The sequence below is a fragment of the Monodelphis domestica genome, chromosome 6 (assembly GCF_027887165.1).
Source record: "Monodelphis domestica isolate mMonDom1 chromosome 6, mMonDom1.pri, whole genome shotgun sequence".
NCBI classification, from domain to species: domain Eukaryota; kingdom Metazoa; phylum Chordata; class Mammalia; order Didelphimorphia; family Didelphidae; genus Monodelphis; species Monodelphis domestica.
Window position 1 is genome coordinate 7580753 of NC_077232.1, and position 132006 is coordinate 7712758.

Below are 132006 nucleotides of genomic sequence, written 5' to 3' on the forward strand. Positions count from 1 at the left end.
TCTTTCAGCGAGTGGAGGATGGGGAGAAGGCGGAGCCTCAGGCCGCTGGGGGGACCCCGGAAGCCTGGAGAAGGGAGAACCCGGGGACCCCAGATGGACCCTGGTGGGGACAAGCTCTGGAGCCTCCGGTGAGGAGGGGGGAAGCCCCGCTGTTCCCCCGAGCCTCGGAAGGCCCCCCCTCTGCCAGAGCACCCCGGCTTCCAGGCAAGACGGCCCTGCTCTCGGGCCTCCTTCCCAGCGCAGCGTGTGGCTGTCAATAAAGGCGTTTGCTCCCTGCGTGCTCGGGTGGGACAGGACCCCCCCCCCCCCCCGGGGGCTTCGTGCTGAAGGCTCACAAAGGGCCTCAGTCTGCGGCCAGGAGGGGGAGAAGGGCGGGGCCTCCCTAAGCCCGGAGCCGCACCCGCACCGTGGGGGCTTTCCCCACTGACTCGGTCCCCCATCGTGGGCCTGGCTGCCCCTGGACACAGGCCGGCCAGAGCCCTGCTCCGGGCCCACAAGCGTTGGGACGAATCAGCCCCGAGGGCCGACGCCAGCCAGAAAGGAAGGGAGGGCCGGAGGCGGACAGTCAGAGGCCCAGGGAGGGAGGGGGAGACGGGGCTCTCCGCACTTTATTTCTGTGTCCCTCACCGCAGGGCCGGGGTGGGCCTGGGGGGCTTCCGAGGCCCCAAGATCCCCACCCGCTTCCTCAGGCTTCAGTCACTCCCCAGTCCTTGGCCTCGTTCCCGTCTTGGGCCCTCTCTGGGCGGGGGGCTGGCCTGGGGGGCCTCGGAAGCCCCTTCCCCTTCTCTGGCAGACCCTCGAGAGGCAGGAGCCCTCCCGGCCCGGCCTTCCTGTGTCTCCGGAGGGAGGAGGGACGAGTCCACCTGTGGCTCCCGGTCAGGGCCACCCTTTCCCCGCCGCGCCGAGGACTCTGGTGCCGAGCGGGATTTGCAGACAGGTCGGGGGTCCTCCGAGGACACGCGGGCTCCAGGAAGGGCCGCCACGGGGCACACCTTCCCCTCGTGCCCACGGAAAGGGCACCGGGGCCAGGCGAGGTGGGAGGGCGTCCGGCGTCCGGCCGTGGCTCAGGGGCCCGGAGCGCCGAGCTGCTGGGAGGCCCTGAGCAGGCGGGCGGCCGCACTCTGGGACTCGGCCTGGAGCCTCCGGTTGTTGTGTCTCAGGCTGCGAACCTCCTCCTGCAGAGCCGCCTTGTCCGCCTTCTCCTGGGAGGATGGGAGGGCGGGATGCAGGGGGGCCACCAGAGCCCGGCCCGTCCCGCCCTCTGGGCCGGCCTCCCTCCTCACCTTCTGCAGGTCCTCCTGGAGCTTCTTCAGCATCATCTCCAGGTGGGAGACCTTCTCGGACAGGCTTCCAGGGCCCGGTCTGTGGGCACGAAGGGCACCTGAGAAGCCTGGCAGATGCCCCAGCTAAGGGCAAAGGCCTGGGACCTCTTTCCGCCCTCCCAGCCCTCCTGGGCGGCTAATGAGCTCCCTGTTATTAGGGGCCGAATTCCCTTCCCATGGGGTGGTGTTGGCCATGGCCTCCCCTCTCCCGCCATGGTTCCTTCTGGGGACTCTCAGGCCCCGGTAATGGAGCGGAGGCACCCCGCACCCTTCTGGAGCCCGATAGCCATCTCGGGCCCAGGGCCCCGCCTGGGATCCTTACTCAGGCTCAGCTTTCAGGGCTTCCCTGGGGTCTCCGCTCTCTGGCACTTGCTGGCCTGTGATGATGACACAGAGACGGCTTTGAGGACAACAAAAGTCTCCTCCTTCCAACCTGCCCCAGCAGCAGAAAAGTCACCCATACGGCCCCACTTTACAGATGAGCCTGGGAAAGGTGAGGGAGTGGTGCTCCGCCTAGACTGGCCCTCTTATCCCTGGACGTTCCAGCTGCCCAGTACGGAGGCGCCCCCTCCCCTGCTCTGGAGCCGGGCCCTGTGGGGCTCACCCTCCTGGGAGAGAGCCTCCAGGATGCTATTGCAGGTAGAAGCGATCTCGGAGATGGATTTCCATTCCTCTTCCAGGGGCTCGCTTCCAGCCTCTGATAGGACTGAGAGGGGCAGAGGAGAGGCCGCCTGAGCAGACCTGGCTCGGCCGGAACCCAGCCCTCCTGCTGCCCGCCAGCTCCAGCATGAGGCCTCTCGTCCCATCTGGGGCGCCACTTACTCTTGCTGATGGAATTCCTTAAGGAGAGGGTCCGTGGCAGGAAGGAGTCGCTCAGCTCTCTGGGCAGTGCGGCTGGGTTCTCCAGAGCTTCTTGTCCAGTGGAGCTATCGGGGAGAGCCTGAGTCGGGGGGCACGAGGTGGCATGGATGCATGGCCTTCCCCACCCCTCCCTGCCAGCCCCGGGACCCCTGGGGGGCCATGAGCACTCACCTGGTCTGGATCAGGCTGGGGGGACTTAGAGGTGGTGACCAAGAGAAGGTCTGGGGTGGCATCCGGCAGGACTGGGACCCTGTCTGCCAGGGAGCTGGGGAGGCCAGAAGGGAAGGGACAGTGAGTGTGGGGGATGCCAGGGTACCAGGAGAGATGCCAGCTTGTCCCTGGGGCAGCCCCCATCAGGAGGAGACACAGTCCAGAGAAATGGCTTAGGAACAGGGCAAGAACCGAGGGGGGCTCGGCAAGGGGATGATGCTGACCTCGGGGGAGAGTGACCACTCTGGCTGTGCAGGAACTCAGTCCTCTCCTCCGTGAGGCCTGGAAGGGGCCCGGGTGCCGGGGACCCATCCTGTAGGCACAGACTATGAAGCATCTGGACTGTGGCTGGGCGTAGACCTGCTCCTGGGGAGCCCTCGGACCCGGGCCCTTGGAGCCCCCTGCGGCCGGGCTCCTGCAGTGACATCTCATAGAGCTCAGAGAAACTCCTATGGGAGAAGGGAGAGGGCAGGGAGCTAGAACCAGCTTCTTGGGAAGAAGCAGATGCAAGGCATTGTGGACAGACGGGGAAACTGAGGCCCAGGGTTCCCCCCCCCCGCTCCACTGCCTTATGTCCAGAGCTCACCAGGGCTGGAGGCCTGGCATGGAGGTTGGCATCCCTTTCAGCCTCTATGCTCTTCCCTCACCAGCGGGCGCTTTGGGGGTGGGGGGTTCCCACAGAGCCTTGACCTCTCCTGGGCAGAAGCCAGTCCCCCCGACCCTATGTGGATCCCCCCAGGGGAGACATCACAGATTGAAGGGCCTTCAGCACCCAAAGGAAGCCTCATGGGGGAATCCCAGGCCAGGTCCGGGCCGGACGACAGACCAGGGAAGTGGGCTGGGGCGGCGCTCTGACCTTCGGGGCCGGCCGCTCTCGTCGGGAAGCAGGACGGTGACGCAGACTTTGGGGGCCGAGCGCAGGAGGGCTGCGGCAGCCCCAGGGCCCAGGCGGGGCAGGGGGCGGCCACAGACCCTCAGGAGCCGGGCCCCAGGCCTCAGGCCGGCCGTCTCGGCGAAGGTGAAGCGCTCCACGTGGCTCACGAAGCCTTCGTTGTCTGCCTCGAAGCCTAGCCGGCCCTGGCCATCACGGGGCAAGGCCAGCTCCCGCGTCTCGCAGCCTCGGCTCACCAGCTGCAAGGGAGACCTCTCTCAGGCCCCCGGGGGCCAGGGAAGGGGAGCCCCGGGGGGCCAAGGAGGGGGCAGGGCTCCTCCCTGGCACCCTGCTCTCTCAGGTCCCTGGGAAGGGGAGCCCTGGGGGGCCGAGGAGGGGGCAGGGCTCCTCCCTGGCACCCTGCTCTCTCAGGTCCCTGGGAAGGGGAGCCCCGGGGGGCTGAGGAGGGGGCAGGGCTCCTCCCTGGCACCCTGCTCTCTCAGGTCCCTGGGAAGGGGAGCCCCGGGGGGCTGAGGAGGGGGCAGGGCTCCTCCCTAGCACCCTGCTTTCTTGGGGGCCAGGGAAGGGGAGCCCCGGGGGGCCGAGGAGGGGGCAGGGCTCCTCCCTGGCACCCTTCCTGCCTCTCCCCTGTAGGGGGACAAATGTTCGGCCTTGCTTGGCCTCTGCCCCTGCTAGCCCCCACCCTCACCTGCAGTCTGGCCACAATTTCGCCCACAGCCTCGCCAGGGGCGCCGCCCACGCGCAGGGTCAGAGCCTCCCCCCGGCCGTGGTACAGGTCCAGCTGGTGGTCAGAGAAGGTCCAGGCCAGGATGTCCCGGCAGGAGCAGTTGAAGACGACCCGGCCGTCCCGGGGGGCCACCAGCACCAGCGTCTCGGCCGAGATGCCCAGCAGGCAGGGCACCGCGGCCGCCCCCTCCTCGCCCCCCGGCGCGGCCCGCACCCCCCACACCAGGGCCCCCTGCGCCTGCAGCTCTCCGCCGGGGCCCCGGGGCCGATCGCGCCTCCGGGCCCCCAGGGAGGGCAGGCCGAAGCGGGAGGCCGAGTCCAGGGACGTGGTGGTCACCTCGTTGGTGGCCAGCTCCAGCAGGTAGTCGCGCCGGGTGCGCGTGGCCATGGCGTGGAACTTGCGGGCCCGGCTCGCGGCCTGCTCCCCGTTGAGAGCTTTGGCCAGCAGCAGGGCCCGGAAGGCGGGCGAGGCCGGGAAGGGCCCCCCGCCTGGGGGCAGGGCCGGGCCGAAAGCTGGGGTGTCCTGGGTGCGGCTCACGGCCAGGCTGCGGGGGAGGGAAGGAGGTGGCGTCAGCCGGGGGGGGGGGGGGGGCTGCGGGAGGCGCCCCTCCCCCCACCCCCAGGCCGCACAGACCTGTAGGTGGTGTGGGGGGTGCAGGGCGCGTGGGCCCGGACCACCAGGAAGACGTGCTGGAAGTGAGAGCGGATGGTGGCGGGGCAGAAGGGCCGGGCGCCCGGCTCCTGGAACACGATCGTCACGATGTCGTTGCCGATGTGCCTCTTCCGAAGGAGCTGGGGAGCAGGCGGGGGCGGCCTCAGGAAGGGGCTCCGGCCCTCCAGGGCCCCCTGACGGAGGGGAGCCCCTCCCCGCCCTCTATTTTACAGAAAAGGAAACTGAGTCCCGGGGGCCGCACAGCCCGCCCTCACCTGCTGCTGGTTGTTGGGGGTGTAAGGCAACATGGTGGACACGTGGAACATGATCTCGTGCTCCTGGTAGGTGGTGTAGACGGAGTGGGTCCCTGTCGAGTCGGCTGTGGCCCGGGAAGGAAGGAGGAGACGCTGGGGCCGGCCGTGCTGGGGGGCAGCCCAGGGGCCGCACGGGCCTGGCCCTTCTCCCTCCTGCCAGGGGAAAGGCCGGCCCGGGGGCGCGAGGCAGAAACAGGGAGGAAGAGGATTCGCCGAGGAAATGGCGGGCGAAGGAGCCGAATCACACCCCGTCGCCCCACCTCCCCGTATCTGGGACCAGCCACGGGAGCCCCCCAAGAGCCACAGAGGGGGACGGAGAGAAGAGACATCAATGGCGGCCGCCTCGGACGCAGACGCCCGCGATCGACATTCCCTTCTTCCCCGGCCAGCGCCCTGCCTACACCCGTGGGGAGAAGAGCCCCCCGAGTCCCCCAGAGCCCCCCGAGTCCCCCAGAGCCCCCCGAGCCTCGGCTCTGCTAGTCCGGCCGGCGGGCCCAAAGAGGACACTCAGGGAGACACTTCAGGCATGCAGGAGCCTCCCCGAGTCCCTGGGACGGCCCGTGGCTGGCTGCCTCCCTTGGCCGCTCCGAATCCCCACTGACATCCCCAGCGAGTGGCCGTGCGGTGGGCAGCCGAGGCCGTAGGGAGCGTTCCTGGACGTGCGCCCCAATCCCGTGAAGCCTCAAGGGGGCCCCCAGCTTCTCCCCCCCAGGACGAACGAACCTCCTTATTGCCTTCCACCGGCACCACCCCGAGGCCTTCTGCCCTCCCCCGGCCCGGCCCTGGCCGTTCGCAGGCTGACCAGTCCTCACTGCCGGCTCCCCCAGAGCCCGGGGCCTTCTCCACCCTTTCCCCACCTCCCCCTCTGGCAGCTGGTCCAGCCCCCCCATCCCCAGAGGCTTATCTCCCCTGGCTGCCTCCCGCCCCCACCTGCTCCTCCACCCCGGCCTGGATGTGCTCCTTGGGAGGTTATCAAGGATGTCCCCGTGGCAGGCCCTGCCGGGGCCTCCAGAAACCCTGCGGCTGCCGATAACACCCATCTCTGCTCCCCCCGCGGCCCTCTGCCTGCTCCTTCGCAGCCTCCTTTCCCACATCCCCACCGATAGCCAACCCAGCACCAGCGCTCTCTCCGACCCTCTTTGCTCTCTGCATCATCTTCCTCGCGGAGCCCATTCGGGCCTACACGAAGAGCCCCTAAATCTAGAATTCGGCTCTTCTGAGTGCCAGTCCTGAGTCACCAGCTCCTGCTGTCACAAGTCCTGCCACGCACCTCACCCTAAAACACGGCGAAGTGGCAGCCTCACCCAGAGCACCACCCATACTTCCTGTTTCCCAAGGGTGTCCACACTGCTCTTCCAGTCACTCAGACTTACAACTGTCCTCCCCCCCTTCTGCTCCTACCCCCACTATCCCATCAGATGCTACCACCTCAGGACCCTCTCTATCCAACTGTCCTTCCATCCTTCCTTCCATCCAACTGTCCTTCCATCCCTCCCTCCCTCCCTCTAACCATCCATCCATTCTTCCATCCCTCCCTCCATCCATCCTTTTATCCCTCTCTCCCTCCATCCTTCCATCCCTCCATCCTTCCATCTATCCCTCCATCCCTCCATCCATCCATCCATCCTTCCATCTATCTATTCATCCCTCCCTCCCTCTATCCATCCATCCATCCTTCCATCCCTCCCTCCCTCTATCCATCCATCCATCCATCCATCCATCCATCCATCCATCCTTCCATCTATCCATCCATCCTTCCATCCATCCATCCTTCCATCTATCCATCCATCCTTCCATCTATCTATTCATCCATCCATCCATCCTTCCATCCCTTCCTCCCTCTATCCATCCATCCTTCCATCCATCCATCCATCCATCCATCCATCCTTCCATCTATCCATCCATCCTTCCATCTATCTATTCATCCATCCATCCATCCTTCCATCCCTTCCTCCCTCTATCCATCCATCCTTCCATCCATCCATCCATCCATCCATCCTTCCATCTATCCATCCATCCTTCCATCTATCCATCCATCCTTCCATCTATCTATTCATCCATCCATCCATCCTTCCATCCCTTCCTCCCTCTATCCATCCATCCTTCCATCCATCCATCCATCCATCCATCCTTCCATCTATCCATCCATCCTTCCATCTATCTATTCATCCATCCATCCATCCTTCCATCCCTTCCTCCCTCTATCCATCCATCCTTCCATCCATCCATCCATCCATCCATCCTTCCATCTATCCATCCATCCTTCCATCTATCTATTCATCCATCCATCCATCCTTCCATCTATCCATCTATCCTTCCACCCAGCCACCCATCACCCGCTCCCTTCACTCTTCTCCTCTCTCTTGAGCTCTCCAACTCTCCCCCCACAAAGCTGTCCAAAGTCCCTTTCTAAGGCCTGATGATGGCGCTGCTCGTCCCCTCTAGGACGGCAGACAGACGGGCCCCCCTCTTGGCCAGCACCTTCCTCTCCAGCCTATCTTACTTCACTTCCCTCCCAGGCTTGGTGGTCCAGCCAAACCGGAGGCTGCCAGCTGCTCCTGAATCTGACCAGCATCTCTGGGCACCTGCAGGAATGCCCGTCCTCCCGCCGGCCTTCCTGTGGGCCTCCCGGGTCTCCCCTCCTCCCAGCTCTCTGAATTTGCTGAGGCTCAGACGGCCACCGAGAGAGCCCCGTCTGGAGGAAGGGGCTGAGCCCAGATCCAGGAGGTCCGCGTTGGCATCCTGGGCCGAACCTATCCCACTGGAGTGACCCGCCTAGACCTCAGTTTCCTCAGCTGTAAGATGAGGGTAGTCAGGGCACACTGTTTCTCCCTTCCTCTCAGCTATTATGATGATGACGATGATGATTAGGCCCAGACCAGTGTGGAAACTTCTTGCCCTCCAATGGACCAGCAGCCCCCATCGGTGACTGGTGACTGAGAGTCTAAGGAGTGTGGGGGCCCTGGGCAGCTCGAGGACTGACCCCCTCCCCCCAAGAGTGCTGGGCTAAGAGCTGCCCACAGCTTTTGTGCAGCAACATAACTGGGGGGGGGCGGCGCAGAGGCTCTGAGTTCTAATCCCATCTCTCGTATTTACTCCCTGTGTGACCTTAGACAAGTCATTCCTGCTCCTCGAGCCTCTGAGATCTCCTAGAATGGGGTGCGGGTTCCCCCCCAGTCCTGGCTGTCTGTGGGTGGTGAGGAAGGCTCTCCCAAGGGGGCGCATTATTGCAGATTTCACGGCAGAGCCAGGATGCCTCCCGATCTGCTAAGCCCGGCAAGGCTGGCAGCACAGACCCTGGGAGGACTGTTCTGGGAGGGAAGATGCCTGTGGGGGCCCCAAGAAGCCTGGAGGGAGGCAGGCTGGGGGCACTTGAATCTGGGGCCCTGAGGAAGGCCTTTCTGGGCTCAGCATGTGTCTGTTAGGAAGGAGCACAGATGCTTGATAATCCACGCCCAGCCCCGCCACTGTTCTGTCCTGGGGTGCCCCTGGGGCCCGGAGCAGCGCTCGAAGGGCCCGTGGGACCCCCCCCCCCCCCGCTCCAGGCCTTCCTGTCCAACGCTTCCATTTTACAGATGGGAAGACTGAGGCCCTGAGAGGGAAAGGACTTGCCGAGGTCACGTAGCCAACTCCTACCCCGAGGCTCTCTTCCCTGGGCCGGCAGCCCAAGAGAGGGTCCCCCCAGCCCCGCGGGCCCCCCGGAAGCAGCGTTACTCACTCTTGATGTCCAGCTGGGCCCGGTAACGCTCGAAACCTTTGAGTCTCACGACGTCCCCCAGGAGGGTGAGGAACTGGGTGAAGGCCGGGCCGGCCTCCTCGTTGTTGTACATCTCCTCCTCGGAGGCCTGGCCAGCCCGGCAGTACAGGACGCCCACCTTGCGCTGGAGACTTAGCTGGGGAGGGAAGACGGCGTCACGGGGCGCAGAGCAGCTCTCCCAGGCCCCGGGGACCCCCGCTCCGGGCTGGCCTGGGAGGGCCGAGACGGGCTGCGGGGCGGGAGGGGGCAGAAGAGCGTCCAGGCGGGACGGCCCTCCGGTGCTCTGCGGCCTCTGGGCAGAGGCGGCCCGAACTCACCTCCTGCTCATCGAGCGTGAGGAGGGTGCGCGGCACCTTGGGGGAGGCAGAGCCCAGGCGCAGGCAGGTGGGGCTCAGCCGGGGGGCCACGTGCTCCAGGAGCTTCTTGGGAGACAGACCCCGGGGGGGGCCAGGCGGCAGGACCTCTTCGGAGATGGAGCCTCGAAGCGTCCGTAGCTGAGGGTGAAGGGATCCCCTTAGGCCCTGCCCCCGGCCCCCCACTGCCAGCGGCCCTGCCCCCCCCACTGCCAGCGGCCCTGCCCCCCCACTGCCAGCGGCCCTGCCCCCCACTGCCAGCGGCCCTGCCCCCCACTGCCAGCGGCCCTGCCCCCCACTGCCAGCGGCCCTGCCCCCCCCACTGCCAGTGGCCCTGCCCCCCCACTGCCAGCGGCCCTGCCCCCCACTGCCAGCGGCCCTGCCCCCCCACTGCCAGCGGCCCTGCCCCCCGGCCCCACCTGAGTCGTCCTGATGATGAGGCGATAGCTGTGCTGGGGGCTGGCCGAGCCGCCCTCCTTCTCCTCCCGACGGATGCTCACGGCCACCGGGCCCAGATTCTCGTCCATCCCAAAGAAGTTCTGGTGCTCTGGGGGCAGAGGGGGGCCGGCCGGTCACCCAGCCCCGGGCCTCGGCCCTGCCCGTCACGCCAGGCCTCCGGCCTCTCCCTTCCCCAATTCCGGGGAGCAGAGGCCCAGAGCCCCGAGTTCCAGTCTCGCACCCCGTTTTCCCATCGTCAGTCTCAGGAGTCCCTTCCTGGCCCGGCACGGCCCGTGCTCCGGCCTCCTCACCTTTGCCGTAGAAGTACTTGCGGTAGTAGCCAGCCCCCGCGTCGGTGTGCTCCAGGCTGTGGGGCTCCGAGCGGCTCTGGGGCTCCTCCAGGATGGAGATGGCAGCGTTGGGCAGCGCGGGGGGCAGCGCGGGGGGCAGCGAGCCCCCGAGGCCCAGCTCGCCTTCCCCCCCCACCTCGCTCAGGAAGCCGGGAGCCCCCAGCAGCAGGTCGGAGCCCGAGTCCCGCGCGGGGCCGGGGGTGGGAGGGGTGTCGGGGGGGGGCTCCCTGGCCGCGGCTCCCCAGTCGAAGAGAAGGCTCTGGACGTCATAGTGCGCGAACCAGCGGGGCTCCGGGACCGGCGGGAACTCGGGGGGCGGCTCCCCCTCCGGGGGCAGGCCCAGCAGGGCCAGGGGGTCGGCGAAGAGGCGGCCGGGGGCGACGCCGCGGCCCCCCTCCTCGTTGCTGTGGGCTCGGGCACGGGGGCTGGCCGTGGGCGGGGGCCGGGCCTCGCCGGCGTCGCTGCCGCTCCTCAGCAGCGGCCCCCCAGCTCCGCCGGGCCGGCTGGGCTCAAAGGTGTGAGGGGTCAGGGCCGGCCGGGCGGGCTGGCGGAGCCTTCGGACGAAGAGGTCGTCGGACTGCATGACGGGCGCCAGGCCCCTCCGGGGGCTCTCGGGTCGGCCGGCCCACATCTGCGCCCCGGCCTGGGCCCCCTGGAAGCCAGCCTCATTGGCCTTGGGGCAGGCAGGGGGCCTGTCGGTGGCCCCGACCCCTCCTAGGGGCCGGGCCGGCGGTCACTGCGGGTCCCACAGAGGGGGCCTCAGGAAGCTTCCTAGCACGGAGAGGAGGGAAGGGAAGGGGGGTGTCGAGACTTCCTGCTTTTCTGCGGGTACCCCAAGGGCGCCGGGCCCATGGGGGGAGGCTCGTCTGTCTGGGGAGAAGGGCCACTGAGTGGGGGGCCGGTGAAGCCCAGCCAGAAAACAGGAACCCATCCCTCACTTCCCCCAAACCGAGTGCGGGCCCTGCTCCCCGCCCCCATGACAGGGTCTGCTTCCGGCCCCCCTCCTCCAGGGCCCCAGGCTCATCAAAGCCACTTCCTCTTTCCCCCGCATTTCCTCCCTGGGGGAGGGGGGTCCTAGGCTCTCTGGGGGTGGCTAAAGCTTCAGCTGAATCTGGGGGGGTTGGGGGTCTTCCTGCAGAGACCCCAATCTACCCCCTTCCTGGGCCATCTGGGGCAGTTTGCTTGGCCTCACTGGGCCTCAGTTTCTCCTCCAACAAAAGAGGGGGACGACCCCTAAAGGAGGACTTCTAAATCCTCTAGCTCTAGGCCAGTCACAAGGAGATGGGGGTGTAATCACCCCAAAAGGAGCCTAGAGCTCCCCCCGTTGTGCCCCCCAGGCGGCTGCTGGTGGCTGTTCTAGGCAAACTCCGAGCCCAGTCCCAGCAGGGAGCTCTGACGAGGGGGTTCCCCGAGAGGCAGAGAGCAGGCCACGGGGGCAGCCGGAGCCAGCAGGGTGCTGGGCCCTGACAAAGGGAGGACGTCCTGTCCCCCGGGGGCCTTTCCTCCCAGCCCCTCCCTTTTCCTCCTCAGCCTGAAGCACAGGCCGGACCCCCTAAAGGCTGGGGGACAAGGCGGAGGCCGGAGGAACGTCCCCCATCCGCCTGGGATGTTGGGGGCCCTTCCCTGCCCAGGGCAGCGCTCCCTACCTGGCGGGGTGGGCCAGGGGTCCCCGGCGCAGCGGCGAAGCTCTGGCAGGCAGTGTGGCCAGTCCGGCAAGCGCAGCCTTCCTGTGAGACAGGAAGTGGCCCCTGGCTCCGGGTCCCCGAACCACCCCTCCTGCCCCCCACCACATCCTCAGGAAGGTTCTCGGGTCACAGGGCACCGACCACCCCGCAGCCGCCCCATCGCCCTGTCACCCGCTGGGCAGAGGGGCCCAGAGCAGGGCCCCTGGAGGGGCTGCAGGGACTGGGGTCAGCAGGCCCGGAGGACGGAAGGCCAGAGCCTGGGAAGGGGGAAGACACGGCTCTCCCCAGCCACGGGATATGAGGCTGCCTGGGGTGGGCCCTTTGGGCCTCGGGGCAGGGATGCACCCCTGAGCAGAGGAGGGGCAGGAGAGGCTCCTGGCACAGCCCGGTGGGGGGCGGCTGCTGACGGCGCAGGGCACCCCCACATGCTGCCCGTCGGCCCCAGCCCCACACAGGGGCCTTTGAGGCGGGGGACATTCCATGTGGCCTGTGTCACCGCGCTGGGGTGGGGGAGGCCCCCCAGAGCCGGGAGAGCTCCTTCCCTCCAAGAACGCCCCCAGAGGCAGAATCCTGGCAGCCCGCTTGGGGGAGGAGTCGGCCCCTCAGCAGCACATCTGGAGGTCCTGACCCTCGTCCAGCTGCCAGAGGGCTGGACAGATGTTTCCTCCCCGGGCCAAGCTAGGCGGGTCCTGTGGGGGCTGGGCTGGAGGGGACCGAAGGGCCGGAGGAAATGGGAGACGGAGGGGTCGGAGCGCCGGACGGGCTGCTGCACTGGCCCTGGGCCGCTGGCGCTCCTCCTGCCCGGGCACAGGGAAAGCGCCTGAAGCTGGCAGAGGGGCATCGAGGGGGGCAGCAAAAGGGCAGCAGAGCCTGTCAAGTGGAACGTGGCCCCGGGGGCAGCGGGGGCGTCCGAGGCTGCACCAGGGCACGTGCTGCGCGGTAGGGAAGACCTGCCGGAGCCGGGCCAGCAGCCGCTCCTGCTCCGACCTCGGGGCTGCAGCCCGACGTGCCCGGCCCGGCTGGCCGCACTCAGGCTGTGGATCGGGGCCCCGACTTCCCCCTGCCCCCTCCCGCCCCTGCCCTCCAGGCCTCCCGGCTGTACCTCTTCGGGGTCCCCCCTCGCGCCCCGCCACTGGGAGCCAGCCGAACCGCCCGCGCCGCTCCCTGCCAGGCGCCCTTGGCTCCGCCTCGGGGAGGGGCCGGCCCAGTCCCCCATCTCCCGCCTCTGGCCGGCCCATGGAGGGAGGAGCCCCGGCTGGGCGGGAGCAGAGGGCGGGCCCTGCTGGGACCAGGCTGGGGGCCCGAGGCCAAGGGCAGCGAGGCGCCCCCACCCCCCATGGGCAGAGGCCTGGGCGGCCCAGAATCCTGGCTCCGCCCCAGACCTCTGGGGGCTCCCCACGTCCACCTGTCCTGCTGCTGCCTGCCTGGGGGGTTCGTTACCTCCAAGCTCCTCCCTCCCAGCCCCATCCGGCCCCTAGCCACGCGGGTGCCCATGTTTAGGCCTGGCAAGGAGGGGCAGGGCTGGGGCCAGGCTGGACAGCCCCGGGGTAGAAGCCCCCCCCTTCCTCGGCCCGTGAAATGACCAAAGAAGACTCCAACCAAAATCAAAAATAGTGTTATTAATTCTGGTGTCTCAGAAGCGGGAAAAAAAAAACCCAAAAGGACCCCTCCCCCCTCTCCCTTCTTCCCCAGCTTGGGCCCAAGCTCCGGGGCCCCTGGGAGGCGGGATGGGGGCTGACGTCTCCCGGAGGCACTGGCTCCCCGTCCCGGGCCGAGCCCCGGCTCTATCCTGGGGGAGCGAAGCCCCCCCGAGTCCCGAGGCCTGGCCCCCGGCGAAGAGGGCCCTGCCCCCTGGCTCCAGAGCTCTGAACGGGACCAGCCCATCGGTTTGGCGAGTTGTGGCAGGCGGAGGCCGAGCTGGACCCCGAACACTCAGTCACTCGGGCCCATCAGGGTCCGGACGGGTCAGTATTGATGTTCCAGTAAAGGCTGGGCCGCCGGGCTCTCCCGCTCCTCGGGGGGGGCCAGCCAGTTGCCCCCACCTCCAGGGGTCCCAGCTTCAGAGGGTCTGGCCGAGAGAGAAGGATCCTGGGCAGGGCCAGGCGGGGAAGCATCCGAGCTGACGTCCGGGCCGAGGCCAAGGTCCAAGGGGGAGGTGCCGGGCGCCTGAGGGGGAGGTGACGGATCTTCTTGAGCCTGGCCTGAGCTGGCTCCACGGCAGCCACCCCTCCCCCTCCCGAGCCCCCCCAGCCTTACCTGAGATCGGAGGGGCCCGCCTTTGGGGCTCCCTGAGGCCGCTTCCCCGTCTGACCCCCCCAGACCCTTCCTGCCCCCCAAGCTCCACTTGCCGCTTGGGCCCTCATAGCCGAAGGGGGCAGGTGTGCCTGCTGGGGGCAGCTGGGGGCCTTCAGGGGGGGCGGGCGAGGCGGGCACAGGGGAAGGGGCTGGTCCTGGGAGCCGGGGAGCACCCATGGGCGGGGGCCACTGCAAGGAGGGAGGCCCACCCTCTCTCCTTCGTCGTGACGAGAAGCCGTCGCCGGCCCCACTCAGGGAAGGCCGCAGCGTCCAGCCCAGGCCCAGGGGGAAGGGCTGCTCTCGGGCTGGGAAAGGGAAGGGGGAAAAAGAGCATCACAAGGCGGGTCCTGGGGGCTCCCTCCCCCACAGTGTGTCTCTCTTCTCATCCCCCCCACAGCAGGCCTCACCGGCGGGGGTCTCGGGGGTGGGGTGGGGGGCCGGAGGGTTATTGCTGACGGAGGAGCCGCCCCCACAGTCGGAGTCATCCACGTTCCCGCCGCTGTTGCAGCCAGCCCCGCAGCCCTTCTGAAGCCTAGAGCAGAGGACTTCGGCTTAGGGAGACAGGGAGGCCGGCCCGGCCCCCCAACTCCCGCCTCGGCACCCCCTCACCTTTCCCAGCTGCGCAGGAGCCAGCGGGCGATGGCCCCGAGGCTGACCGGACCCCCCCACAGGGCATGGAGCTGGGGGTGGCTGCCAGCGAAGGAGGTGGTGAGAGGAGACACATAGATGGGGTAGCCCAGAGGCTGGTCGCAGGAGGAATTGATCATGTTCCGGAGGGCCTGTTTGGCGTTCTGGATGCTGCCGCGTTCCGGGTTCCGATTTCGGAGGAACACGAGCTCCTGCTGCTGGCCGGCCCACAGGCCCCGCACACACTCCCGGTTCACCTAGGGCACAAGGGTCAGAGGTCAGAATGACCAGAAGGGATGGGGGTGGGGAGGAGCCTGGGCCCCGTTCCTTCGGTGTCCATCCTTTGCACCCCTTCCACATCTTCCCCGCCATGCCTGAAAACTGTAGGGCTGCCCCCAAATGGACCCAGGGCTTTTGGGGGACTACTTGGTACCCTAATCTGAGCCCAGCAAGCTTCCATGTCCTTGAGGAACAGGCCAAAGGCCTGACCGCCCCATCTTGCAGATAAGGAAGTTGAGGCTCATCAGTATCCTGCCAAGTGCCCAAGGCAACATCTGACCCGGAAGCTCTGTGCCCACCACCCTCGGCCCCTTCCCCGCCTCCAAAGACCCGGGCGGCCACCCAGCTTGGTGAGGCAGCTGCCTGCGCACATGCGCTTTGCCACCAGCAGGCCCACAGGCAAAGACACCCAAAGGGAGACTCCACACCAGGGTGGTGCCAGTTCAAGGGGGAGAGCATGGCATTGGCACGTGCTGGGCCCTCCTGGGCAGAGACCTTGATGACGCGGAAGCTGAGGTGCCGCCGGTTGAGCATGATGATCTTGTACTCGTCCGAGGCATCGTCCATGACATGGCGCAGGGCCAGCAGGGCCGGCGTGTTGCTGAGGATGGCACTGCGCCAGGCAGGATCGCCCTCGTGGGAGATCACCAGGCGCTCCTCGTTGGCCGCAATGGCGTCGTAGAGCACGGCGGGCTCCTCGTACTCGTCGGGGGACGTGAAGTGGTCCTGGGGAGGAGGAGACCATTGGCCAAGGCCCCTGGGCGGGCAGGCTGTCCGCCTCCCCCCACCTCCCCCACTGGCCACAAACCTGGTGGAGCTTGAGGGCCATCCGCACCCCTGGGGCCACCACGCGGTGCAGGAGGTCCATGTCGGCAAAGACCCACTCGTCCCGCGGGGACGTGATGCGAAAGTCTCCCTTGAAGAGGGCGTGCAGCCCGTAGAGGAAGGGCTCCAGGCTGCAGGAGGGAGGAGTGCCAGGGCCACGGGGGGGGGGGGGGGGGGGGGGGGGAGGGGGAAGGGGGGGGGAGCAGGAGCATGGGAAGGGGGGGGGCAGCTCCTCTCTTGGTCCCGGGGGGCCAGAAGGGACTTCCCAGAACCAGACTCACCTGGCTGCCATGCTGTGGGAGGCCGTCCCCAGAGCCCGGCGGCCCAGTACACATAGCCCGAAGCACAGGGTGACAAGAGGAGAGTTCCAGTCATGCTCCATTGGCTGAGACACAACAAGAGTCTGGCTCAGACCTGGGCCTTGGGAGTTGGGGGAAGAAAGAGGAACCCCGAAATGTGCTCTGTGGGGAGTGTGGGGATGCTCTCCGCAGCATCTGGCAGACGTCTCACGTGTGGCACATGCCCAAGAGATGCCAGCCAGATCTAGCTCCTTGGCGATACCAGGTACCAACTCCTAGGAGTTTGGGAAATCGGGAGATGCCCGGCGAGCGGCGGGCTGCCCGGGGCTCTGGCTCTAGGCCCAGCTCACCTGGCCCCTCCTTGAGGCACAGTATTGGATCCAATCAAGATGCACCGCACAGAAGGCAGGCAATGAGAGGCCGGCCAGCCGCAGGTCGTAGTCCTCATCCACGCTCAGGGAGAAGGTGGGGTCCGAGTCGGCGTAGCCGGGTGCACGCACAGGCCGGAGGGCTGCCCCAATGCCCTCGTGGCTCAGCCAGGCCTCCAGCTTGGGAGAGCGGCTCACGTAGTAGATGATGCTCTTGGGAAAGGAGAAGAGCCTGGGGTCAGGGGGAGCCCCGGGGAACTCGCCTGCAGGCCCAGCCGGCTCCCTCGCTGTTGCCCACCTCCAGTTCGGGCCTAGGGGGGTGAGTGGGAGGCCACTGCAGGGGCCCCTCAATAAACAGTGCCATCATCTCCCCAGGGCCACGCCTCCTGCCCCTCCCCCCAGTAAGCAGCCCCTGAGGATTCTCAAAGGCGGTGCTTATAGCACCGGCCATCCCGGGACTCATCCATGCCTCCTCCTTCATCCGACCCTCACACCCCCTCCCTCTGGCAGGGCACGTGTGCAAGGCAGCAGCACCGTCTAAACCACAGAAAACTACCCTGCCTGGCACAGAGGAGAGGCTGTGGTGGCATCTGCCCACTCAAGCCTGGGAAGGTGGGGGGGAGACAAAGGGTCCTGGGGGCACCCAAGGCCATGGGTTGGAATTGCCTCACTTGTGTCTTCCCACAGAGTGACTCGGGGCCTGAGACCCATCACTGTGCATCATGGGGCAGCGGGGAAGATGGCAACAGGTCCACAGGACTGCCAGGACACCAGCACCCCAACAAGGTGCCTGCGTGTCCTTCACTGGCCAATATGCCTGGGCCTGGTCTGATGCCCCAGGAGAGAGGAGAGCATGCCCTAGACACGGGCTCTTACGGGATACCTTTCGGGGAGCGGCGCCGAGTCTGACACTGGCTGGCAATTTGGGGTGGGATTCTGAAGCCCCTGAGGTGCTGGGTTTGCAACTGGGCACAGGGGACTTTGGTTTGGATAGCAGCACCCAGACGGCTGTGTGCGCGCCAGTGGTCAGGTGGGGACAGAAGAGGCTGAAGGACCCCCACAGAGCAGTCCTGGGGTCAACATGCCAACCCACAAGCCAAATGGGTAAAAGGACAGCCAAGACTGAATGGCACACTCAACAGACACAGCACCGAGAACCCGGGGCTGCGATGAGTCCAGCCTCCCTGAGGGTCTTGTGGCGGGCGCTCGCTGACCTCCCCAGGGCTGGCCCACCTCAGGGAGGAGGCGTAACAACTGCTTGCAGTTAAGGCTTTAGGGGAGCTGTGCGTCCAGAGGCAGAAGGGTCCGGGGGTCCTAGGGGGGCCCCGGGCCTCCTAGGCCTAGTCTCGCCAACCTTGAAGCTGTGTGAATGAACAAAGAGCTCAGCTTCTTTGTGCCAGTGGGCAGAGGGCAGTGTGAACCTTGCATCCTTCCCAGAGCCTGAGGAGCCATGTGTGTGCTCTGTGCACTCTCATTTCCCTGCCTGTCAAAAGGCAGCTCTGGCTCCCCAGAGAGAGGCCACTCGGGTCCCCACATCTCTGCTGCAACCCCCCCTCACAAAGTACCTTGACGTAGTAGGTGATAAGGATCTTTCTCAGGTCAAACACCTGCAACATGGAGGCCGCGTTGTTGTCGCTGATGCTATAGCCTTCCAGCACATACTTGCTGGCGGTCACTTCCCAGGCCAGCCAGCGCTGCCCAAAAGCAGCGTTGAAGGACAGCACCCGGGGCAGGTGGCCTGGCTCGCAGCAGCAGCAGCCCTCATCCTCTTCCACACCCTCAGTGATGGCTTCCACTTCCCGCTGTTGGCAGTAGGTCCCTGGAAGGACAGGGGAAGGGGGACGAGGAGGGCTGGCCTTAAGTGCTTAAAGCAGCTTTCGAGGGCCCTGCTGCCTCTCTTTCTGGCCTGTCCCTCCAACATCAGTCCTGGCTTTACCTCTAATTGGCCTCAGTTTCCCTATCTGTGAAGTGAGACGAGACCAAGGCCAAAGGGGAGTGGGAAAGAGCATGCTGCCTTCAAACATGGTAGATGGACCAGGCCAATCTGCTCGCCATCCTCAGCGGCAAAGTGCCAGTTCTGGCTTCTTCGTGATTAAAAACTGTTCAAAAGTAGAATGGGCTACCTCCATATACCCCGAGTTCCCCATCACCAGGGAGGCCAGAAGAGAATCTATTCCGTCTGGCTACAGTTTCATGCCCCTTCAAGGCCCTGCAAATTCTGGAATCATGTCTGCCCCAGGGATCCTCAGGAACCCCTCCCCCTCCGAATATCTAGGGCCTCCCCTCCATCATGCTCATGGCCCCAGGAAGCAGGAGGCAAATGAAGCCTTTCTCAAAGATCGACAAATGCTCGAATGCTTGAAAGGTGACTTGGGAATCTTCTATGGGAAGCCTTTCCCCATGGATCTCCCCCCTTTGTCTAGAGCAAAGCGTTGGCAAAGACGTAGCACATGGCACTTGGGAAGCTGCTCCATTCCTCTTCCCAGCACCCACGGACATTTTTTGTATGCCCCACCCCTCCATCCAATCACCCAAAGCAAACACTTCCTTCCACAGCTCTCTCCAGTAATGGGAGGCTCACAGCTTGAAACTGCCCTCTGGGCACAATAAGGCTCACCAACACTGGTCTAGGGCCTTCCTTGTCTATCCCCACTAGCAGATCTTACTAGATGTAACTGCCTACATATGGTCTTTGGGAGACTAGGGGCTCATCATGGGCAGGGCCTGTCTTTTGTCTACCTTTGCACCCCAATGATTAGCACAAGGCCCAGCACCCAGCAGGTGACACTTCAGTGCTGACTGCTCTCCTCTCTGCCCCATACTAGCCCCCTCACTTTTTCTTCCTTTCCAAATGCATCCCAATCCTCCAGGCCCCACTGCATCATATCTACCCCAACCCCAGCTAGGCTATGGTGTCAGCATGGGCCTGCTTCCCCAAAGAGGGCTATGGTCTGTGTGCCTCCTGGAGATCTCTTTGCCCTTTAGGTTTAGGTTTAGGGTTCTCTGCCTGCCCCTTTCCCCCTTTTCTGGAGGGCAAAGACCTAATACTTCACACAAAAATGTAATTTTCGGTAAGTCTGCTGTTGCTCGTGGCAATAGGCACACACCATGGGTCCTTACCAGGGGCCAGGAGAACCTCCCGAGCTCTCTCTTGCCCCCTCCCCTGGCCTGGCAGTTCTCACTCACGAAACGTGGTCTCCATGTCTATGTGTGCCTGCCTGGCCCTGCCTCTCAGACCTTTGCCCCAGTGCCCCCATTCATTCCCTGGAGCCCCCCAGCAGCTCACCCCGGAACTCCAGGCCCCGCAGCTGGAAAGTGACAAGGCCGTTGCCGACCTCAATGAGGTGCACCAGGGCATTGAGGTAGTCAGAGGCCAGGATGAAGCAGTCCCCAGGGCTGTAGTTGCCCCAGCGGCCAAGGGCCAGGTCTCCACACAACGTGTGCTGCAGGGAGCGTGTCAGATGCTCGTAGAATATGGAATTGAGGTTATTGTCATCGGCACCTGTTACCAAGGACAGGCAAACAGGTGAGGTGATACCCTTCTCCCCTGGAAGTGGCCCCAAATGACCCCACCAAGGACACTGCATATGGCCTGGGAAGAGGTACACACCAGGGTTCCGATCCAGCTGGGTGGACAAGCGGGTGTTGGAGTGATCCACACGCTTAGTGCTACGGGGGAGGAGCAGAAAGGGAGAAAAGTGAGGCTGGGGCACTGCCAGGGCAACTCTGGCCAGCTCCCCAAACCCGCCTGCTCCATCATCTCCAGAGTGCCCAGCTGCCCAACAGACCCAACTCCTAGCCCGGCCCCAGTCAACTTACCTTCCTCCTCCTACCCCCAACCCAAACTGGGCCGCTCACCTTTACAAACTAGCTTGCTTCCCCACCAGTCTTCCCAAGTCTCCAGGCTGAGTCCTGCCCTGGCCTATGGCTCTGAGACTCCTAGCTGGCCTGGCAGCTCCCTGAGGGTAAGAACTAGCAGCCCAGAGCTGCACCCACAACAGCCAGGGACAGACACTGAAGTCCACTAAGGTAGGACGGAAAACTGCCCAGGCCCCCGGTCACTCACTTGTAGTCTCGCTCCCAAAACTTGAGGGGTCGAGCATAGGACATGAGAAAGACAGCACTGCCCAGCAAGGGGTTGAGAGGAGTGGAAAAGAGGGCAGAGAGCAGGGCCTGCACGAACAGCATGGCAGAGTCTGTGGCCAGGAGTCAAGGTGGTAACCGAACCCGGAGGTGCTGACCCCCTGCCCTCCCAGTCGCCAAGTCTTCCTCTACCCCTGATCCCCCTCTGAGCCAACACCCCCCACCCCATCCCTGCTGTCCCAAAGGGTACGGGGCACAGCAAAGGGCTGCGCAAAGGCATGGAAGGCCGAGCCCCAGGTGATCTGCCAAGGAGCAATGTAGGTGAGCACGAAGCGGAGTTTGTACAGCAAGTCCCACAGCTGGAGAGGGGAAGAAAAAGAAAATGTGGGGTTAGCAGGGGCGCTGCTCCCCCCACCCCACCCAGACAAGCAGCCAGGCTGGCCTGAGGGCCAGGGCTGCCTCCTCTTGGGTCTCCTCGTCTAGAGGGCGCACCCTCCCTAGTCTGGACAAGCCGTGGGCATTTGTCCCAGTCTGAGATACGGGCTTTGGCCAGGGCAAGCTGCGAGGCAGAGCAGGTAACACCACCAGCATGTGTGACAGCTGCTCCCAGAGCTGTGACCTCAGGGGAGCCCAGGCCCCGAACCGCATCATTTGGGGATTCCAGCACCAACAGGTTGCCCTTTTTCTACAGCCTGGGGATGGGGCAAAGACATGGCCCTGCTGGCAGCATCAGCCTTTTCTGGGAGGAGAGGGCACAGGAACATCCAAGGTAAGGGTCTGAAATGCAGTGCTTCTTCTACTCTTGCATCAGCCCCCCTCTTCCCAGCCCCTGACAATTGGTCACTGCCCAGGATGGGCTCTCAATCCCTGAGGAAGGCAATGACAGCTCCCCTTTCTTAGAAGGGGGAGTGAGGAAGGGGGACCTAGAGAAGCTGCATCTGCCCCAGTGGCCCTGGCTCCCCCAGCACCTATGGGACCCACCTTGCTGCAAAGCAGGGACATGAGGAAGTAGTCCAGCAGGAAGCCCTGGGAGAGGCGAGGATAGTCGAAATGGAAGAGCAGGACTGTGAAGGCCAAAGTCAGGTACTGCTGAGGAGGGCAACAAAAGGCCGAGCGCAGAAGCTTCAGGCCGGCCACTGTCATCAGGAGGGCCCGACAGCTGGAGGCAAGGAGGGGGAAAGGATGGGTTAGAGGGCCCCATGTGTGCCTGCTCTCCTTATGCCACCCTGGGGGCCCATGCCAGATTACAGATTACCCATCCCTGTCCTGGTGAGGCCCCTGACAAGGAAGAGGCAGGTGGGCAAGGGGGTCCCCCCCAAAAGAAGGGAACACCACCAGATAGGTGAGTGTTCCTAGGATCCAGGTATCCCCCAGTATCCGGGGGACCCTCTCACTAGAGGCAGAACTTGTCCGGGCGGCCGCTGACGGCGTGGGCATCACCAGTGAGAGCATTGAGCACCACAGCCGGGTAGATGAGGTACTTCTCCACACATTGCAGCCATGCGTACAGCTTCTCGAACCACATCAACTGGGCTGCACCTACAGGGAGCCAAAGGTCACTGAGCAGTCTAGGGGCTAGTAGAGAGGGCCACAGGGTTCTTGGTTCAGTGAGATGAGGCAAGGCAAGAATCTCTGTCTGCCCCTACTGTGCCAATGGGTAGCACTGAGGGGCTGCTTTGCCCAGGACAGAGCTAGCAGGTAGGGGCAGGTGCTTGGATTTAAGGCCTGGTCCCTCTCCTCTAGGCCCCAGGTTCTCTCAAACTAGAGCAGAGGCCAAAGCTACCACCTCCATGGGGGAGAGGGCAGTAAGATCCAGTAACCCAGGGTCTGACGGGGGTGGATGCCCATCCGCTTCCACAAAAGCTCTATCGCAGGCCATAGGGCCAGCTGATCAGCAGCCAGCAAAAGCACTGTCCTGGTTCTCTGCAGCCACCACGGCCTGGCTGGAACAATCTCCTTCCCAAGATGATCCAGGGCCCCTACCAGCTCTCAAAGGGAACGAGACTCAAACCATCCAGTAGGACCAGATTCCGTAACAGTAAAGTGCTTAATATGTGGCCAGCACTGTGCTAGGCCCTTAAGGAGCTTCCATTCCCCTGGAGGGATCGAGTACAATAGCCATACTGCTAAGGAAATACCAAGAGATCCAACTCAGGTGTGAGTGGAGGCCAGGGGAGGGCCATGGCCAAAACTTGGGAACTGATTAGATCTGGGTAGTCAAGGAGTGGGAAGGAATGGTCAAGGGGGACTGCAAGGTTACAAACCCCTGGAGGGTCTGACCTGGGAGGATGGAGACACAGATAGGAGAATAGAGAAGGCTGGAGGGCCTGGGGGATGCAGAAGCAATCTGTGTGCCAGAGCTGGGGGAACCAGCCAGCCAGGGACGTGGTGAGCACCCCTGCAACGCTCAGCGAAGGGTCAATGAAAGGAGGCAGCAGACGTTGTCCTGCCAGGTCACAGTAGCTGGCTTTTCTGCTGGCCTGTTACTTAGTTAAGGGCAGGATTCGCTTTTTGCAGGAGAGGAGGGGAAGAGGGGTATTGCTCCAATTGGCTGTGACATGGATTTTCAAGGTGCTGGTAGCCAGTCAGACTTATTTTAAGAGAGGTAAGAATCAGCTCTCCGGATGTGTCAAGTGGGTGCAGCTGGGACATCTAGGAGTGGCTCATCCCTGGGGTCCTCCTGGATGGGATGCCTTGTCTCAGGCACTGAAAGTGGGATTGGGGAAAAGGGAGTTTCTGTGCCAGGCCCCAGGCCTTGTGCCATAAGTGAGAAAGGCTTCTTTCTTGGGTACAAGAGGCCCCCCTTCTCCCCCTAGATTCTCAGAGGTAAAAGGAACAATGGTTTTTATCACCCTTAGGGCACCCTCACATACAGGAAAAGTACAGGGAACAAAAGGCTGATGAGAATTGGCCAAAGGTGAGATTCTGAGTTATTGGCAACCATAGAACAGAGAGGAAAGCCAGAGAAACCCCCAAGATCAGTCAGTCAACCTGTGGATTGGCTCTGAGCAGGGTTCCAGGGAATGGAAGCTCCATGAGGGCAGCCCCTGGGTGTGCCTCCCAGGGCAGACTAGGCAGATGCCACCTAACCTAGGGAACTTTCAGACTCCCGTTTCTAAGGCTCTGGGGTTTGGGGAGGGTCACTCACTGCGCACTTCAAACTGGCTGTACTCCTGGGACTTGAGCACGGGCTGAGAGAGGCAGAACCAGGGAAGCTGCTTGCGGAGTTGAGGCAGGAGGTAATGGGTGAGGAAGCCCACCAGGCCAGCCAGGGCATAGAGGACAAAGCCCAGGACAGACTGCAGGGGGAGGAGGAGGTGTCAGGTGGGAGTTACCACCGGCAGCGTGTCTCCCAGGGTCACCCTGCACCCACAGTGGGGGAGAAGACCTGCCCTCTCCTCAAGACCCTGCAGATGAGCTGGAGGAGAGGAAACACAGGAAGTGTTCCTACTCCAGCGGCCAAGAGAAGACAGAAGCACTTCCTTCCAGGCCAGGAGGCAGGTGGTGCAGCTTTACCCTACTTACACACAGGGTCAGAAGTCCCCCTGGGCACCTTCCTGGCCAGGGTTACACCAAGGAGGGCTCCTCCTCATCCCTCCTAGGTGCTCAGCTTTTGGGGGGAAGAGGGACTGTGTGGCTTTCCCCCCAAATGGTCTGTATCCCTTCCCCTTCTTTAATGGCATTGCAAATAGCCAGTGGTCAGGAAATGCAGGCTTTTGTTGAGTAAGGCCTAGGACTCGTAGGGTGGGAAAATAGCTGGTCTTGGGCTCAGCAGCTCTGCATTCAAGTTCTGCCTGTGAGGCTTGCTCCAGGTGGCCCTGGGGAAGCTGCTCTCCAACCCCCCCAACCACGAGGGATAGCAATGGAGCAAAATGTGGAGGTTCAAGGCTGAGCAGTGACATGGATGGTGGAGTCAGGGCTGGACTGCACACATTGACCACCCCAGCCCACACCCACCTTGAGGGCAATGAAGACGGTGCTGGCACTGATGGCAAAGCTGAGCACGGCAATCACCGGGCACATCACAAGGTCTGAGTGCAAGATGTCCCGCTGGGGGCAGAGATGCTGCTCAGTGGAGCCTGCCCACATGCCCACCCCATCTGCCCCTGACTGGAGCCTGCCCATCCTGCTCACATGGCTCTAGATTGGCCTCTCACCACCTGCTTCCACCCTCTCAGCCTCCTAACCCTTCTCCAGCTCCAGAGAGCCTTCCAGGTCCCAGCCATGCTCCCCTGCTGCCCACATGCTGGCTCACCAAAGCCCCTCCAGTTGGGGCCCTGATGCCAGCAACCACAGCGCCCCAGATCTCACCACAGACTGCCTCAGTTTGCCAGGCAGTGGGTCTGGGGCTTCCGCACGCGGAGTCTCTAGGTTCCGCTCTTCCAGGTCAGGGAAAAGCTTGGTGCGGATCAGGGACCTAGGAGAGATTGACGGTGGGTGAGCCCAGCCATGCCCCCGTGGGCAGGGGGCAACATCCCCAGAGAGGGAGGGTCTGGTGAGTAGGGAGCAGCAGGGGGGACCCTGGCAATGAACAGACCAGAGGACGGCGGGGTCACTGCTCTGGCGGCTGAGGTGGTATGATATCGCCATCAGGAGGCCACAGAAGACTGAGAAGAGGACAGGCACGTGCTGATCTGGCCAGGGAGCCTGTGGTGGAGAGCAAATTGGGGGAGGGGAGGTCCCACCAAGGGCCCAGAACAGTGGGGGCTGGGGGCTGGAACCGCTCCTTGGGCTCCCTGTCATGGTTCCCACAAAACTCTGCCGCTGCTGACCCCCTCCCCCATCAGGCTTGGCCTCACAGTGCCCCTTGGCCCTCTCCCCTTGGCCTGGCCTGATCTGTGGTCTCTTCCTACCTTAATAGCCCCAAGGCAGAAGCCATAGAGCAGTGCGGCCGCCAGGAGGCTTCGGAGGAGGCTGTACAGAGCAGTGAGAGGGCTGGTGGTCGCTAAGGGGGAAGAGGAAGTGGTCAGGCCCTGGCCCAGCTCCCGAGCCTGGCTCTCCCCCCACCCCACCTCTGGGGGTGCCCCAGCATACCTGTGCCCCCAAAGCCGTGCATGTCAATCTGCTCGAGCAGGTACATGAGGCAGGTGTTGACCTGGGGCAGGAGGCCCAGGAGGAAGACGACGGGAAAGCACAAGGTAAAGACTGCAGGGACACCGGGGAGGGAGCCATCAGCTTCTGCCCCGAAGCCCGGAGGGCCCCCCACCCTGCCCAGCCCCCCCAGGACTCCTCACCAGTGGCGACATCTCGGGCACAAAAGAAGAAGGGGGCAGAGAAGAGGGTGAGGCCATAGAGGGAGACGGGAGGGAAGGGCAGGGCTGAGCCCAGGGCGTCCAGCAGCCAGATGAGAAGGCAGAAGCAGCAGAAGTAGACGGGCCGGCTGTATGCGATCACCCAGTTGTGACCCTGGGGAAGAAGCCAGACAGGAGCGCCTGGAATTTGGACCCTCCCAGACCCATACTGGGAATCCCCCGTGCCAGACAGCCCGGCCTCACTGAGCCCTGCTTCCTGACCCTGAGCCTGCTCACCATCAGAGGCCCAGGCCTCCCATCAGACAGGGCCCCCGCCTTAGACTCCCCCCCTGCCCCAAGCTGGTGGCAGATACTCACGTGCATGGGAGAGGCAGCATCAGGCTGGACACTCTGCAAGAAATGGGACCCAGCTGAACTAGGGATGAGGGGGCTGCACAGCTCAAAGATGGAGGGGAGCTAAGCTGAGCAGGGCTGGAAAGCACAAGGCCAGAAGCAGAGGGGCTCTAGGGCTGGCAGGGAGGTCAGGGGGGCTCTGGGTCTCGGGGGGGTGGGGCTCTAGGTCTGGCAGCAGCAAGAAGGGGGTGGGTTAGGGAATGGGGGCTAGTGAGAGCTGGGGAATGGGGGCCACTAAGGGCCTGACCTTGAGCAGCGAGTACTGGCAGGAGGCAATAACCAGGCAGAACTGGAAGACCCAAATGTCCCTGAAGAAGCCTTTCAGGAGGAGCAGGTAGCCCAGAAAGGCCACCAGACTGCCCAACCAGACCACGAAGATGTTCTCCAGCACCCCCCGAGTCCTGCAGGGGCCATCAGGTCAGTAGGTCTGGCCTGATGGCCTGCGGCCCCTTCCCTTTCCCCTCTCTTGTAAGAAGAACCCACTTGTGGGAATCAAGGGTCTGGGCCCTGTGCAATGGATCAAACGAAGACCCCCAGGAATGTGGAAGGTCCTAGAGGGCCAGGCCAGTTTCCTTCATGCATCATCCAAAAAGTATTTAGCATGTGGTTCCTACTTGCTGGATATTAGTGAGCCCAATATCTAGCACTGTGCTAGGCACGCTGAAGGGACCCCTTCTGTTGAATGGAAGTGAACCTGAGCACTGAGAGTGGCATGGGGCCAGCCCACAGTGCACACCCTTGATGCCTCTGGCTGCACCAGCTGGGCATTCAGCAGTCCTTTCTGGGGACTCTTGGGGGCTGGGTGTGGGCACGTCTCCCACAAGGCTAGAGCTTACCAACCACTCACAGGATGGAACCCTCAGATCATCTGGTCAAACCCCTCCACTGAGCCCATGTACCATCCCCCAAAGATTAAGCGCAGAGGCCAGGCTTGTGCCTCTGCCACCCAAGAGCTTCCCAGGCCAAAGGGAGCTCACCGGTCCAGCAGGGCCAGCAGGGCCAGCCTCTCATAACGCACAGGGGTCCAGCGACCAGGGAGGAGCCAGTACTTGTAGCTATGCTGGGGCCGTGGAGGCGCCTCTTCCATGAGGGTCTGCTCCTGGGACTCATGCAGAGAATCTTGGTCCAGCAGGTCAAACTGTCAGCCCGACCCACGGATGTCAGGCCAGGGGACCTCCAGCCCAGATAATGGTTCCCACCAGGGAACCTCCCAATGTACCTCAGGCCGCAGCCCCCAGCTCAGAGAATTCTAGGAATGTTGGGGAACACCCAGGCCAACATGGCCCGCTAGAGCTGGGAAGGCCCCAAGGGAAAAGGAGCCACCATCTACCATCCTTCCATTTTTGGATCTAAACCTGTACCTTCTTAGGTCCCAGGTCTAGAGCTTGAAGAGACCTCAGTGGACACCTCATCCCACCTTGGCCTCTGGCCTGGTTCATCCTTTCCTTGGGTCCTGAACCAGGTAGCCCACCTTCCTCCAGACCCAGAGGGAGCCCTCCTCGCCCAGGGCCCTGAACTCCAGGGGGTTCCTTCTCACCTCAGGTATTTCCAAGGGCACCCTCCGGACCTGCATTCCCTGCAACACCACAGGACGGGGTTGGAGCAGGCCCAGACCTCCTGTTGCCTCAGGGACCTCAGCAGAATGAAAGCTGGAGGAATGAGAGTGGCGGTCCCTGGAGGGAGAGAAAGAGAAAGAAAAAGAAAAAGAGAAAGATAAGAAAGCAAGAGGGAGAAAGACAGAGTGAGAATAGGAGAGAGGGAGGGAGATGGAAAAAGAGAGAGACAGAGAAAGGAAAGGGGATCCAAAGGGACCAGATCCCAGGAGTTGAGTGACAAAGAGAGGGGGGATGAAGGCCAGGGAAGAGAATGTGGCACCCACCAGTGATTGTGGCTGGAGGGGTGCCTAAGACTAGGCAAATGAGAAAGCTCGGGAAGAGGAAATGGATGGGGAAAGATGGCTCCAGGGAGAGCTTGACCCTGTTGCTCTCTTCCTCCTCAGCCTCTCAGTTATCCGTCTCCACCCCTCCCATCCATCCAGGAGTCCCCAAGAAGATGAGGACCTGGAGTCCCAGGGCCCAAAAGGAGATTCCTCCCACTCACCCCAGCACCCAACTACAAGTGAGATACCCTAAGGCTGTGGCCCTGGGCAGACCCTGGCCAAGTAGAATGAGAAAGGACAGTGAGAAGGACACTCACCAGGCCCCGTTGGTCCCTTGTTCCCCACTGACTTGCTGTCCCACGGGGTTTTCGTAGCCGCCCCCTGCCAGACCAAAGGTGTAGGAACGGCGCACCCCTAGGAGGGGGAAGCAGAAAGCAGCCATCAGAGCTGGGGTTTAACCCCTCCATGTGCTCTGAGGCTGAGAGCCCCAAAGCCCCATGGTGATGAAGCAGGTGAGGGGAGAGTCTGAGCTGTGTCCCCCTGGGATGGGCTAGAGTGCCAAGGCAAGAAAGAAAATGGACCCCTAGGCAGATGGAGCTAGGAAGGTCTGGCTCCCTGATTCCTCTGAAACCTTTCCTCCTCTGCCAAAAGAGGGGGAAACACAGGTCTGTGTAAGGAAAGGGTCCAGGTGTCTGAAAGGGCAGGCCTGCAGGGAAGGGAAGACCATAGGCACTGGGGCTGCCCTGCTCCAGGCTAGAAGGCCCACAATGGGAGGATCAGGTCAAGGATGCCAAGAGGGCTCACCGCTCTCGTCGTAGAAATAGTGCACGGCACCCTCCGAAGTGTCGTCAAAAGTGCAGGCCTCGTGCACGTTGGCTCCTGACCGAGGCAGCAGCAGAGATGAGGCAAAGTGGAGGGCTGAGGGTAGGGTCAGGGCTCGGGAGTGAGAGGCTGCACGGCCTCTCTGGGTTTCCTGCAGGCTAGGGGATGGAGGCAGTGGTCAGTCCCCAGAAGAGGCCAAGGGGGTTTCCTGGGGTTAGGGGACTGGGGCCAGCTCACCTGGGGGGAGAGCCCATGACAGATGAGGGTGGGGTGGGGTTGCTCCCAGCATTGTGGCGCCTCCGGATGGCCTGGGTTCGCCGCACACTGCTCGACCGGTCCCGCCTGGTGCCCTCCTCGGCAGCCCCTCCGAAAGAACCCCACATGCCTAGGTGTTATCCCTCTGCTCTCAGGCCCCAAAGCACAGACCTTGCCCTGCCCTAGGCTGGCACAAACCGCGTCCACCCCTTGCCCCCCCCCACCCCCAATCTGCATGGCCTTCACTCACCACCCCCAACTGCGCCTTCTTCCTGGAGCTCCCCCCGCCAACCTGGCTGGTTGGCAGTGGGGCCCCTTCGGCTCCCCAGGGCAAAGCTGTCTGACGGTGGTAGGGAGGCCAAGGCCACTGCGGGTTCACCCCCAGCCTGGGCCTCTAACTCTGCTTTGGAGCCTGCCAGGGGGGCCCGAAGGCCATCACCCCCAGCCCCATCCATGCTGAGCACGCGGGCATGTGTCTTGGCGCTGGCGGTGCTGGGGGTTCGCTGGGCTCCATATGGACGCTTAGGGGGCACTGTGGCCCCTTCTTCGGCCCCCCTGGGCGCCCGCCGCTTTCGGGGCCCACCCCCAGCCCCCCTGGACCCCTCAGGGGAATAACAGGAGGTAGAAGAGGAACTGTCAGTGCTAAAGCGTCTCTGGGACCGAAGGCTTGAGGCTGGGCTCAGCTCACTGCCCTCACTTGTGTCCTCATCCTCAAAAAAGCCCCCACCTTCCAGCAGGGGGCGGCCTGGCGCAGGGTAAGGGCGCCGGGGGGCTCGGTTTGGGGGAGAGTGCCGGCGGATCGGGGTTCTGCGTTTGCCAGGCCGAAGCAGAGCCAGGTCCTTGGGCCGGACAACCAGGAGGGGCTCAGGGCCCCCTGGAGGAGTGCCAGCCCCGATCACTGTGTCAAAGGAGCGCAGGGTGTCGTCGGAGGGGACCCCAGCATCAGGGGAGGGGGGGAGGTCACCTTCAGACGGCGGGTCTGTGTCACTGCCGTCCCTTGGATGGCCTGTGGGGGGGCTGTCCAGGTGAGTGGAGTTGGTCTTCTCGCTCTTAAAGCTGCTCAGGGTCTCCTTGTCGGTGCCACTGTAGCAGGAGTCCGAGGAGCCAGCTTTCTGGGGCACAGGGTCCCCCGAGCCTTGCCGGTCCAGGGGCTGGTAGCCGGCTCCCCCCCGCTTTTCCTTCCGGCTGCTGGTGCGCACAAGTGGCCGGTCAGGCAGAGGCAGGTTCAAGAAGCTTTTACTCAGCTCTTGACTGAGACTCCCTTTGAGCAGGGGGCTCATGGGTGTGTCTGCCCCGCTTGCTCCACTCCAGGAGGGACCCCTGTGGCCAGCCAGGGGGGAACGTTCGGAGGAGTCTGTGCTGGGCAGGGAAGGGGCTGGGGGAGGAGGTCCTGGAGGAGTTTGGGGAAGATCTCCAACTGAAAGAAAAGCAAAGGAAAGAGGAGAGGCATTGACGAGGGCCCTAGAGAAAACAGGACCCCTAAGGCTCCCTTTTCCCTTGGGCTAATGGGAAAAGCAGTGACCCCCTCTCTCCCCTCAGGTAGACAGGAGCTCAAGAGCTAGAGAAGCAAAGAGACCCAGCCCCCCCCCCCCTTACCCCCAAGTCCACTTACGCAGCTTTTCTGGAGAGTTCAGTTTTAGCATCTCGCGGTCGGCGGCAGTCACAATCACATTGTTGCTGCCCTGCTCTCGCACCAATTCCTTGATGTCTACAATAAGAATGGAGGGCCTGGTCAGCTCTGACAGTCTCTCCCCTGAGCACCTAGAGGGGGGAAGGGGCCCAAGGAGCTGGCCTCTGTGCTTTGGCCCATGGAACTGTCCAAGTCACCCTGGAGGTAAGCCATGGGTTCTCACCTCTGAGTGGTCCAGAGTCCTCTATCCGGGGTATCAACTCCTGGCAGGAAAGAAAGAGATGGGTCTGACAATTCTATGTCTTGGGGAGGGGAGCCCCAGGGAAGGCCCACTCCCCAACTGGGCTAGAGGATGACTCACCGTGACCTGATTGAAACCGAACACAGAGTGCTGTGAGCTGCACCGCACCGGGGGCGTCGAGCTCACTTTGCGAAACACTGTCATCTCCACTCCAGGATCTCTGAGGGCGCGAGGACGTGGTCAGTCCAGTCTGCCAGCCAGCCACCCCAGGGCGTCCCCTCCTCCCTTCTGCCTGCTAGTCCTCCCAGACTAGGTCCTCCACAGCGGTGTCCTGCAGGCCGAGCAGTCTCAACAGGTCCTACCTGGGCAGATTGCTGTCCCCTGGAGTGGGCTCTTCCTCGGCCTCCCCCAGAGTTGAATTCCTCTTTTCCACAATCTCCCCTTGGTCGAACATGGCATGGAGCCGGTAGTTGACCGTCTTGATGGTGGTGAAGACAACAGCTACCACCAGACAGTACACAGCTGCCACCAACATGCTGGGGGGCAGAACCTGGGGGGGGGCAGGGTGGTTAATGGGGCCACCTGGCCCTCTCCCTGCCCTTGGCATCCCAAAGGCTCCTAGGAGTTAAGCTGGGAGAACCCAGGCCAGCCAAAGAGGAAAGCGACAGCCAGTGACAACAAGACTGGACAAAGTTAACAAATGCAGAGATGACACAGACTCAGGGTCTCCTCCCTGGTCCCCCATACCTGGGGTTGTCTCCCTGCAGAGCAGTAAAGACAGCAGCCCCAAAGTGGGAGCAGTCAGCCCCCCTTCCCCCATCCCATGGAAAGCAGGAAGGGCAGCAGGACAGCAACAGCCTCATGTCCACACAAGCCAGTGGATCTCCCCTCCTCCCCCTCTGTGCCTCAGTTTTCCACCACCACTACGTACAGCAGGGCAGCGCCAGCAGCAGCAGCCCCGAGTCCACACAAGCCCGCAGGTTTCTCCTTCCCCCCGTGCCTCAGTTTCCTCCCCGCTCACCATGTAGAGCAGGAATGGCAGGGCCAGCAGCAGCAGCCAGGTGTACAGGTGGAAGCAGTTGGAGAAGGTGCTCTGGTGCGGGTCGAAAAACCAGCCGCCAGTGAGAGAGGCCCATACGCCCTGGCGCAGGATCTGCAGCACCTGGGAGCCCATGGCCGCCCGGGGGGGGCGGCGCCGTCCGCGGGCCCGGGCCCGGGGCCCTCATGGGCGGCCCCGCGCCCGGCCCCTCGCCGCCCCCCCCGCCCCCCGCCGCGCTCGCCGCATGCGGGGCCTGCACCCCCCGCCCCCCCCCCGCCGCGCGGCCCGGCCCCGCCCCGCCCCGCCCCGCCCGACGGAGGCCCCGCCGCCTGCCGCAGCTCGCGCGCCCCGGGCCTCCGCGCTCGCTCTCGAAGACACTCCCGCTCCCGGTGCCGGCCCCGGCGGGGGGGAGGGGTATGGGGAGGGGGGCGGTGAAGGCCGGAAGCAGAAGCCGCGAGCCGCCAGCTGCCGGACGCGCATGCGCCCGCCAGACCCGGGGGGACCCGGAAAAGGAAAATCGCCACGAGAGACTACGCAGGCGCCGGGGCGCCGAGGCCGGTCATACGCAGGCGCTGGTACCGACCGCCCCCGCCCCAGCTATGTGGGCGTGGTCAAAGGGGGTGGAGCCAGCCCAGCCTGGACTACGGAGGGGCGGGAACAGAAAAAGAATCCGCCAAGGCGCCTGCGCGACGGAGAAGAGGGCGATAGGGGGCGGCGGAAAATCCCGCTTCTGGTGCGAGGGGCTTGTCACTGCCTGGAGGAAGTTGTCTATCTACAAACGTTTGTGAATCGTTTGCTTCGTCTTTCGTGCTCTGCTGAACGCTGGGGATAAAAAGGCAAAAACATGGATCCTACCCTCAAGGAGCTTAGATTCTAACGGGGAGAGGGAAACAACATGTAGTGTCAGCAGAGTCAGGAAGACCCGAATTTAAATCCTACCCCACATATGAGCATTCGCTCGGGGCAAGTTCCAGAGACTCTGTAAGATAAGGATATCCATTGTACCGACCGCACAGAAAGGCGGAGAGCAATAAATGGGATATGGCGAGGGCAAAGGTCTACAGAATGCAGATTATTTTTAACGTCTCTGAGTCTTAGTTTTCCCTTAGGTCAAAGGAGTTGTCACACCTAAAGTAGATGCTTCCCGAACTCTTTTTTGGGTTGAAGTTATAAAGGGGGGTGGGGGTGGGTGAGTGATCAATTCGGCGCCTGCGCAGATGCCAAAAAGCCTTTCTCACTAGGACCGCTGGAACGCATGCGCTAAGCCAAGCCGACTGACGGGCCGGGACCGAGGGGGAGGAGCTAAAGCAAGAGCCGGATGACCATTGGGTTACAAGGAAAAATCGACATGCAGCTCTGCCAATGAGACATCCTTCAGGGAGGAGCTACCAGACAGTAAAGCTCACCCCCGGCCTGTCCTGTTTTGGGGCCTGAGTGACGTCACTAGGGTGAGCCCGCCGGAGTTGTCTCCGTTCTCTGGTCTGAGCCCAGACTCTTCCTGCTCCCAGGCCGAAAATTCTCGGAGCAGGCCGAAGTAGGCGAGTGCCGATGGCGTCGACTCCCTTAAAGAGACAGGTGCTCTTCGGCGGCGGATGGGCAGTGTGGGCTCGGCCGCTGGTGCTGAGGCTCCGGGGCGCCCAGTAGGAAGGTGGGGGCTCGCCCTTGCCCACCGCCGCCGCGACCCGCGAAGTACCGCGGGGTGCCCGGGGGTCCCCCAGTCAGGGCCGCCCCACGGGGCAGCGTCATCTGATGCTGTTTCCTGCAAGAGGGAGAAGAGCGGAAAAAAGCGAAACTCCACCCCCGTCGCCGCCGCCCGCCACCGCCGCCTCCTGCCTGGGCTCAACTCGGCTCAGCCGCCTCCCACCCGTTCCCGGGGCCAGAGTCGATAGAGGCGGAGGAAATAGCACTAGAGCCGGCCGTCCCCTCCCTCCCATGCCCCCCAGGCGGCGTCCCCAGGGCCCCCCTAGCCCTGCGATGCGGGGGGCCGACAGGCGGGACTGCAGGGGCCCCCGGCGGCCGCGGCCGTGGAGTCTGTGATCGCGGGGCACCCCGCCATGGAGCCCCTCAAGAACCTGCTCCTCAAGAGCCCGCTGGGGCCCTGGGGCGGAGGGGGTCGGACTGACGGGCCCCCCAAGGCCGGTTACCCCGGCCCCGTGTGGACGGCGCTCTTCGACTATGAGGCCAGCGGGCGCGATGAGCTGACCCTGCGCAAGGGCGACCGCGTGGAGGTGCTGTCCAGGGATGCGGCCATCTCAGGAGACGAAGGCTGGTGGGCGGGCAAGGTGGGCGACCAGGTTGGCATCTTCCCCTCCAACTACGTGTCCCGGGGTGGTGCCCCGCAGCCGGAGGTGGCCCGCTTCCAGGAGCTGCGCTTGGAGGAGGTGATTGGCGTGGGGGGCTTCGGCAAGGTCTACCGAGGTAGCTGGAGGGGCGAGCTTGTGGCTGTCAAGGCTGCCCGCCAGGACCCAGACGAGGACATCAGCGTGACGGCTGAGAGCGTCCGCCAAGAGGCGCGCCTCTTCGCCATGCTGGCGCACCCCAACATCATTGCACTGAAAGCCGTTTGCCTGGAGGAGCCCAACCTGTGCCTGGTGATGGAGTATGCGGCTGGTGGGCCCCTCAGCCGGGCTCTGGCAGGCCGGCGGGTCCCCCCTCATGTGCTGGTCAACTGGGGGGTGCAGATAGCCAGGGGGATGCACTACCTGCACTGTGAGGCCCTTGTGCCTGTCATCCACCGGGACCTCAAGTCTAACAACAGTGAGTAGTGAGCCTCCTGCCCCTTCTGGATCCCAGCCCCCTTCTCACCTGGACCCCTTTGCCACCCCCAACTCCCCCCACCCTGCCTCCTGGTGGCGGGAGGGTTTAGGAAGGAGAGCCTGTGAGCAGTAGAGGCACAGGATGCCTCCTCCAGGACCTGCCCCTTGGGGTGAGAAGTTGGAGCTCCCAGGAAATGGGTCAATAGCCATAAGTCCCACCTATCTGTTTGAGGGGTCATGCCCCTAGGAAGTAAGAGGACCCAGTGTGTCTCCATTGGACAGAGGAGAAACATCTCTTTTTCTGCAGTATCTCACCGTACTCTGCAACCTTAGAGAAGGATAGAGCTTAAAGGCGCCCTTAGTGAGCGGAGTCCAAGCCCCTCCTCTTACAGAGCTGCAAACTGAAGCCCAAGAGAGGAAGGGGCTGGCAGGCATCCTAGGAGAGGCTGTTGCCCTGACTGACTGGCAGGAAGGGTGCCTCTTGGGTACTTGCCGGGAATGAGGGGTGCTGAAGGGACTGAACCAGAAAAATGTGGCTCTCTTGGGGAACTGATGGTCTAGCTTAGGAGCCCAGCCTTCCCTTCCCGACCAGGACCACCTAAGGCTGGCAGGAACAACCTCCCTGCCCCCTTCTCCTCCGACTCGGGCAAACACTGACCTGGAGGAAGCAGGGATCCCCCTTGAGCTAAAGACCAACTTAGGAGGTGCCCAAGTCAGTGTTTATTTCCCAGAATAGTCCAGCCTCCACCCAAAAGCCTCCATCTCTGAGGGTGACTCTGAGAAGCTTTGGGAAGGAGACAGTAAGTTCTTTTAGGCAGTCTCGCCCATCCATCTGTCCCCCAGGAAGCCTCCATGCACAGTGCTCCCTCCCACCTACAGTGACATTTGGCTAGTCTTCTGCTCTGTGCCCCTACTGGATAAATAGGGAAGGCTTTCTTGAATGTGTCCTTTCTCATCCCCCCAAATTGTTTCTAATGAGGGCACTGGACCAAAAGAATAAAGTCTCGGGCCCAGCTTTGCCGTGGATTTGCTGTGTGGCCTCAGAGAGGTTTGTTTCCCTCTCTGGATTCGAGTCTCCTCAGCTCTATGGGGAAGAGATTGGCTTCAATGATGGCTGAGGGTGCAACCCTGCCAGTGCTGAGATTTCTTGATGACTTCATGCTACCCGGCACTATGCTCGGTCCAAAAAGGCATGTTCCTTCCCCATGTAGCCAGGACAGGCCATTAGCCCGTGTGTGTGCTGATGCCCCCACCCTGCCCCAGGTCTGGGGGAGGCAGGCGAGAAGGAGGTCAGTGGGGGCCCAAGTGACCAGGGAAGGCTTCTTGGAGGAAGAAGGGTGTAAGAAGAGGATAGAGCACGTCAGGCCCCCAGGCATGGCATTAGCAAGGGCCCAGTGAGAATGCCCAGCCCAGAGGAAGATGGTAGGAGTCTAGTTTGGACCAGGCCCTGGGTCCTTGTTGAAGAGCAATGCCAGACAATTCCGGCGCCCCCAGAGGATGAAGGGCCTCAAATGCCAGGCAGGAGCTGGGACTTGCCATGGGGAGAGCCATGAAAGACTGGGTAGCAAAGGGGGGGGTCACGGGAGTCCAGGGACGAGGGCCGCAGACGTCTTGTCCTTTGCTCCTAGAAGGGGGGTCACCGTCACTCCATCAGAAGAAGGCAGGGAGAGGGAGGGGGAGAGGCCACTTTTCCAGTGTGGATGGGCGAAAGCCGACTCCACAGTCAGGAGACCTGCGCTCAGGTCCCACTAACCATGGGTGGCTTTGGGCCATTGACCCTTTAGGAGCCTCAGTTTCCTCCTCTGTTCAATGAGGGCTTAGAGCAGATGCCTCTGAAGGCCCCTTTTGGCCCCAAGTCTCTGCTTCTCTTCTGGACCCAGATTGTCCACCTTCTAGCTATCTAGGCTGGTGGGGAGGAGAACATGGACACAAGGAAGCTCAGCCTTTACTTCCTAGCTGCTTGCACCCCTGTTCCCTCTGCTCCCCCCCCCCCCCAGCCCTCAGCAAGAGAGGGGATTCCCCTGCAGGTTGGACCCCTGGCTGGGGGGAGGGGACGCCTGGCTTCTGTTTTTCCTCCCTTCTCTTTCCAGAGAAAATGGAACAATAGCCCAAGCCCCCGCTCCCCACCCTCCCTGCTACTTCCTGCGTTTCCTGAACCGGCTTCCTGTCCCTGCCCTGGCCTCCTCTCTCCCTCTCCTTCTCCAGGCCCAGCTGGCTGTGGGGGTGGTTGAACTGGGGGGAGAGCCAGGAGCCCCTTGGCCAAAACCCCTTCTGCTTGGGATGCTGAGCCCTGATTTGGCCCCTGTAGCCTAGGCCCTTTGAGCCCAGGCAGAGGCTACTGGTCCTCCCAGAGCTTGGGCATCCTGCCTTCTTCTAGACTTCCCAGTCCTGGGCCCAGGAGTCCTCTGGAGGGGGGATCCCTATCCTGGGGGTGGGGGTGATGGCAGAAAACAATGGGCTGATTTTCCTGTAGTGGCCTGGACAATGGGGTCCTTGTGAGCCTCGGCTGGGGGAGAGGAGGGAGGGAATTCTCCAAGCCCACGAGTCACAGGACCAACTCTCCAGGGCTGCCCCAGCCTAGGCCAGACCTGCGCCCCTCACCCCCAGACTTTCCCAGAAGAACGTCGACGTCCTGACCGAGGCTGCTTAGAAAGGGGAAGCTGGGAGGACCAGGAAGGGAAGGAGAAGTTTGTGCACAGGGCCTGAGAGACAGAGCCAGGCCAGGGCCCCAGGGAGGGTGGAGGCTGTGGAGGCCGACCGGGCCCAATTCCAGAGCTCTGGAAGCCCCAAGGAGCGCACTGGGCCTTCGGGCAGTGGCTGAGGGAGCTGAGGCGGTGACGAGAACACTCGGGCATGGCCACAGAGAGGGGATGCGGAGCTCCGGGTCCTCGTTCCCTCGGGGTCAGCTCACTGAGTTGTAGGGCAGAGCGCAACTCCTGCTCCAGGTTCTGCCCCGAACCTGCTGCCAGCCTTAGCCTGGCCCTTCTTTCTCTCTGACTCGGGCCTCCTCTGCCAAGTGAGGGCGCTCCCAGCAATGCAATTCAGCGAGAATTTTATTAAGTGCCAGGCTCTGGCAAATAGGACCAAAAATGACGATTCTTGTCCTCGGGGAGCTTACATTCCCTTGGGGGAACCAGGTCCCTGCAGGCCCACGTTCTGAGACCACATCTTTCCCCAGCTTCCCTGGGCTCTAGGCTGGGCTTCCAATGGGGGGCGAGAGCTGTCAAGGTCCCCTGCCACCAGCTTTGCCAACATTGGGAGGAGCCGAGAATGGCCTTCAAAGCCTTCTAGTCCAGGGCTACCCTGGCAGAAGTTTTGGGGTTGGAGCCCCAGACTAAGCGGGTCCCCCGGACCGGGTTTGGAAGGAATCCCCATTCTGCTTTGGACTTCCTGTGTGACCTTAGGCAAGTCCCCTGACGTGTCCGGGCCCGCTTCCTCAGCCTCCTCTGCTTCTGAGAGGGGACAGAAACTTAGGAGCCTTCTAGGGTGCCAGCTGCAAGAATGGCACCGTGGGCAAGGGAGCTCCCTGCTCCCAGGTTCAGAGGCCATCCAGGCCAACACCCTCCTTACACACCAGGAAGTAGGCCTGAGGAGAAGCCCTGCATCCAGGTGGCCCATGGAGGGGGCATCAGAAGTGGGATTTGAACCTGCCCCTGGCTCCTCCCACAGTACCTGACTGCCCAGCAGAGGTAAAGGCAGCAGGATGGCTGGAGGATGGGGCTGAGATCCACAAGGAAACAGGAAATGAAATGAACAAGAGGCAGCTCCCCCCTTCCCTCTCCTTGGCCTGGTCATCCTGGTGTCTGCTGGAGCCCTGGGTTCGAATCCCTCCAGAGACACTCCCTGGCTGGGGCTCAGCTGGGATGATGGGGACTGACTCCCCGGGACGTAAATGTTGGGAACGATGCTTCCTTTGTAAGCCTTGTTAAGCACCAGGGCTCTGAGGAGGGAGGGGGAAAGCATGTATTGAATGCCTGCTGTGCATTGCAGAAGTGATCCAGAGGGGCCACGATCCCGTTGTACAGGTAAGGAAACTGAGGCACGTAGTGGTTCAGTGACATAGCTAGTACGTGTCTGAGGCAGGGTGTGAACTCTGCTCTTCCTGACTTCCCCGTTGACTCCCCCCCTTTACAGAGGTGTGAACAGGCCCAGGGAGGCCTGAGGGGCTAAAGCCCAGACACAGTTGTCTCTAGGACAGTGTGAGGAGGGGTTGGCACCCCCCCTCCCCCCGTGGCTCGGCCCGCAGACCGTGGGCTGACCCGTGGCGGCCACCCGGCCTTTCTGCCACGCGGTCGCTCCCCGGACCGTCCTGCTCACAGGCTCCCCGTTGCTCCCCCAGTCCTGCTGCTGCAGCCTGTGGAGGGGGACAACGTGGAACAGAAGACCCTGAAGATCACCGACTTCGGCCTGGCCCGAGAGTGGCACAAGACCACCCAGATGAGCGCGGCGGGCACCTACGCCTGGATGGCCCCCGAAGTCATCAAGGCCTCCACGTTCTCCAAGGGCAGCGACGTCTGGAGGTGAGAGGGGCGCCGCCCGGGGCAGGGGCTGGCGGGGGTGGGGGGGCGCCTCACTCCCTCTTCCTCTGGCCTACAGCTTCGGGGTGCTGCTGTGGGAACTGCTGACCGGAGAGGTGCCCTACCGGGGCATCGACGGCCTGGCCGTGGCCTATGGAGTGGCCGTGAACAAGCTCACCCTGCCCATCCCCTCCACCTGCCCCGAGCCCTTTGCACAGCTCATGGCCGGTAAGGAGGCGGGAGGGGGGCCGGGGAGGGGCTGGAGCGCCCAAAGGCGCCGGCCCAGCACCCCTCTTCTTTCCTCCTTCCCCCAAGAGTGCTGGGCCCAGGACCCCCACCGCCGGCCCGACTTCTCGGCCATCCTGCAACAGCTGTCGGCCCTGGAGGCCCAGGTGCTGAGGGAGATGCCCCGGGACTCCTTCCACTCCATGCAGGACGGCTGGAAGCGCGAGATCCAAGGCCTCTTCGACGAGATCCGAGCCAAGGAAAAGGTGCCGGGCGGCCGACCAGACCGCTGAGCCTTCCGGGGAGCGGGCGGGGAGGAGACCCCGGAACACCTGGGCACCTTGGGAGCCCCTCCAGGGAGAGGGCGGAGGCTGGGCGGGGGCGGTGACTCCGCGGTCAGAGACCTGGGTGCAAGTGCCGCCTCGGCTACTTCCCGACTGCTCTGACCTCATCCGGGCCCGAGGGTGGGGTCTGCTCTTGGGGGACCCAGCTGCGAGGCCCCTGGGGAGGAGGGGCAGGAGAGGGCGCCCGGGGCGGGGCTCCAGCGCCCTTCACGCCCCGCCCCGCCCCGCCCCGCCCTCAGGAGCTGCTGAGCCGAGAGGAGGAACTGACCCGGGCGGCTCGGGAGCAGCGCTCCCAGGCCGAGCAGCTGCGCCGCCGCGAGCACCTGCTGGCGCAGTGGGAGCTGGAGGTGTTTGAGCGCGAGCTGACCCTGCTCCTGCAGCAGGTGGACCGCGAACGGCCGCATGTGCGCCGCCGCCGAGGCACCTTCAAGCGCAGCAAGCTGCGGGCCCGGGACGGAGGCGAGAGGATCAGCATGCCTCTGGGTGCGTGGGCGGGGCCTGTCGGGAGCTTATTTGCATGCTGCCTTGTGATTGGCTGGGGTGGAGGCAGGGCCTGGGAACTTCCACTCCCTAACCCTAACCCTGGTCACCTGTTCTCCCCCCTGCCCACTTCAGACTTCAAGCACCGGATCACCGTGCAGGCCTCTCCTGGCTTAGACCGGAGGAAAAATGTCTTTGAGGTCGGGGCCGGGGACTCGCCCACCTTTCCTCGCTTCAGGGCCATCCAGTGTAAGACTCCCGGCCCTGGTCCAGGTGGTATGGGGCCTCCTCCCCCCAAGCCCAGCCCACCAGGCTCAGGCCCCCCCCCTTCCTGGGAGCAAGGAAGAGGGAAATGTTGGCCCAGAGCACAGAGAGGCTGCCTACCTGGTGCAAGGTTGCACAGGGTCTCTGGGACCCCTTCTCCCTAGCACTCCTGCTGCCTGCCCAGCCATGGGGGAAGGAAGGGGCTTCCTGGTCAGGCACTCCCTGACCTTCGACTCCTTCCATCTTCAGTGGAAGCCCCAGACACAGGACAGGTTTGGGGTCGCCAGTCCCCTCGGCGATTGGAAGACCCAGGAAATGGGGAGCGCCGGCCATGCTGGGCCTGGGGGCCCGGTTCCCCTAAGCCAGGGGAGGCTCAGAATGGGAGGTAAGTGTCCCCAGGGGTCTCTGGGTACCAGCCACCTCCTCTGCCCCTCCCCACCCTCCCCTGCTCACCTCTTTTGCCTTCCCAGGAGACGGTCCCGAATGGAGGAGACGACGTGGTACCTGGACTCCAATGACCCTTCCCCTCTGGGGTCCCCGTCCACACCCCCCACACTCAATGGTGAGTGTTCTCTTGCTGGGCCTCAGCCCAGATCCTCAGCTTGTCCCCTCAGGAGACTGCCCTGAGCCCCCACCCCCACCCCCCAACGGTGTTGGGCCCAAGAGCCTGGGCGCACATGAGAACATTTGGGATGCTTGCCAGGGGCAGTCGTGGGCCTGCTGGAAGAGGGGCCACCTTCCTTCTCTCTACCAGAAGAGCCTCCCTTCTATGGGGACACAAAGGGGCCTCACGATGTGCCCAGACCAGCGCCCCTCGAGGCAGGGCATCGCTGAGGTGAATGAGCTGAGTTGGTGGCCTTATTGAGGAGGTGTTAGCAACCTGGGCACCAGCTGATTCTGGCTGCAGCCCTTGTGCCCTGCCCCGTGCAGGCCCCTACCTTGCCATCCTTGCTGCCTGGAGCACCCCTTCTCCTCACCTCCTTGGGAAGCTTCCTTCCCAGGACAAACGCGATTGCCAGCTCTCAGGAAAGCCTAGCCCCCGTGACCCTTCTCTGGGTGCCTGGTGTGCCCCCCAGGAGTCCATCACCGCGCAGTCAGGAACTCTTTTTGTATTGAGTCCTTGGCCGGCGCACCCCCATCCTGGTGTTTATTAAGTCTGGGGAGAGGCCTTTAGGCAGTGTTTCTGGGAGGCCCAGAGGATGGAGGCAGAGCCCCCTGGCCCCGCTGAGAATAGGACCCCTTTTACTGGACTGGACCACATGCCTGTCCCTCACGGTGCCTAGCACAAAGCTGGGCATGGAATAATGGCTCACTAAGTGGGGCCCATCTGGACCCTCAGGCTCTTTTAGAATAACAGCATGGCTGGGTTTACAGAGGCCCCACAGCCCCCCCCTCACTCTTGGGCATCTCCGCTTGTGGGGCAGGGACTAGACTGCAGCACTTGGGCCTGGCATCATACAGAAGCAGAGGACTGGAGGGAGAAACTGAGGCCTCCGACTCTGAACGTAATTAACTCTTTTCCCATATCTTGTGGACAAAAAGCTAGTAAGCGTCGGGCCAGATCAGAAGCCAGGCCTTCCTGCCTCCTGGAGGCCAGCACTCCTGCCCAGAGGGGGCGACACTAGGCCAAGGGGCTCCAGTGTCTAGAGTTGGGGGGGGGGGGAGTTTGGACTGCCAGACAGGTGCCGCTGCAGGCCAGGGTGTCCCTGGAGAGAGGGGTGGGGACTATGGCACTAGGAATACTTTAGGGACAAAAGAGGGAGTCAGGGAGGCCCAGTGAACTCAGGGAGGACGAAGCCTCTGGCTGGACTGCCCAGGAGAGGGTCCCAGAAGAGGCGGGGGGCTCAGAGAGGAGCTGAACTTGGAGGGGGACCCAGGACCCAACCTCGTCCATGCTCTTACACCAGAGACCCCAAAACAACCCCCCCCCGAAGCTCAGCCAGCATTTATTGAATGCCTGCTGTGTGCTGGGCATGACGGTCATCTGTGGGAAGCCGAGAGCGTGTCTGTCCTCCAGGAGCTGACCTGGGGGAGGAATCCCACGCGCCGGCAAGGGAAGATCGAGATGGATCGGACACGTGGCGGGGGGTGGTGGCAGGGGGAACGGCCTTCGGTCCAGGGGACACTTGGCAGCTGCTGAAGCCCCTTGAGCAAGGGAGTGACCAGGCCAGTGACTTGGTCAGGCCTGGGTTGCGAGACAGTTTCAGAGGGTGGGAAGAGGCAGCTAAGTGGCTCGTGGATGGGGAGCCAGGCTCCAGGGTTCAAATGACCCCAGGCACTTCCTAGCTGATGTCCCCGGGCAGGTAGACAGACTTGGGGCACAGAGAGCCATTGGGGAGCTGTTGTGGTCTGGGGGGGCCCAAGAGTCCCAGGAGGGAGGGCAGAGCCCCCCAGTTCTCTTGGAGGCTCGGAGGTGACTGCTCTCACCGACACCCTCACTGTTCCCTCCTCAGGCGATGTCCGTCCCCCAGAGCCTGAGGAGCCACGGCGGCCGGGCCCCTCGGACCGGAGCGGGACCCCCAAGATTATCCAGCGTGCCTTGCTCCGGGGGACAGCCCTGTTAGCCTCCCTGGGGCTGGGCCGGGACCTTCAGCAGGCTGGCAGCGGGGCACGTGACAAGGGAGATGCCACCCCCGAAGAGGCGCTGTCTTCGCCGCCCTCCCCCCTCATCCGCTTCTCTCCCAAAACGCCAGATGCCCCGACCTCGCCCCTGAACCTGGACACGGAGACGCCTCCCAGCCCCCCACTGCTTGACCTGGGCACCCCTGGGGGGCAGCCCTCTGCCAAAAGCCCCCGCCGAGAGGAGGAGACGCGGGGTAAGAAGGCTCCGCCCTCAGACGAGCCCTCCACATGTGGGGAGCAAGCGGGGAACCTGGAAGGTGGGATGTCTGCTGGGGGCGCCCTGGTCTCTCTCCTGCCTTCTGGGACGTCGTCCCTTTGGGTCTGGGGGTGCTGGAGGCCCGGGGCCCTCTTGTGCTAAACCAGGTCCCCTTTCTTGCAGGGGGAGCCGTCTCCCCGCCTCCTGGGGCCTTCCGTTCTCCGCCCGGCACCCCCCGATCCCCGACGCTGGGCCTCATCGGCAGGCCTCGGCCTTCGCCCCTCCGGAGCCGCATCGACCCGTGGAGTTTTGTGTCCACTGGACCCCGCCCGTCCCCCCTTCCATCTCCACAGCCTGCCCCACGTCGGGCCCCCTGGACCCTGTTCCCAGACTCAGACCCCTTCCGAGACCCCCCGCCTTTCAACCCTTTCAGCCCAGGGTCCCCACAGAACAGCAGAGCCCAGACCAAAGACATGGGGGGCCAGGCTCCTTGGGGAGCCACAGGACCAGAGGGGAGCCCCTGAGCGAGGGGGGAAAGACACACCCAACTGAGGCGGGGGCGTCTCAGAGCCTTGGGGACCTGCCCTGGGGAGGTGGATGGATGCCCCCAAGGGGGACCTTCAACCAGAGGGGGGCCTCTCCAGAAGCTGCCGTATACACTGGAAAAGGAGAAAGGGGCCGGACCCCCGAAGGCCCCTCTAGCTAAGGGGCGGATGGCCCCTGCCTGCTACTCCCCCAGTCCCTCTGGAAGGGGCTGAGCAGCCTCGAGGAGCTGGGGGCCCTTCCCAGCTGCCTGACTTGCTTCCAGAGGCCCTTGGTTCTCCCCCTAAGACAGCCCCTTTTCTTTGGAGGGGCACAAGATGGGGACGGAACCCCTTCCCTGGAACACTACGCTGCACCTGAAGCCTTAACACTGGACTGAGGGGAAGTCCAGAGGGGAGGTCGGGGTCACCCCCACCTCACTGACCAATAGGGGGCCCCTGAAGCCACCCCCTTGCCCCTCTTCTTCCCCCGCTGGGGCTCAACACTGTAACTGGCTGGTTTAAGGGGGACCAAAACCTGTCTCAGGGAATCACTGTCCGTCCTTCCCTGCCCGGGAGGGAGGCACGAGCGCAGTTAGGTGGTTGTGGCCCTGGGTGCGAGGGGAGGGGCCCGCGGGATGCGCCCAGACCCAGACCCCGGCTCCCCTCACGGCCTCCATGCTACTGAAACCAAATAAACTCTTAAGCTGGCCACCCCGCGTCGGCTCCTCTGTCCCCCTTCGGAAGGCTGCCCCGGCCTCCGGGAGCTTCCAGCCCACTGGCAAAGCGGCCTCGCCAGAACGTGGGCAACACGCGCCTCGCTCTGGGGCAGGAGGGAGACTCGGGAGAGTCTGGCACACCCATACGCGTCTTCTCGGGGCAGCAAAGGCTGGGCCGGGGAGAACTCAAAATCAAAAATAATCTTTTGGTGTTAAAAATTAGTCTTTAGGGGCAGCTGGGTGGTTCCATGAATGGAGAGCCTGGCCTGGGGATGGGAGGTCCTGGGTTCCAATCTGGCCTCAGACCCTTCCTAGCAGGGTGACCCTGGGCTAGTCGCTTCACCCCCATTGCCCGGCCCTTCCTGCTCTGCTACCTTAGAATCGATTCCAAGATGGCAAGGAAGAACTTGTCGTACGAAGAATGTGGATTTATTATTTAATAACCAAATATTTACATTTCTTAAAGAATTTTTAAGATAAAGAAACAAATTTAAGCAAGATGGTCTGCCCTCCAGTCCAACGGGAGAGGTTCGGGGCCTCCATGGTCCTCCGCTTCCTCACCTGTAAAATGATGGTGACGGCCAGAAAATCTCTTGAACCCTCTTAGAATCAGTGCTGTGGGGCGGTTCTCAGGCCGAAGAGCCGTGAAGTGGGTGGCCCAGCTAGGAGTCTATAGGCCAGGCTCTCCATCTGCTGAGGCCCCCCAGATAATGTGGATCTCCTCAGCTGTGGACCCGCCACGCTCTGCCCCCCCACCTCCCTGGGTGGAAAGGGGGAGGGAGAAGGGAGTCCCAGGCCCCATGGGTGCTGCTGGTGGCAGAGTGTGCTTGGCCAAGTCTTCCCCTCTGCTTGGGGTTCGGGGGTCTGAAGGGCTTCCGTCACCCTCTGCTGGTCTCCGGCCTTGGGGCCTCCAGGCTCTTCCCTCGTCCTGGCTCTCATGCCCATGAAGATGCCCCAGGCCGGCCCTCCCTCTCCATTCACCCACACGGGCACCGCTCCAGTCTTCCTTCCTGTGCCCGGGAGCCCGTGCTCAGCCGCTCGCTCCTGGCCCCTCGGAGCCCAGGAAGCCTGTGCCACCCCCAGCCCCGGCTAGGGCCGAAGCTGGGCATGGGGCCCACTCCTGCCCGCGGACTGGCCTTCCTGCTACTGGGCTCTGCTGTGTTCATGGCCGTCGAGGGTCCCCCTCAGTGCAGACTCCAGGAGCAGCTGCTGGGGCACCTGACTGGCTTCCAGGCAGACCACCAGGATTGCCCGTCCCGCCGGGAGCTGGATGTGCTGCTGGAGGCAGGGCTGCGAGTGCAGGGCAGTGCCACTGAGCCCGACAGCTGGGACTTTGCTGCTGCCCCGTTCTCTGCCTTCAGCATCCTCACCACCGCGGGGAAGGGGAGGCTGGGGGTAGCACCCGGGTCTCCCTCCCCAGAGCTCCTCACAGGGAGGTGCAGGGGACACCCCTCAGTCCCAGACACTCCCCCACTGGCAGCTCCAGGAGGGCTGCTCCCTCTGGAGCCAGGCCAGGGCAGGACCCCAGAACCTCAGGCTCTGGAGGGCCTTGCCCGGGGGCAGTGACGGCTGGCGGAGGCCACCCCAGGGATGGAGAGCTCACAGCCCCCCCCACCCCCGGGCAGCTCAGGGGGATTTCCTGGGATGGAAAGACCCCAGATCGGGCTCTTTGAACCCTGCCCCCCCCCCCATTGCCCCTGGCTCTGCAGCCAAAAAGAGCCTGGAATGGCCCCTAGAGGCCACCTCCCCGTAGTCACGTAGGCAGAGCTCTTTGGGGTTGGCAAAGCATGTGGCAGGGCCAGGTCGCTCAGTGGGTAGAGCCCCAGGGCTGGAGTCGGGAGGACTCGGCCTCAGACACTTCCCAGCTGGGTGACCCTGGGCCAGTCACCAAATCCCGCCTGCCTCAGTTTCCTCATCTGTAAAACAAGCTGGATGTGGAAATGGCGAACTGTGCCCGGATCTCTGCCAAGAAATCCCTCCACAGGGCCGCTTTGGGTCAGGGAGGACGAACACGACCAGAGGGCTCAGCCCAAGGGCAGGGGGCCTTCCTGGCCTGCTGCTCTGGCGCCGGGAGGACGGCCGGAGCCTGCCAGAGTCCTTCCATCTCTGCACGGTCAGCCTGGGGGCCTCGTTCCTGGCCAGACCCACCCGCTGGCTCTGGCTCTCCCGCCACTACCCCATCCCAGGAAACCCCCTGAGCTGCCTGGGGGGCCTCGAGCTCTCCATCCCTGGGGTGGCCTCTCAGTGCCCTCCTGGGCGCATTCAGGGAGGGCGGAGGGTAGAACAGGGAAGAGCGGGCACAGCCAGGCCTGCCAGGGTCTGAGCCTTTAGGGGATAACCGGCCTCTGGCAGCCAAGCATCCCCAGGGGGCCCCACTGCTTTGGGACCCCCAATTGGAGGCTCTTCCCGGCCTCAGGAAACAACCAACCATGTCAGAGAGGCCAGCTGGGAGGCTCAGGCAACAAAGAGCCCGGCCTGGAGCCTGAGAACTCCTGGGTCCCAGTGTGGCCTCCGCGCTTCCTAGCTGGACGACCCTGGTGAGTCACTTTATCCCCAGTGCCCGGCCTTTATGGCTCTTCTGCCTTGGAAGCGACAGACAGGCTGGCCACCGAGAGGGAAGGTCGGGGCCACTCGGTCCCTGTTCCAAGTGGCCCGAGGCCGGAGGGCAGTGCTAGTCTGGGGAGGCTGTCGGACCTCCTTGCCTTCCCCCACTACTGGTCCACACCTCGTGGGGGTGTCTGGAAGGTCCGACCCTCCCTTCTGGTTCCGCCACTCAAGGCTTCTTTGAAATCCCCAGGAGGCAGCCTTGCTGGGGGCACCCACAGCCTCGGCCGCCCTGAACCCATCCCTGTTCCAGTGTTCCTGCCCGCCCCTGGGCAGGTCACAGCCTCACAGGGCAGGCGGGGGGGGGGGGCAGTGCTAGGATCCCCCCTTCCTCGCTCCCCCCACCTGCAGCCGGCCAACAGGACCAGAGGAGGAGGGCATCTGGCCAAAGACCACAGACTCGCCAGGCCCAGGTTCAGGGTCCAGGCCTCAGCAGGCGGCCACGACTTTATTATCATCTCAACTCCCCCGTCCTCAGGTGCAGAATGGGCGAACCCTCCGGTCCTCCCAGGGAAGTCCCGCCCCCGCCGGCCCACCCCTCCCTCCTCCAAACCCGGGGGAAGAAGGGAGCCGACGGGGCCGGCTCCAAGTCACCATTTATTGCGGACAGACGCGCCCCGGGCTCAGCCCTCAGTGCTTCTGCGCCCCGACCCTAGCGAGAGCCCCGAGACCCAGTCTGTCCCGCGGCTCCCGCCCCCCCATACTCTCTTCGCAGGGGATCGCGAGGGGCGGCCACGCACACGCAAATACACACACGTACACAAGCACACGCTTCAATAAATACGGCCTGGTGGGCGGGGTCTGATCCCCCCACGCCCGGTCCTGCTGCAAACCAGGTTCTACAGCGGCCTCTGGTGGCCACGCACGGAAAGGCACGCGCGGGGCGGGGCGGCCAGCAGCTCCTCTGGAGAGAAGACCCCCGGACAGAGGCGGCCCCTGGCCCCCACCACCCCGGAAGGGAGTCCGAGGCCCGGCTTCGCTCGGCACGGCTCGGTTGGGCTCAGCTCAGCAGGCAGCGTTCCCGGCGGCTCAGCTGGCGGCTCAGCTTCCGACGCCGTTGCTCCAGGCCCCGCTCCAGCCGCTCGTCCTCCTCCAGGGCTCTGGGAAACAAAGGGTTAACGTCAGAGCTCGCCCCGACCCTGGGGTCAGGCGAAAGGGGCAAGGGACTCGAGGGTCGGTGGGACAGTGCCACCTTGCAGCTCTGTGGTCCTGGGCAAGTCTCAGCCCTAGGCCTCAGTTTCCTCCTCTGTAAAAATGAAGGTCTTGAATCTTGATTTCCCAATGACCCCTCCCCACGATCACTAGCCCGCGGGCCCCCAAAGCTGGCTAGGCCTGAGCAAACAACACCAGGTGGGAGGGGCTGGGGTGTCCTGGGCAAAGCTGCCAGTACTCACGTCCTCTCCTTGTTATCCAAATCTCGCACCAGCTCATCGCGCTGGTTCACCAGGGACACCAGTTCCTCCAGCAGGAGCTGTTCCCGGTGCTGCTGGGCTTCCGTTTTGAGCCAGTCTGGGGGTGGGAGAAGAACAGCTCTAAAGCTGTCCCTGAGGGCCATCTAGGGATCTGCCCACCTCTGGCTCTCTGGGGCGCTGCTGTGTCTTGTCCCCCCAATGGCTTGTCTCTCAGTGGCGATTATCTGTCTCATCATTTCAAATCAATGCACATTATAAATGACTTCCTCTGCCCAGGGACCTGTGCTGAGCCCTGGAGATACAACACCCCCAGGGGAAGAGGCAACCAGCCTCTGACCTCAAGGAGCTCCTGGTTTCCCCAGTGTGTGTGCCCAGAAAGAAGCCTAATCTGAGGGAGACCATGGAAGAGAGACACAGAAGGACACCCAAGGTAGACTGACTGGGAAAGCCCTGAGAAAGGAACAGGGACATCCACACAGATGCAGACACAGACATCAACACACTAGGGACTGTATGGAAGGGATCTGAGAAAGAGACAAGAGAGATGACACAGACAAAGAAGGATACTTACTACAAGGTAGGCTGAACAGGAAAGCCTCAAGAAGGGGACAGAGACATAGACATAGATGCAGATACAGACCAACACAGAAGGATCCACAAGATAGACTGCATAGGAGGGACTGGAAGAGGGGTAGAAAGGGAGAGAGGAGTGAAAAGAAAGAGCAAAATTTCTTCCTCCAGGAGGAAATTAAAAAGGAGCGCCTACCAGGCCTGGAAGATGGCCAGTATGGAGGCAGGAGATCGCTAGCTATTTTGATCAGCATCCATGTTTCCAATTGTCATCTTTACACAGAGGATTCTCAGATCTATTTTTTGAGCCCTGAGGAAGCTACGGGCACAGTGGAGTGCTATGTTGGAGTCAAGAAGACCTGAGATCAAATCTGGACTATGGGCAAGCCACTTAACCTGCTTGTCTGTTTCCCCATCTGTTAAAAGTAAGAATAGCACCAACACCCCAGGTTGTGGTGAGGAACAAATGGGATAATAGTGATAGAGCACCTGGCACATAGTAGGTGCTTAATAAATGCTTATTCCCTCTGTCAGACCTCCAGTTTTGCAGCTCCAACTGTCTTTTGGGCATCCCCAAGTCCTATAAACATCTTAAACTCACCATGTCCAAAATGTCTTCATTCTGTTGCCCCCTAAACGATCACATCTTCCCAAGTTCCCAATTACCATCCCTATTAAATCTCCCTAATTTCCTTGCAACCTAGCAGTCATCCTGTTCTCCTCATTCTCTCTCACCTCACTGCTCCCCATATCCAATTAGCTGCCAAGTCCTATCATTACTTCCTTGTTTGCATCCCCCTTCTCTCCTCTGACCCTCCCCGGCCCTGGTGCAGGCCCTCATCTCCTCACACCTGGACTACTACAATAGCTGCTGGGAGTGGGGAGGGGGGGTCTGATGCCTCCAATCTCTCCCCACTCCAGACCATCCTTAGGGGATGTTCCTAAAAGCAGGTCTGACTGTGTTACTCCCCACTCAATAAACTCCGATAGCTCCCTGGGGCCTCCAGGATCCAATATAAAACCCTCTGATTGGCTGGGAAGGCCCTCCATAACTTGTCCTTTTCTACCTTCCTCCCCATCACATCCCCTTTTATGCAGTGACCCTGGCCTCCTGGCCATTCCCCAAACAAGACCCTCCATCTCCCACCTCCGGACATCTGCTCTGCTGTCCCCCGGGCCTCGTGGCTCTCCCTCCTCATGTCTGATTCCTGGCTGTTCCAGCTCCTTTCAAGGAGCAGCTAAAATCCTTCCTTCTTCTTGCCGTCCCTCTGCAGGTTACCTCCAGTTTACCCTGTCTCTAGAGGTGTGTTTGCTTGTTGGGTCCTCCGTTAGAGCAGAGACCCGCCTTCCTACCCCTAGAGCCTGGCATAGGGCTTGGCACCCAGGAGGAGCTTAGTAAATGCTGGGGCACTCTTGCTGACTGAGGGAGGACAAGAGGAGATTGGGAACCAGCCAAGGGGGCCCTTGGGGCTTGGAGGGCGGAATGAGTGCCAGAGAGCAGAATGGATAAGAGCCAGACTGGGGTGCCCTCCCTTCTGACCCAAAGGGTTTGGGCCTCGTGCCAGAGGCAGTGGGAGCCACTGAAGTGTCTGAGCAGGACAGTCACCGGGCTCAGATTGGGGCCTTCAAAAGGTGACTTTGGCAGGTGCTCAGAGGGTGAATGGGAAGAGGAGAGAAGAGGGGGAGGAGGAGAGCAGGGAGACCCCTGCGGGGTTCCCCGTCCATCCCCCAGTACTCTGGACCCACTTGCTTACCTTCAATGGCCATCATGGCCCTCAGCTCCCTGCTCAGGAGCTCGAACCGTCTCTCCAGGTCTTGTTCTTCTATCCTGTAACAGGAAGGAAGGAAGGGACGTCAGCTCCTCCCCATGCAGGCCACCTCCGAGGCCCCCTCTCGTGGCAGCGGTGGTGAGGGGCCTGCAGGAAGAGCCGGAGGAGAACCAAGGCTGGGGGAGGACCAAGAGACGGAGGATGGGGCAGGCAAGCTTGGAGGGACTGCCTCGTCTCAGCCTCAGGTTTCTCTTCTGTGAAATGGGGATGACCTGAAAGTCCCTTCTGGCTCTCATCTGCTCATTAGAGGCTGTCTGTATATAGGGGAGCTGTTGAGGGTTTCATTGACCCCATGACGTCCCCCTGCACCACTGAGTCTGTTAAAAAGATCACTATTCATTAAAAAGGAAGGGGTGGGGCAGCCGGGCCTCATTATCTAGGCTCCAATCCGGCCCCAGACCCTTCTTAGCTGAGTGACCCTGGGGGAGTCACTAAACCCCCATGTCTAGCCCTTATCATGCTTCTGCCTTGGAACGGGGCTTAGTATTGATTCTAAGACTCTTACTATTGTGTGTGACCCTGGGCAAGTCACTTAACCCTGTTTACCTCAGTTTCCTCATTTGAAAAATTAGCTAGAGAAGGAAATGGGCCGAAGAGCCGGATGTGACTTCGAGTTCAGCCCTGCCCTGCCTGCCTTCCTCTTAGTAGAGCCCTTTCCTGAATTCTGGACCTCGCCGGACCTGACTTCTTCCTTGCAAGATCTGAGTCTTATTTCACAGCCTGCCCGCCTCGGGACCCGGCGGTGGCCTTCCTTCCTACACCGCAGTGCGCGATCTGAGCCTGGGACCCCCGACGCCCCGGGGCTCACAGGAGCTGGAGCTGGTCCTGCCTCCGAATCAGGGCGTTCTTCTTATTCACCAGCGTGAACCACTCCTGGATGAGCACCTCCTCCTGCAGCCTGTTGGCACCTGGAACGGCACATGGGGGATGGGCCAGATGAGCGAGAGGTGGGGGAGGGGGACCTTCCCCTCTCAGCTTGCCCAAAGCTTTCTAGATGCTCCCTGGGTGTCCGCACAGCCCAGCCGCGGGCGCTTCCTGGCGTTCTCCCCGCCTCGATCCTCCTTCCAAGCCCGATCCAAAGGCTCCCTGTCGGGTCCCTTGGTAATGCGGCGATTCCCTAAGCTCCATCAGGGCTGTGCCCAGACTGTCCTGAGACTGTAGGTTGGGATGATTTCTAGACCCGAGAAAATGTCGCCGCAGCGCATCAAACCTTAAGAAGTGTGAGTTGTGGACTTCTGGAGGGGAGGGGAGGGGAGGGGAGCTGGTTGTTAAATATCTACCACCGACTCCCTGATTATAAGGGTCTAAAAATGGGAGCTCCTGAGAAAGGACGGTGTCTCCCGACGCTCTCTATCTTCTCTAGCCCCCGTGCGAGGCTCTGCGCACAGTAGGGGCTCAAGACTCCGCCTTTGGAGGAATCAAGGGAGGAGACAAGCCACCCTAGGACTAGTCTGGAGATTCTGCCTCTAGTAGTCCGCGGCCGGCCGCCAGGGGGCAGCAGAGAGGCCGAATCGCGCAGCAAGACCCGAGAGCCTGAGGCGCGAGGTCCGGCAGCCTAGACCAGGGAATGGCAGGGCTGGGAGGGGCCTTTGGATCTAGAACCGGGCCAGGGCCCGGCCGGACCCCACCAGCACCTGTCTCCATGAGGCTCCGCAGCTGGGTCTCCACTTGGGCCGCCCGCCCATCGATCTGTTTCTGCTCCTGCTCTAGGGCTTGGAGCTCCGCCCACACGTACTGACTCGTGTCCTGGAATCGCTGCTGAGGGAGGAGGGGCCGGTGCTCAGCGGGAGGGGGGCAGACCAAAGCCCCGGCCCCCAGATGGCCCCCAGATGGCGGCATCCTCCGGCGTAGGGATGCGCTTTATCCGGGGTCCCCAGCCGCGCTACACCCAAGGCCGCATTTGAACCCCCGATTTCCGGCCCTCGCTCTCCCTCCCTCCCCCCAGGACCCTCAGACAGACTGGGGACCCCGACCTTCCCTTCCCGGGGCGCTGCCCTCTCACCATCCCTGGCTCCTCGTTGGGGCTGGCGCTGGAACCCGAACTTGGGGGTGTCTCCTCTGCTGGAGGACTCCCATCTGGAAACAGAGATCACACTGAAGGGGGCCCCAGGCTATGGGGGGCCCTATATCTCCCTGGGACCCTGGGGCTGGGAGGCCTGGGGCGGGGCCCCTATAATCTCCCTAGGGCCCTGGGGCTGGGGCTCCCCTATAATCTCCCTAGGGCCCTGGGGCTGGGGCTCCCCTATAATCTCCCTAGGGCCCTGGGGCTGGGGCTCCCCTATAATCTCCCTAGGGCCCTGGGGCTGGGGGGCCCCTATAATCTCCCTAGGGCCCTGGGCTGGGGGGCCCCTATAATCTCCCTAGGGCCCTGGGCTGGGGGGCTCCTATAATCTCCCTAGGGCCCTGGGGCTGGGGGGCTCCTATAATCTCCCCAGGGCCCTGGGGCTGGGGGGCCCCTATAATCTCCCTAGGGCCCTGGGCTGGGGGGCCCCTATAATCTCCCTAGGGCCCTGGGCTGGGGGGCTCCTATAATCTCCCTAGGGCCCTGGGGCTGGGGGGCTCCTATAATCTCCCCAGGGCCCTGGGGCTGGGGGGCCCCTATAATCTCCCTAGGGCCCTGGGGCTGGGGCTCCCCTATAATCTTCCTAGGGCCCTGGGGCTGGGGCTCCCCTATAATCTTCCTAGGGCCCTGGGGCTGGGGGGCCCCTATAATCTCCCTAGGGCCCTGGGGCTGGGGGGCCCCTATAATCTCCCTTGGGCCCTGGGCTGGGGGGCCCCTATAATCTCCCTAGGGCCCTGGGCTGGGGGGCCCCTATAATCTCCCTAGGGCCCTGGGCTGGGGGGCTCCTATAATCTCCCTTGGGCCCTGGGCTGGGGGGCCCCTATAATCTCCCTAGGGCCCTGGGGCTGGGGGGCCCCTATAATCTCCCTTGGGCCCTGGGCTGGGGGGCCCCTATAATCTCCCTAGGGCCCTGGGCTGGGGGGCCCCTATAATCTCCCTAGGGCCCTGGGCTGGGGGGCTCCTATAATCTCCCTAGGGCCCTGGGGCTGGGGGGCTCCTATAATCTCCCCAGGGCCCTGGGGCTGGGGGGCCCCTATAATCTCCCTAGGGCCCTGGGGCTGGGGCTGGGGGGCCCCTATAATCTCCCTAGGGCCCTGGGGCTGGGGCTGGGGGGCCCCTATAATCTCCCCAGGGCCCTCGGGCTGGGGCTGGGGGGCCCCTATAATCTCCCCAGGGCCCTGGGGCTGGGGCTCCCCTATAATCTCCCTAGGGCCCTGGATTCCATCTTGTAAAGCGGGGATCCTTCATGGCATGGTCCCACTGGGTGGGCAGGTGGGCTCTGTGCCTCCCCCACCCTTCGGGCCTTGCCTGGCACCAGGACCCCGGGCTTACCAGGAGGCTTGTGAAGGCTGCCAGAGACAGAGGCCGGGTCTGGCGCCGGGGTCTCCTGTGGAGAGAGAAGAGGGTCTGGTGAGAGGCGGAGGCTGGGGAGCCTGTCCGGGCGCCCCTCGGCCTCCCCCACCTGGGCCCAGGACCCCCTCACTCTCGCCTCTCGGTGGCCCCTCTCACTTCTCAGCCTTTCCACCATGTGCTTTTGTCCCCATCCTGGCTGGAGGGAGGCACGAGCGACTGTAGAAAAAACAGCAGCGAGAAGGCCAAGGACTGAGCTCGGAAATGGCTCGGCTGGGTGCGGCTGGTGTGACCTTGGCCTTGTCACTGCCGCCCCTTCTCTCAACTGTAAAATGGCAGATGCCCTCTGAGGAGCTCAAGGACTTCTTGGGACAATCCATGGATCCTCTTATGAGTCATTCGGACCATTGACTATTCATTCAACAAACACTGGAAGAGCCTGCCTGGTTCTGGGGAGATGGAAGATGCTGGAAAGTGTGACCCATTAGGGCTGCCTGGACCCAGCTGTGGCTCGGGGGGAGACCCAGGCTGCCCCCCCCCCCCCCGGGAGGCCTCGTCCCCTGGGCTGTCTCCTCCGTCCCTCCTCCCGTTTCATCATTCCTAGGACCCGGCACGGAGCGCAGCACACGCCCCCTGGGCCTTCTCAGACATGGCCCCGCCCAGGCGATAAAGACTCTGCCCGGGAGCTGCCAGCTCCCAGAACGGGCCCTCCCTGGGCCGATAGCATCGGCTGCTGCCGGGCAGCTTAACCCCTCGTTCCCCGCCTCCTCCTGGGTCTGCCACCCCGTTTCCCGGGATCGGGGCCCCCGGGGTCTCTCCCACGCCAGGGAGGCCGCCCGTTAGGTGGCACAGAGCCTCCGGGCACGGATGCCCGTCAGAGCTGGGCCCAAGGAGCTCCCCGGCTCCCGAGAAGAGGCCCCGATCGGGCAAGATGCTGCCGAGGGGTGGATTGCGGGGAGCGGACGGGGCCGAAGCTCCAGCTTCCTCCTGGTCAGGGCGGCTTTCCCACGGGGAAGGGTCAGAGGCCCCGAGTTCAAGTCCCAGATCTTATTCCGCGTAGAGATAACGGCGACGACCACATGTGTGGGGAGCTGCCAACACGCTCTGAAGAGGGACTCGGCCAGGGTCACACAGCCAGATTCCAACTGGGCCCTTCCTGGCTCGGGCCGGCGGTCCCGTGTACCGCCCTGCGGCCGGCCATGGGGCAGGAGCTGGCGTCCGACGGGCCGTAAAGGCGCCGGACGGATTTGCTCCCAACAGCCCCAGGAGGGGGCCCCACCTTGTGGGTGGTCCCGGGCCTTCATGAAAGGCTGACCACAGCGCTGGCTGTGCTGGGAGGGCAGAAGGAGGGCCCGAGGAGAGAAGCAGCTGAACCCAGGCAAGGGCGAGCAGGAAGCCCCGGCAAAGCGGCCCAGCTGCAGCCTTACTGCTCCCGGCGAGGCTGCGACAGTGGGGGTGACGGAGAACAGGGGCTCAGGGAGTCGGGAGAGCCGAGAGCCTATCACAAACCTGCTGTGGGACCAAGGGCCGACCAGTCCTGCCTTTGGGACCCAGCTCCTCAGGGAGGTGGGTGAAATGATCCCGAAGGCCTTCCCAGGCCCAACACCCCTGCTCTAAGCCCCCTCCCAGCCCCGACACCCCCTGCTCTAAGCCCCCTCCCAGCCCCCACACCCCCTGTTCTAAGCCCCCTCCCAGCCCCCTCACCCCCTGTTCTAAGCCCCCTCCCAGCCCCAACACCCCCTGTTCTAAGCCCCCTCCCAGCTCTGCCATTCCCTGTTCTAAGCCCCCTCCCAGCCCCCACACCCCCTGCTCTAAGCCCCCTCCCAGCCCCGACACCCCCTGTTCTAAGCCCCCTCCCAGCCCCCACACCCCCTGTTCTAAGCCCCCTCCCAGCTCTGCCATGCCCTGTTCTGGGTTCCATAGGAGGGCTGGTTTTGAAGCCACGGAGTTGGGGTGTGAGCCTTGCCTTTGGCCCCCACTGAGGAGAGACCCTGAACAAGTCACTCCATCCCTCAGTGCTCTGGATATTGCTCGAAGGTACCTCCCTGGATGGCTAAAGGGAGTTTCCTCCCCCTGAAGTTCCCCAAACCAAGGCAGTCACAGGCCCCCAGGTGCTTCCCCAGTGTGCCTCAAGGCTCCTCCCAGCGCAGAACTTCTCTGTTTCTATAGGAACCAGAACTCCCCATCAGGGTCCAAGGCTGCGGCCCTTCCTTCTAAGCCAGGTGCTGGGATGTCCCAGAGCACGGAGGCCCTCCGGACTCACTTCTTCCACCTTCCCAAAGCTGCCCCCCCTTTTTTGCTTGAGGACAAACAGGCTTCCGGCCCCCAAGATCAGTGCCTTGGAGCGACGGTGCCAGCTGAGGCATGGAGACAGCCAGCTGCCACCCCTGGGTGAGGCCTCCCCACCATAAAAGGGCCAACGACTCTAACAATGAGGGCTTGCCACAATGAACTTGAGCCAACCAGCCACCCTCGGAGTGGAGCATTGTGGGACAGGGCTGGAAAGGGCCTTCGAAGGCCAGAGCTGCGAGAAGGACCCTTCGCCTACTGAGTGGGGGGGTGGGGGGGGTGGAGGAGCTCCAAGCAATCTGGAAGCTCCTTTGGCCCAGACGAGGGGAAGGCCTCTGGTGGCTGCCAGGGAGCGGCACCCCCAAGTGCCCAGATTTCTCCTCCCAGGGCCATTACACAACAGAGCTCGTGAGTCTTGGCATCCGCTCAGACCCAACCCAAGCTGGGAGGATGGAGTCTTCCAAGGCTCCCAGGCACCCAGGTGGCTTCAGGAATATTCCATCCGCCTTCCCTTGGGAACCCGCTCTTTTCAGGACCACGTCCGAGATCCCCACGGGGTCCTACAGCTCCCCCAGCCTCTCCTAGGGAGCCCTTGGCTCTGAGTTCGGATTCTATCTCTCAGGGGTGTGCGTGTGTGTGTACATGCGCACACGTGCCAGGTTGGGGTTCTTCTTGCAATCTAATCCAATGCACATTTATTAAGGACACTCCTAGGCTTGGGCACCAGCCACCTGTCTGCACTAGGTCCCAGGATACAAGAGGAAACGAGCAGACTGGGCCTTCCAAGAACTTCCACCACGCTCATCCAGCCGGGCTGGGACGGCCTCAGTAGCCCATGCCTACGGTTTCAACGTAATGGCTTACTGGCGATTACTGCTTGTTGAGAGACACAGCCAGGTCCTCAGTGAGTTGGGTGAACCCCCTGTAGTGAATTTATGGGAGACCGCGGACGAGAGAAGGCAAGCTGGGCAGGCAGGGACAGGCTGGAGAGAGAAGATCCAGCCCGATGAGATCAGGTAGCCACGGCAGGATTTGAGCAAGAATGGAAAACTGCCTCTCAGACAGGAGAGGCTCCTGGCAAGACCAGAGAGCAAGAGAGCCTGGGCTGAGGGAGAAGGAAGTGAGAAAAAGCAGAGTCATGGAGGTCCCTGGCTCGGAGCTGCTGGGAGAGCCAGCTGGGTAGCACACACCCCTGGAAGGCCAGCAAGTCATTCCTCCTCTAGGCTTGTTTTCTCATCTGTCAAATGGAGGAGTTGGAGCAAAACATCTCAGAAAGTCCTCCCAGCTCAGAGACATCCCAGGTTCCCCTATGAAGGCCCTTCTAGGGGGCCAAGATGGCGAATCAGGGGCAGCCGCCCAGCCAAACTCTCCCAACATTCCCCAAACAACTTGAAGATAACACCTCAAATCAAATTTGGAGTGGCCAAGCCAAGGAAAGGTCAGAGTGGGATGTTTTTCTAGCCTAAGAAAACATAAGAGGTCAGCAAGTGAAGTCTGTGACATTATGGGGGAGGAAGGTCTAGAGCCCACACATGAGGAAAACGGAACAAAAACTGCAACAGCAGCCACAACAGCTTTGGGAGTTCTTAGACCAAAGATGGTAAAGAGGGTGAGACAACTGATCCAAAAGAGACTACAGGGGATCCTTTGCTGACACTGAATGGTGACTCTATTGTCCCATTGCAGTTCTGGGTCACATTTCCAGGGCAGAAAGGAGCTCTGGGGGTTTGTCACAAGGAATCAGGGTCCTTAGTCACAGTTCTAAGGCAAAAAGGAATGCTAGTACTTGTGTTAACCCTTCCTGAATAAAGAATAGAACAGAGGTCAGAAGATCAGTAACCCTACCTTTCCCTGCATCTTACCACCTTGGAAGCACTGAAAACTTTCACACCCCTACCCCTAGAATTATCTCTGAAAACAGCAGCACAGAAAAGCGTGAAGCTTGGGACAGCCCTTTCCCACCTGAAAGTGAGCAGAGCCAACTTTAACATAAAGTTCAAAGTCAAGAAATAAGCTGGGAAAATGAGCAAATGACGAGAGAGAGAGAGAGAGAGAGAGAGAGAGAGAGAGAGAGAGAGAGAGAGAGAGAGAGAGAGAGAGAGAGAGAGAGAGAGAGAAAGAAAGAGAGAAAGAAAGAAAGAAAGAAAGAAAGAAAGAAAGAAAGAAAGAAAGAAAGAAAGAAAGAAAGAAAGAAAGAAAGAAAGAAAGAAAGAAAGAAAGAAAGAAAGAAAGAAAGAAAGAAAGAAAGAAAGAAAGAAAGAAAGAAAGAAAGAAAGAAAGAAAGAAAGAAAGAAAGAAAAGAACCTGACCATTAAAAGATAGTACTGTGGCAGAGAAGACAACAATGTGAAAATAGGTACAACTAAACCTCAAAGAAAAACACTAATTGGACCCAACCCCAACAAGAATTCCTGGAAGAATTCAAGAAAGACTAGGAGAGGAAAAAATGGGGAAAGAAATAAGTGACTCAAGAATAACAGCTTGGTAAAAGTGCCCCCCCCCCAAATACTGAAGAAAAAAATACCTTAAAAAACAAAATTAGGCTAATGGAAAAAAGAAGCCCAAAATATCACTGAGAAAATAATTTCTTAAAAATTTGAATTAGGTAAGTGGAAACTAATGACTCCATGAGACATCAAGAAATAATAAAAGAGTCAAAAGAATGAAAAAAGAGAAAATATGAAATTGCTTGTTGCAAAAACAACTGAACTGAAAAATAGATTGAGGAGAGATCATTTACGAATTATCAGACCACTGAAAATCACGCTCAAATAAAAAGCCTAGACATTCTATTTTATGGAATTGTCAAGGAAAACTGGTTTCTTAGATCCAGGAGATGAAACAGAAATTGAAAGAATCTACCCATCTCCTCTTGAGATTCCCAAATGAAACTTCCAGGAATATTATAACCAAACTCCAGAGCTCTCAAGTCAAAGAGCTAATATTTCAAGCCACCAGAAAGAAATCATTCCAATATTGTGGAGCCACAGTCAGGATAATACAAGAATTAGTGGCTCCTATGTTAAAAGAGCAGAGGGTTTGGAATATGATATTCCAGAAGGTAAAGGAGCTAGGACTACAACCAAAAATAATTCACCGAACAAAACTGAGTATAATTCTCCCAAAGAAAAACATGGACATTTAATGAAAAAGGGAATTTCAAGCTTTCCTGATAAAAAACTAGAGCTGAATCAAAAATTTGACATTCAAACATAAGACTCAAGAGAAACAAAAAAGTAAACATGAAAGATTAATCATAGAGGTCTCCATAAAGTTAAACTGTTTCTATTCCTATATGGAAAGATGATACATGTAACTTTCCTAAGAACTTTATCATTATTAGGAGAGTTAGAAGGAGTTTACATAGTCAGAGGGCATGCATGAGTGTGAGTCGATTATATTGAAATGATCTCCCCAAAAGATGGAATGAGAAAGAAGGATATACTGGGAGAAGTGGAATAGGAGAGGGAGAATGGGGAAAGTCTTCACATAAAAGTTCTGCAAGAAAGAGCTTTTACAATGGAGAGAGAAAAGCAGGGCTGGCAGGAAATGCTTGAACCTCCCTCTTATCAGAATTGGTTTAAAAAAGGTTCAAAAAAGAAGGAATATCTATACGTATTCAGTTATGTACAGAAATGTAGCTTATCCAATAGGGAAATAGTAGGGGAAGAGGATAGGGTGAGGTAATAAAAGGGAAGACAGATTAAGGGTGACAGAAGCAAAATAGACCCTCACCTTCCATCTTAGAATCAATACTAGGTATTGGTTCTAAGACAGAAGAGTGGTAAGGGCTAGGCAATGGGGGTGAAGTGACTTGTCCAGGATCACACAGCTAGGAAGTGTCTGGGGCCAGATTTGAACCCAGGACCTCCCATCGATGAGCCTGGCGCTCCATCCACTGAGCCCTCAGCTGCCCCTCAAAAGGGACAGGATGAAAATGGGATGGAAGGAAATATACTGTAATCATAACTGTCTTTGTGAATGGGATGAGCTCATCCACAAAATGGAAGCAGATAGAAGAACAGATTAGAAACCAAAATCCAGTGATATATTGTTTACAAGAGACATGCTTGAAACAGAAAGATACACGCAGAGTTAAACTAAATTCTGCTGGAGCAGAATATTAATTGTACTAAAAAATAAAAGGTAGGGATAGCAATCATAACTCAAAGTAAAAGTGAAAACATCTAATTAAAATTGATAATCAGGGAAACAACATTTTGTAACAGGTACCATAAACAATGAAGTATTACTAAAAATTTTATAACAAGTTTCTCTGATAAAGGCCTCTTTTCTCAAAATTAGAGAACACTGAGTCAAATTTCTAAGAATAAGAACCATTCCCCAATTGATAAATGGTTAAAGGAGATAAACAGGTTTTCAGAAAAAGAAATCAAAACTATAGTTGTATACAAATTTCTCTAAATCACTATTGATTAGTGAAAGGCAAAACAACGCTGAAGTACCCCTCACACCTATCAGAAACAATAAATGCTGGAAGGGATGAGGGAAAACAAGGACAAGAATGAATACTTGGTGGAGTTGTGAAGAGGTCCAATCATTCCTGGAGAACAATTTAGAACGAGACCCAAAGGCATATACAACCGCTCGAACCTCTTACCCAGCAATAGCTGTACTAGGTTTTGACCCCAAAGCATTCAAAAGGAAAAGACCCTCCTTTTTGAACACAAATATTGATAGCAGCTCTTTTTTGTAGTGGCAAAGAATTGAAAATGGAGGGGGAAGCCCATCAATCAGGAGAATGGCTAAACATGTTGTGGCACATGATTGTGATGGAATAGTGTTGGGCTCTCAGAGATGAGGAAGAGGATGGATTCAGAAAAGCCCAGGAAGACTTCTAGGAACTGATGCAAAGTGAAGTGAACAAGAACCAGGGCAACGTTGTATGCACTGTAATGATGATCAGATGTGGCTACTCTGATTGATACAATGATCCAAGACAGTTCCAGAGGATTCATGATGAAAAATGATCTCTACCTCCAGAGAGAGAACAGATGAACTCTGAGTGCAAATTGAAGTATGATTTTCTCACTTTCTGAAGGGAAGGAGGGAGAGAATTTGAAACTCAAAATTTAAAAAGAAAAGAATTTTCAAAAGAAATAAACAGGGGGCAGCTGGTAGATTGAGAGTCAAGCCTAGAGATGGGAGGTCCTGGGTTCAAATCTGGCCTCAGACACTTCCCAGCTGTGTGACCCTGGGCAAGTCACTTGACCCCCATTGCCTAGTCCTTACCAGTCTTCTACCTTGGAGCCAATACACAGTATTGTTTCCAAGATGGAAGAGAAGGGTTTAAGATTAATAAATAAACAACATAAAATAAAATGAGAGAGTTAGACTACAAAAATAAAATAAAATAAAATAAACTTTTCTAGGGCCAACACTGCAGGTCATTTATTCCAAAGTTCCTCCCAGCGCTGGCACTGCATGTTTTGTATTCTAAGGTGCCTTTCAGGGGCATTTGAGGTTCTCTGTTCTAAAGTCTCTTCCAGCACTGGCATTCCCGATTCTGTATTCTAAAAGACCCAGAACTGGAGGGGTGTCTGAAGCTTTGCTCTCTGTGTCTTCAGGACCACAGGTTTAGGGCCAGAAGGAGCCTGAAATCCAGCTCCTCTGACTCCTGGTCCATGCCAGCCTTCCCTCTCCTCCTCCTCTGAGCCTGGTTTGAGTCCTTTCAATTATCCACCCAAGGCAGGCAGAGAGAAGTCAGGGCCCCCAGGCTAAGCAGATGCTCCCAGGGGTCAGCCAGGCCTCTAGGCCTGGGGCTGGTCCCTGGGTGGCTGAGGGGTTTCTCCTGGGATCTGCCTCGAGTAGGCACCGGAACACCCTGGCTAGAGCCACCCTCTGTGTCATAGTGGCTTGATTTGCTGAGAATTCTGGGAAGGAGGAACTGATACTCCAGTGGTTCCCAATTCCTCCACCTTCCAGATCTCAGAACATAAGTCACAGGCTGCCAGACAGGAAGACATCCCACTTTTTCTAAGGCTCTTAATCACTTCCTGCCCCACCCTGGCCCCGCTTCTGTCTTTCCCTTCCTAGGGGAGGGGGACGCCCTCTGGAGTTGCCTGGGCCAGGGAGGAGGCTGGGGAAAGGCAGGGCTGGCAAAAAGCCGCACGTGTGCCTGCGTCCCAACCATGACTATGCCCACCCTGGCCAGCCCGTTTATCCACCCAACTGTGGCGGAAAACAATTTGGAATGAAGTCTAAAGGTCAACTAGCCCCCTGGAACCCTTCGACCCAGACATCCTGCTGCGATGCAGATACCCCAAGAAAGCAGAGGGCAGAAAGGAGACCCCCGAGGAGTCGGAGCATCGCCGTGCTTGGAGATCAGAGAGCTAGCGGGGGACGCTCAACCAGCCAACGGCATGTTCCTGGGCCAGGAGTAGCGATGGATCCCAGGAACGCAAGGAGGCCTGGGAGCATTTCTGGGAGCTGCACAGACTCAGCCCTCAGGACAGTGAGGATGGAGACAAGAAAAGCCCCAAAGGGAAGCAGCAAGAATGATGACCAGGCAACTGGGGAGGGGTGAGAAAACGCGTCCTCTCCTTTCATTGCAGAGGTGGGGGCCTCTGGGTGCAGAGATGGTCAGAAGTGGTCCAGGCTTGGCATCATCTCTAAAAAAAACTCCACCCTCCTGCTACATATTGGTTCCATGGCAAAAGAAGGGGAAGGGCTGGGCAGTGGGGGTAAGTGACTAGCCCAAGGTCACCCAGCTGGGAAGTGCCTGAGGTCACATTTGAACCTGGAATCTCTCCCATCCAAACCTGACTCTCTACCCACCGAGCCACCTAGCTGCCTCCTGACACTGATTTTAAAAGCTATTTTAAAGAGCCTCATGTCCAAAATGCCCTGTAGGCATGGACTTGGACTAAAAGTGCCTATGCCAGCTTTGGTGATGAGGAAACTAGACCACACTGGAAAAGTCCCTTTGCCTCAGTTTACTCATCTGTAAAATGACTGTAGGTGAGCCTAAATCACGCCCAAGGTCCTTTTCAGCCCCAGGTCTATGGGTCTCTGATTGGTTTCTTTCTTTCATGCCAAGTTCTGATGCCACCTTCTCCAGGAAGCCTTCTCTGGTCTCCTCAGGTATTCCTAGAGCTATGTGTCCAGGTCCCCCCTTGGCCCCATCACTTCCCGGATCCTCCCGGCCAGGGCCCCACTTTGTTTCAAATGGCCCCCCTTCCCCAGCTCCACATGGTTCCAGCAAACCCGGGCCCAGCTGGGCAAAGGCTACCGCTGCCTGGAAGCTGAGCCTGAGCCCCTTGGAGGTGGCTCCTGGCCTGTTGGCCAGGAGCCAGATCTGTACACAGAACGCTCTCGGCTTACAGAAAAAGGCCCCACAGCAGGAAAGGAGCAGCACTCGAACCCAGATCCCTGCCCTTTTCCTTCCTCTACAGCGAGCTCAGGGTCCTACACCAGGAAAGGAGTCCAGCAAACACCCCAGACAAGCCTGCTCCAAGCTAACAGCGCCCTGGCAGGGGCTCCCTCCCTCCTTTGTTCTCCAGTTTCCATTCATTGTGAAATTCCCATTTGCCCCCTCCCTGGTCGTGCCCTGCCCTTCCTTCCTTTGGGCCCTCGGGGTGCGCCAAACACCTCCTGCCTGGCCTGTCTACACTCTCCAGCCACACACGTGCTCCAGGACGGACAGAGAGCATTAGATGCTTGGCGACGCAACTTTAACAACAGGGCAGCCGAATTCATGCTGAGTGGGTGGTGGATAGAACGCGGAAGGTCCGGGCTTAGAACGTAGAGAGGAGCCGGAAGAGAGCCTGGAACCCAGAATATCAGCCCTAGGGCGGACCTTAGAGCAGAGAACAAGGCATGCCAGGGCTAGGGGCGGGGCTTACAACAGGGCGTGTCCTGCGGGGCGGGGCTTATAACGGGGCGTGTCCTGGTTGGGGCGGAGCTTAGAACCAGCAGCTTCGGGGCTTCGAGGGCTCTAGAGCAGGGGATGGATGCTAGAGCTAAAAGACCCAGAAAGGCGCTTACGGGCTCCAAGTCAGAAAGTCCTTCCCTGTCCCTCTGCGGCCCCCATTCTCTCCTCTAGGCGTCATTGGGGGAGGCCTCCGGGGGTTCCGGGTGCTCAGAGGCAGCCTCCACTGGTTCCCAAGCCACGGAGGGGGCGGGGCAGGCTCAGGATCCAGGACCTTCGAGGTCCTCCAGCCAATGGCCGTCCAGCCTTTGCTCAAACCTCATCCCGTAGGGAGGTCATGGGGGAGAATCAACTGTTCCATGGCCCCAGGCCTCAGTTTCATGGCCTGTAAAATGGACTGGATAGCCCTCGGGTCCCTTGGGTTCTAGAAGGCGTATCTGGGCTTTCCAGCGAGAGGGAACCGGAAGGAAGTGGCCTCCTTGGGACGGGCGGCCACGCCTCGCTGGGTTCCTGTGGCCGGACCTTTATCCCTGCTCCGCCCTCTCAGTCTCCCTCCTCAGGTTGTTCTCTCCATGAGCCATTGCCCCCAAGAGGCTGCAGCCCCCTTGGGTAAGGGGTCCAAGGACAGGGGCGCAGGCTCCTCCCCTTCCTTCCCCCAAGGATGCCGCTCCAGGCTGGCACACTCCGGCCTCGAGAGGCTTCTTCCCCAGGAGGGGCTCCGCTGGGGCAGGGCAGGCCTCTTCCAAGCCTCCCACTCCATGTGCTCCCTGCCAGCAAGGCTTGGCCAGCCTTGGCTGTGTGAGGCGCATCAGGCCACAGGCTCCCTCCTTGGCTTCCTGAAGAACAATCCCCCCTGGAGAACCTTTGGGCCACCACTTGGGTGATATTTCCTGAGGAACTATCTTGGAGCATAGCGCTGGGGGGGGGGGGGGGGACTCACCCCCCCTCCATCGCTTTACAGCTGAAGAAACTGAGGCCCAGAAAGCCATTAGAATCAGGTTTCCCGGAAGCCCCGGGCTTGCTCCTCTGGGCATCCCTTGGGATGGCGCGTCCTCCAGGATCCTGGTCCTACTTGTCCCCCCTATGACATCCCCAAGAGACGGTTCTCCTTGAATACCTCCAGCGTCGTGGAGCTCACTACTCCCTGGGCAGCCAACAGCATTCTGGGATGGCTCTGATGGGGCATGGGCTTCCATGACGGTCCTTGGCCTGCCCGCTGAGGGCAAACAGGACCAGGGTGGCCCCTCGTTTGCATCCTTGTCCTTTAGGTCCCTGAAGGGAGCCCTCAGTCCCCCTGAATCCCCTCTTCTCCGTCCTTCCTCCAAGCCCTCTTCAAACTCCGAGGACTGAAGGCCGATCGGCCATCTTTGTCCGAACCCTATGGACGCTCTCTGGCGTCCCCGGCGCCCAGAACCAGACCCAACACTTCAGGCAGGAAGCGAGCCGAGGCAGGGGAGAGTGAGACGATTGATCCCTCCTCCTGGAGCCTCAGCGTCGTGGCATCATGCTATCCCCTCGGTGGGCTCCCTCGAACCCTGCCTCTGCCCGATTCTCGTCCCCCTTCTGTGGGGGGAGTCTGAAGGGAGAAGGAAGGGGAGGGTCTCCCCCGCCACTGCCCTGTGAGCCACCCGGTCCCAGGCCAGGATCGGCCATTGCCTGAAGGACTCAGAAGACCCGAGTGGAGTCCTGACGCCATCACGCCCTGCTTGTGTGAGCTTAGAGGCTCCCCTCCGATTCTCCCCCTGTCAATAGGGACGTTCGCTCTGCCTGTCTGTCAGTTACTGTAGGACAATGTGGGCGGTCAGAGGGCTCTGACTGAAGCCACGAGTCCTGGGTTCAAATCCCTGCTCTTGTTCCCTGCGCGTTCCCAGGCCAGTCCCTAACTGTGTCCAGTGAGGGCTGGACGGCGCGCAGCACAGCGGCTCTGGGCTCCTCCGGCCCAGCCTAGCGAAGGGCCACACGTCTGCAGCCGCAGCCATCTTCCCAGCATCCTCCACGGATCACTGGCACCCGCTTCCTGTTCCCTTCCCAACCCCGTCCGGGCCTGCCACAGCCCAACTCACCGCGGGCCCGGCGTCGGCGTCGTCCACAGACAGGGAGGAGCCGCTCCGCAGCCTCGAGCGCCTCTTCTTCAGCAAGTCGGCATCCCGGATGTGGGAGAAGGAGCCGTGGGCCCGCGGCGGGGGGACGGGCCCCAGACCGGCCTCCCCGTTCACCGAGGGCCGCCTCAGTCTGACCCCAGCAGGCCCCGTCCCGTTCGGGAGCCCGTCCGCGGGGGGAGGTGTCCGGGGCCGGAGCGCGGGGCCTTCAGCCCTGGCTCGGGCCTCCTCCGGGCTCCCGGCGGCCCCATCTGCCTCCTGTCCCGGCTTCCTGGCGGCCACGCCGGGCCCCTTCTCGTCCTCGGCCTCCGTCTCGGCCTCGCCTCTGGCTTCCCGGGCGGGGGCCGCCCCGGCCATGTCGCCGCTGCGCTCGCGCAGGCGCCGTGCCAGGTGGCTGGAGCCGAGGGCCTCGGGCAGCCGCGGCTCGGGGCCGCCCACCCTGTAGGTGCTGGAGCCGCCTCCGCCCTCCAGCTGGACCAGCTGCAGCTCCTGCCCGGTGCAGAAGGCCCGGATCTGGCACAGGTAAGTCATCACGATCAGCTTGTCGGGGACGGCCAGGAGCACCATGTCTGCCGGGTCCAGCAGCCGAGAGACGCCCAGAGCGGCGAAGCCGTCGAAGGCCTGGGGGGCGGCAGGGGCGGGACGGGGGTCACTCCCGGTGACCAGAGGCCGGGCCTCCCTGCCTCCCAGGGACGTGGAGTCTCTTCCTGCCCGGAGCCCCACAGCACACTCGCCTGCTTGTTGTTCTGTTTGATATTCTGTGGGTCCAGGGCTGCAAAGTCACTGCGGGGCCAGAAAGCCGAGGTCAGGGGCCGCACCAGGACCGGGTCCCCGACACCCCCCAAGAGCCTTCTCCGGCAGACACCCCATTTCCCAGGGGAGGAGCCCGAGGCCCCAGAGGGCGGCACGTGCCCGGATCGCATGGCCAGGCCGTGGGCGCCAGAGCCAGGATGCCCCAAGCCCCCTCCCCCGGCGGCCACTCACATCTTGTCCGGGTGGAAGTAGTGCAGGATGGCACAGAATGCCAGCCCGTTGCGCCACGACGTGGTGAAGTTGGTGACCCGCACGCCCGAGTAACCCGCCGTGACCTCTTGGCACCACTCAAGCAGGGACTGGCTAGAGCTCACCTGGGGGAGAAGCAGAGTCAGGGCTGGGACAGGGAGAGGCCGGCCGGGATGCCACCAGCAAGAGAGAAGGAAGCCCTGGCACGGCCCCGGGCACAGGACGCCCTGGTGCTCCAGGGCTGCTCCTAACCCCTGGGGGCCTCGTCTCCTCCCCGAGGACTCTTCAAGGGCTTCCCGAGGGCACGGGTGGCCACGGAGCCTCCTGCCATCCACCGGTGCCAGGCGGAAAGGCACAGCAGAGGGCACCAGCAGCCGTGCCCGGGAGGAAGGGGCAGCATGCCAGACCTGGGCGGCCTGCACCCCCCGCCACCCCCATCCATGCATGAGTCAACTCTCCAGGTAGCTTAGCAGCCCAGACATCCTGATCTTGGGGGGTTAGTGAAAAAGCAGCAGGCCAGGAGGACTCGGGGGGCCACTCTCCCTACCTTGGTGCCCAGGGAAGGCTCCGGGCCTTCCCCCCAGCCCCGAGGCCTCCTGTCCTCTTCGGGCCACTCTTGGCTGGGGGGTGTTGGTGAAGAGAAGGCACGAGAGCCCTGGGCCTCCCCCTCCTCCTGCACTGCAGCGGGGGTCGGCCGGGGGGAGCTGGTGGCCGTGGCCATGGGGGCTTCTTCCCTAGGCCCCCGGCCTGCTGGGGACGCTGGGGCTGGACTTGGCTCCTGGACAGGCCCCTCAGACTCTGGCTCTGCTTCTGACTCCTCCCCCGAACCCAAGAGTGCACACCCAGTCACTTCCTCAGCTGAGGTTCCCTTCCTAGGCATCCTAATCCTGGCCTCCCTCTCCCCAGGCCCCAGGATCCCAGCCCCTGGGTCCTCGCTCCCTAGTATCTCAGCCTCCATTCTCTGGGCTGCCAGTGTCCCAGCCCCTGCCTCCTCAGGCTCTGGGGTCCCAGCCTCCATCTCTAGTATCTCAGCCTCCATCTCCTCAGGCCCTGGGGTCCCAGCCTCCATCTCTAGTATCTCAGCCTCCATCTCCTCAGGCCCTGGGGTCCCAGCCTCCATCTCTAGTATCTCAGCCTCCATCTCCTCAGGCCCTGGGGTCCCAGCCCCTGGGTCCTCGCTCCCTAGTATCTCAGCCTCCATTCTCTGGGCTGCCAGTGTCCCAGCCTCCATCTCCTCAGGCTCTGGGGTCCCAGCCTCCATCTCTAGTATCTCAGCCTCCATCTCCTCAGGCCCTGGGGTCCCAGCCCCTGGGTCCTCGCTCCCTAGTATCTCAGCCTCCATTCTCTGGGCTGCCAGTGTCCCAGCCCCTGCCTCCTCAGGCTCTGGGGTCCCAGCCTCCATCTCTAGTATCCTAGCCTCTATCTCCTCAGGCCCTGGGGTCCCAGCCTCCATCTCCTCAGGCCCTGGGGTCCCAGCCTCCATCTCTAGTATCCTAGCCTCTATCTCCTCAGGCCCTGGGGTCCCAGCCTCCATCTCTAGTATCTCAGCCTCCATCTCCTCAGGCCCTGGGGTCCCAGCCTCCATCTCCAGTGTCTCAGCCTCCATCTCCTCCATCCCCAATAGCTCTGCCTCCACCTCCCCATGTCCCAGGACTTTGCCTCCTATTTCCTCAGTCCCCAAAGTCCCAGAGGCCATCTCTGTCCCTGTCTGTTCAGGCCCCGGCCTCCCAGCCCCCGTCTCCCCTTTCCCCCCTGCCTCACCTCTGTCCTCAGCCCCCAGGATATCAAGTGTCAATTTCTCAGTTCCTGTCTCTTCGTTCTCTACTGTTCTAGGTTCTGTCTCCCTGGTCTCCAAAATCCTAGCAGTTCCCTCATCCCCTACTACCCCGGCTCTTGCCTTCTTAGCCCCCAATATCCCAAGTCCCCTACACCCCCCAGTCTCCGGCTCAACTTCAGGCCCAGGCCCCATCTCTTCATTCCCCCCCAGCCCAGTTTCTGCCTTCTCTGTCATCACTGCCTCAGATGTCACTCTCTCAGTTGCTGTCTCTGTAGTTTCTAACACCCCAGATTCTGTCCCTTTCATTTCTAATGTTCCAGATTTTGTCTCCCCATTCTCCAACACCCCAGCTTCCTTTTCCTGAGTCCCCAACACCCCAGCTTCCTTTTCCTGAGTCCCCAACACCCCAGCATCCTTCTCCTGAGTCCCCAACACCCCAATGTCCTCCTGGGTCCCCAACACCCCAATGTCCTCCTGGGTCCCCAACACCCCAGCATCCTTATCCTGGGTCCTCAATACCCCAGCTTCCTTCTCCTGTGTCCCTAACATCCCAGCTTCCTTCTCCTGGGTCCCCAACATCCCAGCTTCCTTCTCCTGTGTCCCTAACATCCCAGCTTCCTTCTCCTGGGTCCCCAATATCCCAGCTTCCTTCTCCTGAGTCCCCAATGCCCTAGCTTCCTTCTCCTGGGTCCCCAATACCCCAGCTTCCTTCTCCTGTGTCCCTAACATCCCAGCTTCCTTCTCCTGGGTCCCCAACATCCCAGCTTCCTTCTCCTGAGTCCCCAATGCCCTAGCTTCCTTCTCCTGGGTCCCCAACACCCCAGCATCCTTCTCCTGGGTCCCCAACATCCCAGCTTCCTTCTCCTGAGTCCCCAATACCCTAGCTTCCTTCTCCTGGGTCCCCAACATTCCAGCTTCCTTCTCCTGGGTCCCCAACGCCCCAGGCCCTGTCTCCTCAGTCCCCAGGTCCTTAGCCCCCACTCCCTTGAGTGCCTGAGCCTCCCTTCCTATCTCTTCAGTCTCTAACTCTGTCTCCCTCGTCCCCAGGATCTGGACTGCTCTTTGCTCTTCCTCATCCTCAGGCCCAGCCTCTGCCTCTGCCTCCTCCCCACTGCTCAGTGTCGCAGCCCCCAAGTGCTCAGGCCCGCTCAGGCCAGCCCCGGCCGCCCCCCGCCTGTCAGTGCCCCTCGGCTGAACTGCAGTCTTGCTCACCTGGGCGGCGGTGCCTTCAGCTGCTGTGGCAGGGACCCCCAGCGCCCCCGGGCCCTCTGGGACCCTCTGCTCTGCTCGCCCACTGTCCTTGCCCTGTTCTGAAGTCCCGGCTATGCCCCAAGGAACCTCCCTGGGGCCCTCCCTGGCTCCAGCCTCAGCCCCAGGCTCAGCTCCTTCCACTGGGCCAGGGGCTTGCGGGCCCTCATTTTCCTGCTCTGACTCCGGGGGGGCCGCAGGGCCGAGGCCCCGGATGCCAGACGCCTGCCCTTCCTCAGCTGCTTCCCCAGCCTCTGGCCTCCTCATTTCTTGGATTGAAGTTGCTTCAAGGGGAACCTCAGCAGAAGCTGCTCCTGCCTGGGCCTCCTCGGCTCTTCCGGGGGCCTCTAGCCCCTTCCCAGCCTCCTCGGTGACCTCCTGGGCCTCTGTTGCTGGGGCCTGGGGCCCCCTCCCAGGCTCCTCTTTGGTGTCCGCTGCCTGCTCCAGCCCTGCCTCTCTGGCCTCTGGCTCCTTCCCAGCTGCCTCCTCCTCCTTTCTGGCCTCCATCCCCCTTCCAGCCCTTGCTCCTGGGCCCTCCATCTCCCCTACGCCTTGCGCGGTCTCCTGGGTCTCAGCTGCACCCCCATTTCTGTCCTCCCGGGCCCCTTCCTCTCCTCCTCTTTGGAGTCCTTCCTGGGAAGCCCCCCTGGCTCTGGCCCTCCCTCGGCCTCTCTCTCCTGCTCCGAGCTCTTCCTGATGGGCTCCCCCTCCAGAAAGGGGCCTGGCGCTGGGGCCAGCCTGCTCCCCTGGGGGGTCCCCTGGGGCTTCCTCCTCATTTGCTGGAGGGGTTGGGTGCAGGGGGGTGGCGGCCACTCTCCTGAGCCGGGGGGCTGGGATGGGGGACTCCTCCAGGGGTTGCCATGGGGACCTGGGGGAGACAGGATGGAACAGGGTTTCAGGGTGAGCCTGGGAGGCCCGGCTCCCCCCCATTCTTTTGGGCTTGGAACTTCCCACTTGAAACCAATTGAGCCACCGAGGAGGAAGCAGGGAGGGTCAGAAGAGGTGCCTGGAGAGGGGGCCGGGCCTGGGCCCAGCTAAGAGGGAAGTGATGGGAAACAGCATTTCCTGGCAGGGGGAGCAGGGCCGGAGGGGGAGGGGGAGAGGGGTGGGGGGCTCGGGGCCCCCCCGCTGGCCTCCAAGGCCCTCACCTCGGCTCCGTACAGGGTCCCTGGGGGGGCTGGGTCTCGGAGCCGGTCCTGCCCCCGGCCGCTTCCGTCTCCGCCCTGGGCTGGCCCCCCGGGCTCGGCGGGCCTCCGTGCCCCCTGCCCCCCTGGCCCCGAGAAGCCCTGACAGGGGGCGCAGGGACAGGGGCACTTACAGGGGCTGGGCTGGGCTTCTTTGTGCCACCCTCCTCCAGGGAAGCCTGAGGCGGCTGGGCCAGGGCAGCAGGCTGGGCAGGGGCGGCCACTGGCAAAGGAAGGGATGGAGCGATGAGGATGGCTCAGCTCGAGTCCTTCGGGGTGCCCCTGCCCCCCCCCGGCCCCCAGGCCTCACCTCCCTTCCTGGATGTGGCCCCGGAGCCAGGCCTCCCTCCTTCCTCCTCCTCTCGCAGAGGGCTCAGCTCCCGGGATGGATCTGTGGGTGACACGGGGGAGGGGAGGGGTGAGGCCGGGCCGGTGGGGCCCCCCAAAAGACCGGCCCCTCCCCCAAGAAGAGAGCCGAGGCCGTACCTGGCAGATGCCCCAACCTCGGGGCTGCGGCCCGACCTACAGAGATGGAGGAGAGACAGGCAGAGATAGAGGAGGCTGGGGGGGGACCCCGGAGCTCCGAGGAGCCCGTCCCGCCTGGAACGCACGAGGGGCCTCACACCCACCTGGCTGAGCGGGCCTGGCGCAGGCCTCGGCAGCACCCTGGCCCCCGGCCTCCTCTTCATCACTCTCAGCAAAGTCCTCCAGGTTCCCCACATCGCTGGGCTTCACACTCATCAGACTGGCCAGGCTCTGCATGTCGTCATCCCTGAGGGCAAGAGCCGGCTTCAGGGAGGCCCTGGCCCTGCCATCTCCCCCCTCTGGGCCTTTGCAGAGGCTGTGCCCCCTGCCTGTGGGGCTCTCCCAAGCTCCCCTGAAATGGGGCCGGCCCAGGGCATAGAGCCGGGCTTGGAGACGGGGCCCGGCTGGCTTCCAGTGTGGCTCAGTCCTGCCTAGCCCAGTGGCCCTCCCGCCTGGGCAGCCACCTAAGAGGGAGGGGGAGGTCGAGAACAGGAAGCGGCATCTGCTGCCTCCGGCCGGCCGGGCACTCACGTGGCTCGGCCTTCCCTGACCAGGACGCCAGACAGGCTCAGGCTCAGCTCGGCGTTCAGCACCTTCACGGACTTGGGCTTCAGCTTCAGCCGGAGGGGCGTCAGGGAGGGGACGGGCCCGGCGTACCGGGACAGGTCCACGTCCACGGCGGCCAGCACCTTCCGCTGCCCCTTGGACTCCTGGACAGGGAGGCCGCCGTGAGGCCGCTGCCCGCCCCCACCCGACGGACCCCGGGGGAGGGGTCTGGGCAGCCTGGCGACAGGCACCTGGGCAGGAGTGTGGTCAAAGCTCTGGCTGCTGGCTGGCCTCGTGTGTGCCACCAAGCGGGGATGAGCCCTCTCTGGGGTCCCTTCGAGGTCTAGAGCCTCCTCGAGGCGCCCCTCATGGGCCTCAGTTTCCCCCCCTGTAAAATGACGGGGTTGGCCCAGACAGCCCCAAATCTAGGCGCTTCCCTGTGGGTAGCCCGGAGGACGGAGGCTCCCGGAGGGCTCCTCGGCCCGGCCAAGCATCTCTCACGCAATCTGGCCGCTGGACGTCGGTAAGTGACCCTCCCGCAGCACACAAGACGGTCAGATTCACTCACATTCTCAATGATGAACGTCCATTCCTTGGCCTCGTACTGCTCCACGTGGGGGTCCTGCGGGGGGTCAGGAGCAAGAATGAGGGGCGACACATGGGGACGAGGGGGGACTTGGGGTATTCGCTCCGGACACCTCTGGGACCCTCCATTTCCTCTGCCTTCAGGAGCCTTGTTTCCCTCGCTGCCTCCCAGGGTGTCCTGGAGAGCCAGGAGGGGTGCGGGGGGAGCCAGGGCCAGAGGTGAGGGGTGGCCTTCCTCTGGGGAGCGTCGGCCCCGGGCACTGCCCACCCCAGTGCTCTGTTGAAAACTACGAGTCCCACCAGCTTGCAAAATATAGACCAAGGCAGGGGCAGCTGGGTGGCTCAGGGGAGAGAGCCAGGCCCGGAGAGGGGGGTCCTGGCTTCAAATCTGGCCTCCGACCCTGGACAAGTCCCTTAACCCACATGGCCCAGCCCTGACCACTCTTCTGCCTCGGAGCCAAAACTGAGGACCGATCCCAAGACCCCCTTCAAAGACGAGGCTCCCCTCGGGAGGCCTGGAACACACCAGCCTCCCCCCAGGAGGGGGGAGAAACATAAGTTGTACACCAGGAGCAGAGATAGCAATGATGAGGCTTAGAGGACATCCCTGGAGTCATGAAGGCCTGAATTCAAGTCCTGCCTGATGGGACCAGTGACCCAGGAGGGATCACATAGGCCCCAGGAACCTCTGTGAGACTGAAAGGGAAAGAAGCCTTGGAAAGCAAATGAGCTCAGATATGGAAAGTCCTTGGCACAGTTCTTGACACAGGAATTTAAAGCATTTAATAACCCCTCCTTCCTTCCCTCCTTCCTTCCTTCCCTCCCTCATTCCTTTCCTCTCTCCTTCCTTCCTTCCCTTCCTCTTTCCTTCCTTCCTTCCCTTCCTTCCTTCCTTCCTTCTCTCTTTCCTTCCTTCCTTCCTTCCTTCCTTCCTTCCTTCCTTCCTTCCTTCCTTCCTTCCTTCCTTCCTTCCTTCCTTCCTTCCTTCCTTCCTTCCTTCCTTCCTTTCTTCCTTCCTTCCCTTTCTCTTTCCTTCCTTCCTTTCTCCTTCCCTCTCTCTCTCCCTCCCTCCTTTTCTTCTTTCATTGATTCAGGGAACTTCCTACTCTGCAGAATTCAGAAATGTGAGTATTCTTTTTCTCTCCTAGACTCTGAGCTCCATGGTGGCTGGTTCTGGGTCCAATCAGAACTTGGTGTCTCCCCCCTCCCCAGAGCCAAGCAGACAGTAAGTGCTTCAGAAACACTTGCTGGGCTCAGTCAGGAGCGCTGCTGCCTCCTGCATGCCCCCAATTCCTGTTGGGCTCCCCTGTTACTACTTGCCTAGTTCCCTGAGGGGAGAGGGGACACCGATGGGGGCTCACCCGATAGAGGGTCACCGAGATGTCCACGTTCTCTGGCACCATCCATACCACCATGCCTCGGTAAGGGTTCTGGATCCCAGGCTGCCAGCTGTGGGCCTGTGGAAAGATGTCTGAGCCCCTGAGCAGCCCCCCAGCCCCCCGAGGCTCTGCCACCCAAATGCTAGGAGCCCATGCAGACTGGTGCAGAAATGGGGAGCCTCAGGGTCTTGGGGGCCTCACCTTGGAGCAGATGCGCCGGTTCCTCCGGGTCCACACCACCACCAGCTTGTCTGGCTGCCTGAGGGGCAACAGTGGGCAGAGGAAGGGGGAAGCTCAGAAGGGTTCCCCCAAACCCCCCCACTATTTGTGACACCACAGAAGGGAAGGGTCAGACAGCTGGTTCCCTTATCTTGGGGCCCAGTCTTAGGGCGGAGGCTCTGGGGCAGGGTGGAGCATGGGGGCAGTAGGGCAAAGGGTGGAAAGAAAGGGGGGTGAAAGGGGAGGAGAGAGGGCAGGCAGGCAGACAGAAGCAGAAAGTGCGAGGGGGCCGGACAAGTGCCCGCAGTGCACAGCCACACTAAGAAATGCAGGGGAAAGGTGTGTTGGGACCGAGCTTTGCTCCAGCTCCTTGGACGGTGGCAGAGGACTTCGGGCTGGGGAGGAGCTCCACCTGAGGGCTCTCTGCAGGAGGGGGACAGGCCTTCCTCCTCTGGTCAGAGGGGAGAAGGAAGGACATGGCCCTGCCCTGCCCCCTTATATTCATTCATTTGATAAATGTGCTGCCCACCGCATGCAGGGCACAAAGGCCTGCCAGGATGAGAAATGGTCCAGGCCTCCATGGCATTTACAGGGTGGGGTTGGGCACCGATCAGGGAAGGGGGAGGTGACATTCGAGTTGTTAGACATTCAGTAAAAGTGGAGAGGGAATGGGGGCAGCTGGGTAGCTCAGTGGATTGAGAACCAGCCCTAGAGACGGGAGGTCCTAGGTTCAAATCTGGCCTCAGACACTTCCCAGCTGGGTGACCCTGGACAAGTCACTTGACCCCCATTGCCTAGCCCTTACCACTCTTCTGCCTTGGAGCCAATACACAGTATTGACTCCAAGACGGAAGGTAAGGGTTTAAAAAAAAAAAAGTGGAGAGGGAAGGCACAGCCTGAGCAAAGGCACAGAGGTGGGAGAATTGGGGGCAAGTTGGGGCAGGACACAGTTTGGCAAGAATGAGATAAAGCGGGAGGGTGGGGGGTAAGGCCCCAGACTGGGGAGGCCTCAAAGGCGGAGAAGAGGCAGGGGCAAAGTGAGATTCCCATCCTCTCCTCAAAGCACCCCCTCAGAGGCCCTCAAAGGCGAGCAGCCTTTGTTGGGGAGTCTCTCTGGGGGCAGGTCAGCAGTCCGGTCGGCACTGTCTCAGGCTGGGGCACTGCCAAGCTGGAATGGGAGAAGGGACTGGCCCTGACACAAGCAGGTGCCCCTGCCCATCAGCCTGCCAGGCACCGCTTGGGCTGGGGCAGGGGTGTTGGGTTGCCCCCCCCAAGCTAGCTCTTGGCCCAGGGCCCCTCGATTGCTGGGTCCCCACTGGCCCCTGCTGGGGGGATCACCCGTGGCTGGTCTGAGAGCCTGGGAATGGCAGGACCCGAGGGTGGAATCCTAGTCTGAGGCTGGGCCTTCTATGGAGGCCCACTCCCATGGGAGGACGGGGCAGATGATTCCCAGCTCCGGGAGGGACGGGCACCTCCTGGCTCCCTAATCCGACCCACCCAGGCTCTGCCCAGCCCCAAGGCCGCTCAGCTCTGCCCTGTGCCTGGCTCGGCATCGTTGCTCCCAGAATCCCTGCCCAGATGATTATCCCCCTCGATGGATGAGCAAAGTGAGGTTCCGAGAAGAAATGACTCAGCCAGAGCCACCCAGCCACTGAGCGGCGGGCAGGGGGCAGGCTCAGGCGGCAGAGCGGCTGTCACGTTGGCCTCCCCTCCCCAGGCCCCTCGGGCTGTGAGGCCTAATTTTAGCCCCCTGGAGGGGCAGGATGGGGAGAGGGGCCGTCGCAGCTGCAGCCCTAATCCTGGCTCCGGAGGGGAAGCTGACACCCGGCCTGCCCAGGGTATATTTAGGCTATGACGAGGGGACACGAAGCAGCTGGAGGGGGCCCGCTGCCAGGAAGCCACCTGGCCTTGCCTGGGGCTGGGTCACCCCCACCACAAGGGGAGCTCCGGCCCTCTCCTCTGGGCTCCCCAAAGCTTCAGCCCCCCCACGCCCTCTGCCTGCCCAAGTCCTGCCAGGCCCCTTTAAGTCCTTGTCTCCTCCTCTTCCCTTGCCTCTCTCCAGGCTCAGTTTCCCCTTTTAAGGACATTTCAGAGAAAGCTCTCATCCTCGGGGCTCCCCGCCCTGCCGGGCGCCGTTGCCCACTCTCCGCCTCAAAAGAGCTGCCGGGCCGGTCCCCCAGCCTGCTGCAGCACCCGCCCCCCAGGCCGGACCCCCGGAGATGTGCCATTCCTTCTGAACCCCACCCTGAGCCAATCCTCATTCCTTCAGAAGGGAAGGGGGGCGGGCCAGGAGGGGGCAAGAGGACAGGGCGCTTCTGCAGGGTTTCCCCTTCCTCCACCCCGTTCTGAGTGGCCAGAGCAGCCAGCTGCCCAGCGTCCCCCCTCGTCCATCCAGAAGGCAGCTGGGCTGAAGAGCCCTGTCCCCCAGGAGGCCCTCCCTCAAATGCCCCCTCCCTCTGGGGTGAGGGAGGGGCCCCCAAGCCTCCCGAGAGCCCCACTTTTGAGGAGGGCAGAAGCTTGTGGCAGGGAGACCCCCCTGCCCTAAGGAGGGGAAGAGCAGAGGGTTGCCATGAAAAAGGGCACCGGTGCCAGCCTGGGAAGAGGGCACAGTGGGAGGGCATGGCGGCACGGCTGCCAGAGGGAGCCTGGGGCCAGCAGGGGCCGCGCACACTCACCATTTCTTGGTGCACTCCACCACCAGCTCCTGGTAACACGCCACGAAGTGAAACTTAGCTGCGCGTTTGCCCACGCGCTGGAGCCGCTTCCACACGGAGCTCATGGCCCCTCCGCTCCGGCCCCCCTCCCCTCAGGTGCGCCTGGGCAGGCTCCGCAGCTCCATCGCGGGCACAGCGGCCCGGCCGTCCCGTCTAGTCCGGGGCAGCTCGGAGGACCAAGCCCCGGCCCCGGGCTCTGCTCTGGCCCAAGCTCCGGGTCCGCGCCCGGGTAGCTGCGGTGCGCTCTGAGGGAGCCGACTGGGCGCCCGTTTCCTGGAGCCGCACCCCCCCCCCCCACGGAAGGAGGGCGGGGAAGGGGGAGGGGCGGGGCGGGGGGGGGGGCTGGCCCTGGGACCTGGAGCCCCGCAAGGCCAAGGGGCGGGAGGTGGGGGAAGGAATTCTGCAGGCGGGGCGGGCTGTCAGGGAAGGCTGGTTGGCCCGCCCCTAAGGGGCTCTGCCCGCTCTAGGGGGGTCGCCGCAGGGTCCCCTGGGTGGGCTCGGGAGGGGACTGACTACGTGAGGTCTGCCCGCGTGGGCCGAGTCTGTGCTGTGGGGGGGAGGGGAGAGGTGCGCTCCGGGTCATTGCTGTCCTTTTAGACCGTTAGGAGGGGGGGGGGCGGAATGACAGCCTGTTCAGGAGCAGAGCCCGGAGGGTTTGTGCGTGTGTGCGCGGGGTGTGCCCGGCCCTTCGTGGGAGTTTCCCGTGGACTGGCTCTTGGTGTGAATTCGCACCGGTTCAAGCGGGACTGGGCGACGCGAATGGGCTGGCCAGATTCCTGGGAGTCAGCCAGAGCCCGACTCCCACCTCTGAATGACGGGGCGCTACGGGGCTAAGCGATGTCTTATTGCCAGAGTGGCCGAGAGGTGCCCCCTGCGACGGGGAAGGGAGTTTCCTCCGACGGAACCTCCCTGGAGCCGTGAAACCCCGCCAGGTCCCTCGTCCTGTCCCTGAGAGAAAGGGGGTTTCCGATGTCAGGGGGACAAACATGGCCGCCGGAGGGGAGGGGGAAGGGATGGCAGGGCGCGAGCTCCCTCCACATACAGCAAGTAATGTGTCAGAAGAGCCTGGACACGAAATTTGGAAGCTGCCCTCTCACCCTAACTAGGTGTGGGACCTTGGGCAAGTGACGTCATCTGCCTCCATTTCCTCATTTGTAAAACGGGGGTTGCCTGTGGGACCCACTTTAGGATTGTTGTGAGGCCTAAAGAAGGCAATGTATACACAAGGGGCAGCTGGGTGGCTTAGAGACGGCAGGTCCTGGGTTCCAATGTGGCCTCAGACACTTCCCAGCTGGGTGACCCTGGGCAAGTCACCTAACCCCGCTGGCCGCCCTCTTTCCGCTCTTCTGCCCTGGAGCCAATACACAGTGCTGATTCTAAGATGGAAGGAGTGCAAAAGAAGAGCGGGTAGACTCCGATGGCCGGTTTCTGTTCTGTTCTCTCCAGGGCCTCTCGAGTGCCTGGAGATCAGAGGCTGAGCCCGGAGAATTATTCCCCCACGCCCTTCACTCTCACGGCTGGGGAGGGAGGCAGGGCTTTGTGGCAAGGCGAGTGGGGCTTCAGGGCTGTTTCCTGGTGTGTGCGCGGAGGGGGTGCTGCAAAGCTGGGTGTGGCAGCTGGGTGCAGACTTCTGAGAGCTGCGAGGCTTTGGAGCTCCAGCTTTGCCAGGGGGGCCTGGATGAAGAAGGACTTTGGAATGTGTTTTAAGTATCTGCAAACTCCCCCTCCCCCCTAAATCGGCGGGGCTGCCCTCTCTCTGGGCCGGCGCGGCCATCCAGCTCTCCCTCCTTGGTTGCAGCCCCTCAGCTTGTCCCTCCCTCCTCACGAAGGCCCCCAAAGATGGGTCTGGGAGTGGAACCCTCACTTCCTGCCCCAGCAGGAGCCCCAGCCTCGGCTCCAACTCCACCCCCACACTGGGTGGAAAGTTTCTCTCCTCAAGATGACGGTTCCTTCCGCTTCCTCCCCCCTCCATCCCCCTTGGCTCCAGATGGGGGTCAAATTGAGCCAGGAGGCCCTTCAGAGATCTGGTCCAGCTTACTCATTTTTACAGGGAAGGAAATGGGGGCCCAGAGAGGGGGAGGGCTTCGTCCCAGCTAGCACAGCCCCGGCCCGTTAGGGGCAGAACGGGGATTCGAGCCCAGCCCCTCAGACTCCCAGCCTGGCAAGTGGCACCCACTGCCGGTCACAAAGCGCCAGCTGCGCTCTTCCAGCCCCACCTGCCGGCAGAAGGAGATGCTACAAGTCGTCCGTCACCCCTCGCACCTTTTCCCATCTTTCTCTTACAAAAGACAAGCGCTGAGCAGAGATAAGAGCCGTTTATTTGTGGGCGCCGGGCCAGGGCCCCAAGAGGTGACGGCCTGCCGCGGCGCTCCTACCCAACGGCCAAGCCGGTGCTATACACGTAGCTACGGCTTGCTGGCCGCTACTCCTACTGGGGGCAGCGTTCAGTGGATTCTGGAGCCGAGCCCTTTGCCGTGCGCTTTGCCGCTCTAGCAGAGCCAGCTGGCCTCCTCTTGGATCTGGGTGCAGGCTGGCTGGCGGCGGCGGGGAGGCTCTGGGGATCTGTCCGAGGTGCCCAGGATAAACTTCCTCGGACGCTCCTCCCCCTTGCGCGAGTGAGCGGCCTCTAAAGAGCTGAGCTTATCTACCGGCCGGGGAGGCCTGGAGGTGCAGCAAGGGGGTGGGGCGAATCCCCCAGTGGCTGGGGCTGCAGCTGGGTGAGCAATAAACTGGAGCCTGGATCTCTTCTGAGTCCCTTTTTCTCCTCTGAGAGACGCCTGGAAGAGAAGGGAAGGAAGGAGGGAACCAGCTTCTCCCACCCAAGGGCGCCAGCCATTCCCGTAACTAGCACAGTGAAAGAGCGGAGCCGGAGCTCCGGGAGGAAGAGGGGATGTGTGTGTGCGCGCGCGTGGAGCCGCGCGCGACCCGGGGTGTGTTGGGGGAGGGGGAAACAGGAGGGCATGGCTGGGCCTCCAGAGGGCACCAGGGACCCGGGTCTGTCCTCAGAGACTGAATGAGTCCTGGAGCCACTTGTCCCGGGAATTGTGAGTCTGGGGCACTCTGAGGGGGGGCGGGTCCCGGGGGAGGCTGCAGTCCGGCGGCTCGTCGTCATCATCCGAGAAGCCGGTGTCCGGAGGGTAAGAGCTGTCCGAGTGCAGGGACGAGGACATGTCCTGGCAGACGCTCATGTCCTGGCACAGGTGCTTGTAGTCTTGGATGGACTCGTGCAGGGAGCACAGCTGGCACAGCAGAGACATGTCGAGCTGGCGCAGGCCCACCTGGAGAGGGGCAGGGCGGAGGGAAGCAGACCCTGTGGGTAGCCTGGAAAGTGTGACGACGGCACACCTGAACCCCGCCATCCTGGCTGGGAGATCCCGGCGGCCATCTCGCCCCCCCCCCCCCCCCCCCCCGGCGGAGCAGCCCCTGGGCATCGTGCTCTCTCACTAGCACCTCTGCCCTGTCATCCTGCTTCCCTATGGCAGCCCCTCTTCTCCATCCTGGGCCCTCCATCACAGCACAGCCTGGTCAGCCATCCTGCGTCCCCATCGCAGCCCCCTCCCCCCACCGTCCTGGGTCCACTGCAGCACCGCTTGACCATGCATCCCGCTTCCCTCCCCATCACTGCACACCGTAAGCATCCATCCTGCCGCACGGGTCCCCCCCCCTCCCCCGCCGCCGCCCAGCCCTTCCCTTCCCAGGCCTCCCCGCACCATCTCCTTCCGCAGCACTGCCAGCGCCGAGTCCAGGTTGGCTGGGCGGCGCGGGGGCTGCGGGGGCCCCTCGGGGGCGCGGCCGGCCCTACTCAGTTCATCCTGAATACGGTTTCGTTGGCTGTAGACGCGCTCCAGGTCCCGCCACGAACCTCCGCTCGAGTTTAGGAGGCCGCTGAGCCCCCGGGGCAGCGGCGGGAGCCCCTCCAGCGGGCAAGCCGAGGGTGTGGGCGCGGGCGCAGGGCTCCCCGGCAGCCCGTTCATGGGCGCGGCGCGGGGGACCAGCGAGGAGGGTCCCCCGCCTGCCCTCCTCTTTCTCCTCCTCCTCTGGCCGCACGGCCCCGGCCCCGGCCCCGGCCCGGCCCGGGCGCCGCAGCCCCACCGAGTGCCGGCTTTGTTCGGCTCCGGAGAAGCCCCACCCTGCGCCCCCTCCCCTCAGCAAGGGGGAGGAGCCTCTTGTAAAAGGAAAACCGATCGTCCGAGCGGCTCCCCACGGCGTTGCGGGACCAACACCGTAGCGGGGCTGGCACCCCGGGGTAGAGTCTGAAAGCCGAGTTTGGGGCGGGAGGCGAGAAAGCAAAGGATTCTCCCCAGCCCCAGTCTTCCAGGGTCGACCTGAAGGCAAGCCCAACAGGGAGAAAACGGGAAGGTCGCTGCTCCTTTAAGGCGGGAGGAGGGCTGGAGAGGGGCTGCCCTTGCTTTCCCTCAGGGATCACACACCCCCATTGGCCTTTTTAAAGGGCTACTTGGTCCACCTTCAAGCAGGACGCCCACTCCGAGAGCCCCAGAGAGCCCCCGACTCATTTTCTTCACCTGCAGAGCGGGCGGGTTCAACCCCTGAACTCCGGGGTCAGTTTGGACACTCAGGCCCGGGGATTTCTCATTCTGGGATGGAGTTGGTCTCCGGGGGCCCCCTGGGCCTCTCCACTGCCCCAGGCTCCCTTTGCCAGCCCCGACCCTGGCCCGCTTTATAGTATGGTATATGAGGGAAGTTAGCCCCGGCTTCAAATTCCAGTCGCACTTGGGGGGGGGGGGGGGCCACAGAGGCACTATTTTTATTCAGTATTTTCCCCTCTACCTCACCCAGTTTGGCTTTTCAATGGCCAAGGAACTTCAGGCCACACCTCCCCGGGGCTGGCTTCCTCATCTCTATCAGGAGGCTCTCCCTACAGTTAAGGAGGCACAGGGGCACTGTTGGGCTCTGGGGCATCTCCTGCTTCATCTCATTCCAGGGGGGCAATTACCTCCCACGGGAAAGGGCCAGAGTTGGGAAAGCCTCTCAGGATTGAGACCACTGAATGGGGGGGGGGGGGGGCTTATTTCACCTGTAAGATCACTGAGGGCCACCCGTGAAATGAAGCCATACTAGCTTCTGTGCCCGGCCCTGTGACCCCCCCCCTCCCATGGAAAGCTAGAATACCTAGACTAGAACAGAACTGGAGAGACAGAGGAAGGCAGCCCCTGATTGGTAGCAGAGCAAGAGGGGACACAAACCACAGGTAGCACGAGTGGGCCGAGGCAGAGGGAAGAAGGGACAAAGCACACGAGGGCAGTTATTTTTTCTGTGCCTTTCTCTTGCAGCTATTCACAATAAATCCTGGACAAATCCGCTAGACAAGTCCAAGGCCCTGGGGCCCCTGCTCTTCCCAAAGACCCCTCACTGTTGCAGCTGCCGAATCCCCTGCAGGGCCTCAGCACAGACTCGGATCAGGGTGCAGAGCTGAATGCTTCCTTCCAAAGAGGTGCTGGGGCCCAGTTCTCCCGAGGCCCAGGCGAGTTTCTGAAGTAGAGCCGACTGTGAGGTTGCCAAGACATCTGGGGCCAGAGATGCTGTGGGAGCCAAGGTGGGAGAAGGCCCCTGGGCAGCCCTGAGCCCTGCAGCTGCCCCCTCACAGTGCTCTGGCCGGGGGACAGGGGGCTGTGGGGCTGGTCGAGAAGCAGTGGGGAGCTCTGAGGAGGCTAGCTGATGTTCACGGGCTTGGGAGAGAGCAGCCTGGGCATTCAGAGCTAGAAGGAAGAGGATTATCACAGGGGAGAGCAGCAGGGCATTAGCCCTTCAAGGCTGCTCCCCCACACTGGGGTGGATCACCCCCTTGCCTACAAAACCCCAGGATCAAACTGAGGAGTCATCCCCTCAATCACCCTAGTCCTCCTGACCCAGAAACTGCATCTTCTCAACCTCTGGAGTACCCAGGTCAGAGTCACAAAGGACCCCCAGAACCCCCTCACCTGGGTTATCCTTGTCCACGTCTGAATTCAGCTCCTGACAAGCTACACAGTAAGTTTTCCGCTGTTTGTCTTGGAGTAAAATGGTCTGGAGAAAAGTCAGAGAAAGGTTCTGCTAGTCTCTGTGACCCTTCTAGTGCTGGGCAAATGCTCAAAGGAATGAACGCGGGCTAGGAAAAGCTCCCCCTCTGCGGACAACCGCCCAGACCCATGCTTACACTTGCGCAGAACAGCTGGGTAAAGGATAAAGAGATAGGCAGACCCAGTCGGTCACTCTACGGGGAGGAGGACCAAGAGGGCTTTAGGAAGGAATCTGAAGGACACTAAGGGGCAGTGCAGTGGCCCAGAGGATAGAGCACCAGGTCTGGAGTCAGGAAGAGATAGTTGATCCTGGGCAAGTCATTTAACTCTGTAAATGAACTGGTGAAGGAAATGGCAACCCCTCCCTCATCTTTGCCAAGAAAACCCCAAAAGTGATCACAGTGGGCAGGTAGTTATGTCGACTCTCCATTATGTACCCCTCTCCTCTCCTCCCCCACCATGGGTTCCAGGGGGCGGGGCCAAGGAGGGCCGTCGGTTCTCCCCCGAGCACCCTCTCCCTGGCCCGGCACGCACCCCGCAGTCCTGGCACGTGTCCCCCAGCATGCGGTAGCCGCACAGCAGGTAGTCGCCCATAAGGCGGGAGATGCGGTCCTGCCGCTCGCGTCGCGCCTGCAGCACCTTGGTCTCGGCCTCCGAAGGCGGCTCCCAGTCTGATTCTCCGGCCTCTGCGGACGCGGGGGTCCAGCAGACGGCGGTGAGCGGCTGCTCGGGGAGGCGGGCCCCGGGCCTCCGGCCGCTCCCCTTCCCCCCCACCCTCGGCCAGCCCCGGAGCCCTCGGGCCTCCGCTCCCCGTCCCCCTGGGCCCCGCCCCTAACCCAGGCCCGGCCCCACCTGCTCCGTTCAGAGCCATGTCGCCGTTGCCGCCGCTAACAAACACCGCGCCGGAAGTGACATAAGCGCCGGCGCCACGGTCACTGGACTTGCTCTGCGGTTCAGGAAGTGACGTTACTGCCCGTTCGGCCACTCGCGGCGGCGAGAGTGGGGGCGGAGGCGGGGGCGGGGCGCGCATCCGGAGCTGGGCCCGACGGTTCCCACCCTCTCGCGGAGCTGGAAGCGAGAGAGGCGGGGCTTCACCCCTGGGAGGGAGGAGGAAGAGAGGTGGGGACGCACTGAGGTGTTGCTACGGAGACCAAGTCACGTGGTGCTCTGCGGGGCTAAGCTCCGCCCTCAAGGAAACGGCTGGTCCAGGATTGCGGGGGTGGGAGCTGGGCTGGGAAGTCCGTTCTAGACCCGCAATATCCCGAGCCTCGATAACCTCCTCCGCAAAATAGGTTCCTTGAGCCAGAGAGGCAGTGTGACCCTATTGGATGGATCGCTGGAAATGGGAGTCTGGTAGCCCCGGGCAAGTCCCTTAATCTGCCTGGGCCTCAGTTTCCTCCTGTGTAAAATGGACCCAGCCTCATGAAAGCAGAAGGGAAAGCACACGGTTTATGGTCCGGAAGGCTTTTGAGTTCAAATCCTCCCTTGGACACATGCCCGCTATGGGAGGGGCCCTGGCAGGTCCCTCTTCGAACCTCAGTTTCCATCTCCGTAAAACGGCTGCAGTGATGCCTATCCGGGAGCCTAGCTAAGCGCTTGTTCCCATCACCCCAGCCCCGTTTTCTCCCCTCATATGGAGTCGCTGCTGTTTGTTGTCTTTTTGAGGCTTTTTTCTTTGTAAGGATGAACTCGAAGCAGTATTTAGCCAAGTGAGGGAGAGGAGAGACAATCCCTTTCCCCCCCCGCCTGCTTTCAGGCTGGAGAGCAGAAGGAGATGGGAGCTGCAAAACGGGGAGCTCTTGAACCCAGGACGGAAGCTTCGTCTGCGGCTGAGGATGCCCTTCCGCGGACTCTCGGGGGCGGGGGAACGTTCATCGCCTCGGGAGCCCCAAGCTCAGCCCGAGAGGCGATTTCAGAGACAGACTTGAGCCCTCGGGCTCGAGCTACTTAGGAATGCGTCTGCTCTAGATTCTTCCAGGTTTGGCACCTGCGCAAAGAATCTCTGGCGGGAGCGGAGAGTCCCTCCTGCCAAGACTCCGGAGAGAACCAGCACTGGTCACTCAGGAGGGAAAAACTGATGTCTCGGCTCTTCCCGCTAAGGAAAGCTCTGAGCCTCGGCCGGGCTGGCTGCTCTTTAAAGGGGGCTTTTTTAATTTTTAAGGCTTGAAGTCAAGAACACCCCAGAGCCCACCCACTCCCCTCCGGAGGACTTGGCCTGAAGCTGTGGGCCTGGAGCAGCGTCCCAGCCATCCGTGTCCCAGGCAGCAGACACTGAATCCTGCAGAGGCCATCAAGAGCTGGCCCCGGGGAGCCATGAGTGGCATTACTAGATGCCAACACTCGGGCACATGGGGAGTATGAGATGCCCCTCCATACACGTGCCTCGGCCGTATATTCCCTGTGTGTTCCGGTTTTTCCCACTGATGGTGCGTTTTGGTGGGGGAGTGTGAGCCACTATGGGGCACAATAGAGCCCTAGGACTGGAGTCAGGAAGACCTGAGTTCAAATCTGCCCTCAGTGACCCTGGGCAAGTTAATTCATCCCGTTTGCCTCCGTTTCTTCTCTGTAAAATGAGCTGGAGAAGGAAATGGCAAACCTATCCAGTGTCTTTGCCCAAAAGCCCCACAAGAAGTTGGACACAACTGAAATGACTCAACAGCAGGTTTATGAGGGAGAATGCTCTGCAGTTACTTGTCTTGGTATGCTCTTTCAGCAAATGCATCTGCTTTGAAAATATTGCGCCCCCTGGCTGATTAGTAAAACTGGATACATTGCTAGGGGCTCAAAGACTGGTTTTAGTGGATGTAGAGCCACAGACTACCCTGAACCCCGGGGTGACCTGCCCTGAGAATTAGGAAAGGGGTACTAGATATGGCATTTGTTGCAAAGGAATCATCCCTGGAGGAGGGCTAGTTATTGGTGGAAATTCTGCCCTGCTGAAAAAGGAAAGACATCATTAAAACTTAAAATGATAATAATAATACTTCAAAGTTCTGTGATTTCATGAGGGGAGGGCCTCCTTTCCCTGACCCACCCCTCCCTCCTGCTGCCAACCTGGCCACGTTGAGTCTCCTGCCCTGAACCAGCCTCGGACAGCCCTCTATCGGCAGCCCCATTCGAAGCCATTTACCGACCAGACCTTCCTCCATGAGCCGTTGCAATAGGGACAGCAGATGTTCTTGCCTTTATAGTTGAGAAAACGGAGGCCCTGAGAGTGGAATGACTTAGCCAAGGCCATATGGCTAACACCTTGCCAGAGCCAGAATTAAAATCCAGGTCCTCAGATGGCAAATCTTGAATCCTGCCCTTGGAGTGAAAGCTCCTTGCAGGCAGGTTCTTTGTGTTTGTCTCTGTACCCCCAGCCCTTGGCACACACTGAGCGCTTCATCAATGCTCCTCCGAGGGTCAGAGTGGGCTGAGCCAGGATTCCAGATCTTTGCCCCCCAGAGAAGCCAATGGGGGCACCAAAGATGCTGGTTTCCCCTTGTGGAATGCCCCATTGACTGGAAGAGGGAGCTTGGAGATGTCCTCTCCACAGTCCTGAACCTCCCACCCCAGGAAGTATGAGGGGAGATCCAGGGCTCTGCCTGCCCACCCAAGCCCACCTAGGCCTCAGCCTGGAAAGCAATGGGCCCATCACCTCCTGCCTCCCCCCCAGGCTCCCCAGATCATTCCAGAGGAAGGCCAGGGGCTGCTCGGAGGGCTTGGGGGGGCCCCCAGCCAAGGGCTGCAGCTCTCGTCAACTGGGTTGGACCTGGCCTGGCATTTGAGACCAGCACAATTCTGCAGCCCCCAGTGTGCTTCCCACTTGTACCCTAGAAGAACCCTCCCCTCCCATGAAGCGGGTCTTCTCCTGATCCCCACATGCCAGTTCATTTGCTCGCCCCACCAAGAGAGACTGCCTTCCCTCCTGCCTGCCCAGCCCAGGCCTCATGATCGCCCAAGAGAAAAGGACAGAATTCCAGAGCTGGAGGGAGCCTCCGAGGTACCTGATCTGGAAGTCCTTCCCTCTGTTCCCAAGTGGTTATCCAGGCTCCACTGGAAGAGTTTCAGTGACAGGGAGCTCACTACCTGTCATAGCAACTCATTCTGCTTTGAGTTGTTTTGGCTCTTTTTTGTCTTTTATTTTCCATCAAGGCCAAAGCTTCCTCTTTGTAACACCTGAGCGTCCCCAGAGTACCTTCTGGGGCCAAGCAGAACAAATCTAATTGCTCCTCCCTCAGCCAAGTCATTGATTCTGTATCTTCTTCTCGGAGTTAAAGATTAAAAAAACAAAAAACAATCCTTGCCTTCTGGCTTAGAATCAATACTAAGCAAGAGTAGTAAGGGCTAAGCCGTTGGGGTCAAGTGACTTGCCCAGGGTCTCACAACTAGGCAGGCAAAAGATTCTGAGTTCCTTCTAGGGGACCCTCCTGCCCTCCGAATCCTCTTGCCCTAGTTCTGCCTCGGTGACTGCAGACTTCTTCGGGGATTTATACAGAGTCTCCATGGGACCCTGCCTAGAACTCAGCATTCAGTCAGCTCTCAGATAGCACTTATTAAATGAGGAATCTCCCTTCCTGCCCCCAAACCCTAATTCCTCCTTCTTCCCTCCTTTTTTAAAAATAAATATCATCCCCATGGGACTTTTCTCCTTTTCTGGTAAATATCCATTTCAGCTAGGGGCCATAGCTAGAAGACCTGAATTCGAATCCAGCCTCAGACGCTTACTAGCTGCATGATCCTGGACAAGTCACTTCACCTTGTTTGCCTCCGCTTTCTCATCTGTCAAAAGGGCTGGAGAAGGAAATGACAAACCACTTCAGTCTCACACACCATGAACAATCCATCTTAGACAGGCCGCTTCTTCTGTAGGGGATGACTGGACGCCGCCGGAAGCTTCTGAGCCAGAAAAACCTGCCTATTGGCCAAGATGACGGAGAGAAGCCAATCCTGCGGGGCCGCAGACCCCGCTCTCTGCCAGCCTCCCTTGGGGGAACTTTCAGGGAAGCTCATGTTGTCATCTAGGTGCCATTCAGTCTGCTACAGTGCCTGGCGCTCCCTCCCAGGGACACCCCCTATTTTCTCTCCCACCCTAGTTATTTATGTCTGTCTAATCCCGGTGATTACACCCTAAGCTGTGCAGGGATCTCTTTAGTTTTCCATCTTCAGGTTATCACGGCAGAATGGAATCAGCCCAGTGCCTGGAGTGGGAAGATGTGGGTTCAAACCTCAATGAGAGGGGCAGCTAGGGAGTACAGTGGATCCAGGGCTGGGCCCAGAGACGGGAGGTCCTGGGTTCAAATATGCCCTCAGACATTGTCTAGCTGGGTGACCCTGAGCAAGTCACTTAACCCCAACTGTCTATCCCTGACCGATTGATTCTCTGCCTTAGAATTAATCGTAGTATCAATGAGAAGACAGGAGGGAAGAGTTCTTTTTTAAATCTCAATTAGACCACTTCCTATTCTTTGGCTGGAGAAGGAAATGGCAAACCACTCTGGCATCTCTGCCAAAAAAAAACCCAAATGGACTCACAGAGCCAGACAGGACTGGAATGACTAAATAACAACAAAATCCTCTTTGGACCTCAGTTTCTCCTACTGTTAAAATGAGGACAGTATAGGATGGGGGGGCAGGTCAGAGTTAGGGATTCCCCAAAATGGAGGAGACTCGGTCCTTCTCCCACCTTCTTGGCTCCCTCCCAAGGAGAACGTTGGGGCTCTTTGGAATGTTTTGGGGTGTTTTCTGCATTTTCCTTGGGAGGAAAGAAAGGCTGTTTTGTGCCAGATCAATATTTCTTACTTCCAATAGTGCTTGCCTAAAGCCGCGGAAAAGCTGCCGGTCCCTCGATCACCTCCAGCCTATGTGAGGCTGGAGCCCGTTTTCCAGCAGAGGCTGGTGGGAGAATTTCTCTGATGCCACCCAAGGGAACCAGGCCCAGAGAGGCTTTGATCTGTCCCGGGGCTTAGAACTAGAGCAGATCAGAATCAGAGCCGAATCCCAGGCCTTCGGGCCCGTCCAAACATCCCTCCCCCACCAGCCACGTTGGGTAGCGCTTAGTGGGTGCTTTGTTCTTTGAAAACCAGAAAGACGAGCCAGGAAAACAACCGGGCTGGGGGGCCCCAGAGAGCACTTTATTACTTTTGAAAAATGAGACTGTGTAAAGTTCCTCGATGTCTCCATGGCAGGAAATGCCATGAGCGTCACGGCGACTTCGTAGAGAAATCCTAGTTGGAGCCCCAGAGAAATACGGTGGTACAACCAGGGCTACACATCATCCTAAACGGCAGATGTGAAAATAAATAAATAAATAAATGTCAGATGTGGAATTTGAACCCAGGTCTGCCCGTTTCCGAGATGACTGTTCTGTTCACTCCCTCCGTGACTCTATTTTATTTGCTTTTGTTTCCTAAAAGCATGACAGAAAAGCAGGGAAGGTTAGGCCGTCTGAGTTCAGTGACTTGCCCAGGATCACACAGTTAAGAAGTGTGTCTAAGGTCACATTTGAACCCGGGTCTTCCTAATGCTAAGCCTGGCTCTATCCACTGGGCTACCCCGCTGCTGCTCCCAGTGACGTAAAATGGAGTATTTCACGCTATTTTTATAGAAGGAAATTGTGCTAAAGCAGGAAAATAAAAGTTACCCAACGGGCTTTACAAACGTTTAACAAGGGCTCCCATGAAGTGTCCCGTTCGGTGGATGAGGGGAAAGGCCAGGCTCAAGGCTTCCTCCAAGCTGCCTTCCCCTAAGGAGGAGCCCCCACCGGGCCTGACCCCCAGGCCAGGGGCTCCCCGCTCCATCCCCTCTTGGACGCCCGCCTGGGCCCCAAAGCTGGGCCTCCTCCCCATCCCCTGGCCTGGCTCTGCTTGGCTCCCATCTTCTCCTGGGCCATTCGGCTGGGCACGGGGCCAGGCCCTGAGCTCAGGCGTTGGCTATTCCAGCCAGAGCTGTCTGAGGCGACGAGCCAGCCCGCGCGGGCGCAGACACTGCCGGGGTCTGGCTGGGGGTCGGGGAGGTGGGCTGCCTGGCTCCAGGGCCCCTGAGGAGGGAGAGAAGGCCTCGGGCCGAAGGAAGCCAGGCTTTCCCGGCTCTCCTGGGCACCAGGACCTCTGGGGCCCCCAGGCTTCCCCGCTGCTAGCTGGGCCCCAACGGGGCCTCTTGCTTTGAGATCCCCTTCGGGGCCCCAGTTCCTTGGGGCTCAGCCAGACCAGCCCCTCCTTTTACAGAGGAGGAAACTGAGGCCCAGAGCAGGCAGGGCCTCGCTGGGGCCCCTTTGCCTGGCTCTGGGCTGGGCAGAGCGAGAGGGGCAGGGCCTGGGCGGCCTCCTCTCCCTCCTGGCCGGCCGGCCGGCTGCCACATCACTTCCCAGGTGAGGCGGTGGGCCAGGGCTGGCCGGAGCCCCAGACAGCCCCCTCCCTCTCTCCGGCCCGAGGCGAGGGCGGGCTGCGCCTCTCCAAGCCAGCCAGCCACCTCCCCCTCTGGCCCCCGGCCAGCCTCACAGCCAGCCCCCAGCGCCGCCTCTCCTGCTCCTGCTCTCTCCCCGCTCCTCGCTGGCTCTCTCCGGCCGGGAAAACAACTGCTCCGTCCCTGCCAGGAGGCAGCCGCAGGCCGCGATCGAGCCCCGCGCGGCTCCCCAGCCCGCCGGCCGCTTCCCCCTTCTCCTCCCGCTCCGGGCCAAGCCGGCCGGCCCCCTCCCTCCCTCCCGCGCCTCCTGCGCTCGCCCGCTCTCCTCCCTCCCTCCCGCGCCCGGCGGGACCCCATGCCCTGGGCCTGCGGCGCCCCCCTCCCCCCGGCGGCCCAAATGCCCCCCTCCGGGCTCCTGGCCCTGCTGCTGCTGCTGGGCCTGGGCGGAGGGGTGCTGGGGGGCCCGGCGGGGGAGCGGGGCCCCGGGGGCGGGGGGGCCCTGGCCCGGGAGCGCTTCAAGGTGGTCTTCGCCCCCGTCATCTGCAAGAGGACCTGCCTGAAGGGCCAGTGCCGGGACAGCTGCCAGCAGGGGAGCAACATGACCCTGATCGGGGAGAACGGCCACAGCACCGACACGCTCACCGGCTCCGGCTTCCGAGTGGGTGAGGCTGGCCACGAGGGGAGGATTCTGGGAGCCCCTGGGGGGCGGCTTGGGGGACCCTTGTCTCCCGGGCCCCAGCGGGGCAGGGAGGAGCCCTCTGAACCGAGGCTCTGGGGCCACCAGTCCCACCGGCCCAGGGGGAGCCCCCAGACACCCCACCGGAGGGGGCAGACGCGGGGGGGCTGCCAGGGGCCGCAGGAACCCCTCCGCGGGCACCCCTGCGTGTGAGCCCGAGTGTGTCCAGGCCCCGCTGTTGTCTGTCTGCGCTGCCCACATCCCGCGGGCACCGTGCCCGGCCACGGGTGGGCGGTGTCACCGGGAGGTCAAGCTCACCAGCAGGAGTGATTCAGAGGCGGGCAGGAAGGAGGCCGTCCCGCCCCCACCCCGGATCAGGAAGGATGCTCTCTCCGGGGCCGCCCCGCAGGGCATCTGCCAGCTGCCTGGGGAGGGGCCGAAAGCGGGGGCAGCCTCTGAGAGAGCCCAGGAGCCTGGCTCAATGCCCCGGGCCCTCCCCGGGACCCTGGACCAGTCCTTTCTCTGGCTGGGCCTCCCCGGGTCCGAGAGGCTCAGGGCTAGTCCTGTCCCTTCTCAGAAGCCCAGAGAGCCAGTGAGCGAGCCAGGAGTCAGACGTGTGTGTGTATGTGTGCGTGCACGTGTGCATGTGCACGTGTGTGTGTATGTGTGTGCGTGTGTATATGTGTGTGCGTGCGTGTGCGTGTGTATGTGCGTGTGTATATGTGTGTATGTGTGCGTGTGTGTATGTGTGTGCGTGTGTGCGCGTGCGGTCCTGGGCAGTGTCTCCTGCCCTCTGTAACACGAGGGAGGGGCCGCACTTTCTCCAAGGTCTCTGCATGTGTGTGAACACGCGTGTTTTGGGGGGCACACGGACCCCCGTGACCCGGGCCTGTCTTTCCCTGCAGTGGTGTGCCCCCTGCCCTGCATGAACGGGGGCCAGTGCTCCTCCCGAAACCACTGCCTCTGCCCCCCGGACTTCACGGGCCGGTTCTGCCAGGTGCCCGCGGGTGGCGCGGGGACGGGCCTGGGCCGAGGGGGCGCCCTGGGCGGCCCCCCGCCCCCCGCCCCCGACGGGGAGCCCGTGGCCAGCAAGCACGCCATCTACGCCGTCCAGGTGATCGCGGACCCCCCCGGGGCCGGGGAGCAGCCGCCGGCCCAGCACGCCGCCTTCCTGGTGCCGCTGGGGCCCAGCCAGATCTCGGCCGAAGGTATCCGGGCCCAGGGGAGCCAGAGCCGGGCGCCAGGGGGACCCCCGAGGCAGGAGGAGATGAGGAGAGAGGGCGGGAGGGCGGCCGAGCCACGCTTTTCCTTCGTCCACTCCCGCTTGGGAAGTAGCGGAAGAGGCCGTCGAGGTGATGTAGTTTTCCCCCTTCATTTTACAGAGGAGGAAACTGAGGCTGAGAGAGAGGGACTTGCGCCAGGTTTCCTCGGTAGTGAGTAGAACTGAGGAGGGAGAAAGAGAGCCAGTGGGTGAGGCAGACCAGGGCCAGAGACGGCCTGTGACCAGCCGAGGCCACACAGAGGAGGCTTAGCCAGGGCGAGACCTCGCGAGGGCCCGGGGTGGCGGGGGCAGAACTCGGCGCCCGGGGATGGGGCTGCCCAGAGTCCGGTCTGGCCCGAGGGACGAGGGGCGCCCGCGGTCTCCGGGGAGGACGCGGTGGAGGGGGTCCCGGGCTCCGGCCTCGGTGCCCCCGCGGCCCCCCTGAAGACGAGAGAGAGGAGCGCCCCGCAGACCCTGACGGAGAGACCGGCTCCCAGAGAGCTGGCGGGGGAGGCTGGAGGCGGGCACTAACCCCCGTGCCCTGTGCCCTCCAGTGCAGGCGCCGCCGCCCCTGGTGAACGTGAGGGTTCACCATCCCCCAGAAGCCTCTGTCCAGGTGCACCGAATCGAAGGGCTGAGCGCCGAAGGCCCCGCGCCCCCCCAGCACCTCCTCCCCCACCCCAAGACCCCCCACCCCCGGCCTCCCACCCAGAAGCCCCTGGGCCGATGCTTCCAGGACACCCTCCCCAAGCAGGCCGTGAGTGCCCCCTGGCCCCTGCCCTCCCCTCCTCTCTGAGGGTCACCAGGCAGCCCTGGGGAGGGGGTCGGATCTGGACTAGCCGCGAGATCTTGGACCAGTCCCTTCCCCTCTGTACAGGGAGGGGGCTGGTGACAGGCCCTCTGGGTTCCCCCCCACTCTGACACCCCAAGACCTCCGGGGGCAAGGAGGGGAGGCGCAGGACGAGGGCAAGGGGGCGAGACACCTCGGGGTCCCCCTAACTTGGTCCTTCCTTGGGCCACAGTGTGGCAGTAACCCGCTTCCAGGGCTGACCAAGCAAGAGGATTGCTGCGGGAGCATTGGCACAGCTTGGGGTCAGAACAAATGTCACAAGTGTCCCCAGCTGCAGTGTGAGTGCCCGGCGGCCCAAGCCGGCCCCCCCCCCCCCCGCTCCTCACGCTCGCCACCCCAGCCCTCCCCCCGCCAGCGGGCCTCTCGTGCCTTCCCCAGTGACGGTCCCGTCTTCTCCCCAGACACCGGAGTGCAGAAGCCGGGCCCGGTGCGGGGGGAGCTGGGGGGCGACTGCCCCCAGGGCTACAAGAGGCTCAACAGCACCCACTGCCAGGGTACGGCGGGCAAAGGGGGCGTGGGGATGGCCGGAGTTAGCGGAGATGGGAAGGAGGGAGCCAAGGTGGGCAGGGTTGGGAGGGCATCCCAGCTGCTCTTCCTTCTTCCCTCCATCGCCTCTCCGTTTTCCCTCAGACATCAATGAGTGTGCCATGCCGGGCATGTGTCGTCACGGAGACTGCCTCAATAGCCCAGGCTCCTACCGCTGTGTCTGCCCGCCTGGCCACAGCCTCGGCCCCTCTCGAACCCAGTGCCTAGGTACGCGCCCCTGGGGAAAGGTCAGAGGCCGTGCGGACTTTGGAGGGGGCAGATTGGGCAGGGCTCTGAGGTCCGGTGCCCAGGGAGGCCGGAGGGGTGAGGCTGAGAGTAAGCCAAATCCGACCCGAGGTCCGAGGTCCGGCTTGAAATGGCGTCGGGGTTGGCCTGCCCAGCGGTGGCGAGGCCGGGCATCTGCCCTGATTCCTCTTCTCTTGTGCCCCAGCCGAGAAGCCGGAGGAGAAAAGTCTCTGCTTCCGCCTGGTCAGCCCTGACCTGCAGTGTCAGCACCCGCTCACCACCCACCTGACCCGCCAGATGTGCTGCTGCAGCGTGGGCAAGGCCTGGGGGGCCCGCTGCCAGCGGTGCCCTGCCGATGGAACCGGTCAGCCGCTGCCCTCCCGCCTGCGGGGCACGTCCTGGGGGAGGGGGCTCCAGCGAGGCCCAGAGAAGTCTGGGAAAGGTCACTGCGGGCTTCTCCCCCTCCAGCGGCTTTCAAAGAGATCTGCCCAGCCGGGAAAGGCTACCACATCCTGACCTCGCACCAGACGCTCACCATCCAGGGAGAGAGTGACTTCTCCCTGTTCCTGCACCCAGATGGCCCCCCCAAATCCCAGCAGCTCCCGGAGAGCCCCAGCAGGGCTCCCCCGCAGGAGGACCCGGAGGAGGAGAAAGGTGATTCGGTTTACCTGGACCCTGGTCTGTCCTGGAGTGCCCCAGGGTGCCCAGCCGCCACGCCACCCACCCAGATCCTGGGGGACCCCCAGCGCCCAGCCCCCCCCCCCATTGCCTGACGCTCTCCCCCACGGGGCTGCCTCTAATGTCTGCCTTCTTCTCTTCCAGGGGCCACCACAGACTCTGTGAGTATCTGGCCAGAGGGGAGGGCAGCGCGGCCGGGAGGGCGGCCGGGGGCGCAGCCGCCTGATCGCCTGCCCGCTTCTCCCCACGCCTCCCTCAGATGGATTCCGAGGAGCGCCCGGCCCAGCAGGGCCCGGTCTCGGTCACCACGCAGCCGCCGGTGCGCCTGTACCCCGGTGAGCCAGGGCGGGGGAGAAAGGGGGGGCGGGGCGCGCCTCTGTCCGAGGTCCCGGAGGAAGCTCAGCCCGGCCGCCCGCTCTCTCTTCCAGAGCTGTTTTCCCGGCCCACCCCGCCAGCTGTGCGCAGAATCCCCCCTGATCTGCTCCCTTCCCGGAGCGCGGTGGAAATCGCCCCCACCCAGGTCACAGGTAAGGCAGGCTCCCCGGCCACTCGGGGCCTCCCTCGCCCCTCTCCAGGGCCGGTCTGGGGCTTCAGAGACAGAAAAGAACCCGCCAGCGGGGCCTTCCTGGGGCCGGAGGCTAGAAGGCAGCTGGGTGGCTCAGGTCCTGGGTCCACTATGGCCTCAGACGCTGCCCAGCTGTGTGACCCTGGGCAGGTCACTTAACCCCACTGTCCAGCCCTTCCCACTCTTCTGCCTCGGGCCGGGCGGAGAGGGTTTAAAGAGGAACCCCAAGAGAAGGCGAGGAGAGGTTCTCCCCGAGCAGAGTCAGGGACGCCTGGGACCCGGGACTGCTCAAGGCGCCGCTCTCTGTCCTCCCAGAAACCGACGAGTGCCGGCTGAACCGCAACCTGTGCGGCCACGGGGAGTGCGTGTCCGGGCCCTCGGGCTACTCCTGCCAGTGCTATACGGGCTACCGGCCCCATCCGCAGCAGCTCTACTGCGTGGGTGAGCGGGGGGCCCCACGCAGGGAGGGGGCGGAGCTGGAGCGCGGGGCCGCTAGGCTGCGGAGCGCCCGGGGCTGCGCCTCACATCCGAGCTCCGGCGGGCCGCCAAGGTCTTCCCGTCTCGCCCTTTCCCAGATGTGAACGAGTGTGAGACCGAGCCCTGCGGAGTCGGGAAGGGCGTCTGCATGAACACTGGCGGCTCCTACAACTGTCACTGCAACCGGGGTTACCGGCTGCAGGTCACGCCCAGCGGCCGCTCCTGCGTGGGTAAGGGTTGGGAGAGGCTAGGTCAGAGGCGGGGGCCAGGGTGGGGCTGGGGGACGGAGCTGGAGTTCGGGGCGTGGCTGACAGACAGCAGGCTTTGGGGCGGGGCTTGCGGAGGGCGGAGATTGGGGTGTGGCGAATGAGCATGAGGAGGCTTGTGGAGTCCTGAGGGAGCAGGCGGGCGGGGCTTAAAGGAAGGTGGGCTCAGGGCGTAAGGAGGGGTGTGGCCTGGGGGACAGAGCGCTTAGGGGCGGGCCTTGGGCAAATAAAGGACCTGCGCGGCGGAGCCTTCGGCGACGGAGACCCTGGGCTTCCATGGCTTCCTTGGCTTCCTTCTGCCGAAGGGGCAGAGCCTGTGGAAGTACTGGCTCTCCCTGGGGCAGGCTTGGAAGGGCGGAGCTTGGAGCCCGGCCCCTTTCTTTTGCTCCCCAACTCAGACCTCAATGAGTGCGTGAAGCCCCACCTGTGCGGGGACGGAGGCTTCTGCATCAACTTCCCCGGGAACTACAAGTGCAGCTGCTACCCGGGCTATCGGCCCAAGCCGTCCCGGCAGCCACTTTGCGAAGGTAGGCCCGGGCTGGGGAGAAGACCGGCAGAGACGCACGCCACGGGGCTGGCTGGCGACGCCTCCCTCCTCTTCAACGCTCCCTTCTCCCCACAGACATCGATGAGTGCCGGGACCCCAGCTCATGCCCAGACAGCAAATGCGAGAACAAACCCGGCAGCTTCAAGTGCATCGCATGCCAGCCTGGATACCGGAGTCAGGGGGGCGGGGCCTGCCGGGGTGAGGGGCCAGGCGGGAGTCAGATCAGGGATGGGGCCTGGACAGCGGGAAAATGCCCACCCCCACCCCCACCCCTCTGCCTCACCATCCAGGCAGCAAGGGAGCTCCTTGGGCTCTGCTAGCCTATGTATCCTTAGCAGCGAGAGGGCACGCCTGAGCCTTCTGGCCAGGCGATGGGCACAGTCACATGGTGCTGGGACCAGACAGGGATGGGGATGTGGACTCAGTTCCTCTGGGCTGTATGGCTCCTTCAACATCCCCTTCCCCCCACAGACGTGGATGAATGCGCCGAGGGCAGCCCCTGCCAGCCCGGCTGGTGTGAAAACCTCCCAGGCTCCTTTCGTTGCACATGTGCCCAGGGCTATGCACCTGCTCCAGATGCCCGCAGCTGCCTGGGTGAGTGCCCCTGGAGGTAGAGGATGGATTAGGACTGCCTGGGGATCCCCAATCTGGACACTGACTTTTACCCCTCGTCTTCTCGCCCTGGCAGATGTGGACGAGTGTGAAGCCGGGAATGTGTGTGAGCATGGTGTGTGTACCAACACCCCAGGCTCATTCCAGTGCCAGTGTCTCACAGGATACCACCTCTCCCGGGACCGGAGCCGCTGTGAGGGTGAGGAGAGAAACTCTGGAGCCCTGCCAGCAGCTGCTAGGGACTAAGAACACCAACCCAGAGGGGGAGGAGAGGAGAGGAGGCTTAGTACCTGGCTTCAGTTTGCCTATTCATCAAAGGAATTGAGAGAAGCGCAGAAATTTGGACCAGCTCTGTCATTCAGTGTACTCTGAGGCCTCTCCCTGTTCTGACATCCTAGGTTCTTTGTTCAATGGAGTTTCCCTACTCTATTTTCTAAGGTCCCTCTAGGCTCCAACATGCTAGGTTTTTGGTTCTCTGAAGGAAGGATCTTCTCTGGTCTGATATTCTATGCCCTTTCTTTTAAGGACCTTCTAGGCTCTCTGTTCTGGGAGGGAAGAACCTTCTCTGATCTGATATAAGGACTTTCTAGGCTCTGACATTCTAGATTCTAGGGCCCCTCTAGGTTCTAACATCCAGTGTTCTAAGGTTTTAAGATCCTTCTCAACCTAGACAAACCAGGTTCTGAATTCCTTCCCAGATCTGATATTCTCTGCCCTCTGGTGGCAGGGTATCCACTAGGGCCCAGGACCTGTTCACCAGGTCAGCCGGCTGTCATTGCTGCCCCCTGGTGGCTGCCCTCTGACTCTGCTCTCCACTTCCTTTCCCCAGAGGCCCCAGGTCTTGTCCAGAGTTCCACTTCAGAATTTTTGAGGTGGGGGCTGTGTTCAGGACCTCACCCTGGGAGCTGGGGAAAGGGAATGAAGGTTACACGGGCCTATTGGAAATCACAGCCTCGTAGCTTTGTGCTTTCTCCCCCTTTGTTGCTCCCTTTCAAGGCTGAAGGTCTAGGACAGTGACTGGGCTGTCTGACCAAGGTCTGATTCCTGCCCCTCTTTGGAGATCAGGCATGGACCTCCCAGGCTAAGTTCCTATCTAGAGCAAGGGGAGCCCCATGGGAAAGGAACTAGGTGCTTAGGGTTCATTGGTTCCCTGGTTTCTATCCCCCAGACATCGATGAGTGTGACTTCCCAGCAGCCTGTATTGGAGGTGACTGCAGCAATACCAATGGCTCCTACCGATGCCTCTGTCCCGCAGGCCATCGCCTGGTGGGTGGCAGGAAGTGCCAAGGTACCCACCTAGAGGGAGAAAGTGGGGCATTGAGAAACAGTAGCTGTGGCACCCTATTGAACTCTACAGGGCACCCAACCTCCCCACAACATTTCCACTACCCCATGGTTATTGGATTTGTGATGCAAGTGAATTATTAATCCCTGTCAGGTCCCCAAGAGATGCAGCTGAGGCTAAGGGTCATGGCCTTTAGTCCAAGGATAGGGAGGGGGCTTGGAGCCTGGGATGAAGATGCCCTGGGCCTTGGCCTCTGGGCATTATCCTGGTCCTTATCCTTGTCCAGATATAGACGAGTGTAGCCAGGACCCAGGTCTCTGTCTCCCCCATGGCACCTGTGAGAACGTGCACGGCTCTTACGTGTGTGTCTGTGATGAAGGCTTCACCCCAACACATGACCAGCATGGCTGTGAGGGTGAGTGCCCCCCGCCCACCCCAGGCTCCTGCCCTGGACCCCTGTTCATGAGTGGCTATCTTCTCCCTCGTGTCTCAGAGGCAGAGCGGCCCCAGAGCCCCCTTGTTTCTCCCTGGGTGCCCAAGTCTGTGTTCTCTTCGCTGTCCCCTTCCCCCCATTTCAGAGGCAGAGCAGCCCCACAACAAGAAGGAGTGCTACCTCAACTTCGATGACACCATCTTCTGCGACAGCGTCCTGGCCACCAATGTCTCCCAGCAGGAGTGCTGCTGCTCCCTGGGTGCTGGCTGGGGGGACCACTGTGAGATCTACCCCTGCCCTGTCTACAGCTCAGGTCAGAGCTGGGGCCAGCTGGGAGGCAGGGTCTGGGGAGCTGGGTGGACAGAGACACAGGGAGGAGAGCACATGACTGCCTCAGAAGCCCTCAGTTCAAATCCTGCCTTTCTGATGCTTCCTTCCTGTGTGACCCTGGGGAGGGCTCTAGGCCTGTTTCCCCATCTGTAAGATGAGAGGGTTGGTCTACATAGCTCCTGAGCTCCCTTCAAGTCCTACAAGTAATCAGGTGTCTCAATGGATAGAACATTAGGTCTGGAGTTAGGAAAAAGATCTGAGTTCAAATCCGGATTTAGACACTGCTGTGTGATCCTAGGCAAATGATTTTAGCTCAGCCTCAGTTTCCTGATCTATAAAATCAGGATAATGGGGCCTTCCTCACAGTTCTTATGAGGACCAAATGAGATAACATGAATAGAACTTTGCAAAACTGAAGACACTATGAAACGGTTAGCTAAATGACCCTAAGATGCCATTTCTGCCATGTCTGGGGTTTTCTTGTCAGACACTGAAATGCCTGCCATTTCATTCTCCAGCTCATTTGACAGATGGGGAAAGTGAGGAAAATAGGGTGAAGTGACTTACCCAGGGTCACACAGCTAGGAATTGTCTGAGGCCAATTTTGAAACCAAGATGAGTCTTCTTGACTCCAGGCCCAGGGAGTCACCTTGCTGCCCTCCCCCTAGGTCTACCTGATTAGCTTTGAACTGGGATGCTGCAGGGAGGGCAGAGGCTCTTCATCACTTCCTCTCTCTTCCTCTCACCCAACAGCCGAATTTCATAGTCTCTGTCCGGATGGGAAAGGTTATATCCAAGAGAGCAACGTCATCAACTATGGCATTCCAGCTCACCGGGGTAAGGAGCCACACTTCCCAGCTCTCCTCCCCATTCATTGATTTCCATTCCTCCAACCAGCATTTAGGGAGGACCTGCTGTGTCCCTGGCTGGCAAGCATTGTTTCCTGTGTGCCAGGAAATGTGTTTGGACCTGGGGGTACAAAAGCAAAAATGAAATCATCCGTGCTTTCAGGGAGTTTTTAGTCCTGGGTGGTTGGGGGGAGGCTTGAAATGTATACATAGAATCCTATCTCTCTCCCCTCCCTCCCTCTGTCTGTCTCTCTTTCTCTCTCTCTCTCTGGTAGATTTCAGGGTGCAGGGAAAGCATTAACATCTGGGGGACCAGGAAATCCTTTCTGGAGAAGGTAGTGCTAGTGTGGTGGCTTGAAGGGAGCTAGGATTTTGAGGCAGAAGTGCTGAGGGAGGTCATTCCAGGCATGAGGCGCAGCCAGGGCAGATGCCTGGGAGTTGGAGGAAGAGTGAGCAGGATGATTTGATGGGGAGTTGATATCCTTGAAGGGACACAATGTGCCAGGAGAGTAGAAGGGTGAGCTGGCATCAGCAGGTAAAGTAGGACCAATAGGGAGTGTGGAATGAATGGGGAAACCCTTTGGCTCTGGGGTACAGGGCAGCCTTGCCTTTCTTTCCCCTGGCCCCCCACTGAACCCCACTGCTGGTTCCCCACAGACATCGATGAATGTATGCTCTTTGGGGAGGAGATTTGCAAGGAAGGCAAGTGCGTCAACACACAGCCAGGCTATGAGTGTTACTGCAAACAAGGCTTCTACTATGATGGCAACCTGCTGGAGTGTGTGGGTGAGCTGCTGGAGCCCTGCCAGCTGGGGCTTTGGACCCTCAGCTCATGGAGAAGCCAGTCCCCACCAGCTTAGATGGTCAGTCCCCTTTGGGACAGCCTTCCTCATTCCTGGCTCTGCCTTGAGGTCCACAGCTAGCCCCCAGCTGCAGCCCCAAGGACGTTCTCTACATCCAAGGTCCCCTTGCCCCATGCCCAGAACCCTTCCTATTCCAGCTATCCACTCCGAACATGTACCTGGGTTTTCCCCACAAGGAGGCTTCCAGAATAGAGTATAAATCTGACCAGAGCAGAGCCCCCTCCCCACTTCTCCTGGTCTCCCCTCCTAGCTAACTGTGTCTGGGAACAAGCCCTATCCCCCTTCAGAGCTCAGTTTTCTCTGTGAAATGGGGATGGGCACACCAGGCTGGCTCCCTTCCCAGGGAACATGAGGATGAAAGGAGGAGAGGAGGCCCTTAAAGGCTAGGGCAAGGTTTCATCTTCCTCCTAATTCCCTGCTGGGTCTATGGTTTGGGGCCAGCAGCCCTCAAGGCAGGCCAGTCCACCAGTTCGAGGCTCCAAAGCTTGGAGGGGGAGGGCATGGGGACTCCCCACTCAGACCATGCAGGTGTCTCCCTTGCCCTCATGCAGATGTTGATGAGTGTCTGGATGAGTCTAAGTGCCGGAATGGTGTGTGTGAGAACACCCGGGGCGGCTACCGCTGCTCCTGTACCCCTCCAGCAGAGTACAACCCAGCCCAGCGCCTGTGTCTGATCCCGGAAGAAATGGGTGAGGAGAGGGGCAGTGAGGGGTCTCAGTGGAGAGAGCTGAGCCCAGAGATGGGAGGTCCTGGGTTCCAGTCTAGCCTCAGATACTGCTGACCCTGGGCAAGCCACTTGACCCCCAGGGCTTCCCCCTTACCCTTTTTTGCCCTGGGAGGGGAGCTGGCACTGACTCCTCTGCTTGTAGACGTGGATGAGTGCCAGGACCCAACAGCCTGCCAGCATGGCCGCTGCATTAACCTCCCCGGCTCCTTCCGCTGCGAGTGCCACCTGCCCTGGGTTCCAGGGCCCTCTGGACAGGACTGCCAGCTCCTGGAGAGCCCCGCAGGTGAGGCCCTGTGGTTGGCCCCCCTGGGTCACTGTCTTGTCATTCATTCACTCATTCATTCATTGTATGCAGGGGACAGACCTCCCTGGAGCTCCCTGCCACACTTCAGTTCACAAGGGCAGAGAGGGCCCAAGGATTTGGGGAGGTCCAGGGGGAATGTGGCAGCAGGGGCATCCTGGAAGGCTTCTTGGAGGAGCAGGGCATTTGTGTTGTGCTTTAAAGAATGGGAGGGAATTCGAGCAAAGGAAGAATTCCAGGCATTAGAAACAGCTGAAGCAAAGGCTTGGCGACGGCAAAGTACAATGCAGACTTCTGGGGACAGTGAGCTTACGTGGGGGGGAGGGGGAGCGGTAACCTGAGACCAGATCAGTGGGGAGGGCCTTGAATGCCAGGCAAAGGCACAGGCCCCTGACTGAAAGCCTCCCTCTGGCTCTGGCTCTGCAGACAGGCCCCAGGAGCGGCGGGATGTGTGCTGGGGCCAGCGAGGGGACGATGGGATGTGCGCGGGGCCCCTGGCCGGCCCTCTCCTGCCCTATGAGGAGTGCTGCTGCCGCCAAGGCCGGGGCTGGGGGGCCCAGTGTCGGCCCTGCCCACCCCGGGGGCCAGGTGAGCATGAGGGAGACAGGAGGAGGGAGGAGTGACAGCCCACGTGAAGGGCGGAGCTAGAAAAGTCAGCCCTGACAGGGGCGAGTCAGGAGCCTTGGGTTCAAATTCCGCTGCTCCAGGCCTGGGGTCTATCCCGCACTCAGACCCTCCCCTCCCCTCCCCCAGGACTTCAGTGCCCGAACTCCCAGAGCGAAAGTAACTCTTTTTGGGACGTGAGCCCCCTGTTCCTGGGGAAGCCCCACCGAGGTGAGTCGCCCCACCCCTGTCGCCCCCGCCCAGCTTCGGGGCTCGGGGCCCACAGAGAAGTGGCCCAGGAGGCAGGGAGCTCTGGGTTCGAGTCCCTCCACAGTCATTTTCGAGTGAGCTGTGCTCCCCAGTCACTTCAGCGCTGTCAGTCTCAGTTTCCACGCCTGTAAAATGGGGAAAGTAATCCCGCCTGCCTCACCGGGTGTGAAAAGCGCTTCGCAGCCCTGGGTAAATGTTAGCTCTTCTTGTCCTCGTCATCCCTCTCGGTCGCAGAAGAGGACAGTTCCGAGGAGGACTCGGACGAGTGCCGCTGCGTGAGCGGCCGCTGCGTAGCCCGCCCCGGGGGCGCGGTGTGTGAGTGTCCCGGCGGCTTCCAGCTCGACGCTTCCCGCACGCGTTGCGTGGGTAAGCCTGGGGGCGGAGCCTCGACGCGGGGGCGGAGCCGTGCAGCTAGGCCCCTCCCCCACCCTGGTCCATTTCCTCTCGCCTCTCCCGCAGATATTGACGAGTGCCGGGAGCTGAACCAGCGGGGGCTGCTGTGCAAGAGCGAGCGCTGCGTCAACACGAACGGCTCCTTCCGCTGCGCCTGCAAGGCCGGCTTCGTGCGCGTCCGGCCTCACGGGGCCTGCGTGCCCCAGCGCCGCCGCTGACCCGCCCCGGCAGTCCCGCTGCCCGGTCTTGTACATAGCGGCCCGGGGAGGCCAGGTACGAGCCGCTCTCTGACATCCTGCGGCGCCCGCCGAGAGACTCGTCCGGGGCCCAAAGGGACGACCTGCCTGGAGCCGGCCCCTTCGGAGGGGCATCTGACTGTGTGGACTCGGCCTGGCATGGTCCGCCCGGCCCCTCGCAGGGCCGGGAACCTGCACCAGGCTCTTAGGAGATTGTATCTTAGTAACCGGGACCGGGACCCCCGACTTCTGCCCGCCCGCCCGCCCTGGTGTTGAGGGAGCCCGCGAGCTCCAGCGAGATAAAGTTCACCCGTGTTTACCCTTCTTTGTCCCGCATGGTCATGTTCTGGAAGAAGAAGCCAGACCTTTGGCCAGGGGGGAAATGGGCAGTGGGAGCCCCAGGGGCGGCTCAACTTTTTAGGTGTCCCCCAGGAGACAGCCCAGACCTTCAGGGACCCTCCAGGAGACAGCCCAACCCCTCAGGTGCCCCCTCTGGGGTAGCTGGCACTCAGGCCCCTCAGGAGGCAGCCCAACCCCTCAGGTGCCCCCTCTGGGGTAGCTGGCACTCAGGTCCCTCAGGAGGCAGCCCAACCCCTCAGGTGCCCCCTCTGGGGCAGCTGGCACTCAGGCCCCTCAGGAGGCAGCCCAGCTCCTCAGGTGCCCCCTCTGGGTTAGCTGGCACTCAGGCCCCTCAGGAGGCAGCCCAGCTCCTCAGGTGTCCCCTCTGGGGCAGCTGGCACTCAGGCCCCTCAGGAGACATCCCTTCAGGTGCCCCCTCTGGGGTAGCTGGCATTCAGGCCCCTCAGGAGGCAGCCCAGCTCCTCAGGTGCCCCCTCTGGGGTAGCTGGCACTCAGGCCCCTCAGGAGGCAGCCCAACCCCTCAGGTGCCCCCTCTGGGTAGCTGGCACTCAGACCCCTCAGGTGCCCCCTCTGGGGTAGCTGGCACTTGACCCTTCAGGTGCCCCCCAGGAGGCAGCCCAGCCCCTCAGGTGCCCCCTCTGGGTAGCTGGCACTCAGACCCCTCTGGGGTAGCTGGCACTTGACCCTTCAGGTGCCCCCCAGGAGGCAGCCCAGCCCCTCAGGTGCCCCCTCTGGGTTAGCTGGCACTCAGGCCCCTCAGGAGACATCCCTTCAGGTGCCCCCTCTGGGGTAGCTGGCACTCAGGCCCCTCAGGAGGCAGCCCAGCCCCTCAGGTGCCCCCTCTGGGGTAGCTGGCACTCGGGTCCCTCAGGAGGCAGCCCAGCTCCTCAGGTGCCCCCTCTGGGGTAGCTGGCACTCAGGCCCCTCAGGAGGCAGCCCAGCTCCTCAGGTGCCCCCTCTGGGGTAGCTGGCACTCAGGCCCCTCAGGAGACATCCCTTCAGGTGCCCCCTCTGGGGTAGCTGGCACTCAGGCCCCTCAGGTGCCCGCTCTGGGGTAGCTGGCACTTGACCCTTCAGGTGCCCCCCAGGAGGCAGGAAGCGGCTGCCCCATCCAAGGCTCCCAGGACTTTTAATAAAATGTATTGCGGCTCTGATTCTGTACAGGGAGAAGGCCCTGGGGCGGGCCTGGGGGCTCACACGGGGTTTGTACAATAAATACATGGGCGAAGGGCAGGGAAGCAGGAGGGCTGGTAGGCCTTCCCATGGGGCGTCTGAGGCCCCCCGCCCCCTGCTCTGTCCTTGGCTTTGTGGAGGTGCTCGGAAGGATGCCCGGGCCGGGGTCAGTCCAGCTTCCGCGCCCCCAGCTTCATGGGCCCCTTGGCCGCCTTCTTCTCTGCCCGCTTGGCCTCCATCTCTCTCTTCCTCTCTTCTCTCTTCTTTCGAGCCAGCTCAGCCTTGGCCTGTCCTGGGAGACCACGACAGGGGGAGCAGTGGTTAGTGGGGGCTCTGGGGGACACCCCCAGGGAAGGGCCCAGGCCAAGGGAAGGAGGGACCTACTGCTCTCAGACTCCAGGGTCCCCCAGTTCTCCTCGGTCCCCCAGTTCTCCTCAGTCCCCCAGTCCCCAGAGGCTTCTGTGCTCCAAGAATCTGAATTTCGCTGAAAAGTGAAGAGAAGTCGGTCAGGGGCCACCTGTGGGTGTCAGAGGCCTGATTCTCACCACTGCCCCACCTCACCCTCCTCCCAGCATCCCCGCCACCTGGCTCTTTCCTGGCCCCCCAAGGCTGGCAGCCCCCCTTACCTGGGTGCTGGCGGCTAGACGAGGTGCCAGGGCGGAGAAGGGATCGGCTTTCTCGCTGGTCTCTGGCCCACCCCAGTTGTACTCACTGGCCAGCTTGGTGCCCTCGGGGAGCAGTGATTTGGGGGGCTGTGACTCCTGCCAGCCCTGGTCCCAGGAGCCTTCGGTCTCCCAGCTGCTCCAGTCAGACTCGGGAGGCTTCTGAGAGGGGCTGCCGGCCTGCTAAGGGAGATGGTTGGAGAGGCTGGGGGTGCTGGGGACCCCAGGGACTCGATTCCAGCCCCCCCAACCGGGGCCCCGAGGCTCACCCTCCTCGCCTGATGCTCCCTCTGGCTGCTGCTCCAGTCCTCCCGCTGCGCCTCGCCTTCTTGCTGCAGAGGAGAGGGCAGGGGGTGAGGCGGAAGATCCAAGAGAAGCGGGGGAGGGGGACGGCTGTGTGACCCTGGACAAGTCACACACACTCACCCTCACTCTCCCCCCCAAGAAGGTACCGCAGCAGCTCATTGGGGCCAGAGAGCAGGGAATGGTCGAGCACTTTACAAATTGTAATTGGGGGGGGAGCTGTTCTTGTCCACATTTTACAGATGAGGAAACAGAGGCAAGCAGGATGAAGTGACTTGTCCAGAGTCACCCGGTTGGGATGTCTGAAGCTGACATTGAACTCGGGGCTTCCTGCCTCCAGGCCCAGCGCTCTGGGTAGCCATTACTGGCCTTGGGGGTGGGGGCTCTGCACCCTAACAGTCTTACTGCCCAAATGCAGGGGTACAAGGCACAAAGAGGGGCAGCCCCTGCCCTCCAGGAGGTTCCGGTCCAAGTTAGGGGGCCCACTGACCTCCAGGCTGCCCCAGTCTTCATCATCCCACCGGTCAGCAGAGCCTTCCTCTTCTTCCTCCTCCTCCTCCTCCTCCTCCTCCCCTCTGGGGTCCCACTGACCTGAGGTCACAGGAGGGGCCTGGGCAGGGGCAGCGGAGGCTGCGGCTGCTCCTGGGGGGCCTGGGAGGTCGGGAAAGGGGGCCCATCAGCACCCACCAGCCTCCTCGGAGGGCCCAGATTTCCCACGTGCCCGTCACCGATGAGGGAGAAGCCGGAGCCCCGCGGGTGCTCCAGGCTGCCACCCCTGTGCCCGCTGAGGGCCCCGGAGCAGGGGTTTGGGGGGGCAGGAACTGGCAGCCCCAGGGGTCCACTCACCTTCAGAGGGTGTCCTGAGGGGGGCGTCGCTGGCCGGGGGGCTCTCGGGGGCCGTGGGGTTGGCCCGGATCAGCTTGGACGTGAGGGAGGAGACGCCGGTCACTGCCCAGCCAGCCCAGCTAGCGGCGGTGGCCCCCGGCCTGGGGCTCGAGACTCTGTGGACGTCCTTCTCTGGGGACAGAGAGGCCCGGAGGGTGAGATCCCAGGGGAAGGGGCTCCCCGAGACCGGGGGCGTCTACACCGCCAGGGGTGACTGGGGAAGGACGTCTACACGGGCTCACCCATTTCCTCCAGCTGGGTCGGGTCTTCAGACACGGACTCGAGCTTGGTCAGGAAGCTCCGAATGGCCTTGAAAGCCTGCGGGAGGGGGAGAAGGGCCCGCTGAGGCCCTGGGAACCCCCAGGGGAGCCGAGGGGCCACAGAGGCGGGGACGGGGTCCTGGGGGGCCCTGGACCCCCAGGGGCTGGTTGGAGCCCTGCCTCTGAGCGGCCCGACCAGGAGAGCCGGGGCCGCCCTCCCTCCGCAGCCCCTCCTCGCTCTAAAGGCTCCGTGGGGTCCTCTCGCCTCTTGGGGCCTCGGTTTCCCCGTCGGCACAGGGCAGGCCCGGACTAGGCTCCCCCCAGACCCGAACGGGCAGGGAGCGAGGCCGGCCTCACCTGGTCGCGCACGGTTTTCTCGGGGTCGACGGTGAGGGCGCCCAGCACGGGCAGGATCTTGTGGGCGCAGTCGCTCATGGAGTAGAGGTTGTGGGTGGCGGCGAAGCCCAGGACGCCGGCCGCCCTGGACGGGGCGAAGGGGTCCCTGGTGGCCCGGCTGAACGCCGACGTGAGGACGCGCTGCCGGGTCTGAGGGAGAGGACGGGGCGGTCAGCGCCTCCGGCCGGCAGCCCCCCGCCCGGCTCCGGGGCCCGGGGCCCACTCACACTGGCGCTGAGGTAGGGGCCGATCTTGCCCAGGCACACGGTGGTGTTGCAGCGGATGGGGCCCTGCTCGTCCTTGGCCTGGAGCCTGGCGAAGTGCTTCATCAGCTCCACGTTCAGATTCTGCTCGTTCAGCTTGGGGGCCAGGAGCAGCATGGACTGCGGGAAGGAGGGGGGGCTCGGACCCTCTCCAGGCCCCCGGGCCCCCCCATCGCCCCCTCAGCCCCCGCGCTCAGCGGCCACAGGCAGGAAGAGGAGGCATTTGAACCCAGAGCCTTACACCCTCGTGCCTGGGCGCCTGCCACCTTGCTGCAGTCAGAGGGGCCCCGGGCCACCCAGGTAACGGTGAGCAGTGGGGAAGGCATCCTGACCGGGCCCAGACCCCCCCCCCCCGATGCCCTGGGGGAGCGGGACCCCGGCCTCCTCCCCAGCTCCCCACAAGAGGCCACGCCCGATCAGGCCTCCTCAGAGGGGGGTCGCGGCGTGACCAAACACTGGCCAGAGCCGGGGACTCGGGAGAGCTGCCGGGGGGAGCCCGGTCCGACTCCTCTACAGGCGGGGACATGGAGGCCCCCCGGGGCCCTGGGGGGCCTCGTTTCCCCCAGGCCAGTCCACCTTGACAGTCTGCTCCCGGATGGCCGGGTTCGTGTCCAGGAAGCCGTGGACGACGTGGGGGAAGATCTGGGTGTTGACCGTCGGCTCATTGAGGTACTGAATGAACTGCTCCATCTGTGCCGGGGGAGGGGAGAGGCGTGAGGCCCGGCCGGGGGCCGAGGGGGCCCTCCGCGGGGATGTCCCTTTGCGTCTCTCTCGCCCAAAGGGCTTCCGGTTCCTGCTTTGCTCTCTCGGTCCTGAGGCCTTCTTCGCCTCAGTTTCCCCAGCGGGACAAGGACCCTCTGGCTGGCCGGCCTCTGCCGCGGGGCCTCCCTCCCCAGGAGGAGGAGGAGGAGGAGCCGGCCCACAAGCACCCACCTGCTGCAGCAAGCGGATGCGCATGGCACGGTCCGTGGAGGAGAACATCTTCACCACGACCGGGATGATCTTCTGCTGGTACTCTTCCGCGCTGAGGAACTTCCCCACCTGCAGGGGCAGAGCCCGGAGGCGCCGGCCCAAGTCAGCTCCCGGGGGCCGGGGGGGGGGGCCTCAGCGGCGGGGGGGCCTGGGGGGGCGGGCCTCAGTGGTGGGGGGCCTCGATGGGGGGGCGGGCCTCAGTGGCGGGGGACCTGGGGGGGGCCTCAGTGGCGGGGGGCCTGGGGGGGCGGGCCTCAGTGGTGGGGGGCCTCGGCGGGGGGGGGCGGGCCTCAGTGGCGGGGGGGCCTGGGGGGGGGCCTCAGCAGGCCTCAGTGGCGGGGGGCCTCAGCGGGCCTCAGTGGCGGGGGGCCTCGATGGGGGGGCGGGCCTCAGTGGTGGGGGGGCCTGGGGAGGGGCGGGCCTCAGTGGGCCTCGATGGGGCGGGCCTCAGTGGCGGGGGGCCTCGGCCAAGGCTCAGCTCACCTTGAAGAGGGGGGTGAGGATCACGGCGCCGGCGCTGCCGTATTCGAAGGCCGTCAGCAGCTGGGGCAGGATCTTGTGCCGGCAGAAGTCCTCGGGGAAGGAGTCGAGATTCTTGCTCAGCTCCTGGAAGAACTTCTGCTTCTCGGCGGGCTCTTTGATCTGGGGGGGGCAGAGGCGGGTCAGCCCGGGGAGGGGGAGGGGAGGGATGAGAAGGAAGCTTTAATCAGTAACGTTTGGGAAATGCTGAATGAATCCATGCAGAGCAAACGTGAGCGCGTCAGGCAACCAACAACGGAGAACTGTCGGCATGGAGCGTCTCACAGCAAAACTTGACAGCATGTACAGGGGGGGCCGCTGGGTGGACGGAGTCAGACCCAGAGACGGGAGGTCCTGGGTTCCAGTCCGGCCTCAGACGCTTGCAGTCCCTTCACCCCCCGGCCCAGCCCTTCTGGCTCGTCTGCCTCGGAAGCGGTAACCAGGGCTGTCCAAGACGGAAGGGGGGCGTAACGCACAGAAGGAGCACAGACTTCCACCTCGGAGCCGGTCCCAATTCATACGCGGCCGGAGGAAGCCCGGGCGGCCGCCTCCCTGGCTCGGACCCTGGCTAAGTCCCTTCGGCCCGCGTGCCCCCCTTTCCTCCCCGGTAAAGTGGGCGCGGTCGCCGCCCCCCCCCCCCGCACAGAGCCTTTGGCACGTGCTCGTCCCTCGTGAAAACCATCGAGAACAAACTCCGACTCCCAGGGCACGAGATCCCTATTCAGCATCCTTCCCGCCGGACCACTCGCGTCACGCAGCGGGTCTGTAGCCGATACTGACATTCGTCCCATTGGCAAAGGCAGTTGGAGGGAGCCCCAAACAGCCCGTGATTCGGAGGGGCTGCAGGGAAAACGGCACAGGAAGAAACAGAGCGGGCCGTGCAGGCGGGAAGGTCTGGGTTCGAGTCCTGCCCGAGCCGCGGCCAGTCGGGCAACTCTCCACGTCCCAGATGACGGGATCTACGTGTCCTCCGGGGCGTCCCCTCAAAGGGCGGCAGCCAACGTGCTGAGAAGCACTTTACAAAGGCACTGAACCATCAACACAGGATCGGCAGATCGCTTTGTAAGTACAGACGACGCGCACTACACGGCAAGCGGGAATGAGGAAATCGTCCATCTGCTCCAGCCCCCCAAAGATGGGGTCACGGATGGACCATGAATGGAGCTATGAACTGGCCCGGCTTTTCAGCAAATAATCTGTATTCGCAGCAGCCAGGGAGCCCAGTGGGGAGAGCGCCAGGCCTGGAGGCAGGAGGACCCGGGTTCGAATCTGGCCTCCCACACGGATACCCTGGGCAAGTCACGAACCCCATCGCCCAGCCCTCACCGCTCTTCTGCCTTGGAACCCAAACACAGCATCGATTCCAGGATGGAAGGGAAGGGCTGAAAAACAAACACGCAAACCCCTGCTCCCGCGGTCCGGCCCTCGCCTGGGACAGTGGAAGGACCGGCACCTTTGGAGTCAAAGGTGGTCACAGGCGAGCCATCATGTCCTTCCCGACCCGTTATAGGTTTTCCTGGCAGACATACTGGCATGACTGGCCATTTCCTTCTCCAGCTCATTTTACAACTGAGGAAACTGAGGCAAACAGGGTGAAGTGACTTGTCTAGAGTCACCCAGCTAGGAAGTGCCTCAGACTAGGTCTGAACTCAGACATGGCCCACTGTCCATTTGCACCCCCAATTGCCCTTTGGGACCAAAGGCTCTAGAGTCAAATCCTATCCCTGAATTACCCTGGAAAATCATTTCCCCCTCCTGGGCCTCAGTTTCCTCATCTGTAAATGAGGGGGTTGGCCCGGATGACCTTAAGATGCTGCCCTTCCCGCTACGCCTCCTGACATCCATCTGGTTCTTCTTCCAGCTCCATTCCTTGTTGGAAGCAGACTGTGTGTCGGGGGTCGGCCCCTTCCCCAGAAAGGCTCAGGGACGCCCAGGCTCACTCTGTCTCAGCCTGCCCAGAGGGTAGGAAGGAGGCCGGGGCCAGCAGGGCCAGGCCCGAAAGAGCCCCGGAAGCCGGGATTTCCACCCAGGTGTGTGCGAGGGCGAGCGGTGGGGTCCAGGGGCTGCGGGCCCCCTCGTTCTGGGGCTCACCTGGATCTCCTCAAGGAAGAGGTTGGTCTCCACAAAGCTGTTGCACATGAAGCCGCCGGGGGCCCGGCAGTTCTGCAGGAAGCGGGACGGATTGGGGCGCACCCGGGGGTTGGCCCCCACCAATTCACAGTAATGAGGAACCAGAGACTTTGGAATCTGAAAGAGGGGCAGGCAGGAGGCGGGTCTCAGGAGGTGGGTGGCAGCGGGCCAGAGAGGGCCCAGGGCTGGCGGGGGCACCCGGGCCCAGAGACTCACCTTCCCCAGGGAGCGCAGGGAAGAGGCCCGGGCCAGGGGGCCGTTGAACACCTCCCAGATGAGGCAGCCCAGCCTCCACATGTCGGCTGACCTGCGCGGACCAAAGACAGGACTCAGGGGCCTCTTGCCCTGGGGGCAGCACCCTGCCCACCGGCATCTCTGGGCTCCCTGGACGGGCCGTACCCTCCTGCCCCGACCGCCAGGCTCACCATTTCTCCCCAACACTTTTGCTGCTGCTGTCCGTCATCTCAGGGGGGTCATAGCGTTCCAGGTCGGGGATCCTCTTGCGGGGGGGGTCCCCATTGTCTCCCTGGGCCGAGTACATGTAATCCAGGCCCCCCAGCTTCCACTCCCCGGCTCGATCCACGAAGACGGCCGCCGTACACACATTGTTGTGAATGAGGCTGCAGTCGTTAACCAGGAAGCTCAGGGCTTTCTGTGGGGACGAGGTCAGGCTGGGGGCCCGGCTCGGGAGGCTGGGCACCACCCCATCCAGCGGGCAGCAGCCCTCCTTCGCCACCCCCAAAGGGGGGCGGAGAGGGATCCGGGCCTCTGGTGCTCACCACAATCTGATGCAGCCCCCACGAGATCTCCAGCTCGCTCAGGCCCCCCGTCTCTGCCTTCAACTTCAGGTAGGTCCGCAGCGGGGTCACAGGCTCAGTCACCACATGGAGGCATTTGTCGGTCTGGTGGAAGGGCCAAGAGGTGGGTCAGTAGCAGGCTGAGGCAGCTCAGGGCCGGGGGGCTAAGGCGAGAGGAAGGAACTGACGGAGGGGAGCCTGTGGACGGGGCTGGGGGCCAGAACCTCAAAAGCAAAGCAAGAGGAGAAACGGAGGGGATCCTTTAGGAAGAAGGCTGAATGGGGGAGCCCAGTTCAAATCGGTCTATGACCTTGAACAAGTCCCCTCCCCGCTCTGGGCCTCAGTTTCCTCGTCTGTAAGTAAGGAGGTTCGGCCTGGATGATCATGAAGGCGTCTTTCGCCTCCAAAGCTCGGGGCCTTAAGGGAAGGGAAGGGATGAAGTTAGCTGCCAGGGCAGAGAGGGAACAAGCAAGGATGGGCCAGAAGGGGAAACTGAGGAAAGGGGCAGGGGCTCACAGGGGTTGGGGGTGTATCCTGGTCCAACCTACCTCCAGCCCATCGAGATACGCCAGGATGTTGGGGTGCCGCAGGGTTTTGAGCCGCTTGAAGGCTGCCTTGGCCACCAGCGTTTGCTCCTCCTCCCCGGGCTTGGCCTCGTATACGAACACGGACACAGCATTTCCCGTGGCCTGTGGGGAAGCGCGGGCTGGTGGGGGGACCGAGAGCTTGGGGATCCCTCAGCCCACTCCGGAGGGGCGGCTTCTTGCTATCCCCAACCAGCCCCGGGGACACGTGGGAGGTCTGGGGGGCAGGGCCCCTGCCTCCCACAGAACCCCGGTGGGGGGGGGGCAACCCGACCCCCCCTCCCAGCCGGACCTTCCCCCCAGGGCTGCTCAGGGCCTCGGGGGCCACGTCGGCCAGGAGAGCCGGGGGCGGGCTGGGGGCGGGGCCGGCCAGCTCCAGCCGCCCGGGCTCTGGCTGCGGCCTGCTTAGCTCAGCTGGGCTCCCGCTCCTCGGCCCCGTCACCTTCTTTTTGCCGCGATGCAGCGCCCACAGCCCCGGCCCCGGCGCGCCGCCACCTTCGGGGGGCTCCGGGCTCAGCTCGTACGGAAAGTCCCGAATCGGGTCCCGGGCGAAGAACCACATCGTCCGCCCGGCCCTACTTCAGACCCCGGCTTCCCTCCGGGTCCGGCTCCGGCTCCGGCTCCGGCTCCGACTCTGCCCGGGCCCGGCTCCGCCCCCTCGAGGTCCTGCCCAGCCTAGGGCCCGCCCCGATGCTCCGCCAATGGATGCCCCATTCCGCTTAGAACCCGCCCCCATTAGGGGCCCGCCCCCTAGAAACTCCTCCAGTCGCGAGGCTCCACCGGTCCCGAGGCCCCGCCCTCCCTACGCTCCACCCCCGAGAGTCCGCTGCTTCGCAGGGTCCGCCCCCGAAGGCCAGCCGCAGCCTCCTCCGCTCACTCCTCTTCCCCTGGGAAGCTCCTCTGACTCCACCCCCTGGTGGTGCCTCTTCCTCCCGCCCACAGCCACGGAGTCGGGCGTAAGGGGACGGGAGGGAGCTGAGGGAAGAGCAGGAAGGGGGAGGGAGGAAGCGGAAGCGAGAAACTGCGTCAGAACCTCTGACGTTGACCAAGGGCTTAATCATGTGGGCGGGGCGTGCACACAGTAGGCGCCAAATAAATGCTAGTGCCCATGTGCTCTTGGGGCCCCACTTTCAGGATTTATCGTGTTTAGATTAGTTTAGAGTAGAGTAGAGGAAACTGAAGCCCAGAGGGGAAATGATATGCCCATAGCCACCCTTCTAGGGAGTTTTAGAGGCTGGGAAACACTAGAAAGGAACCTGAACCAATCCAAGGACCTAGTTCAAATCCTGTCTTGAATCCCTGGGCAAGTCACTCACCTCCCAGCGCCTCAGTTTCCTCAAATGGAGCCCCTACACAGCCCTAGAGATTCCTCCCAGCTCTAGATCTCTCTCATCTGTAAAATGGGAATAACAGCAGCTCCCAGGGTTGTTGTCAGGATCCAGGGAGATGGATTCTCTCTGTAAAGTACTTGGCATAGTGCCAGATAAATACTAGCTACTAGTATCATCGTGGGTTAGCTGGGGGGGAAAGGAGGCCTCTGTCAAATAGACTCAAGTTCAAATCCAGCCTCTGGCTGTGTGACCCTGGGCAAGTCACTTCCCCGTTTGCCTCATTTTCTCCAAATGGAAGGAAGTGACTAACCAGGCCAACATCTTTGCCAAGAAAACCCTCAGTGGGAGGAGTCTGGAGGAGTCAGACACAACAGCATCACAACCAAGTGATCATTTTTATTCTATTCATGACCTTGTGGAGGAAGTAGAGGAAGCAAGGCTGAGGAAGCTGCAGCACCCGCCCCCCTTCTTCCCCCCCAAAAGAGAGCCTGAGGGAGGCAGGGTCCAGGCCTCCGGGTCAGCAGAGGCCCTCAGGAAGGAAAGGTCCTGGCAAGGAACCACTAACTTCCTCTTGTGGGACTGGCCTGCAGCCATGAGCTCTCAGCCATCTTCCATTGTTTCCTCTTCCCTCCTTCCTTCTCATTTGCCTAGAAAAAAAAGCTTAGTCCTTCCTAATTCACTCAGCAAGCATTTATGAAGCCCCTACTATGTGCCAGGTACTGCCCTCAACAGTGGGTGCCCAGAGGAGGGTACAAGGCAGTCCCTGACCTCAAGGAGCTCCCAGGCTTACAGGGGCGATAACCATGGAACGATTACGGACAGACAGACAACCAGAGAAATTGGAATGATGACCAGAGGGAAGACAGGATCCTGGGGGACCGTTAGTCATCCTGGGGAAGGTGGGATTTGAGCTGGGAGGGAAGGAAGCCAGGAGTCAGAGAGCCACAGGCCAGCCAGGAAAAACACCCAGTTGAAAAAGGAAGAATCTCTTGTTAAAAATATCAAGGAGGCTGGGTCACTGTGGCCTGTGAACTGGGGAGGAAGAGAGGAATAAGAAGCCCAGAAAGGGAGGAAGACAAGGGGATGGAGGGCCTTATAAACCAGAGATTTTCTTCTTTTGTTATTTTATTTTATTTTTTAAAAGGTACTTTATTTTACCCATTACATTTAATAACAATTTTCCACATAAGTTTTCTGGAGTTAAAAGATCCAAATTATCTCTCTCCTTCCCTCCCTTCCTTCCTCCATCCTAGAGATGGTAAGCAAATTGATCTGGATGATCCATGTATTTCATGCAAAACATGTTTCCGTCGTGTTCATTGTTGTAAAAAAAACCCCAACTCATCGAAAACCAAAACCCCCCAGTAAAAACCCAAATAACCTAAAGTGAAAACTTGTCTGCTTTACTCTGAATTCTGACCCCCACTGTTCTTTGTCTATAGTCCTTCAGAATTGTCCCGGATCGTCTTGTGGCTGAGAGTCTCCAAGTCTATCCCAGTGGATCATTCCACCATATTGCCATTGCCATGTACAGTTTTCTGGTTCTGCTCATTTTTCTCTGCATCAGTTCATGTAGGTCTTCCAGCTCTTTTGACATCATCCTGTTCATCGTTGCATACAGCACAAGACTATTCCATCCCCATCATGTACCCCAGTGTGTTCAGCTTTTCCCCAATCAAGGGACATCTCTCTAGTTTCTATTTCTTTGCCCCCCACAAAAATCAGTATAACTAGAAATATTTTTGTACAAGTAAGTCCTTTCCCATTTTTTTCTCTTTGGGATACAGACCTACTGGTGGTATTGCTGGATCAAAGGACATGCATTTTTTAATAGCCATTGGAGCATCATTCCAAATTGCCCTCCAGAATGGTTGGATCACTTCACAACTCCACCAACAATGCATTAGTGTCCCAATTTCTCCACCTCCCCTCCAACATTTATCCCTTTCCTTTACTGTCACATTGGCCAATCTGATAGATGTGAGGTGGTGCTTTAGAGTTGTATTAATTTGCATTTTTCTAACCAAGAGGGATTTAGAATATTTTTTCATATGATTATAGATCGCTTTGATTTCTTCATATAAAAACTGCTTGTTCATATCCTTTGACCATTTGTCATTGGGGAATGGCTTGTATTCTTTTTTTTTTTTAACCCCTTACCTTCCGTCTTGGAGTCAATACTGTGTATTGGCTCCAAGGCAGAAGAGTGGTAAGGGCTAGGCCATGGGGGTCAAGTGACTTGCCCAGGATCACACAGCTAGGAAGTGGCTGAAGTCAAATTTGAACCTAGGACCTCCCATCGCTAGGCCTGGCTCTCAATCCTCTGAGCTACACAGCTGCCCCCGGCTTGTATTCTTAGAAACTAGACTTAGTGCTTTTAGATATTTGAGAAATGAGACCTTTATCATAGAAATTTGTTATAAAGATTTTTTCCCCCAGTTTATTGTTTCCCTTTTAATCTTGGTTGCATTGGTTTTGTTTGTACACAATCTTTTTAATATAATATAATCAAAATTACTCATTTTACATTTTGCAATATTCTCTATCTCTTGTTTGGTCATAAATTCTTTCCTTCTCCATAGATCTGATGTGTAAACTATTCTATGTTCCCCTAATTTACTTATCAACCTGTATGTCTAAATCATATATCCATTTTGACCTTATCCTTTTTTTTCTAATTGAAGTCTCTCATTTTGTTGAAAAGTAAACAAAAATCTGACTACAAACATGTGCATAAATATCATGCCAATGTGTATGCATGTATGTATATTGTATTCCTATTTATATATTATTTTTTAAATTGCTTTATCTTTCTACTACTTTAATAGATTTCTTATCCCTCCTTCTCCAAGAATTTTCATATATATTATCCCAATTGAGGGGGTTTTGTGTGTGTGAGTGGTTTTTTGTTGGGGTTTTATTTTTATTTGACCTTATCTTGGTATAGGGTGTGAGATATTAGTCCAAACCTAGTTTCTGCCATACTGTTTTCTGGTTTTCCCAGCAATTTTTGTCAAATAGTGAGTTCTTGTCCCAAAAGCTGTGATCTTTGGGTTTATTGAACACTAGCTTACTGAGGTCATTTACCCCTAGTCTATTCCATTGATCCTCCCTTCTATTTCTTAGCAGTACCATATTGTTTTGATGATCACTGCTTCATAGTACAGTTTAAGATCTGGTACCGCTAGGCCCCCATCCTTCACATTTTTTTTCATTAGTTCCCTTGATATTCTTGATCTTATGTTCTTCCAGATGAACTTTGTTATAATTGTTTCTAATTCAATAAAGTAGATTTCTGGTAGTTTGATTGGTATGGCACTGATTTAGTAGATTAGTTTGGGTAGGATGGTCATTTTTATTATATTAGCTCAGCCCACTCATGAGCAATTAATGTTTTTTCAGTTTAGATCTAACTTTGTATGAAAAGCTTTTAGTATTGTGTTCATATAATTCCTGTGCTTGTCTTGGCAAATAGATTCCCAAATATTTTGTATTGCCTAGAGTGATTTTAAATGGAGTTTCTCTATCTCTTCTTGCTGAGTTTTGTTGGAAATATATAGAAATGCTGATGATTAATGCAGGCTTATTTTGTACCCTGCAACTTCATTAATGTTATTTCCACTAGTTTTTTAGTTGATTTTCTTGGATTCTCTAAGTATACCATCAGATTATCTTCAAAGAGTGATAGTTTAATTTCCTCATTGCCTACTTTAATCCCTTCAATTTATTTTTTAATTGTTGCTGCTAGCCTTTCTAGAACAATATTAAATAATAGAGGGGATAATGGGCATCCCTGCTTCACTCCTGATCTTATTGGGAAGTGTCGGGGGAAAAGGAGTTATTATTATATAAGAGGTTTGGACTGGATTATATTTAAAATAAGGACACCAGGAATTTATATTAATCCCCAAGAGATTTATTTACAAAATATAGAAAGAGTGAAATAAGAAAATCAGAGAGAGGTTAGGGTAAGATATCTAACCTAAGCACTAAGCAATTTACTCTGACCCCTGACTCAACCCGGGCAGGGGAGTTTAGTCCTTAACCAGAGAAGCCTCAGCCCTTGTAGTCGAGGACCTGGGGATACTGGGAGCTTCTCTCAAGAGGATAGGTCTCTCCTGAGGCTAGTTTTCTTCAGAAAATCCAGGAAAGGAGTCAGCTTTTTCACTCACCACGAGTCAATTCAAAGGAAGAGATTTAAGGACAGTCTCACCAGGAACAGGGTCTCAGGCCCACTCAGCAGATTCTTCTCCAGTCTCAACTCCAAAGAATGAAGAACTGTCACTCACAGGAAGTTCAACTCTAAGTAGAACTCCAAGTAAAAACTCCACTCAGGAAGTTGTAACTCCCTTTTAAAGACACTTTCTTTTGCATCACTTCCTGTGACTTCCCCTAATTTTACTTCTACCAATCACAGTTGAAACTTTGCTTTAGGACTGCCATGGGGCAGTCAGTTTAATTCTGATTCATCACCCACTATTGCACACATGGGTCACATACCTCCCCCACTCAAGTGTGAATGGGGTGTTTGCACCTTTGGTGATTAAATCTAAAAATGGACAGGGGAGTTAATTTAATTTTTACAATCAGGGGAGAATTAATTAATTTCATTTTCACAGCCAGGGGACAGTTAAATTTAATCTTCACAGAAGATTGCTAACAGATCCCCATTACAGATGATACTTGCTGATGATTTTAAATAAATGCTCCTTATTATTTTGAGGAAAGGCCCATTTATTCCTATGCTTTCTAATGTTTTCAATAGGAATGAGTGTTGTATTTTGTCAAAGGCTTTTTCTGCATCTATTGAGATAATCATGTGGTTTCTGTTAGCTTGATTATTGATATGGTCAATTATGCAGATGGTTTTCCTAATATTGAACCAGCCTTGCATTCCTGGTATAAATCCCACTTGATCATAGTGAATAATCCTCATGATATATTGTTGTAGTCAATTTGCTAGTCTTTTATTTGATTTTTGCATTGATATTCATTAAGAAAATTGGTCTTTAATTTTCTTTCTCTGTTTTTGCTCTTCCTGGTTTAGATATCAGCATCATATTTGTGTCATAAAAAGAATTTGATAGGCTATCTTCTCTGCCTATTTTGCCAAATAGTTTGATAGAATTGACTTGTGAATCCATTTGGTCCTGGGGATTTTTTCTTGAGGAACTTACTGATGGCCTGTTGGATTTCTTTTTCTGAGATGGGATTATTTAAGTATTCTATTTCCTCTTTTGTTAATGTAGGAAATATATATATATATATGTATATATATATATACATATATATATATATTTGTAAATATTCATCCATTTCACCTATATTGTCAGATTTATTGTCATATAAGTGGGCAAAAGAGCTCCTAATGATTGCTTTAATTTCTTCTTCTTTGCTGGTGAATTTACCCTTTCCATTTTTGATACTGGTAATTTGATTTTTCTTCTTTCCTTTTTCTAATCTAATTAACCAATGCTCTATTTTACTTGTTTTTTTTCTTCTTCATAAAAACCAGTTCCTAGTCTTATTTATGAGTTCAATAGTTCTCTTATTTTCAATTTTATTAATTTTTCTTTTGATTTTTAGGATTTCCAATTTAGTCTTTAATTAGGGATTTTTAATTGGTTCTTTTTCTAATTTTTTTAGTTGCATATCCAATTCATTGATCTACTTTTCCTCTATCTTATTGATGAAAGCATTCAGAGATATGCCTTTTCCCCAAAATACAGCTTTGGCTTTATCACATAAATTCTGATATATCATTGTAATTCTCTTTAATGAAATTATTGATTGTTTCTTTAATTTGTTCTTTGACACACCTTTTTTTTAGAATGAGATTACTTAGTTTCCAATTAATTCTCAATTTCTTTTTCTATGGACCCTTATTGATTACAATTCTATTCCATTGTGATCTGAAAAGGAAGCATTTATTACTTCAGCTTTTCTGCATTTGGTTGTAAAGATTTTATGCCTTCATACATGGGCAATTTTTGCATAGGTATTATATTTTGCTGAAAAGAAGGTATGTTCTTTTTTATCCCCATGCAATTTTCTTCAGAGACCTATTAACCTAACCTTTTTAAAATTCCATTCACTTCCTTTACTTGTTTCTTTTTTTGTTAGATTTATCTAGTTTTGGGGGGGGTGTAGGCTGAAGGCCCCCACTAGTATAGTTTTACTGTCTATTTTCTCCTTAAGTTCACTTAATATCAGCTTTAAAAATTTGGAGGCTATACCATTTAGTGAATATGTTTAGTAGTGACATTACTTAATAGTCTATAGTAACTTTTATTCAGATGTAATTTCCTTTTTTATCTCTTTTAATTAGATCTATTTTTGTTTTTGTTTTGTCTGAGATCATGATTGATACTCCTAGTTTTTTTTTTTTACTTCAGCTGAAGCACAATAGATTCTTCTCCATACCCTTACCTTTACTGTGGATCTATTTTCCAGGTCAGTCATTTTTTCAATGAGATATTTCAGAACCCAGGGCAGTAGATGTGAGGTGGGTGGCTTGCTGTTGGCTTGTGCAGGTATTCCTTGGAAAGGCTTTGCTGTCAGCTGTGCTCCCATCTCATGCCAGTAAAATAGACCCTCTCTGTCTACCTTCCAAGTTGTTTTCTATAGGACAGGTGCTTCACTCCATCCCCTTTTCATCCTGTCACTCCAATATTTGTTTTGCCATATTATTTTAAGAGCAGTTGAAGAAAATTCTCAGTGGTTCCAGTTTTCCATGCTTCTACTCTGCCATATTCGCTCCACCTAGAAATTTTCTATTTGATGCCAGAAGCAATAGGGTATCACTAGACTTTATTGAATGAGGAGGGCAAAGATCAAAGTTGAAAGTTGGAAACATTAGTTTGACAGCTTAGTGGAGGATGGAGTCAAGGAAGGACTTGAGGTAGGCAGACCCACTGGTGGAAATGGTAATAATCCAAGTGTGAGGTGATGAGGGTTGTTAAATTTATATTGGTTGGACTGAAGAGATTTAATTGGTGGTTGGCAGGGATTTAATTTCTAAATCCCCAAATGAATTACTGAAGTAAATGGAATTATGGTAGCTTGTTTTTACAATAGAGGGAAGATATTTTACAATAGAAAGAAGAGAGAAAAGGCGGGAGAGAGAGAGAGAGAGAGAGAGAGAGAGAGAGAGAGAGAGAGAGAGAGAGAGAGAGAGAGAGAGAAAGAGAGAGGGGGGAGAGAGAGAGAGTGAGTGAGAAATAGAGAGAGAGAGAGAAATAGAGAGAGAGAGAGAGAGAGAGAGAGAGAGAGAGAGAGAGAGAGAGAGAGAGAGAGAGAAAGAGTGAGCTCTGGCTTCCTCTGAACCAGTTAGAAATTCTAAGGCACTAGTCAGGGGAAGAGTCTCAAGTTGATGGGCCATTCTCAGAGATTCACACCTCCAGAAAAGGCAAGGAAGGAAGTCAGCCTTTACATTCACCATGGTGACCTTCAAAGAGGAAAGCAGTCTGAGGTCTCCTGCATGAGTTCCTCCAGGGATCCAGTTCCACGGCCAAGTGATATTCACTCCAAGTCTGAGGGTCTGTCTTTCAGTCTCTCCTCAAGTGTCTGTCTTCCCTCCAGCTCTGAGTGACTGTCTTCACTCCAAGTCCGGGTGACTGTCTTCCAATACAACTCTGAGTGACTGATTGATCTTCACTCCCAGACTGAGTGACTGATTGATGAACCAATGTGTCTCTGTTTCCACTATTTAAAGACCTTTTTCTCTTGTGTCACCTCCCCTAAATTTTATGTCTACCAATCACAGTCAACACTCCAGGACTACCCACTCTTTCACATGTGGGTCACAGACCTCCTACTCAATGTATGAAATGGGTGTTCATACCTTTTTGTGGTTAGTTCACACTTTTTTGTGGTTAAAATGGGTAGATCTACTTTTAGTACTGGGTTTACACCATGGGGATTAGAATCTAAAAAGACAGGGGATTATAATTTAATCTTCACAAGGTCTACACTAGAGTTGGGGTAGTATCAGAGGAGAAAAGGGGAGATGTATGAGAGATGATAGGGAAATAAAATCAAACTGAGAAATGGTGAAGAGTTGAGCATGGCACCTACATTATGTTGGAAGTAGAGAGGAAGATGATGCCTTCTATAGTAAAAGGGAAAAAAAATTTTTTTAAATAGGGAGCAGCTGGGTAGCTCAGTGAATTGAGAGTCAGGCCAGAGAAAGGAGGTCCTAGATTCAAATCTGGCCTCAGACACTTCCTAGCTGTGTGACCCTGGAAAAGTCACTTAACCTCCATTGCTTAGCCCTTACCACTCTTCTGCCTTGGATCCAATACATAGTATTGAGTCTAAGATGGAAGGTAAGGGTTTTATAGATAGATAGATAGATAGATAGATAGATAGATAGATAGATAGATAGATAGATATAGATATGTATATATGTAGTAAAAGGAAAGTTAATAAGAAAAGATTTGAGGGAAAAGATATTGAGTTCAGTCCTGGATATGTGGAGCTGAGACAGAGTCTTAGGAGACACCCACAGATAAAAGGCATGACCTAAATGAATGTCTACCAGAGAAGATAGAGGACTGGTCAAACAGGTGAGGCAGAGTCTTAGGAGACACCCACAGTTAACAATTAACCTAAAGAGAAGAGAGCATCATGGAGGAGAGAGTGATGGTCATTGTCAAAGGCTGCAAAGGAATCGAGCTTGGGAATTGAGAAAAGGCCATTGAATTTGGCAATTAAGAGATTCTTGATAAGTTTGAGGTAGGAAATCATATTGTTGAGAATTTAGATGGAGGGATCAAGGGAGAGTTGTTTTGTTTTGTTAATTTTATTTAGTCAATTTAGAACATTATTCCTTGGTTACAAGAATCACATTATTTCCCTCCCTCCCCTTCCCCCACCCCCTCCCGAAGCCAATGTGCAGTTCCACTGGGTATTACATGTGTCCTCAATCAGAACCTATTTCCATGTTGCTATTTACACTAGAATGTTCATTTACGGTCTATATCTAAATCATATCCTCTCGACCCATGTAATCAAACAGTTGTTTTTCTTCAGTGTTTTTACTCCCACAGTTTTTCCTCTGAATGTGGATAGTGGTTTTTCTCGTAGATCCCTCCGAGTTGTTCAGGGTCATTGCATTGACACGAATGGAGAAGTCCATTACATTCGATTGTACCACAGTTCTCTGTGTACAATGTTTTCCTGGTTCTATTCCTCTCACTCTGCATCAATTTCCAGTTTTCATGGAATCCCTCCAGTTCATCATTCCTTTCAGCACAATAGTATTCTATCACCAACATATACCACAATTTGTTCAGCCATTCCCCAATTGAAGGGCATCCCCTCATTTTCCAATTTTTTGCCACCACAAAGAGCGCAGCTATGAATATTCTTGTACAAGTCTTTTTCCTTATTGTTTCTTTGGGGTACAAACCCAACAGTGCTATGGCTGGATCAAAGGGCAGACAGTCTTTTATCACCCTTTGGGCTATAGTTCCAAATTGCCCTCCAGAATGGTTGGATCAATTCACAACTCCACCAGCAATGCATTCATGTCCCAACTTTGCCACATCCCCTCCAGCATATATCACTTTCCTTGGCTGCCATATTGGCCAATCTGCTAATCTGCTAGGTGTGAGGTGATACCTCAGAGCTGTTTTGATTTGCATTTCTCTGATTATAAGAGATTTAGAACACTTTTTCATGTGCTTATTAATAGTTTTGATTTCTTTAGCTGAGAATTGCCTATTTATGTCCTCAAGGGAGAGTTTTTTGAGGATGTCGGAGACATGGGCATATTTGTAGGCAGGAGGGAAGGAACCAGGAGACAGGGAGAGATTGAAGATCAGTGAGAGTGGGGGTGATAGAAGACAATTTGTCGGAGGTCATGGGTTAGAAGAGATCACTTGTGCACACAGAGGGGTTATTAGAATTGACAAGGAGAAGAGACACCAAATTATTTGATTTAAAGGTCAAGGAAGAGATAGTGGTCGTGGGCATGAGTGATACTAGATGAGGAGAGAGAAGAAGAATCTTTTGGCCAAGAGCTTCCATATTTTCATCAAAGAATGAGGCAAGGTTTTCTCTCAGTTGAGGGGACAAGGGATAGGGGAGCCAGGAAAGATTTGAGGATAGATGCAATAGTTCATGAGTCAATTAGGGAGGTATAAAAGGATTCCTTTGGAGGTAGTGAGCTGATCCATTGGTATAATGCTGGACCTAGAGTCAGAAGACTTGAGAGCAGACACTAGCTGTATAGTCTAAGGGGATTTATTGAATCTGTTTGCCTCAATTTCCTCAATTGTAAAATAGGAATGTTAATGGCACCTACCTGACAGCGTTGTTGTGAAGATCAAATCAGATACTTGTATGAACCTGAAAAATGAATCCACCAGAGTAGTTCTATTAGAACAAGTCTCCCATTAGGACAATAGAGGCAAATCTGATCACAGATACCACACAGAACCAAAAACTCTGGGACCATCATGTCTTGGGAAAGACATTCAGTAATCAATCACTGGGAATTATCGGCTAAACCGAAGAAGGTATAATACCAACGGAGATTTCTGAAGAGGGGGAAGAGCACAGGGCCAGTCACCGGAGTACAGCTAGGGTATAGGAAGCACTAGCCACACTGGCCAAAGAATTAAGAAACTTACAATGGCCTTAGGCTTGGGTGACTGGAAGGCACTGGCGGCTCGCGTGTCTTTAGCTGAGGATTGGGCTGGGGGACTGAAAAGATGCTTCAGAGTTTATTGTACAGTCCGCACAATAGAGCCAGGCTGGGGGTTTCCAGAGGAACAGGTTATCAGAGACAAGAGTCCATTCTCTTCCCTCATCCTTTGCCCCAGGGGGGCCCAGATGAGATTATATAATATAAATTTGTGGTCTTCCCATCAGATGTTTCCTGATTTCCTCCAGCTTCGGTGGAACTGATGAAGAGAAAGGAAGGCAGGAAGTAGGTGATGGGAATATCCCAAGGCTGAGGCTCGGTGGGCAAACATTCACTAGGATAAGGGGAGAGGGGCCTGGAGAGGAGGGCAGAGGACAGAGCTGAAATGACGCCCCCAGGGGTCAAGGCAGGAAAGGCGCAGGGGAGATGGCCCAGGAAAGAGATAAAAGGGGGAGACATCAACCGTCATGGTAAGGATAAGGAATGGAGCATGGGCCATAAAGGGGGCGATGCCCACAGACTGTGCTGAGATAAGGGAATTTCAGAGTTCTCAAATAGGGAAGTGAAACATTTATGGGGATGGAAAGGCCAAAGGTTCAGGAGCAATGAGCCATGTTGGAATAGCCTCGTATGAGGCCCAGTGAGTGAGGGCAGGGGGACCAAAGTGTAGCTAGTGCTAGGGAGGTCGGCCAAGGGAAGCTGGGTCATGAGGAAGGAGCCAGGCCTCAGTGAGTGCAGGAAGATGGCGGAAAGTCTAGAAAAGGCTTCAAGTGAAAGCTGGTTTGTTGCCTAAGGAACAAGAATTCCAGAGCGCACAGAGGACGGAATTAGAGTGGGACAGTAAGGGGGAGTGGACGGGAGAGTCCTCTATGGGTACTGTACGTTCTCTGGGTGGAAATCCCTAAACCTGCCCCTCCATCTGACTTAAAGGAAAAGGAAGCATAGCATTTGGAGGAGAGGATTCCAGGCCCCTGGACCAGCCTAAGCAAAGGCCCAAAGGTAGAAATAGAGTGGAATTCAGTACTAGAAAATGGATTGGCTTGGCTGGAACAGTAGCATGTGAGAAAAATCTGGAAAGTTAGGCTGAAGCTAAATTGTTACGGGTTTCAGATGCTAGTCAGTCAATAAACAGTCAAGCTGAAGATTTGTATTTTATTGTAAAGACAGTAGGGAGTCATAGACAATTCTTAAGGAAGGCAGTGTCACGTGATCAGTTACCATCTCCTCAGCTTGACTGTTTATTGACTGATTGGCATTTTATTTTATTTCATTATCTTTTTTAATTTTTAGCCCCTGACTTTCCATCTTAGAATCAATACAGTGTATTGGTTCTAAGGCAGAAGAGCAGTCAGGGCTAGGCAATAGGGGTTAAGTAACTTGCCCAGCGTCACCCAGCTAGGAAGTGAACTCAGGACCTCCAGTCTCTCAATCCACTGAACCACCTGGCTGACCCTGGTCATCCATCTTCTTAAGCATGTTGGACATAAAAGACATTCACAGCTTCATTTAGAATCCTCCTTTCTTTGAAAGTTGTTTTCTTAAGTTCATAATTTATGATGTAAATTAAGGGGGGAAATCACAGCTGTCTAGAGGTGGAATGAGCCACCTCCAGAGGTTGGTGGGTTCCATCCTCCTGGCAGTTTTCCAGCAGAGACCTGTTATTGTGGGGAATGAAACTCCTAGAGAAAAGGGCCTCCAAAGGTCAATTCAGCATGCATTATTCAGCCCCTGCCATATGCCAGGTGCCCTACTCGCCCTGTGTGGCCTCTCCTCTCACTCATTTGTCAACTCCTTGTAGTCTGGCTCCGGCCCTCATTGCCCCAAAGGGTTCAACATGTAACATCTCTCTCATCCCTTCCAGGCCTTATCCTGATGGCTTCCCTCAGACTCACCCTTTTCTCCCTCTTCTTTGGATGCAATGATTATCTTTTTTTTTCTTTCTTAAAAAATATTTTAAATGGTAAATTCAACTATGACTGGCCATTAGAAACATTTCAAGGTATGAAGAGCAGGACAGAAAGACGCCATCACAACACGGCTAATGTGGAAATAATAGGTTGTTCCTGACTTATAATGGATAATCTATTTTTTTTGCCTTCTTAATGGGTGGGGAAGGGAGTGGAAAGGAGGGAATTTGGATGGACCTGAAAATTAAAAAAGAATTTTTTAATTTAAATTTTTAAAAAATCCTCTTCTCCCTTCCATCTTCTCATCTCTCTCCAGTGGGGTTGGATAGACTTGGTCCAGGCACTGGTGATCCTATTCTGCTCTCACTTTGTTCTAGTTCATGTTAAATCAGACCCCAAAGAGCCTGCACTCCAGCCATCCTCCCTAGCCTTCCCAGAGGCTCCTCAAGGACCAACTGAACATTACCTTGGGAGGCTTCTCTTTCCTGCAGGTGTTGCCTCTCCCCTCTCTCCAGCTATAGATGATGGATGGGCTCTGCAGGAGTGACCATAACAATCATTAGTTCTAGACTAATGGATAGGTAGGAGGAGCTCCCTGATGGGTGCCCAATGGCACAGCTCTGAAACTTCCAGATGAGCCATGAGACCATCATATGTTTTATTGTTTAACTGCACTTCCAATTGACAGGGGAGGGTTTCAGCCAGGTTTTGGTGGGGAGGAACTTCCATAGGAATGACCCAGATGACCCAGGGCCAGATTACTGAGGACAGTGAGTAAGTGGCATCGCTGATCTCTAGACAGATAGAACAGAGCTCCAACAAGAAGTTCCTGGTGAAAAAATAAAGAAGTTCCTGGTGGCCAAAGTGTGTTCTGGAAGAAGTAGAGAGTGGGGAGGAGTTGACCTCATAGATTCAACTTCAATAATCCCATGTTTTATCAAACAGATCAAAAAAAGGAAAAAAAATGGGCCACGTGTGCCCCTATGGAGTCATCTACTGACCATCTGGGAAGGTGTCTCTTTCTTGCCTTTTCAAGGCTTCAGGATGGGTAGGAGGGTGTTTCTGATCCAATTATAGCCACAGATCTTGGTAAAGAAAAGGTGGGGGAGGGCAGTAGAGCTGAGTCCTCTCTCTGGTTCAGACTCTACAGCAAAGGAAAATGGAGGAGAGCCTACTGGGTCCAATCCACTCTTTCCTTAGAGCAGTTTTGACTTCCCTCCCCAGCTGGGTGAACTCCAGAATTTCCCCAAAAGTTCTAGAATTAAACACAAACTCCTTCAGTCAATCAATAAACAATCCGTCTCTAAGCCTTTATTAAGCACCTACTGTGTGCCAAACAGCAGTTCTAAGTGCTGGGATGTGAAAAGAAGCCCAAGCCAGTTCCTGCCCTCAAGGAGCTCACATTCTGAAGGGAGAGACCACATGCAAGAAAATCCACATCCAGAGTCCAGACAGGAAATAATAAATACAACAAAAGCACTAGAACTAAGAAATGTTGGGAAGGCTTCCTGGAGAAGGCCAGTTTTAAGTTGGAATTTAAAGGAGGAGGGGGAGATCAGAGGTCAGAGCAGAGGATGGAGAGAGTTCTAGGCACAAAGGCCAGTCAGAGAAGATGGAGTCTTTTGTTCAGGCAACAGCAGGAGGCCAGTGTCACTAGACCAAAAAGTATGGGCTAGGGACTAAGGTTTAAGACCTGAAAGGTAGGAGGCAGATATGCGGACAGAGTATTTTGTATCTGATCCTGGAGGTGACTGGGAGCCACTGGAGTTTACTGAGTAGAGGAGTGACCCAGTTAGACCTCCTTCTCCTCCTCCTCCTCCTCCTCCTCCTTCCTTCTTCTTCTTCTTCTTCTTCTCCTCCTCCTCCTCCTTCTTCTTCCTCCTTCTTCTTCTTCTTTCTTCCTTCTTCTTCTTCTTCTTTCTTCTTCTTCTTCTCCTTCTCCTCCTTCTTCTTCCTTCCTTCTTCTTCTTCTTTCTTCCTTCTTCTTCTTCTTCTTCTTCTTCTTCTTCTTCTTCTTCTTCTTCTTCTTCTTCTTCTTCTTCTTCTTCTTCTTCTTCTTCTTCTCCTTCTCTTCCTCCTTCTTCTTTCTTCCTTCTTCTTCTTCCTTCTTCTTCTTTATTCTTCTTCTTCTCCTTCTCCTCCTCCTTCTTCTTCCTTCCTTCTTCTTTCTTCCTTCTTCTTCCTCCTTCTTCTTCTTCTCCTTCTCCTCCTCCTTCTTCTTCCTTCCTTTTTCTTCTTCTTTCTTCCTTCTTCTTCTTCTTCTTCTACTTCTCCTTCTCTTCCTCCTTCTTCTTTCTTCCTTCTTCTTCTTCTTCTTCTTCTTCTTCTTCTTCTTCTTCTTCTTCTTCTTCTTCTTCTTCTTCTTCTTCTTCTTCTTCTTCTTCTTCTTCTTCTTCTTCTTCTTCTTCTCCTTCTCCTTCTCCTTCTCCTTCTCCTTCTCCTTTTTTAGGAAAATCACTCTGGTGGCTGAATGAACATGGACCAAGTGGAGAGAGCCTTGAGGTAAACAGCTAATGAGAATAGTTCCTTTTTAAGGGCATGAGATCCGTTATCAGGATGGGTGGCAGTGAGAGAGTCCCTTCTTGAATAGACATTCAATGTAAAAAGTTGTAATACCAAGTAGAAGAAAGGTAGTGATTTCCTCCACTACCCCCCCAAAAAATGCTTAAAACCCAGAAGACTGAAACACTCATTCAAAAACAACTTTGCAGGAAGGCAGAGCAGACACCACCTCACTTTTCCCTCTGCCACGGCCCTGTCTGGGCAATTTACAGATTCAGATCTCCTGGCCAGACAGATCCTGGCTTGGGTATTAGCCCTTTGGCTTCTGGGGCTGTATTTTCCTTCTCTAAAGAGCACTGACGTGGATGAGTTGCTCTTTGCTTCCAGTCAACACCCAGAAATTCCCAACTTCTTAGACTTGGAGGCCCCCACCAGGGCGGACACATCCATGTGGGAATCAATGTCTGGTCACTGGTGTGTAGGGAAAGAAACACAAAACAGATGGCAGCCCATTTCAGCCAGCAGACTCAACTTGAGGTTTAGGCAAGCACATCTTGCTGCTGCTATGTTTGGCTGCCATAATTGCTGGGGGGTGGGGGTGGGGGTAGGGATCCCCTATCAGCCTTCTGTAAAGTCCAAAGGAGGGCTGGCATTTCCTATTTCCCACCCAAGAGGCCACTGCTCCATATGGACCATAGGCTTGGCTCCCAATCTTCTTTGACTTTACTTCAGCTCTACCCCCAACATCCCAGGCATCAACCAGGACCTACTGATAGCGATTGAATGCCCTTTAGCAAGTAACCAGAGTAAAGGGGACCCTCTCCAGGGAATTCATGGTACATGCTCCAACCTGCACTCTCCTTCCCCAATACATATAATTCAACAAACATTTGGCCCCTAGAGATCATCAAAATGTCTGAGAAATTCTAATACTTTGGAGAAGTACTAGCACTACTCTCTTTTGTCTATCAATCAGCCTTTTTAAGTTAATCAGTCAAAAATTCAAGTACCCCTACTTAGTACCTTACCAGTTACTAAGTAGGAGAGTTCACAAGTCACTTGCTAGAGTGGGTGACAACTCCAGAGGCCACTGCCCCGGCCCTGGGCAGTGCTAGGCAAATTGAAAGACTGCGATTGGTTCCCATAAAGTGGGGAAGGGACAAGGACAGGAAGTGACATGGAAAAAGGACTATAAAAGTCCTGAACTTCCTCTCCAAGGGACTGCTCCTTGAGGCTTCTCCTTGGGTGTTCTTCTTTGGAGTCTCTGCTCCTTGGATCTTACAGAGAGCCTTCCAGCAGCTTCTGCATAAAAGGAATAACTAAAAGAATTATGATTTTGAGGAGAAGAAAGAAGCCAGAGGGAGGTTTAATAAATTGAGAAGACACCAGATCACATATTGTTATGGAAGGACGCTTCTTCCTTTTATCTTCCTTTGTAGGGCATACAATGAAGGAAGATAAAGAATAACCAAGAATGCATGGAAAGTAGAATTCTTAGATAGGATTAGGAATCAGGTGTGAGGTGAGAAGGAAAGAAAAGAATAAAGAAAGAAGTTCTATAGAGAGAACATTGGAGCTCCATAGAGGGAGCAATTCCTTTGAGCCAGGTTAGAGAGAGAGAGGGAGAGAAGAAGAAGAAGAGGAATGGTGTCCTTCCTGACTATTTGTTGAGATAATGAGGTAAGAGGTTCTTAATGCATATGCAACAGCACATAGTGGATTTACATTGGCTTGACGTATCAATGACGTACAAGATAGAGGCATGGTTAAGTTCAGCCCGCTCTTTTCAAACTCCCAGGACAAAGACTGCATGGTCTGCTCATAAGTCATGCATTATGGAATGCTGTCTGACCAGACCAGAGCTGAGCCTTCTGTGGCTCAGCCCAGAGATTCTTCCTAGAATCCTACAGATCTTCTCCTTTGGAGTTCTTCTTTGGAGTCTCTGCTCCTTGGATCTTCTCCTTTGGACTTCTTTGGAGGACAGTTCCTTGGGACTTTTGGTCTTGGACTTGGACTTCTGACTTGGAGCTTTGGGCCTTTCAACTGGAGTTTTCAGCTTAGGGACTTTGACTTTTGGCTTTGGAGCTTCTTGGAGTTGGGGACTTTCTTGTTGGGTTCACTGCATTGGGTCCTTGCCTGG

At 59.4% G+C, this 132006-nt stretch overlaps 8 protein-coding genes across 25 annotated transcripts; 2 read left to right on the forward strand and 6 right to left on the reverse strand.

The window, feature by feature from the left end:
* Window positions 1-565: 565 nt before the first annotated feature.
* SIPA1 (signal-induced proliferation-associated 1) lies at window positions 566-12795 on the reverse strand. The gene is made up of 17 exons (XM_056801340.1): window positions 12663-12795; window positions 11522-11602; window positions 9837-10646; window positions 9507-9634; window positions 9052-9228; window positions 8696-8870; window positions 4939-5042; window positions 4646-4803; window positions 3974-4556; window positions 3250-3524; window positions 2618-2842; window positions 2355-2448; window positions 2145-2262; window positions 1927-2028; window positions 1645-1699; window positions 1284-1362; window positions 566-1202 (listed from the first exon to the last, which is right to left on the reverse strand). The coding sequence occupies exons 3-17, from the start codon at window positions 10504-10506 to the stop codon at window positions 1065-1067; spliced, it is 3081 nt and encodes a 1026-aa protein (XP_056657318.1). The 5' UTR covers window positions 10507-10646; window positions 11522-11602; window positions 12663-12795; the 3' UTR covers window positions 566-1064.
* Window positions 12796-13159: 364 nt separating this feature from the next.
* PCNX3 (pecanex 3) lies at window positions 13160-32074 on the reverse strand. Of its 3 annotated transcripts, none has more exons than XM_056801330.1 (35): window positions 31830-32074; window positions 31171-31358; window positions 30929-31028; window positions 30791-30830; window positions 30550-30645; window positions 29188-30354; window positions 28920-29046; window positions 28665-28840; window positions 28178-28274; window positions 27519-27630; window positions 26959-27119; window positions 26229-26382; window positions 25946-25978; window positions 25571-25742; window positions 25371-25481; window positions 25190-25281; window positions 24874-24983; window positions 24648-24753; window positions 24294-24386; window positions 23485-23635; window positions 21731-21875; window positions 21318-21495; window positions 20587-20695; window positions 20320-20449; window positions 19864-19922; window positions 19540-19755; window positions 17819-18072; window positions 16236-16466; window positions 15868-15971; window positions 15570-15717; window positions 15257-15487; window positions 14465-14739; window positions 14263-14387; window positions 13817-14160; window positions 13160-13726 (listed from the first exon to the last, which is right to left on the reverse strand). In XM_056801330.1, the coding sequence occupies exons 1-35, from the start codon at window positions 31980-31982 to the stop codon at window positions 13526-13528; spliced, it is 6189 nt and encodes a 2062-aa protein (XP_056657308.1). In that variant the 5' UTR covers window positions 31983-32074; the 3' UTR covers window positions 13160-13525. The 3 variants fall into 3 exon arrangements, with proteins under 3 accessions (XP_056657308.1, XP_056657307.1, XP_056657309.1); XM_056801329.1 differs by having other exon boundaries at window positions 27519-27654; window positions 31830-32073; XM_056801331.1 differs by having other exon boundaries at window positions 27519-27654; window positions 29902-30354; window positions 31830-32071.
* A 1203-nt stretch (window positions 32075-33277) lies between these two features.
* On the forward strand, window positions 33278-44484 carry MAP3K11 (mitogen-activated protein kinase kinase kinase 11). Of its 3 annotated transcripts, none has more exons than XM_007502687.3 (11): window positions 33292-34604; window positions 38943-39123; window positions 39200-39348; window positions 39436-39611; window positions 39929-40172; window positions 40305-40418; window positions 40683-40818; window positions 40904-40995; window positions 41858-41938; window positions 42887-43249; window positions 43435-44484. In XM_007502687.3, exons 1-11 carry the CDS (start codon window positions 33902-33904, stop codon window positions 43773-43775), a joined length of 2580 nt encoding a protein of 859 aa, XP_007502749.2. In that variant the 5' UTR covers window positions 33292-33901; the 3' UTR covers window positions 43776-44484. The 3 variants fall into 3 exon arrangements, with proteins under 3 accessions (XP_007502750.1, XP_007502749.2, XP_056657319.1); XM_056801341.1 differs by having other exon boundaries at window positions 33330-34604; window positions 40070-40172; XM_007502688.3 differs by lacking the exon at window positions 41858-41938 and having other exon boundaries at window positions 33278-34604.
* A 420-nt stretch (window positions 44485-44904) lies between these two features.
* EHBP1L1 (EH domain binding protein 1 like 1) lies at window positions 44905-78085 on the reverse strand. 8 transcript variants are annotated; one of them, XM_056801336.1, is made up of 21 exons: window positions 77738-78081; window positions 75045-75102; window positions 74826-74921; window positions 73448-73501; window positions 72865-73043; window positions 72438-72580; window positions 72295-72330; window positions 72119-72199; window positions 71773-72031; window positions 70589-71492; window positions 68147-68413; window positions 67582-67724; window positions 67332-67380; window positions 66562-67218; window positions 54301-54355; window positions 52909-52982; window positions 52541-52664; window positions 51715-51814; window positions 50832-50905; window positions 48490-48604; window positions 44905-48195 (listed from the first exon to the last, which is right to left on the reverse strand). In XM_056801336.1, the coding sequence occupies exons 1-21, from the start codon at window positions 77839-77841 to the stop codon at window positions 48096-48098; spliced, it is 3672 nt and encodes a 1223-aa protein (XP_056657314.1). In that variant the 5' UTR covers window positions 77842-78081; the 3' UTR covers window positions 44905-48095. The 8 variants fall into 8 exon arrangements, with proteins under 8 accessions (XP_056657314.1, XP_056657313.1, XP_056657311.1 ...); XM_056801335.1 differs by having other exon boundaries at window positions 68147-68416; XM_056801333.1 differs by having other exon boundaries at window positions 52541-52661; window positions 68147-71492; window positions 77738-78085.
* A 1991-nt stretch (window positions 78086-80076) lies between these two features.
* Window positions 80077-82487, reverse strand: FAM89B (family with sequence similarity 89 member B). Of its 2 annotated transcripts, none has more exons than XM_056801348.1 (2): window positions 81487-82487; window positions 80077-81097 (listed from the first exon to the last, which is right to left on the reverse strand). In XM_056801348.1, exons 1-2 carry the CDS (start codon window positions 81748-81750, stop codon window positions 80888-80890), a joined length of 474 nt encoding a protein of 157 aa, XP_056657326.1. In that variant the 5' UTR covers window positions 81751-82487; the 3' UTR covers window positions 80077-80887. The 2 variants fall into 2 exon arrangements, with proteins under 2 accessions (XP_056657326.1, XP_056657325.1); XM_056801347.1 differs by having other exon boundaries at window positions 80077-81054; window positions 81487-82444.
* Window positions 82488-83039: 552 nt separating this feature from the next.
* Window positions 83040-84805, reverse strand: ZNRD2 (zinc ribbon domain containing 2). The gene is made up of 4 exons (XM_001379699.5): window positions 84646-84805; window positions 84328-84479; window positions 83716-83800; window positions 83040-83493 (listed from the first exon to the last, which is right to left on the reverse strand). The coding sequence occupies exons 1-4, from the start codon at window positions 84662-84664 to the stop codon at window positions 83144-83146; spliced, it is 606 nt and encodes a 201-aa protein (XP_001379736.4). The 5' UTR covers window positions 84665-84805; the 3' UTR covers window positions 83040-83143.
* Window positions 84806-90697: 5892 nt separating this feature from the next.
* On the forward strand, window positions 90698-104495 carry LTBP3 (latent transforming growth factor beta binding protein 3). Of its 2 annotated transcripts, XM_007502690.2 has the most exons (29): window positions 90698-91841; window positions 92761-93063; window positions 93238-93288; window positions 93671-93873; window positions 94139-94244; window positions 94368-94460; window positions 94597-94719; window positions 94943-95101; window positions 95206-95391; window positions 95560-95576; window positions 95675-95750; window positions 95844-95942; window positions 96296-96421; window positions 96556-96687; window positions 97122-97250; window positions 97346-97468; window positions 97742-97864; window positions 97959-98081; window positions 99051-99170; window positions 99454-99582; window positions 99746-99913; window positions 100684-100767; window positions 101436-101564; window positions 102193-102330; window positions 102511-102651; window positions 103096-103257; window positions 103423-103503; window positions 103777-103908; window positions 104002-104495. In XM_007502690.2, the coding sequence occupies exons 1-29, from the start codon at window positions 91535-91537 to the stop codon at window positions 104151-104153; spliced, it is 3915 nt and encodes a 1304-aa protein (XP_007502752.2). In that variant the 5' UTR covers window positions 90698-91534; the 3' UTR covers window positions 104154-104495. The 2 variants fall into 2 exon arrangements, with proteins under 2 accessions (XP_007502752.2, XP_007502753.2); XM_007502691.2 differs by lacking the exon at window positions 93238-93288 and having other exon boundaries at window positions 90975-91841.
* A 1148-nt stretch (window positions 104496-105643) lies between these two features.
* Window positions 105644-114196, reverse strand: SCYL1 (SCY1 like pseudokinase 1). Of its 5 annotated transcripts, none has more exons than XM_056801344.1 (18): window positions 113918-114189; window positions 113440-113580; window positions 112874-112996; window positions 112520-112746; window positions 112311-112401; window positions 112056-112211; window positions 109929-110087; window positions 109407-109514; window positions 109050-109163; window positions 108438-108593; window positions 108172-108360; window positions 107797-107872; window positions 107516-107686; window positions 107160-107320; window positions 106636-106698; window positions 106331-106546; window positions 106089-106188; window positions 105644-105996 (listed from the first exon to the last, which is right to left on the reverse strand). In XM_056801344.1, exons 1-18 carry the CDS (start codon window positions 114035-114037, stop codon window positions 105872-105874), a joined length of 2496 nt encoding a protein of 831 aa, XP_056657322.1. In that variant the 5' UTR covers window positions 114038-114189; the 3' UTR covers window positions 105644-105871. The 5 variants fall into 5 exon arrangements, with proteins under 5 accessions (XP_056657322.1, XP_056657321.1, XP_056657323.1 ...); XM_056801343.1 differs by having other exon boundaries at window positions 106331-106549; XM_056801345.1 differs by lacking the exon at window positions 106089-106188 and having other exon boundaries at window positions 106331-106549; window positions 113918-114196.
* Window positions 114197-132006: the final 17810 nt, after the last annotated feature.

Excerpts from the sequence above, each read along its gene's own strand:
- SCYL1 (XM_056801342.1), bottom strand. The coding sequence starts at position 114,037 with ATGTGGTTCTTCGCCCGGGACCCGATTCGGGACTTTCCGTACGAGCTG. Across the intron at positions 112,212-112,310 it reads CCCTGCGCTCCCTGGGGAAG|ATTCCAAAGTCTCTGGTTCC; the intron begins GTGAGTCTCTGG and ends CCCCTCTTTCAG. Across the intron at positions 106,699-107,159 it reads AAGACTGGGGCAGCCTGGAG|CAAGAAGGCGAGGCGCAGCG; the intron begins GTCAGTGGGCCC and ends TCTCCTCTGCAG.
- LTBP3 (XM_007502690.2), top strand. The coding sequence starts at position 91,535 with ATGCCCTGGGCCTGCGGCGCCCCCCTCCCCCCGGCGGCCCAAATGCCC. Across the intron at positions 94,461-94,596 it reads CAACAGCACCCACTGCCAGG|ACATCAATGAGTGTGCCATG; the intron begins GTACGGCGGGCA and ends GTTTTCCCTCAG. Across the intron at positions 99,171-99,453 it reads GGGTGGCAGGAAGTGCCAAG|ATATAGACGAGTGTAGCCAG; the intron begins GTACCCACCTAG and ends ATCCTTGTCCAG.
- SIPA1 (XM_056801340.1), bottom strand. The coding sequence starts at position 10,506 with ATGTGGGCCGGCCGACCCGAGAGCCCCCGGAGGGGCCTGGCGCCCGTC. Across the intron at positions 9,229-9,506 it reads TCATCATCAGGACGACTCAG|CTACGGACGCTTCGAGGCTC; the intron begins GTGGGGCCGGGG and ends CTTCACCCTCAG. Across the intron at positions 2,843-3,249 it reads GAGAGCGGCCGGCCCCGAAG|GAGTTTCTCTGAGCTCTATG; the intron begins GTCAGAGCGCCG and ends CTTCTCCCATAG.
- ZNRD2 (XM_001379699.5), bottom strand. Across the intron at positions 83,801-84,327 it reads ACACGTGCCAGGACTGCGGG|ACCATTTTACTCCAAGACAA; the intron begins GTGCGTGCCGGG and ends ACTTTTCTCCAG. Across the intron at positions 83,494-83,715 it reads CGTGGACAAGGATAACCCAG|CTCTGAATGCCCAGGCTGCT; the intron begins GTGAGGGGGTTC and ends TCTTCCTTCTAG.
- FAM89B (XM_056801347.1), bottom strand. The coding sequence starts at position 81,750 with ATGAACGGGCTGCCGGGGAGCCCTGCGCCCGCGCCCACACCCTCGGCT. Across the intron at positions 81,055-81,486 it reads CAGTGCTGCGGAAGGAGATG|GTGGGCCTGCGCCAGCTCGA; the intron begins GTGCGGGGAGGC and ends GCCCCTCTCCAG.
- EHBP1L1 (XM_056801332.1), bottom strand. The coding sequence starts at position 77,841 with ATGAGCTCCGTGTGGAAGCGGCTCCAGCGCGTGGGCAAACGCGCAGCT. Across the intron at positions 73,502-74,825 it reads TCTCGGTGACCCTCTATCGG|GACCCCCACGTGGAGCAGTA; the intron begins GTGAGCCCCCAT and ends GACCCCCCGCAG. Across the intron at positions 67,219-67,331 it reads TCAAACAGAACAACAAGCAG|GCCTTCGACGGCTTCGCCGC; the intron begins GCGAGTGTGCTG and ends GCCGCCCCCCAG.
- MAP3K11 (XM_007502687.3), top strand. The coding sequence starts at position 33,902 with ATGGAGCCCCTCAAGAACCTGCTCCTCAAGAGCCCGCTGGGGCCCTGG. Across the intron at positions 39,124-39,199 it reads AAGGGCAGCGACGTCTGGAG|CTTCGGGGTGCTGCTGTGGG; the intron begins GTGAGAGGGGCG and ends TCTGGCCTACAG. Across the intron at positions 40,819-40,903 it reads GGGGAGGCTCAGAATGGGAG|GAGACGGTCCCGAATGGAGG; the intron begins GTAAGTGTCCCC and ends TTGCCTTCCCAG.
- PCNX3 (XM_056801329.1), bottom strand. The coding sequence starts at position 31,982 with ATGGGCTCCCAGGTGCTGCAGATCCTGCGCCAGGGCGTATGGGCCTCT. Across the intron at positions 21,876-23,484 it reads CAGCCAGTTTGAAGTGCGCA|GTGCAGCCCAGTTGATGTGG; the intron begins GTGAGTGACCCT and ends GGCTCCCTGTAG. Across the intron at positions 20,450-20,586 it reads GCAGCCCTTTGCTGTGCCCC|ACTCTGCCATGCTGTTCGTG; the intron begins GTACCCTTTGGG and ends TCCTGGCCACAG.